Source organism: Impatiens glandulifera, chromosome 3 (assembly GCF_907164915.1).
Source record: "Impatiens glandulifera chromosome 3, dImpGla2.1, whole genome shotgun sequence".
Classification (NCBI taxonomy): domain Eukaryota; kingdom Viridiplantae; phylum Streptophyta; class Magnoliopsida; order Ericales; family Balsaminaceae; genus Impatiens; species Impatiens glandulifera.
Genome location: NC_061864.1, coordinates 8,610,056 through 8,712,453, shown reverse-complemented (window position 1 = coordinate 8,712,453; position 102,398 = coordinate 8,610,056). Strand labels below are relative to the sequence as shown.

At 34.2% G+C, this 102,398-nt stretch overlaps 6 protein-coding genes and 2 long non-coding RNA genes across 17 annotated transcripts; 5 read left to right on the top strand and 3 right to left on the bottom strand.

Annotated features, from left to right (window-relative positions):
• Positions 1-1,560: 1,560 nt before the first annotated feature.
• Positions 1,561-4,844, top strand: LOC124929432 (probable alpha-amylase 2). The gene is made up of 13 exons (XM_047469792.1): positions 1,561-1,683; positions 1,780-1,833; positions 1,935-1,992; positions 2,345-2,382; positions 2,520-2,646; positions 2,844-3,070; positions 3,177-3,319; positions 3,404-3,516; positions 3,749-3,837; positions 3,911-4,033; positions 4,218-4,253; positions 4,341-4,439; positions 4,511-4,844. The coding sequence occupies exons 2-13, from the start codon at positions 1,816-1,818 to the stop codon at positions 4,700-4,702; spliced, it is 1,263 nt and encodes a 420-aa protein (XP_047325748.1). The 5' UTR covers positions 1,561-1,683; positions 1,780-1,815; the 3' UTR covers positions 4,703-4,844.
• Positions 4,794-10,430, bottom strand: LOC124929429 (tRNA pseudouridine synthase Pus10). The gene is made up of 15 exons (XM_047469791.1): positions 10,186-10,430; positions 9,591-9,937; positions 9,363-9,477; positions 9,022-9,139; positions 8,585-8,706; positions 8,374-8,445; positions 6,945-7,013; positions 6,787-6,867; positions 6,587-6,706; positions 6,430-6,504; positions 6,265-6,345; positions 5,635-5,708; positions 5,479-5,539; positions 5,244-5,299; positions 4,794-5,133 (listed from the first exon to the last, which is right to left on the bottom strand). The coding sequence occupies exons 1-15, from the start codon at positions 10,339-10,341 to the stop codon at positions 5,058-5,060; spliced, it is 1,623 nt and encodes a 540-aa protein (XP_047325747.1). The 5' UTR covers positions 10,342-10,430; the 3' UTR covers positions 4,794-5,057.
• Positions 10,431-19,821: 9,391 nt separating this feature from the next.
• Positions 19,822-21,863, top strand: LOC124931989. The gene is made up of 2 exons (XM_047472583.1): positions 19,822-20,140; positions 21,436-21,863. Exons 1-2 carry the CDS (start codon positions 20,025-20,027, stop codon positions 21,641-21,643), a joined length of 324 nt encoding a protein of 107 aa, XP_047328539.1. The 5' UTR covers positions 19,822-20,024; the 3' UTR covers positions 21,644-21,863.
• A 318-nt stretch (positions 21,864-22,181) lies between these two features.
• LOC124929644 lies at positions 22,182-22,531 on the top strand. Its single transcript, XM_047470044.1, has one exon. The coding sequence runs from the start codon at positions 22,182-22,184 to the stop codon at positions 22,503-22,505; it is 324 nt and encodes a 107-aa protein (XP_047326000.1). The 3' UTR covers positions 22,506-22,531.
• Positions 22,532-24,124: 1,593 nt separating this feature from the next.
• Positions 24,125-25,601, bottom strand: LOC124933090 (F-box protein At3g07870-like). The gene is made up of 2 exons (XM_047473818.1): positions 24,287-25,601; positions 24,125-24,220 (listed from the first exon to the last, which is right to left on the bottom strand). The coding sequence occupies exons 1-2, from the start codon at positions 25,513-25,515 to the stop codon at positions 24,139-24,141; spliced, it is 1,311 nt and encodes a 436-aa protein (XP_047329774.1). The 5' UTR covers positions 25,516-25,601; the 3' UTR covers positions 24,125-24,138.
• Positions 25,602-56,214: 30,613 nt separating this feature from the next.
• Positions 56,215-63,029, bottom strand: LOC124930906 (pre-rRNA-processing protein TSR1 homolog). Its single transcript, XM_047471275.1, has 21 exons — positions 62,805-63,029; positions 62,645-62,721; positions 62,466-62,543; positions 62,239-62,367; positions 61,441-61,491; positions 61,207-61,347; positions 61,002-61,124; positions 60,517-60,594; positions 59,589-59,681; positions 59,392-59,514; positions 59,227-59,304; positions 58,703-58,801; positions 58,395-58,589; positions 58,138-58,213; positions 57,838-57,941; positions 57,478-57,764; positions 57,310-57,396; positions 56,992-57,219; positions 56,809-56,887; positions 56,635-56,698; positions 56,215-56,539 (listed from the first exon to the last, which is right to left on the bottom strand). The coding sequence occupies exons 1-21, from the start codon at positions 62,893-62,895 to the stop codon at positions 56,427-56,429; spliced, it is 2,394 nt and encodes a 797-aa protein (XP_047327231.1). The 5' UTR covers positions 62,896-63,029; the 3' UTR covers positions 56,215-56,426.
• Positions 63,030-69,368: 6,339 nt separating this feature from the next.
• LOC124929362 lies at positions 69,369-77,013 on the top strand. 2 transcript variants are annotated; one of them, XR_007098640.1, is made up of 3 exons: positions 69,369-75,198; positions 75,378-75,432; positions 75,591-77,013. It is a non-coding gene; the product is annotated as an uncharacterized LOC124929362 (long non-coding RNA). The 2 variants fall into 2 exon arrangements; XR_007098639.1 differs by having other exon boundaries at positions 75,378-77,013.
• Positions 77,014-92,836: 15,823 nt separating this feature from the next.
• Positions 92,837-101,283, top strand: LOC124929363. 9 transcript variants are annotated; one of them, XR_007098649.1, is made up of 4 exons: positions 92,848-95,451; positions 95,733-95,781; positions 95,933-96,283; positions 96,454-101,283. It is a non-coding gene; the product is annotated as an uncharacterized LOC124929363 (long non-coding RNA). The 9 variants fall into 9 exon arrangements; XR_007098645.1 differs by having other exon boundaries at positions 92,848-94,490; positions 94,588-96,283; XR_007098646.1 differs by having other exon boundaries at positions 95,733-96,283.
• The last annotated feature ends 1,115 nt before the right edge of the window (positions 101,284-102,398 follow it).

The following is a 102,398-nucleotide window of genomic DNA, read 5'->3' as shown; positions in this document are numbered from 1 at the left end:
TAGTAGACGAATTTTCTTGTTACTTTGTCTTAGTGGTGGAAAATGTTTGCAATTTTCACTTTCTACTTCATAGTATAGTATAGTTAAACTAAGATTTCACCATCTTTATACATATTAGAGTCAAATATTCTTGTATCAAAAATTAATTTAATTATCATACCAAAATTTACTGGGTTAGAACGATGGACCTCAGCTCCGACTAATAGTTGCTTGATGGGAGATCATGGGAACAAGAAAGAATGGTGTAACTTCACCATAGTCAAATGTAACCTCATCACACTTGACAAACTCTTTGTTAAGGAGGTTATATGTAACCAGATAATAACCATCCATAAAAATCAATATCTCTCCGACTTATCATTTTAAAACCAAAATCTGTCATTTCCACGATATCTCTAACAGAGCCGGCCCCGAGTTTTGCGCTGCCCTAGTTTCCGGTAGAAATAAAAGTTTGTTTTTTTATTGCCCTACATTTGTATTAAAAATTGATAAAAAAAAAAAATTGTTTTAGGTGAGGTTTGAACTCCTAACCAAATGAAAATTCTAAGTTTGTAACATGAACCACTAAGCTATATTTAAAAAAACTCATAAAATTATTTAAATATCTTATATATTTTATTAAATGGGCTGCCCTGAAAAATGAATTCGTCATCAGTCATATTTTTTTCATTTAAATTATATATATTAATAATTGCAAATTATATAATAATTATAAATTTAAATGATTTATATAACTGAAAAAATAATTAAAATTGTCTAATGAATAATATTATTAAAATAAATTTAAATTTAATAATTATTTGTAGAGTTATTAATAAACGGATGATATATATATTATGTTTTTATTCGTTGACTAGGACACGGTGTGTATTGTTTGCGGTCTCAGCTCTCCACGTGTCTTAGATCTAGACCATACATGGATCACTATCTACAAATCATGACCGTCCAAAAATGGAATATTGAATATTTCACAAACATTTGTCAGCTCAAATTTATTGCCGTAAACAAAGCATCTGACCTTTCACTCAGCAAATGATCGTTGAAACTTTTGAATTGAAAATAAAATAAGGAATCGTCTTTCTTCCGTATGAATTCTCCGCACGACAAAAGAATAAAAAATATATATATTTAAATAAAAATAAAAGCAAAAAGAAAGAATTCTCCTAGAGCTAGTTTGATTTGTTTTTCATAATTTTATTTTAATTCGACAATTTTATCTCAGTATATTGCTTTATTTATATATATTTTTTTATTTGAAATATGCTATATAATTAGGAAGAATAATAAATATTTGTTTAAAAAAAAAAAGTGAAAAGCCCTGTGTTTGCCTTGGAGAAGGAAGGAAGCTTCATTCTCCATATTGTGCAGCAGTAATGAAATTCCTGATGATGATGATGATGATGATGATGAATGGTCGACGGTTGGTTGTGGGTTAGCTTGGAATCTCTTTATTTCGCATAAATTCCACTTTCTCTCTTCATTCAACGTCTCAATTTGTTCTCTTATTCTTTCTCTTTCTCTCCCACCCCCCTATATATATATATATACACATGTATACCTGTATGTATGTATATGTATATGCATCCATCTGAGTGACACTGGTGAACTTCTTATTTTGTGTATTGTTTTTTTGAAATCGAAAGCTTTATTTGTATCTGTTGCTGCTAGAACAGGAAATCCAAGGTATATTGAAGTTAACGTATGGTTGGATTGGATTGGATTGTGCATGCAGGAACATTTTTACTTATATATATTCCATTCATTCATCCATCCATCCAGGACCGAGGACTTTGTGGATATTAACTGTGATCAGCCATGGGTAATCTGAACCACGTAAGGATTTTAGTTTGCTGATTCATGATCACATATTAATGCTCTTGTGTTAATTTTAAGCTCATTCAGTTCTAATTTATCTTTTTCCATTTCTTCTAAAGGGAATGGACGAAAATACTCAGCAGAAGCAGAAGCAGCAGCAGGAGCAGACAGATCCTGGTAAATAGGAAATAAATGTCTTTATTTTTTCTTTCATTTTGTCTTTATGATCCTGGCAGGCTTACTTGAGTGATCAAATACATTATTACATTTGTGCTTGATTGTGGAGGTTAGATTCAATTGGCTCCTTTTTTTTACTATTCTTCATGTGAGGAGATTAGTACCAAAGGGTTATTAACTTATTAAGAATTAACTCTTCATTGATGCTTTTATCTGAAATCTATGACTCCACAATGGTATAGCTAGGCTGAAGTATTGATCACGATTTAGTAGTTGAGTTTATTGGTCATACACAACTATTATTATCCTCACAAGTATGGTGTGGGTTCAATTTTCTTTCATATATTTGCAGGTGCAGCATTTCAAAATGGCAAAGAAATTATATTGCAGGTCAGTAATGAAATACTTCTTCTTCATCTTAAATGTCCAATTAACTTGGTTCTGAATATTTTCATACAACATTTTAAGGATAGTTCCAGGTTACCGGTTTTGTTGTTTTGATACGAGTGTATAACTTGGGTTAACAGGCTTTCAATTGGGAGTCTCAGAAACATGATTGGTGGAGAAACTTGGACAACAAAATTCCAGATATTGCTAAGTCTGGATTTACATCAGCGTGGTTACCACCTGCAACTCATTCCTTCTCACCCGAAGGTGATTCATGAAAACCATTTTTTGTTGTTTTTGAAAGTCCGAATATGATTACTCTAACTATGACCTTACAGACATGATGTGAATGAGTCTTCTTGTAGAAAACCTTATCTTGATCACTGTTTTATTTCTCCATATGTATAATTAAAATCCTTAATTTTCTCCATGATTCTTATTCTTGTTTGATTGATTGATTCCAGGTTACCTTCCACAAAACCTTTATTCTCTAAACTCTTCATATGGCTCTGAACACGTGTTAAAAGCATTACTTTACAAAATGAAACAATACAAAGTCAGAGCAATGGCTGATATAGTCATCAATCATCGTGTTGGGACAACCAGAGGGCATGGCGGTAGGTATAACCGCTACGATGGAATTCCCTTATCATGGGACGAACGTGCTGTTACATCTTGCACTGGTGGATTTGTAAGGCCATCTTTTTTTAACAACCTCCTATTGTCCCCATTTGATTGTTTCTCAAATTCAAAATTAAAGTACTCAAAGTTTTATGTTTGCTTGTCTCTTCATCCAGGGTAATAGAAGCACTGGTGACAATTTCAATGGAGTTCCTAATATTGATCACAGCCAGTCATTTGTCAGAAAAGACATTATTGGGTGGCTAAAATGGCTACGAACTATTGGTTTCCAAGACTTTCGGTTTGATTTTGCAAGAGGGTAATAATATATGTTATAATATTGTTCTCTTCCTCAAGTTCTACTTACTGATTTACTGGCTGATTCTTGACTTTATTTTATCAGTTACTCTGCAGGATATGTTAAGGAATATATTGAAAGTGCTAGACCAATATTTTCTGTTGGAGAATACTGGGATTCTTGCAACTATAATCATCAGCAATTGCACTACAACCAAGGTACTCTATTACTTCATGGACAAAAAAGAGTTTTATTCATGTAAAATATTCACCAACTTGAACAAATTATTATGTACACACATAGAAGAAAATAAGGCCTTGTTCGGATAAGGGTTTTTGAAAAGATGTTTTTTGGATTTGGGTTATTCAAATAAACCAAACCGAACAGGCCTAAAACATGAAATTTTTTAGTTATGATTTTATCTGAAGTATGGTTTAAAATATTGTGCAGATAGTCATAGACAGAGGATTGTGAATTGGATTGATGCCACTGGCCAGCTTTCTGCTGCATTTGACTTCACAACAAAAGGGATCCTTCAGGTAGTTACAGAGTGCTCCTTAATATATATATATTTTTTTCAGATAAGACTCATTTTGAACTTTTTTTGGACAGGAAGCTGTGAAGGGAGAATTTTGGCGTCTACGTGATCCCCAAGGGAAACCTCCTGGTGTAATGGGTTGGTGGCCTTCCAGGGCCGTCACTTTCCTTGATAACCATGACACGGGCTCAACTCAGGTGGTTAATTATTTTTGAGATATTTCATCATCATAAGGATTGAGGAGATCATTTTAGGGTTATGATGGATCAACAACAATTTGTTAGAAGGATTTCTATTTACATTAGTTTTTATAGTATTTGCTATCAAGTTTTACTTAAAATGGTTGGCTTACTCAAAATTCTTCTTCATCACCCTTTGCAGGCTCACTGGCCTTTTCCCTCTAACCATATTATGGAGGTATCAAGAGCACACATTTGAATTTATTTGTCTTAAAATGATTGGAATCAAATACACAGTAGCTAATTGTGATTTACTGATGAATAGGGTTATGCATACATACTCACACATCCAGGAATTCCTTCAGTTTTCTATGATCACTTCTACGACTGGGGCAACTCCATTCACGACCAGATAGTTAAACTGGTAATCTTGATTTTCTTTAACTTGAATAGATCCACATAAGCAATAAGAGTAACACAAATGATGTTGTGCAGATGGGGATCAGGAAAGATCAGGGAATACACAGTAGGTCTTCTATAAGGATTCTCGAGGCTTGCCAAAACTTATACTCTGCAATTATTGATGAGAAATTGTGCATGAAGCTAGGGGACGGCTCGTGGTGTCCTTCAGGCAGTGAATGGATTCTTGCTGCAAGTGGCCACAGATATGCAGTTTGGAACAAGTGAAGGAATCTCCTCGGTTCAATAATGTGTCTTCTTTCCAATAAAACATCTCTGATTGTTCTGTATCATAAATCTCATGATTGAGTCAATATTATTGCAGATTTAAATTTATCCAATTTCTCAGTACAAAATGCTGATTTGTTCAGCTTTTGCCAGTAGCAAAAAGAAGGTTAAAACAAAATGAGATTTAAATAGTTAATGAGTCCATTATTGTAAAGTATGACTCAAAGTCCATACTTGCTTTATCTGAAAAAAAATCTATAAATTTCCAAAAATAAATAAATAAAGAGTGAACCAAATATGGTTTGTATAATCCAGAAACCCTAATTCTCATAAATCACCAGACCAAGGTTAGGAGTTAAAAACAGTCCATCTTCACATCAGTGACATCAAGTTGTAGTATTTCTGCTCTGCATCCAAGGATTGAACCAACACTGCAAGATTATAAGTACACAATTCAAACTCAAGCCTACAAGTGCAATAAAATCATGTAACAAATTTCGTTTTCATCTGTGTCTATATATCACTACTACTATGATACTACCTTGGGTGGGTACGAGCAAGATCGCCATGAACAAATTCCTTTATGTATGTGCCAGCCTGAATTCAAATACACAAGTTAAATTTTTTTTTCCTTTTTATATTTAGCCATGTAAAAAACAAGAACCCTTGAACAGGTCAGAAGAGTAAAATCCTCTTAATATATAGATAGCCTCATTAAACTATTGTATAACATTCTTCTGACATCAAAGTATTACAAGGAAGAATTGATGAAAAACCTGGGTGCAGAGATGTAGGAGGAAATATTGTGAATTCCCAGCAATCGTTTCAACTTTCATCCTAAAGATCATGGACAAAGCTCGTCAAGGACTAAATTACAAGAAGATATTAGGATGCATAAAGTAATCTTTAATAAATTGGAAATTCTCTCTTACCAGTGAATGATCTTCTCACGGTCCAGTGGGCTTCGTCTGTGAAGGACCCTAATTGGTGTTCGTTGCAGAACAGGCTGCAAATAGAGATTTAGGATAATGAGTAAGGGTGCGTTAGAAAAAACTGAAAAGTTAGCTTTGAATGCATACTGAATTTTAAGTGTCAAATGAGTTTTTTTTGAAAAAGGTCTAGTGTCAAATGAATTACGTATTAAATAAACCAAATGAAAATATATAAATAAGTACTTGTAAGTTGAATAATTTTCTGGGGATAAACTTGTCTTTTGTACGGTTTTTACCATATTTTTCAATTAAGTCAACTTCAGCTTACCGAACTAAGCCAGATATTTTAGCTTATTTTTTAAAAAAAAACTTAATTTGAGGTAAATCAAAATAATTATGTGATTTCATAATCATTGTCAAATTTATTTAATACAAATACAAACTTAATCATTTCGATAAGCTATGTTATCAAACATCTCCTAATGTTATGCAGATACTGAAAAAACTTATTGGTAAATTGCATTAGATGATGGATATGGAACATGATACGATTGAATCCTGTTTTATACAGTCAATTAATTATCCATCAATGCTTTAGACTACTTTAATATTCAGATGATGTAAACTCACCATGTCCTTGAATGAAGAGAGGGTCTTCAAATCATCATCTGAAAGTGGACGGGAAATCCATACTAATGCAGTATATTGTTTCTGCATAATTTTACAGTTGACACAAGTCATTGCTGGTCTATGTCTTCCAACTAGAACTAAATATACAAACAATATTAAATTTACCTGCTTCTCTGCTTCTCCTTCACGCATTAGAGCCCATAGCTTGCTATCCAACAACTTCAGGTTTTTCACTGCAACCTGAGTGTAAGAAATCATTGTATGGTTATTTGATAACTTTCTTGAATTGGAAATACTATGCATATCTGAAAGGAAAACTCACTAGTTTAGATTCCCGGTTGTTTATTTGTTCTTCAATTTCTTTCAAAGTCGTATTACAAGGAACATGGCAGGCATTTTGTATCTCAATTAGAAATGGCCTACCTGAACCAAGCATGCGTACCTGAAATAATATTTCAGTGAATAGAGCAGGCATTATTAATAGTCAATAATGACAAACATTAGAAAGAAATATCCTCTTACATCAATATCTTCTCTACCAGCGGCATGAAACTTGTAATTATCACCCTTACAAAGGGGAAGGATGCTTCCACCAATTAACTCCTGTAGAATGATAGTTTTCGGTTTAAGATCACTGACATCAATGAGAATTAAAGGTACAATAAACTTGGGACAAATACCTCAACGGATGCTTCTCCCTTTCTTTCATCATCAATGATCCATCTTGTCTGGCTAACATTTCTTGAATACTGCAATTGAGAATACAATTCACAGGAAACAAGAAAGGCGTTAGCTTCTTGTTACAGTATTAGATATGATATACCAAGGATTATGATATAAAAATAATTATGAAAGGATGAAAAAAAATCATTACACCACAATCAACGCGAAGGTTTTATGAACATCGGAGTAAAAAACTAAACCATTACATTACAAGTCATGATAAATATTACCATCAATTAATTACTAAAATTACCAAAAGACAAGAAAAAGAGCCACCAAAACCTAAAAAAGATATAATAATAAATAAATTGACTGTTCAAAAATAAACTTCTCATTTTCTAGCTGCACCCGGAATCTGTTTCAACTCAAGGTTCTCGTACGAGCTCAGTTTAACTTGAAGGAGAAAACTAAAATAATATAAGATAATTATGATATAATTGAAGATAACCATATTTGACTAGATTTGATTAAGAGACTATACTACGTCGTATAGTATAAATAGATGATCTTTATTATGTAAAGTAATACAAGTACTCTTGCGTTTACATGATATTATAGTTTTGGGGTTACAATTTAAGGGTTTTTACTATTACTTCTACCAATTCCATACTCTATTTTATCTTATATATGGCCATCTTATTCTTGTATTTGAATTATCTCTTTTGTTTTGATGTTAACTTCTAATAATAGGCACTTTTGACATATTTTATACAAATGAATCGAAAATTCTTTCTCTGCCCATAAAAAAGAAAGAGGTGATGTGAGCGAGGGACAAAGAATTAGAGACAAAATGGATAACAGAGAAGTTGAAGACAAGGCATACCACAGATGAAGCCATTAGTAAAGTAGTAGAGATAGAGACAACAATTTATGAGCCAAATATAAAGTCTACAGGGAGTAGTGGAAAGTGAAGTTGTTGTGAATATTAAAGGCTACTGTTATGTTCAAATCTAAGTTGACCATAACATGTAATAACTAGAACTTGGTATGAATTTCCCTAGGATTATGAGATTATAAGATAATTATGATATGAATTAGAATAATCTTTTTTACTAAATTTGATTAGAAATCTATAACCTTGTGATTCAAATAAATAGTTGCTGCTCGTTATAGACATTCACAATAATACAATTTCTTTTGAGTTTCTACAGTTCTGATGCAAAACTATCACATAAAGCATTTTCACGCCTACCTTGCAGTTCTGTGATGCTTATTTTTTATGGGGAAACGCAACACATGTACTATTATTAGAACCATTATCTTCCATACGACCATAGGTAATAGATGCATAAATATGAGCTGACCACAAGTGCCAATTTTCTAAAACTCATGAACCAAAGTCCCATGCAATGAAATATAGACACTCGTTTCTTGATGCTATCTCACCTTTAGGTATCTGCCTCCGACATAGACAGAAGTCCTATGACAATGAAAGGTCAATTTACATGGTTCATTAACCTGCAAAAGATGACAATTGTTCAATAGATAAATATGGTGTTTGATAGGATAATGTAACTGATAGCTACAGATCCAAAGTAATGGCACAACTTTGTTGACACCAATTTATTGAAATAAAAATATAGTTGAATAATTGCACCTTCTCAAAGAGGACTTCAATCTGATCATGAGATTCATCACCATCTTCTTTACTAGGGCAAATATCAGATATCTGCGATGGGACAGCACAAGTAGCCTTCTCCGAAACTTGAACAACATTCCCTGCAACGGACATTGAGCCTATTTAGAAACTGGTATTTTGTTATAATCACAATCCCACTGAAAAATCGCAAAAAATAAAATTGAACATGTTTTTTTTTTGGTATAATATTTTGTATGGATCGTGATGCTGAGAAAAAAATGTAGTATAGTAGAGAGTATATATTTTTTTCAATTCTGAACTCTAAAGTTGCTTACACATGGATAAAGGGAAAACAAATCATTATGTGCATGACAGGGATGAATAAAGAGATTCAATCAATAGCCAATTGAAACAAAAATGCATATTAGCCACCATCCTAAAGAAACAAAACATACCAATTTTCCTTCTTTTGCTAATTGTTTTTATCGCCACAGAACTCTCAGCTTTAGTTGAACCATTGGAGTGACTGTATGTCAACCGAATGCGAATAGAACTTGGACCAGATTTGTTCCCCTACAATGAAAATAAAAAAGTTTTACAACTATGCATTTTCTCCTTTTCTTACTTCCATAAGAAAACCCGCCTTCAGTCAATTTATCCAAAGTTTAGGTCCTAGGTTCATCGGATTAGGAATATAACTAAAGTGTTTTCCTGTATCTTAAAAAACCTCTTTGCAAGTAAACTTAGTTGACATTTTCAGATATCTTGTTAGAGAAGATCAGGGATCTCAATTTACCAACAAATTTTCGAGCTGATTCATGATGGACACCTTCAAGATGTCCTTTACTGATGTTCTCCTGGAAAGTTCTGAAAACCAAAGTTCAGAGGCATACTTCTCTTTCATATGCAACCTAAACCAAGCATGAACAAAATATAATAATAAAATTCATCAAATGAGGTAAATACCAATATTAAAAAATATAAGCATATAAAATTCAGAAGCCTGTTAGTAAGAATAACTTACCAGACAATTTCTTCATTTTCTGTTATAAGTGAGGGCACAGAAACTTCAAGAGAAAAACTGTCAATCTGATGGCCATCTTGTTTAGCCACTTCAGCAATAACCACAGAAAAATCAACAGCGCATTCCTTTTTCATCAGCAATCCTTCTTCGTTGCAATAAACAAATTGCAGAATACCCAAGCAAATTTGACATAATTGTAGTTCAGTTTCTTCATTATTTCCCTTTGTATCTTCATCAACAGTTATTAACTCTCTCAAGGCAGAGGTCAAGACTGATGTTGATAACAACATACAGGGGGTGATAGACTCCATTTTACAAGAAAACCGAATGATACACCTGCTGCATATCTACCACAAAATCATCATTATTAGGGTTTCCAAAGCAATTACTAGGGTATTTAAGGATTCTTAGTGCAAAATAAGCATTATTAGGACAACTTTATTAATATATATATATATATATATATAAACAAAAATGAAGCTTCATTTCAAAGCATTTGAAGTAGTAAAATCATGCTTAAAATCCAAAAGACTTGAACTTTATGCTAGTCTGCTAAATAAAACAAAATAAGGTAGTTTCTTGAACGAAAACGAACCCCAAGAGACTGTAATTCCTTAACGGCAACGGGGGGCAACGACGAGAGCGCCTCATGGACGAGCTTCACTTCCGGATTTCCAGCTCCAGCGGAAGTGCTAATGCAGCAGCCACCGCCGTCGAGTGCTACGGAAGCTTCCATGTAATTAGTGCCCATGATCAAACTGCACTAGTTCTTTCCCTCACTGTAGCCGGCGGTCACAAGTGGTGTTTCGCGTTAGAAATATTAAACCCTTCCGGCCTCCCTCCCTCGAGTTTGTTTGATATTATTGTTTTCTTATTTTTATTTATTAAAAACATTTTTAATATTTTTAGCTCGTACATTCGTAAACAAAATTAAATAGGTAACGACAATCATCAATGTTATCCTAATACAATAGTTTATATTATTAATTATATATATATATATATAAAATATGATGCTTAATTTTTAAAGTGTTTGGAAAATTATTGGTTAAAAATTATGATTAATTTGGATATATATATATAATAAATTGATATTTGGATTGTTGGTTAATCGGTTAGTAAACTTAAAACGGTAAAAAATAAAATTTAAAATTTAAAATGGTTAAAAATAAAATAAAAAATATTATCACATATTTATAGTAATTTTGTTTTCACGATTTTTTATATCATGAGTATAGGCTAGTTTTAATAAAAATGTTTATTTATTTTTATTTTTTTAAATATGGTATAACTGTTTTTTTTTTTTAAATATGATAATATTGAGAATGATTATAAATAAAAACTCTAAAATTGAATGGTAACTAAATATATTCCCCTTTCAATTGTCATTTCTAATATCATTAATCTTTTTATCCATAAATACCAAAAATACATTTTATTTAATTAATTTTATCTTATCTATTTAAAACAAAATGAGATAAATGAATAAGAAGTTTGAGTTGGAATTGAAGATATTTGGTAATAATGAGGAGTAGATTGGTTTATTGGCCATGGAGGGGGAAATTGGATGAAATGACCCTGCAAATAAGGCAAATTGCCTCCGTGGTCACCAGATAATTGAAATTGATCTGGTGACCACTTAATTTTTTTTGGACGAAATTACCCTTTTCGCGTAACGCGAAGGGACTTCGCGTTTCGCGAAGTGGGACGCTGTGAAAAGTCCAGAATACCCTTACTATATAATCAAATCCGGCCATCTTTTTTTCATTTCTTTTCTTCTTCTTCTCTCTCTTCCCTTCCGCTTTTCTCCTCCTTCTCTCTAATCTCGCCGGCGACGGAGTTCAACGGCGGCACTCAATGAGCTCCACGACGAGCACAAGCACTGTAACAATTGGTAAGTTTATGTATTTCAAGTTTATTGATGTTCATTTATGCATTTTCGAATCACTGCGTTGTTCAGGGTTTCATCTGATGATACTTCCCGTTTCGCTAAGTACTTCCCGTTTCGCTAAGTACTTACCGTTTCGCTAAGTACTTAACGTTTCGCTAAGTACTTACCGTTTCGCTAAGTACTTAACGCTTCGCTAACGGTTTCCATTTCACAGTATTAATTATCCCGTTTCCCATTTTTCTTGCAGCCGAAGTTTTCGTTTTCTATAATGGAGAGTGGAAAGTTGATGCTAATGGAATATTGTTTTTTGATGCCTCTTCAATCAAAACATTGGATGTACCCCAAAGTACTCGTTATGCTGAATTAATCGATAAACTCCATCAAAGACTTCAAGTGCAGAAATGTACCTATGATTTAGTGCTGCAAGTGAAGTATGATATTCCGAATATCACAAATCCTAAACCCGTTTTTATTGAAGATGATGAGGATCTGAACATATATTTATCACGCTTGATTTTGGGTAGAACTGTGTCACCATTGTTTGTGTCTGTAGTAGAGAAGTCACAATTTACTAAAGAAAAGATACCACTACTTACCTACCCAACTCAAGAAAGTATTCTCCCACAATTTACTCAGAAAATTGTACCAGAAGCTTTACCCTCGGAGGTCTTTGTTGAAAGTAATGAAGCAGGAGATAACTCTTTGCCTCACATCCCACTTACTGAGGACTTGCATGCATCGATACCTACACCACATAGTGCGAGAAGAGCATCAACGGGTACACCTACTAGTGCAAGAAGATCATCATTTGGTACACCAAGTAGTGCAAGAAGGTCATCATTTGGTACACCATCGACAGACATATCACCCACAGACATATCACCGACAGACATATCACCGACAGACCCCTCATTTGCGTTGGCGTTAACTACTGAAACTGTATTGGAAGTCGGTGCCTTGTTTGAAAATAAAAAAGAACTACAACTGATGCTCTATAAATATGCGATGGCTAATCATTTTGAATTCAAGGTGGAGAAGTCAAGAAAACATCTTTGGTATGTGAAATGTTTGGATGAGAAATGCAAGTGGAGATTGCGTGCCGTGAAAGGTAAATTATCTGAGATGTTTGAGATCCGGAAATTCGACCAACAACACTCATGCTCAGTTCTATCTAGGCCAGAGAAAAAAATGCAAACACCAGCATGGGTTATTGGGCAGTGCGTGAAGAGTAAGTATATGGACCATCACCATAATCACTTGCCTAAGAAAATAATTGAAGACATGCAGGCAACTTATGGGGTAAATTTGACTTATAATAAGGCTTGGAGGGCTAGGGAAATGGCATTAGTGGCGGTGCGAGGAACGGTTGAGGATTCATATGAAAAATTACCCTCATACTTATACATGTTGGAGAAGCATAATCCTGGTACCATAACAGACATCCAAACAGACGAGTTCGGGCACTTCAAGTATATGTTCATGTCCCTAGGCCTCTCTATTAGGGGTTTCAAGGCATTTTGTCGTCCCGTATTGTGTGTTGATGCCAGTTTTCTTAAGCACAAGGTGGGAGGCCAACTATTGGTGGCTATTGCATTAGATGCTAATGAACAATTATATCCTGTCGCATTCGGAGTTGTTGATTCAGAGAATAATAACTCTTGGACTTATTTTATGCAAAAATTGAGAGAAGCAATTGGATTAGTTGATGATCTCGTCTTCGTATCCGATAGACACCCAAGCATCGCCAATGCCTTATGTGCTGTTTTTCCAGAAGCATACCACGGTGCGTGCACATATCACATAAAGATGAATATCAACGCGAAATTCAAAACTGATAATTGTCATATGGAGTTTGATATGGCTTCTCGTGCGTACACCGTCCACGAATTCAATCGTTTTTTTGACAAGATAAGGGTTAAAGATAATAGGATTGCTGCCTATTTGGAAGAAATTGGATTTCAAAGATGGAGTAGAGCATTTTTCCCCGGTAAGCGATACAATCAACTAACAAGCAATTATGCTGAGAGTTTTAATAGTCAGAGCAGGGAAGCCAGAAAGTACCCCATTTCCTCAATGGCCGATTATTTAAGATTGACAATACAAGGTTGGTTTAATGAGAGAAGAGAAAGAGCGTCCAACCACCGAGAAGTGTTATCTCCAACATATGAAAAGTGGTTACGTGAGGGATTCGAGAAGGCTAGATTCTATACAGTATCATCGCTTAACCGATTCGAGTTTTATGTGCATGACAATCAGTCTCATTTTAAAGTCAATTTGAAAGACATGAACTGCACTTGTAGGGTATTTGAAGTTTCTGGTCTTCCTTGTACTCATGCAATGGCTGCTGCCCGTCACCGCAATTTGGTTTGTTATGACTTTTGTTCAAGGTATTATTCAGCTCACATGTTCAATCTATTTAACCAATTGTTTAATCGTTTTATTTTCCATTCTTACAGATATTACACAACTGAATCTTGGATGAATGCATATGCGGAGACATGTTACCCTGCTGGTGATGAAGACGATTGGGATATTCCCGAAATGATCAAGGAACGCGTATGTCTAAAACCACCTGTGAAGGTTAAGAAAGGGCGTCCACAAACAAAGCGTAGGTCATCTCAAGGTGAGTTACCTAAGGCTCCGAGACGATGCACCTCATGTGGTGGACTAGGACATAATAGGGCCACATGCAAAGCAGTCATGCCTGCTCCATCTACTGCAAAAGCATCATCATCTAGGCATCATGACTCATCTTCTCAACAGCACGAACCATCATCTCAACAATATGAGCCTTTAGATTGATTGGGATAAGTTGTATAAGTGTTTTGGATAAGTTGTATTATGTTTTGGATAATTTGTATTATGTTTTGGATAATTTGTATTATGTTTTGGATAAGTTGTACTCGGATAAGTTGAACTCGGATAAGTTGTATAAGTGTTTTGGATAAGTTGTATGTTTTGGATAATTTGTATTGTGTTTTGGATAATTTGTATCTGTGTACTGTAGGGGTACTTAACGCTTCGTTAAGTACTTAGCGCTTCGTTAAGTACTTAGCGCTTCGTTAAGTACTTAGCGCTTCGTTAAGTACTTAGCGCTTCGTTAAGTACTAAACGCTTCGTTAAGCGCTTTGTCAAGTAAAACTTGGTATAAGTGAGTTGAAGTTAGTTACTTGGTACATTGATTTATATGTTCAATTATTTGGTATGTAAATATCGGACCACCAACCAACCAGACTACATTAAAACTACAAATATTATAACATGATCAAGTTCAAGTTCTAACCAAAAAGCAATACAAGATCAGAATACATAAGCAGCAGTCAAGTTCTATCCAAAAATCAATAAAAGATTACAATACAAACTAAGGTTCTGTAATTTGATGAAATAACCGGACCGCCATCTTTTGTCGAAAAAACTCAATTTCATTGGAAGTCACCTTCTCTACACCTAAACCAGCAGTCAAGTATTCCATGTGCATAAGCATAAATACACCACAATCCCCACTTTCTTCTGCTCTAGGGACTTCCCCTTTTTTGGGGACTGCATTTTTGACTGGGTGTGGCAACCTTTTATATGTCAGTTTCTGGAAATTGAAATTAGGATACCGTTGTAGCTCAGCATCACTCGCTCCCATTGCATATATTCGTGGAAACATCTCACACAAAGGTCTCATGTATGGATCGAGATTCCTATAAATACCCGAGTCGCAGTCATAAACGTCAATGTGATTATCTTGTACACGAACGACGCACAGTACCCAATGCTTGTTGCCAATGTTCAAAGGCACGTAAATATCGTCTACTAGTGGCCATTCTGGCATATGTCTATGAGGCGCTCCCCAGAAGTATTGAGAAAAGACGTCTGATATTGGAAATTTTTCTGGATCTTTTTTGTAGTTCGGGTACTCTCGCCTCATCATATCTGCTAATAAGCAATCCCCTATTGATACTTTACAATGTTTATATGTCTTGGGATATTGCTCAATCCTTTTGCGCAACAAGTGGCAGACTGCGTCGATTTCCTACAAAATGGGTGAAAAGGCAGCATATATCAAAAACCTTATTCATAAGTTAAAGAATTAATATGAAATGCAACACTTACAGAATCTTTAAGCCATGTGGACTTTGTTAGAACTCTAACAAACAACTTCTTTCGTGCTTCGCAAGTAAACACAGTCTTCGTCTCATCATTGGTAGCTTCATCTTTCAACCAATTCTGTAATTGAACCAACAACTCATCATCAAATTTTTGAAGGGGATTGATAGTTAATGGATCATTCGTCTTTGGCTGTTTTGACAAAGAAGGGTTGGTGTAGTCTTCATCTTTCTTCTGCTTCCTCACTCTTTTTTTGGGAACAACTCCTTTAGGTGGAGTGTTGTATAATTGGAAATCATCATCATCGTTCTCATCTTTCCCATCCCTCGAATCCTTCCCATCCTTCCCATCGTTCTCATCCTTCCCATCCGTGACTTTCTTCTCAACCTTCCCAACCTTGAGTTTAACCTTCCCAACCTTGGCTTTCTTCTCAACCTTCTCAACCTTCTCAACCTTGACCTTATCCTTCTTTTTATCAATTATCTCTTGCATCATATCGGAGAGCAACATCTCCCCACCATCCACCTTTACATCATTCTCAGTCTCCCCACCATCCACCTTTACATCAGTCTCCCCACCATCGACCTTTACATCCGTCTCAATCTCACCACCATCCACCTTCACATTATTCTCAGTCTCCCCACCATCCACCTTTACATCATTCTCAGTCTCCCCACCATCCACCTTTACATCAGTCTCCCCACCATCGACCTTTACATCCGTCTCAATCTCACCACCATCCACCTTCACATTATTCTCAGATTCCCCACCATCCACCTTCACCACACTATCCTCCGCCTTCCTATCCTGCAAAAAGAAAACAACAGTGTGATCAACAATTACTTCCCGAAACAACATTTGACTTCGCTAATCAAAACTTACTTCAGTTATATCCTCCACCTTCTCACTCTCCTCCTCCACCTTCCCATCCTTCATCACCATCTCATTCGTCATCATCTCCTCCACCTTCCCATCCTGCAAAAAGAAAACAACAGTGTGGTCAGCGTTTACTTCCCGAAACAACATTTGACTTCACTAAGTAAAACTTACTTCAGTTATATCCTCCACCTTCTCACTCTCCTCCTCCACCTTCCCATCCTTCATCTCCTTGTCATTCGTCTTCATCTCCTCCACATTCCCTTCCTGCAAAAATAAAACAACAGTGTGGTTAGCTAAGAACAACCAAAGATAAGTACTTAACGCTTCGTTAAGTACTTAACGAAGCGTTAAGTACTTAGCGAAGCGTTAAGAACTTAACGAAGCGTTAAGTACTTAACGAAGCGTTAAGTACTTAACGAAGCGTTAAGTACTTAACGAAGCGTTAAGTACTTAACGCAGCGTTAAGTACTTAACGAAGCGAGAAGTACTTAACGCAGCGATAAGTATCTTTCTCTTACCTCAGTCTTGCCCTTCTTTTCCAATTTGCTCTTCTTCTTCTTCTTCTTCCTCTCCTCCTCCATATTATCTAATTTCACAAATAAACTGGCCATCCTTTGGTTGGATTTGGCTAATAACTGTTCGCACATACTAACAACCAACTTTTTCATATAAGCCTTGTGATTTGTTTGAGTTTCTTCGTAAGCTGTTTTCATCTCTTTCAGCTCCTCCTTCACCTCTTTGATGAGCTCCTCCTTCAGCGCCTTTACCTCCTCTTTCAGCTCTTCACATTTACATCCAACAGAAGATGTTGGAGGTAATCCAGGACTAGTAGCGGATGGAGGGCTAGGAATGTGGGCAGGACTAGATTCATAAGCAAGCTTCCTCTTCAGGTTTACGGCTTCTTTGAGATTAAGCGCAGCCTTTCTCTTCCGGGTGTTTGGTTTGGAAGTAGGTTCTTCATGTTCATCCTCAGGTTCACTTCCCTCCTCTTCATCATCATAATCCTCCTTCACTAACTTCCCTTCTGTAAATCCCTCAAAAAATTCATCAGTTGACTCATCTATTTGTTCAAAGTCCTCACCACTGTATAACCTCTTCTCCATGGAGGACTCTTCCATCTCAGTCAGATCCGTTGTCTCCAGGGCAGTCTTTATCTCGATCAAGGTGTTCTTCCTGTTGGAATGATAGACTAACAACCTTGGGCGTAGAGGATCATTAAGCTCATTCTTTCTAGCAAATTTAGGAACAAAACCTTTGATGACCTCATATGTCCACACTTGAAATGCCAGTGCAAACCCATAAATGTTATAAGCAAAAGGAGCATAAGGATCAGTAGTACTCTTCTTCTTCTTCTTATAATATGTGTGACTGAGATGTCTCATGTTCTTGTTCAAACCCTTGAGGGTGGCTCTAAAGGTCACTTTCCCCCAAGGAAATCGGAGGAAACTTTCCTCGTCTTCGACCATGTGGAGGATTTTGGCAAATACCACCCTCCTTGGGTCAAATGAAAATAGGTACAGGCAAATCAAGCATACCAGCCCCATCTTCCAGGCATCTTCCTTATCTCTACATCTCAAAAAAGCAGTCTCCAAGTCTTGCATTACTACACTCGACTTCCCTTTAAAATATTTTACCAACAGAGGTGGACAACCTCGGCATTCTTCTTCGTTCACCTCAGGAAACCTTCCGAAGTTTAGGCCCGTCACCAAGGCGTACTCTTTCATACCAAACACAAGTTCTTGCCCATTGATATTGAAAGTAATCTCCTTGGAGGTTGAGGTTACCCTCCTAAGCAACATGTGATGTACAATAGTTCCTGAGAACTGCAACACTGGGGCAGAGACTATATATCGGAATTGGGTATTGTACACCTTCTCCACAAGATCCATTTCCTCAAACTTCGTTACAATCTTCTTAAGGCAGAGGGCGCTTTTCCAAGAAATCCGTCCAGGGAAATCAGGAACGGTGGTTTCTGCCATCTACAAAAGGAACAACAACAAAAATGTAAGATCATATACATAGACCACATCAAACATTAAGTACTTAACGAAGCGTTAAGTACTTAACGAAGCGTTAAGTACTTAACGAAGCGTTAAGTACTTAGCGAAGCGTTAAGTACTTAGCGAAGCGATAAGTACTTAGCGAAGCGATAAGTACTTAGCGAAGCGATAAGTACTTAACGAAGCGATAAGTACTTAACGAAGCGATAAGTACTTAACGAATCCCTAAACCAGAAACAATAACCAACAACCAGAAACAAACATGCAAATATAATGCAATAATCAATAACCAGAAACAAACATTAAACGCTAAACCTAACCAAATAAACTGAAACAGCCAAAACCCTAAAACTAAACATGCAAATATGAAAACCCATAACCAAAAAAAGACATGCAACAACCAAAATAAAACTAACCTGAGATTTATGGGGAATAAATGATAGAGAGGGAGGACACGAGGGGGACGGGAAGATCGGCCTTGTCAATGTGTTCTTCAGTGAGACGGTTGTAGAGAGAGAGGAATCGAGAGGATAGATAGAAGAGGGAAACAAATGAATGTCCAAATGTTTTATTTTTTTAAAATATATGGTCAGGCGCGTGCATATACGCGCGCCTCTTCGTCTTCCTACGCGCGCGTGCAGAAGCGTTAAGTACTTAACGAAGCGTTAAGTACTTAACGAAGCGTTAAGTACTTAACGAAGCGCTAAGTACTTAACGAAGCGTTAAGTACTTAACGCTTCGCTAAGTACATAACGCTTCGTTAAGTACTTAACGCTTCGTTAAATAACTAGCAGAAACGATATCATCTGCAAATATCATCACAGCCAAAAGAACAATCAATAAGATGAACAAACTAATACACCAATATGAACAAATATGAACATATATGAACAAATACTACCCAATATGAACAAATATGATTCAATATGAACCAATATTAACCAATATCACCAAAAAGAACATATTTAGGGTTAGGGTTTCATTAAAAAATAGAAATGAGAACATAAATCTGTTATATAAACATAGATTCGGGTTTAAGGTTGCTTATCTTGTCGATTTATGCTTGAGGGCTCGCCGTCGCCGGAGTTTACGCCGCCGGCGACAAACTCAGGAGGAAAGAAAGCATGAGAGAGAAAGAAAATGAGAGAAATGAAAAAATTTGAGTATATATATCAAGACTGTTTCACTTCGCGAAACGCGAACTCCCTTCGCGTTTCGCGAAAAGGGTAAATTAGTCAAAAAAAAAATAAGTGGTCATCAGATCAAAAAATATTAAAAATTACCACGGATGCAAATAGGCCTATTTGCAGGGTCATTTAGTCCAATTTCCCCCATGGAGGAAATAAAATGGGTCGGAGCACTTTTCTTCGTGGTGTTGACGGAGAAACTGCGGGGAGAACAAGAGAACAGAACAGATTATGAAACATCTGATTTATGAAATTGATGTAGGAATATGATCTTTGCTCACTTTTCCAACAACATTCAATCATCATCAATAGATAGATTCAGGTACATATTTAGCATAGGTAGATACGAGTAAAAGAGAGACAGACACAAGAGTCGGAAGATATGATAACCCGATCGAATCTTGCGGAACAACTTAGAGAATATCAGATTCGATCCAAACACGAGTTGGCTTCCGTCTCTCTGTTCTCTTCCTCTTCATCGACCCTCAATTCTTCAAGGTACTACTGCATTCATGCTCTCATTCTGCTTTTTCCACCCTGCAGTTCAGATTCCGATATCTACTTGTTTAGGGTTTTTCTGAAAGATTCTTTCTTTCAATTTCTCTCTGTTTGAAACGCTACGTTAAAATCAGGGTCTTAATTCGTTTTGCCCTATTGTATAAAAGCTCTTTGGAAATCTCATGCTTATTCATTTGGGGACAATATTTGTAACACAAATCCTTGGTAGGAAGGGCTAACCTTTTACAAGTTTAGTGGGTTGTCTAGATCACTGGATTATGCATTTTCCCAAATCCTGAGGCCAATTAAGATTCAATTCCTTATAGATCATAAAGAATTACCTTGGGACTCAAGTCCTAGCGAGGTTTTTTATTATACCCTAATTTTCCCCAAGGAACATGTTGTAGATGAAGCCACCATGCCAAGTTGGTTTGAAAACTGTCTGATTCATATTGCTGGGTGTGATCTGCCTAGTGGAATGATAGGAAAGACACAAGAAACATCAATTTTAAAGAACATATCTCTAATGTTTATATTTTGAGGTTCAGCTATTTATTAGCCATGGAGCCTGTAACTAATAAGCTAAGGGGGTGGGTTCCATGCTCAAACACACATCTACACGATGAAACTGCTAGCTGGAGAGCACTTGGCTAATGCGATGTTTGATAACACAACTTATTTTAGATCAATCACTTAAATTGTTAGATTCCGCTCAAATAAAGTTAAAGTATTTGACTTAATTTGGTTATTTACGGATGACTTTTCTTGGTAATATAGAAAGAGCTTCCAAAAGACAACTGGGAAATTACATTACTGTAAGGGTAAATAGTTTTTGTTGACTTTCCCGAGTTTGGTTTATTCGATATTTATTTTCATACACTTAAATCAGTATTCACCATTTTAACACTTACTTTTCAGTGTTAATAAACTCATCCCAATACTGAAACCGTTTTTCTACAATGCGAGGTTCATAGTCTGGCTGGTTCATTTTAATCATAGGGATTATAAGGGGTCACAAATAACTCTAGATACTTTGATGTCTTATGTTGGGTGGTATAGAATTTTAATAAATTGGTATTACAGGGATTTTTGTATTGTCAATGGGATGCAAGTTCTTACTTTTGGGGATTCCTCCAAAGTTATCCAATTATGATCATGTTTGGTGTTCAATTCCAAGAACAATATTTCCTTGCATTTGCAGCAAAGTTTTACCTGTAATGTTTTTTTTTACGGATATAAGCATGCAATGCTAATATGTAGTGGTCCTTATCTCCACTGATTGTTTTAAAATGCAGGGCGGATGTAGTGATCTTCGTGATATGGGAACTAGTAATCTTAGCATCCTTGGTATTCTCTGCTGTTTCATTATATTTCAGGCACATGAAACTAGCATTTATCTTAATTTGTGTGACGTTGCTGTTGCTACTATGCATGAAGATTGCCAAGCAAATAAGACAGAATAGGAAAAAGAAACGACGGATGCTTCTTCCATTATCGATGTAGAACATGAGTGAATAACTCATACTTTTTTCTTTTTTCTTTTTCTCGAACAACCATTGAGTGAGTAGATCTTCTAAATGATTTATTTTTTCCCCATTTGTTTTTGGTATGTAATTGTTTCTAAAGCTAACCAAAGATATTGAACCTGTTGTATACTATGCCTGAGTTCTCCGATAAACCTTTTGTCGTGTTGAATGATTGGCTATGAGTTTATGTTTAAGCAGATGGGAAAAACAAGATTATCTTATGTTTGATTCTGGTTTGGTATCATTCTCCCATACTATCATATATAGTTATATTGTTTTTATTTTGTAAAGATGTATTAAAATTACTAAGATGGCCAAAAAGAAAATGAGTAAGAAAGAAAAGATAAAGACGTAACTAACCATAATATTTAAATGAAGAACCTCCTCTTGGCTCGCCACGTTTAATCCTTTGACACATGTCAATACATTTTTCTAACTCCAAACATATAAAACCAACCCAAGTTCAAACGCAAGACTCAGACAGACAGACAGACACACCGAAAGAAAGAAAAGAAATGGATAAACATGAGAATGAGGAGAAAGAGGCAAAGATAGTAGATGATGATGAGACCACCGAAAGCCAAGGCAAGAGACATCAAGCTCCTAATATCTCTCAGATGGAACCCACAACCATAGGTGCCTATGGCGGTGGTCTGTATGGAACCGATGACGAGCCAAAAGAAAGCAGCAGCAGCCCTCGCAAACCACGTGCCAGCCTAACCCAGACCGCCGATGGCCCAGGTGATGAACAAGATAATAAGTTGCCACCAAGCCACAAATCCCCACCCTCGTCTGGAGACCGTGGTATCGACATTACAGGTCAATCTTACATCCAGTGAACAATCCCAAAAAAGATAACTCATGTGTATATGTAATGCAATGTTTCTCCTTCAATAAAATAAATAGTTATATGATTATCTTCGTTTTGTTAAAATAAATATATCACACCAATCTTTCAAAAAATCAAAACACAGAAAGAGATACTAATTTGTTGTTTTCACACAAAAACAAAAAAAGTTGCAAATAAAATAACGAGCTCAATAATCTGAACCAAAGCTTCATTCCCATTCATGACATGAATCATGAACAATTCTAATGAACTGGGAACATGTGTTCAGGCCACTTGGGAAAGGTGCGCTTGAACAAGCTCATGCATACAGTATCATGCTGCTGAAGAACACCATTGAACACACATTTCATAGCACCTGTTTGAATATTTCATAATATCAGTCTTGTTATTATAATGCATGCATGCAGACCACTAAAAGAGAAAGAAACTAAGAAAGTTTGAGAACTATACCATGTGTACCAACAGGCTATGTCCTATTTCACAATGATATACTAGGAGTCTGTCTTGATGGTGTGCTTCAATGAATTACCTCAATTCAAAATACTAGGACTGCAACAGTGTTCTGTTCTTGCTGGGAAATATTCTGCTATTGTTTGGAAAAAGTTATGAACCAATGTGGTAAGAGGTGTTATAAGAAGCTCCTTTGAATCATGTGACTTGCGATGATATGATATACCAAGTGCAAATGCTCTAGAGGAGCTCCATTGAACCCCTGATTTGCTTAATTCTTCTGCTCTTATTTGGCATATTTGGGAGGTGGGAGGTGGGAGGTGGGAGGTGGGAGGTGGGAGGTGGGAGGTGGGAGGTGGGAGGTGGGAGGTGGGAGGCGGGAGGTGGGAGGTGGGAGGTGGGAGGTGGGAGGTGGGAGGGGGGAGGTGGGAGGTGGGAGGTGGGAGGTGGGAGGTGGGAGGTGGGAGGTGGGAGGTGGGAGGTGGGAGGTGGGAGGTGGGAGGTGGGAGGTGGGAGGTGGGAGGTGGGAGGTGGGAGGTGGGAGGTGGGAGGTGGGAGGTGGGAGGTGGGAGGTGGGAATATGTCTAAGAATACATTTTACCATTCATGGATGTTATTTAAATGATAGACATTTAGTTCAATGGACTTTCTCATTCATAATAATTTAGCTCTTTGTTAAAGGTTTTTGATGTCTGCTGCTGGACTTTCTCATTCATAACTCATACTTTTTTTTCTTTTTTCTTTTTCTCATTTTCTCGAACAACCATTAAGTGAGTAGATCTTCTAAATGATTTAATTTTTCCCCATTTGTTTTTGGTATGTAATTGTTGCTAAAGCTAACCAAAGAAATTGAACCTGTTGTATATTATGTCTGAGTTTATGTTTAAGCAGATAGGAAAAACAAGATTATCTTATGTTTGATTCTGGTTTGGTATCATTCTCCCATACTATCATATATAGTTACATTGTTTTTATTTTGTAAAGATGTAGTATTCAAATTACTAATAAGAGGGCCAAAAAGAAATGGATAAGCATGAGAAGAAGGAGAAAGAGGCAAAGATAGTAGATGATGATGGAATCCACAACCATTTTCTTCTAGTTTCTAATTGTATCATCAAAACAAACCATCTAAAAAAAGATTCAACTAGACTTTACAAAGTTTCAACACAAGTTTAACGAGAAAAAACTATCCTGGGCAAATTTAGTCTTCTTCTGGGGGAGGATGGAAATGATATATCACCTGTTCGTTTCCAACTGCAAAATAAAATGACAAATTATTTTCTAACTTGAAAGACATTAATAATAATAATAATTACCTACCTTCGAGGTATGCGATGGACCTCAGCTCCGACAACAAGTTCCTTGAGAGACATGAGAATAGGCACATGAAGTAGAGCTTTTGCTTGATAATCATCTGTAGGCCATTCTCCAATGAATCTAATACAATTCACAATCTTCCTCTCAAGGAGTTTATATGTAAAGATGCCATTACGAGCATTAAAAAACACCAGATCTTTCCTATCATTATTAACATAATTCACCGGAAATGACCAGTATAATGAAAATGGTGACATATCCAAAGTAATTTCTCTCACCCACGATTCACGAACACCGTACTCCTTCATGGCCCAAACATCTAATCTTTTATTTGAATTGAGCACAAATACAGTCAACCAGCCTTCAAACACTCCAAGTTTAGCGATTTCCATGTGTTTTGTATCTCTCCCGATGTCAAGAGGAGGAGGCAAAGCTACTTGTCCGTATTTCTCATTATTGAGATCGAATGAAATCATGTAACCATGAGAACTGATAGTCCCAACCTCATCTATCATCCAATGTAAGTATCCATTCAAGAAAGTAGGAACGTAGTTTGTGTATTTAACCATTGGAGCATCTTCAACTCTCCTCCAATAAGGGGTTCCCAGTGTGTAAATCTCAGTAGTAAGAAGAGGTGGGTTAATACCATTTAGATAGCAGGGCTTTAACATCGTCATCATCTTCAACACCTTGTATTTATCAGAAATTGCACAGTATCCGAATCCGTAAATAAACTTTTCTGTTCTTTCCTTTTTAACGGATTCAGGGATGAGGGTAAATTCCAGAGTAAAGGGATTGAATACGCAAAGGGGTTCTGAGTAACCACACGGTCGGACGCATATCAGGCCGCGGCAGGAGTTCAAGACCACCATACCGCACGGGATTCTTTTTCGTTTTTTCTTCTTTGAAGCTGAAGGTTCTTTGAACACGAGTTCGAGATCGCGAGCTCGGTTCGCAAAAGAATCGATTAGAATCGTTCTATTAAAGCGGTGATTACAAACTAAGAGCTCGGGAGACGATCTCGAAAGTTGCAATGCTAGAAATTCTGGATCTCGAGAGATTATTGAGTGAAAAGATTTGCAGACGCACTTACAGTAAATGAGAGATTTGATCGGAAGTTGAACAAAAATATTCTTGAGGAGTTTCTTCGGTAGTTTGTCGATTGTAGAGGGAGAAGAAAGAGAATAATCTATCAATCTTGAAAGAAAGTAAGAAGTATCCTCCTCCTCCATCGTGAAATCAGAGGAAACAAATTCGATCCTCAGGGTTTGTTTAAACTGATGAAATCAAAGTTCAGTATAAAGAAGAAGAAGAAGAAAATCGCTTAGACCATAAGATGATTAAGAACAGTATATATAGTAGTGAATTCCTTCTTCTTTCTATTTCTTGAAGAAATCGTCACTTTTTTTTTAAGTTATCTTTAGTCTTGCAAGTGGTTACAATATAGTTAGTTGTCTGTTAGGACCAAATCTTTGAATTAAATTAATTCTAAAATTAATATTTATTTGATAAAAATACTTATTTTTTTCATAATAAATTAAATAAGATGTTATAATAAAACATTAATTTGCACATAATAAAAAATAAAAAAGACATTAAAAAAATACAAATTTGTAAATATTAAAATTTTATGAAAACATTCTAACAATTATGCAATTTTTTGGTAATAAAATTTGTCTTTGTCTGTCTGCAACATGTTATCTTAATTACAATGGAAGAGATTATTTAATGTCACTGAAATATTAAAACATTATGGCATTGAAAGAAGAAGAAGACAACATTGAGAGTCTAGATTATATTGGAAGTATTGTAACATTTATTCAAAATGACTCTTTAGAAATATTATTTTGGCAATTATTGAAATGAAAAACAAAACGTTTTTCTTACATGTTTTCAATTCAAAAGTGAATGTGCACTAAAGACTAAGAATATGAAGATTTGGGATCATAATCATTTATTTATCCAATAGCATCCCAAACAAGTTAGTTATACCGTATTCATTGATAAAGGAAGACTTATTATAATCCAAAGATAAAAAAACATAATAACAACTATACATTTTATCATGATAAGTATTGAAGCTACTTTAACTGTTAGGCCTTGTTGGGTTGTGAGAGAAAAAAAAGATTAAATCAGATGATGATTTTGAGCGGATAATAATTATTTTTTATAAAAAAAAAACTTAAAAGGTATTGATATATATAAATAAAATAAAAAATAATAATTTAAAATAAAGAGTATTTTAGTATTTAATTTGTGAAATGACTTATATAATTATGAAAAGTGATTAATTAGAAAGTTAATTTTAAGTGGGTTATTAACCCGGCATTAATGTATCCTACAATATATTTATTGGGAGAAACAAATACATATTAATTAGGGTCAAATATTCTTCTATCAAACAACTTCTTAATTACAATAAACGAAGAGTTGGGCTAATCAAATCATAAGGGTCCAAATTCATCTTAGACGTTATCAAAGTCTCATATAAACATCCCATACTTTATATTTAGAATATGTTCATTCACTTACCTAAGGTAATAAAATCCTAACTAGATGTAGATTATGAATCATATATATATATATATATATATATATATATATATATATATATATATTTTTTTTTTTTTTGAAAAGGAAAAAAATATCCATTCAATATAATATAGATAGCAGTGGTTTAATCATAACGACAAAAACAATACAAAATACGAGTGTTCAACTTGTCACCAAACACAACGAAATAAATAATTGGGGAATCAAATGTTAACGAGCTCGAAGATCTTCAAGAAGATCAATTAATTCACCGACCGCCTCCACCAGTTTCCAGAAGAGATCTACCAATCGACATAATAATAACGTTATAGAGTAAACGAATCGGTTGACCGCGATCACCGAACGTCTTACCGCTCCTTTCAAGCTAATTAGTCCACCAGAAAATAATCGAGATGAGAACACATCGACTCAATCTGATTGAGCTCACGGTTTCTATCAAGATATCCCAACAATCGACGATTGACTCAGGCATTACCCATCCAAAGCCAATCATATTCCAAACTATGCTCCAAATCGCAGTCACTCGTGTTCAATGTAAAAGAAAGTGATGTGTCGTCTCCACCTCTTCACAACACATTTTACAACAACTAACCATATATAATGCACCATTTTTTTTATGTGTATATCGTCGGTCAAGATCATTCATCTCCAAACTATATACAAAAAAACAAAAAAAAATTGAAAGGATAAAGAATATGAAATTAAATTATCTTTGAAGTTGATTTAGGAGATGGACCTCAACTCCCACTAGTAGTTCCTTGAGAACAAGAAAGAGAGAATGATTCAAATTCATCTACTCAAATAGAACCTATCAAATATGATTCATAATATATGGTATAATATAGGGTGATCAGTATTGTATTTGGTTTGAACTGAATTTGAATTCATCGAATTTTATTAAATCGAATTTTATTTTTGGTTTCGAATCGAATTCTAAATCGATTCGAATTCAAATACAGTTTTCGGTTTGGTTTTGGGTTTTGAGTTTGAGTTTCAACTCAGAAAACAAGTTGAAAACTGAATTCATGTTTTCATTATTTATTTTAATTATATATTTTATTATATATTATCTAATTTATTACCTATAATTAAATAATTATATATTAAATTAATATGGGTCTTCTACTAAACCTTAATATTTTTATCCAGCACAATAAAACTTTAATCCTCGGTTCCCTTTCCTCTTACTCTAGTCGTCCACATTCCTATCTCCTGGTTCTTTCCATCGTTACATCATCTCTAACTCTAAAAATCTCTAATATGTCGTTTAACCACCGAACATTGAAAATCATAGTTAAGTCACTAAGAATAATTTGGATCATTTTTTTATATTGTTTTAGACTTTTAGTATATAAGATCTCTCTAATTCGAACTCAAATTTTTGTTTGAATTCAATCATTCGAATTCAAAATTGATTTGGCAATAAAAATTTTTAAAAAAATTGAATTCGGTTCGAATTCAAACTGAAAAATCAATGTCAAATTCGGTTCGATTTTTGAATTGCCTAAAAAATTCGATAAACCGAGCCGATGAGCATATATATATATATATAACTAAATAATAATCATCCTTAAAATCAATACCTTTTTCACATACTTCACCGTAAATAAAAAGAAAAAATCTGAAAGATAATGAAAGGGTAATGTATTTTCCACAACAATCTAAGCATAAGATTTCATTTAATTAATGAAAGGAAATGAAAATCTAATTAATAAAATCAAATGAAATTAAAATTTCAAATTTGAATTAAATGATAAAATTTGATTCAAATATATAATTTAAATTAATTTATTTATTTTAATTTAAATTTGTTAATTATGTAATTAACATTTAATAGTCAAAAAATTAACCATTAAATGAATTTAATTTTGTTAATGTCGATTGTAACTAAGATTATTGCTATCAATTTATTAGTATTTTAGAAAAAAATTATGTAAATGTTTTTCAAATGAAGAGAAAATATAAAGGGCAATAGAGTCAATCAACGCACCTCCTCCACATGTGATCTAGGAGCAGCGGAGAAAGCGATGTTGAAGTAATCTCGACAAAGGAAACTAATGCGAGCCTTCATCTCTTACGGAAAAACCGGCTCTCTCTTTGGTTGGTTTTTCTAAAATTAATACCTTTACAGCGATAAGGTATCAATGGATTTTATTTTCGTAAAAGTTTATTATTTTAACAATATAAATAGTTCTTATACCCAATTATCACATCATCTTATAATTTCTTACTCTAAAATTCCAAAAAAAAATTCCTTATCTTTTTAAGTGTTTATGAGTTCATGACTCGACTATTTATGTTGAAATTCAGATTGAAATCAAGTAACTTAGTCATTATCGATGCGTAGTGATTTCAGTGCAGAATCGTTACTAAATTCGTTGCACCTTAAGAGACAGTCATCTACAATAAGTTCCCACACAAACAAAAGACGATAAAAGTATTTTAAGAAAAATGTGTTTAACACATATCTCGGATCAACATGTATTCGGTGATTTCGTTATTAATATACATTTAATTTATTGTATTTATTTGTAATATTGTATTTATTTATTTATTTATTTATTTATATATATATTTATATAATTTAAAGATGAAATTACTAACCATTCACCTGTAGAAGCATATTTTTATGGCTCATGTGAGAGGGAATAGAGAATCCTTCCGTAATAGTAATAGAGGATTTCACCTTGATATAGAAAGGTGTAAAGGGGAAATTGGGGTCTGTTATAGATCAGATAGAGAAAAGATTTGATCTACTTTAAAAAAGTTACCATTTTTTAAAAAATTTGAATTCATTAAAATTTTATAATTTTTAATTTATGATCATACAAATTTATAATATAAATAAAATTATAAATTAAAAATAATTATCATTTAGTTCAAATAAATCAACTAATGTTATTTAGTTACTGTTTTCTTAAATTAATTATATTTAACAGGCTTACATCAAAGATTTGAAGACAATCTATATGAAATCCAAATAAACCTTGACATTTTGAACAAGGCCTTACTACTGTATAGTTACAATTTTTTTTTTAAATATTTTGAAGAACTTATTTTGTAAATATGTATTATTAAAATAACGAGGAAACAACAAGGGTATACGTAACTAATAATAATATATAAATGAAGGACCTGTTCGAGATTTTATAATCTCACTAAAACTTAAATCATAATCTTTAATGTGTTAGATCAATACTCTTCTTCATTATATATGACTTCATTATATATGAAAGACAATAGCGGAATACATACATAAATCTTTTGACATGATGATTTAGGAAATGGTCTTCCAAAAGTGTAGAAATCTTAATTCTTTAGTTCTCCGATGATGGGGATTCAGAGAGAGAAAGCGTGATATTTTCTTAGATATCCTTAAGTCACGACTTTATTCCCCTTTATATATTTTCTGCCTTTTGGGGACCATGACCGCTTTAATAATAAATGATGCTTATTTCTAATTTGGCCTTCATCAAAATATAAATACCGCAAGGTATTCACAATTTATTATTCATGACAAAAATGTCTTTAAGTTAAAATCTTAAATAATCTTAGATCACATCATATTGACTTATTATATTCAATGACCATATATATCCATTTAAATATATAAATGTCTCATTAAATTCTAACAATTTCCCACTGCACACACACATATATATATATATTAAAAAAATGAATAATATACCCTTTTGTGCACAATATTGTCATTGATTCCGAGAACATTAACAATCTCGTCCATTAGTCATATTAACATAGGATCAAAGCGGTCTTCGTTGTATCAATCACAACTAAACCTTCAATGGTCACAAATATCAATATGACAAAATGACATAGATCAATCATGAATTTGTGGCATTAAAATTTACATGCAAGGTGATCTATTCATGTCAATTTTCAACTAGTCCTACCTTAACTTTATTAAAATCATATTTTAACTTTATTGTACAAAATGCAATAAACTGAATAATACTTTATCTGATCAGAAACTGAATTACATAAATATCCATAAAACAAACTGAAAGACAACTAAATTTACAAACTCTCATTTAACCCAGAGATCATCCATCTCTAAAACACCCATGTTAGTAGTGTGTTCATGAAAGACATTAGGTGGCAAACCCTTTGTCAGGGGTCAACTACCATAGAGTTTGTACCCAAGTGTTCTATTGAAATTTCACAACTTTGTACCCTTTCCTTCACAATTAGGAACTTGATGTCAATGTGTTTTGACTTTGTCAAGTTTCTATTGTTGTTAGAATATAATACAGTTGAATTATTATCACAAAATAACTTAAGGGGTCTTTCAATCCCTTCCAAAATACGCAGCCTAGTGACAAAATTCTTTAGCCATATTGCTTGATTTGATGCCTCATAAAATACTACAAACTCTGCTGCCATGGTGGAGGAAGTTGTAAGTCTCTATTTGTAACACTTCCAAGAGATCGATCCACCAACCAACAAGAATACATAGCCTGAAGTGGATCTTAAACTATCTTGGCATCCCGCAAAATCAGATTCATAATACTTAATGATTTCAAAATTATCCGACCTCTGATATGTGAGCATATAACTTCTAGTTATCTTTAGATATCTCATAACCATTTTAGCTGTCTTCCAGTGATCCAAACTTGGGTTACTCAAATATCTTCCTAATACGTCAACTATGTACGCAATGTTTGGACGCGTACAAACCTAAGCATACATTAGACTTCCAACTACCGAAGCATATGGAATCTTTTTCATTTCTTGAATATCCAAATTTCTTTTAGGGCATTGTTGGAGACTAAATTTGTCTCCCTTAGCGACCAGAGTGTTTCTTAATTTACTATCTTGCATGCCATATCTATTAAGTACTTTATCGATATAGCTCATTTGTGACAATCCAAGAATTCCTCGAGAATGATCTCGATATATTTGGATCCCTAATACAAATTAGGCCTCACCAAAATCTTTCATCTCGAAATTTCTCGACAGAAAAGTCTTAGTTTGGTGCAATAAGCCTATATCATTTGAGGCAAACAAAATGTCATCAACATATAAAATTATAAATATATTGTTAGATAAATTAGACCGGTTAAAATAAGAACTTAACAAAATAAACTTCCTGTGCAGGAGAACGGTTAAAGAATCAGGATCGGTCAAGTAATTCAACCGGTCAAGCAACACAACCGACCAAGAACCTAACCGATTAGGAAGACATGACCAGTCAGAAGAGAAGGCCAAAATTGTTGGTCATCCGGTTAACTTGAAGCTATGAAAAACCAGAAGTCATCCGGTTAACCTAAACAACCGATCGGTGCAAATAGATACTTTGAGTATCTGTTGAAGATGATACCAAAGGGACAGATCATAGTATTGCCATATTCATACAAGTCTGAGGATAATCTGCAGGCTGCAGAAGATCGTTCGACAAGATCTTCCCATTCTAGGATAAATCAGAGGCGCAACCCTCCAGGTGTAGGCAACTGTCCAACCGACAATTGCCATATTAAGTAAAAGACAAACCTAGCCAGTTTGACCTATACACTAGAAGTCTAGACCGCCAAGTCTGAATCACTGAACCTCTGCTCAACCAATCAGATTCAAGGAGATGAAATGTGACCGTTGACACATTTCACCTATAAAAGAAGGAGCTGAAGAGGAGTAAAGGCAGTAGTTACAAGTTACAAGAGAAAACATTTAAGAGTTACACCAACCAAGTTATAAGCGTTCTTTATCTCTCTAACTTAAAAATGATTAAGTGTGTATTTGAAGTGAGATTACAATTTCGGTTAAAATTGTACCAAGTGTTATCGAGTAGAAAATAAGTCTCGATCGGATTGTGTTTGTGTATTCCTTAGTGAATATCCTTCTCGCGGTTTCGAGAGGAAGGGGTGACGTAGGAGTTTTATCTCCGAACATCCATAAAATCTGTCTTGTTATTTACTTTCTGCCGGCTTTACATTCTAACCGATCCTACTTAAACCGACTTACTGAATCCCAAATCTACCCATCAAACTCCAAACCGACTTTATCCAAATCCGGTCCTATTCATCATGTGTGTGTGCTGCTTCAACCTGAAACAAACCACTTCCGCACTTGAACTCGGTTCAAGGGTTTGTGACAGTTTGTATAGTATTGAAACCCGATGTTAATCTCTAACCGGATTAAACACCAACCGTTGAGTGAAAGCGTTAACCGGCCAGACCCCAGTTCCCCAGCCGCGACCTAGATCTTAATAATTGGTATCAGAGTAGTTAGTTTCAATACTCAAGCAAGCATGACTTTCGACAAGCCTCCAATGCTAGAAGGTGATGATTTCATTAACTAGAAGGTACGCATGCACCTGCACTTAATCACTATGGATGATGAGATGCCGTTTATCCTGTCCGAAGGACCGATAAAGATTGACAAAAACAGGGAAGAATGGACAAAGGATGATAAGAGAAGAAATAATCTGGACAACCATGCCAGAAACCACATCATCAACGGTTTGGATAGGAATACATTTTGTAATGTCAGAGACTGCAAAACCGCTAAGGAAATATGGGATATGGTGATTCAAATTCATGAGGGAAACGAAAGAACCAAGGAAAATAAGTTAATGGTGGCTACCCAGAAGTTTGAAAACATTAAGATGAAACCGGGAGAAACAATGAGGGAGTACAGTGACCGGTTCACCGATGTGATAGACGAGCTATCAACTCTTGGAAAGAAGTATGACAACAAGGAAACTATCATGAAAGCATTAAGATCTCTTCCAAGTGCATGGGATATAAAGACAATGGTGATGAGGGAATCAAACTGTCTAAGCAAGATGAAGCTACACGATGTGTTCGAAGATCTTAAGGCATATGAGTTTGAAATAAGATCTAGGATTGAAGATGAAGTATCAGCCTCAACCTCCACTAAAGCATTAGTCACATCCACAGAGTCGGTTGCTCCTGCACCGATTAGAACCGCTGAACAGTTCACCGAGGATGCCATGGCAATGCTTGCACAAAAGTTTGGCAGATTCATGAAGAGAAGCCAACCGACAAACAACAACAACTATAACTTCGGCGATAAATCTAATGTTAGATGTTATAATTGCAATTGTTTGGGACATTTCAGGTGGGAATGCAGAAAACCGAGGCGAGATGATCGGAAACCGGATAATCAGAACCAAAGAAATAACTATCCACAAACCGGTGAAGGAAGTGAAGTTCAGAAAGCACTGATAGCCGATGATAGAGGAAGCTTATGGGCTCACAGTGACAGTGATGACGAACTCACATGTCTCATGACAAACGAGGAACAAGTATTTGATTCTCCTTGTGAAGAATTTACTAAAGATGAGTTATTTAATGCACTAAATGATATGGTAGTAGAGTATAAGAACCTATTAACAATAATACCAACCCAACTCAACTTTAGAACTGACCCCATAGAACCAACCATGTCCGAACCTAACACCAATAGTATTCAACCTAATGAAACCTTAGAAACCAAGGCAGCATCTGAACTATTCTCTGAGACCAAACAGCTCAAGGAGTCAGTTCAAGAGTTGACCGAGGAGAAAGATGCCCAAACCCAGTATCGAATAGCCGCATGGAAAAGATCTAGTGAAATGGTGAACCAGATGTCTAGGTACAAAAGACATCCCAAGTACATGTTTGGTCTTAGATACAAAAACAACAGATCCAATAACCGGAACCGTTCAGACAAAATGAGGCTCATAAAGGATAATCTTCCCTTTGTAAGATTTGTCAAGAGCTCTTCAACCAACGATGAGGAACAAAGTGCCTCATATCCGGAAGACGAACTAATCTATGTAGGTCCAACTGATTCAGAAAAATGACTTCATCCTGAGAAAAGGAAGGCCAACCGGCCCAAAGGTAAACAAACCGACCCACAACCACATATGATAAACCAAAGGCCACCACCAAATAAGGCACTCCTAGGGAAACAGAAAGATGTCAAACCGAGTGCGGGAAAATTAGTTAAAACAATAACCGGGAAAGTTGTCCGACTTATTAAAGTTTGGATACCTAAGGGACTAATCACTTGCGGACCCAAGTAAATGTGGGTACCAAATAGTTGTAAATATGTATATTTTGCAGGATATGAAGAAACAACTAGGAAACTCTGAGTGGTATCTGGACAGCGGTTGCTCCAGACACATGACTGGAAACAACAACCTTCTAACCGACATTAAAACAGAAACCAGTGCAATGATTGTTTTCGGTGACAACTCAAGAGGTAGAACTGTGGGCAAGGGTAAGATTGTCCATGGTAATTTAACAATCAACAATGTACTTCTAGTTGAAAACCTACACTTCAACCTGCTAAGCATTAGTCAGATGTGTGATGCTGGATACACTGTAGAATTTCTTAAGCATGCATGTCTAGTTAAAAAACTCTCAGGGTAACACACTACTAACCGGAAATAGGTTAGGAAACATATACAAGGTAGACTGGAAAAATGAGGTAGAACAACCTATTTGCATGGTAGCTAAAACCGATCAAACCTGACTATGGCATAAAAGGCTAAATCATCTAAACCTCAAAACTTTAAACTATATCCGCAGTAAAAAGCTAGTTGAAGGAATTCCTGATATAGTATTTAACAAAGATAAGGTTTGTTCAGCATGTCAAATGAGTAAGCAAACTAAGTCAACCTTTAAGAGTAAAGGACACATTTAGTCCAACCGATGTCTAGATCTTCTTCACATGGACTTATTTGGACCAACTAGGGTCATTAGCCTAGGTGGTATGATGTATACCATGGTTGTTATTGATGATTATTCTAGATATACATGGGTAATATTTTTGGCATCTAAACGTGAAACCGCATCAAACTTAATCACATTGCTTAAGCGTTTGCAAAATGAAAAATCTACACGCATAAATAGCATTAGGAGTGGTAGAGGAACCGAATTTACAAATAGTACTCTAAATGCATTTCTTGATGAATTCGGCATTAGACACGAGTTGTCTAGTGCTAGGACTCCTCAACAGAACGTCCTGGCCGAGAGAAGAAACCGAACTCTCAAGGAAGCCGCAAGGTCTATGATAGCCGATTCGGGTGTTGCTCAAAAATTCTGGGCTTAAGCTATCAGCACCGCATGTTATACACAAAACCGGTCTTTGATCAACAAGTTTCACAACAAAACACCGTATGAAGTATACTTTGATATGATTCCTAACATTTGGTATTTTAAAATTTTTGGTTGTAAATGCTACATTCATATAAATGGCAAAAACTACATATCTGCTTTTGATGCAAAATCCGATATTGGGATCATGTTAGGTTACTCAGCAGTTAGTAAAACATATAAAGTGTATAATACTAGAACCTCAACCGTGAAGGAATCTCTTCATGTGGTATTCGATGAATCGGTTGAAAGTAACACTACATCATCTTTTGATCTACACAACAGATTGGAAAATAACAATATCCATTTTGATATTCAGACGGTTTGTCCATGACCAAATGGGTGATGATGAAACCCAACCGGATCAAGCTGTCACACAGCAGGAAGCTGACACCTCGGTTCAAAATGAGGAAATCGGTCGGTCTGACACTATTGATTAGCCTACCGATATGTCTAGCCTTGATCAAACAAACGGTAATTTGGTAGACTCTCTTGAACCGAATCTTAAAAGGAACACAAATCATCCTCCTGAGCTAATTATATGTGACCCTTCAAAACCCGTTCAAACTAGGCAACAAATCCTGGAGGAATACCTTAATTCCGCTTTCATATCCCATATTGAGCCAAAAATGGTGGATGAAGCATTGTCAGATCCGGACTGGATCTTGGGAATGCAAGAAGAGTTAAACCAGTTTGAGAGTAATAAAGTCTGGTACCTAGTCCCTAGACTAAAAGATCAACCGGTCATAGGAACAAGATGGGTATTCAGAAATAAACTCAATGAAGACGGTTTGGTCACGAGGAACAAAGCCAGATTAGTGGCACAAGGATACAAACAGTAAGAATGCATTGATATTGAAGAATCATTTGCCCCTGTAGCTAGGATTGAAGCTATTAGGATTTTTCTAGCCTTTGCTGCTTTCAAAAACTTTAAGGTTTTTCAAATGAATGTTAAAAGTGTATTTTTAAATGGTGACCTACGTGAGGAGGTATATGTTGAGCAACCACCCGGATTTAACAATGCGGACCTACCTAATCATGTATACCACTTAAATAAAGCATTATACGGTTTAAAACAAGCTCCTAGAGCTTGGTATGATACGTTAACCGCATTTCTGTTAAAACACGATTTCACCATAGGTTTAGTGGATAAAACCCTATTTAAATTTGAGAAAAAGGAGCATATCCTACTTGTTCAAATATATGTGGATGATATCATTTTTGGATCAACCGATCCTAAGCTGTGTGATAAATTCTTAACCCTGATGACTAACAAATTTAAAATGAGTATGATGGGAGAATTAAGCTTCTTCCTAAGCCTTCAGGTTAAGAAACTCGAAGGAGGTACCTTCATCAGTCAACCCAAATACACAAAGGAACTTCTAAAGAAATTTGGGATGGACACATGTTCCTCTGCCGCTACTCCAATGAGCTCATCAATCAAATTGGACAAGGATGATGACGGTCAGGTAGTAGATCTGACGGCATATCGTGGAATTATCTGCTCACTCCTATACCTGACAGCAAGTAGACCGGATATACTATTTGCAGTCGGAGTATGTGGAAGATTCCAGGTTAATCCAAACAGTCTCACTATACAGCCGCAAAACGAATCTTGAAATACCTAAAGGGAACCCCTGAAGTCGGTCTGTGGTATCCAAAGGACTCATCTTTCAACCTCACAAGCTACTCGGATGCAGACTATGCAGGCTGTAAAGTTGACAGAAAAAGTACCAGCGGAACATGCCAATTCCTAGGTGATCGGCTTGTTTCATGGAACAGCAAGAAGCAAACATCGGTTGCCACATCAACCGCAGAAGCTGAATATCTGGCAGCCGGAAGTTGCTGTTCACAACTCATGTGGATCCAACAACAACTGAAGGACTTCGGTATCACCGCCGAAGAGTCTCCAATATTCTGTGATAACACGAGTGCCATAGCAATCACATAAAATCCGGTTCTGCATTCCGATTCCAATCATATCGACATAAGGCATCACTTCATTCGGGAACATGTTATGCTGAAGCATATCCGGATGGAATACGTATCAACAGAACAACAAGTAGCCGATATCTTCACAAAACCCCTGTAGGAAGCTAAGTTTTCTTACTTCAGAAACATACTCGGTTTAACCGATATTAATCAGCTCATTTCTTAAAATGTCTAAAAGGAAAATCGGTTCGGACAGACAAAACCGGCAGTTCTTCCTAAATTATCGGAAACCGAATTCACCAAGGTACCTATTGAAGAACCGCTTTGTCTATCAGTCACAGTAAACCGACCGGTTACTTAATGCTTACACTAATTAACCGCATTGGGACCAATGACTGAAAACCGACCGGTTTGGAAATAATGTACTCCGGATTATTTGGCTTCCGAACAAAATTGGAACAATTATTTGTGTTTAGATGTATCTGTTCTGAAAAGATACATTTTCAAAGCAAAATGGTCATACCTCAAAAGACGTGAAGATATGATATCTTTCACCGTCCAGGTCTATGACTCACATCCTAGGCTGTAGACATACTCATTTCATGCAATATGTTTTATCTCATGGATAATAGATCAAATCATATGCTATACACTGGATAATACTATCATCCCTCCACTAATATATAAGTTAGGTAAACATCAGACAAAATATCCACAAGTATCAACTTATCATCTCACTAAGACAAAAATGTCTCAGTTTAAAAATATTCTCCAGGTTGATTTCAACTCAGCTCAAAGTACAGAGCATTACGAAATATTCAAAATGATCAAGTCTCTTGAAGACACCGGTCTAAAATCCTTTCTAGATGAAAAACATGTCATCTTCCCCGAAATCGTCCTGGAGTTTTTCTATAACGCCAGGGTTTCCGGGGTACCCCGTATTTCGACACCCTCATTCAATCTAGGGTTGGAGGAACCGTGTTTGACTTCACGGAGAGTGATTTCGCCAGATTCTTCGATCTTCCGAAGCAAGGGCTCACCGATCTAAATGTTCCGGCCGAACTAAAGGCCGAAATCTCTTTGAACTTCTCTCGGTCGAACCGTCCGGTCAGTGACCACGGTGCTCGGTCATCATTGAGGGCTGAATACCAGCTGCTCAATGATATCATCGGTCGAGGCATCCTGGGTAAGGATGTAACCAACACCTATTGTGCTACAGTTTTCAACATGATGACCGCTATCACAACAGATACGCCGGTCAACTGGTCCAGGGTGTTGTTCGATGTCTTGATCTGGATGATCACCACTCGCCATACTGGCCTCTTTCCCTAGATTAACTGCCTACTCATGGAACTCGGGGTTCCGCTCTGTCCGGGCGAAGGGCTGAACCAGGCCCAAATTGTGACCAAGGAAGTTGCCGACTCATTCTATGAGCGGTTCGAGAAGGCCTGGAAGAGGAAGAACCGACATCTCAACTCCTCCAGAAATTAAGTGACTCCTTCTTACAACCGGTCATTTTGATGTACGTACCGGTTGTATTGTCATCCTACTCCATTATGATCTTTTCGGTTAATCTATGTGTTTCTTTCGGCTTGTTGTAACTCCACTTTTATTAATGAAAAGTAACTTTTTATTTCCAACTACATGGGAAATTACACAAACCTAGTTACTTCCTAACCAGATTTTCCACCTCGAGCTCCGCAACCGGTCAAAAGTAACTCCTTCCCAAGGAGTTTTGGAAACATAAATATTCCCAACACTAATAAGACAAAACGGAATATTAGCATTAAATGCTTCTATTTTCCCTCCAATCTCAAATCTATATAAGGAACCCCTTTTATCAATTCAACATACCTTCAAACAACCTATAATTTCTTGAACTATCTCTCTCTCTTAGCAAGATTTGAAAGAATGTATAACCGTACTCTAAGAAATTATCTATGCATCGATTTCGACTCCGTCCTCAAGATTGAGGATCTTGAAGTGAAGGAACTCCTCTTTGAATCTCTCATCGACACCGGCCTTCGTGACTTTCTCGAAGAATCCGGACACATGTTCATTCCAAAGGTAATGGAATTCTTCAATAATGCAGCCATATCCGGCGATGCCATTACTTCCATCGTGAAAAACCACATCTTTGTTCTTCACGAAAGCGGATTTTCCCGGATGTTCAATCTGCCCACTGAAAGGTTCTCCGACTTCCCATCCCGAGTGGGGAGTGCAGCGGTTGACTATGCGGAAATGTTCTCCGGAACTGAAGTGCCGGTGGAGAACTACAGTCTGAAAACCCGCATCGCCCATCACATCCAACTCCTTCACGAGATCGTCAACCGATCTATCATCTGCCAATCTCCGAATCAACACTATTATAAGAAAGTCTTTGACATGATGACCTACATCATCAGCAACACCCCCATCAACTAGTCATCGGTCATCTTCAATAACCTGAAGACCATGGCCGAGACAAAAAAAGGTTTCGGCTATGCCCCCCACATAAGCCGGCTCATTCGTACACACCATCCAAATCTTGGACCGGGTACCCCGGTGTACCTCTCAAATGTTCTCAACGAGGAAGTGGTGGAGGACAAACTCTCTAAAATAATCGTTACATAATTTATAATCTTGTATCTTGTGTACTTTAAACTGATCTCTGTATCGGTGTCTATTATGTCCTTCTCTTTTAATCGAATGATCATTTAAATTACTAAGTTCGAATACCGGGTCAGAATCGCAAAATTAAAAATCGGTCTAAATGTTCAACCAGTTAAAATCGCAAACCGCTTCATCACCGGTTAAATAACCGCCTCATGAATAGAACGGCTACATTAAATAACCGCTTCATCACCGGTTAAATAACCACATCAAATTCCCGCTCAAACTTCCCGCCCATCGCTTGCCGCCCAAAGCCATTTTGGAGGGAAAATTCCCGCCCATTCTTGATGTGACGGTTCGCGGCGGTTGAAATTCCAACCCGCGACTATAAATAACGTCCTTAGTTATTTTATTTCATTCTTACGCGAAACGGCTTTCTCTCTCTAGCTTCCAAATCTCTCAAGCTTTCAAACTCTCGATCTTTCGGTCCCTTCAAATCAAAATGGGTCGCGAATCTGTGCTTTTTACCCACATCTTTCTTTTTTTTGGGGGGGAAAACAGCTTAGTGCCATTTCATTAAAAAAAAACCCAAAAGAGGGAAAAAAATACAAAAGTTTAAGATCAGATCTAGACAATTTCTAGATTTGACAATGAAACAATAATTGAATTACAGACAATAACAATAATCAATTAGCGCCTACAACGTTTTTACTTTTATTCTACTTGTGATCTTCTCAAACGAAATATCCCATATATGGCAGAGCTTTCTATTCTCTTCATTCCTTTCGATTCCTCTCCAGGATTGAATGAGTGCATTTCCATCTGAAGTTATATCTCTCCAAATATCTTCAGCGGTTCTACTTCTTCCACTGTGAGTTCTTGAATTTCTTTTTTTCCAGATATTGTAGATTACTGCTCCAAAGTAGCATTTCAACATACTTACATAGAAGGATCTTCCTTTTGCTTTATTCTTCATCCACTCTTGAATTTCTTCCCATATTCTTGGAAAGTTGATGATGTTCATGTTTGCAGCATACATCCTCCAGATTTGTATTACAAAAGAGCATTCCCCAAATAAATGGTTTATGCTTTCCTCAACTCCCAAACATAGGACACAGTTGATATCAGGAATGTTTATATATTTTCGAATTCTGTCTTTTGTTGTCAACCTTTTCCTGTATACCAGCCAGAGAATAAATTGGTGACGAGGAATAATCTTTGGAGACCATACCACATTATGCCAATCTACCTCCTGTCCTCTTGTTCTAACAATTTCCCATGCCTTTCCTGTAATAAACTTCTCATTGCTTTCTGTTTTCCAGCTTATTACATCATTATTTTCATTGAGTTGCTTCTGCCTCATTAGGTTTAGGATTCTATCACCTTCTGGAATACGCCTCAAAAGTGAATCACATCTACCTTCATATACGTCTCTAAATGAGTACTTGATGTATTCTCTTCTAATTCTGTTTCCTTGCATTTCTTCTTTGAATATAATGGGAATATTATCCAACCAAGGATCATGCCAGAATAGTACCCCTCTTCCATTTCCAATTGTGGTTTTCACCATTTGAAAGGCATCTTTTCTTGTTTTTAGGATTTTCTTCAATGACCATGTCATTCTTTCGTTGATGCTTAGTGTCCAGATACTCTGCTCTTCTTTCATAAATCTTGTATGCACCCATTTGACCCATAGGGAGTCCGCTTTTTGCTCCAACTCCCATAAGCTCTTGATGGTGAGGGCTTTGTTCCATTCAACACAACTTTTTATTCCTAGTCCTCCTTCTTCTATGGGAGTGCAAACATCCTCCCATTTGACTTTTTTTCCTCCTCTGCCTTGTGTTCCCCATATGTAGTCTCTCATGATTCTATCGAGTTCAGCCATTACTTTCTTTGGGATGACTATCTGTTGTGCCCAGTAGCCAATAATTCCAAAAATGACTCTTTTAACGAGCTCGATTCTACCTGCATAAGACAGTTTTTTCGTAGCCCAACCCAAAACAGAATTTCTAACCTTTTCTACCAGTTGTCTAAAGTGATTGTATCGGAGTTGTTTTGATGACAGGGGTACTCCAAGGTATTTCACTGGTAGTTCACCTTCCTTGATTCACATAATATTGAAAATGTTTTCTTTCCTTTCTTCATTAACCCCTCTATAGAAAGCCTGACTTTTGTCCTCATTGATGTATAGACCTGTAATACTCGAAAAGATTGTTAGAGCTTCTTTGATTATACTAACAGATTCAACATCCGCATAAGCCACAAAAAATAGATCATCTGCAAAACATATATGGGTTATTGCTTCTTCTTTGCAGTACGGGTGAAATTTGAAATGATGACTTCTCAGAAGCATTTTTAAAATGCAGTCAAGAATTTCCATTATTAAGACGAATAAGTAAGGAGATATAGGGTCTCCTTGCCTTACTCCCCTTTCACCCTTGAAAAAGCCTCCATGAATACCATTCACGCTCACAACAAAGTGAGGAGTGGAAACACATTGCATAATCCAATCAATGAAAATAATTGGAAAACCTGCAGCAAGGAGGAATTCGTGGATTGATCCCCATCTGATCGAGTCAAAAGCTTTTTTAATGTCAATTTTGAAAGCCACACGTGGCGATATGTTTTTCTTTCCATATCCATTCAATAAGCTCTGCATGAGTAGGATGTTATGGGAAATAGAGCGTTTGGGAATAAATGCTGATTGCCCTAATCCTACAAGTTTATCAATAACTGTTTTCAAACGTTGCGAAATAATTTTTGAAATAATTTTATAAATAACATTGCAACATGAAATAGGACGAAAGTCCTGAATTTTTTCCGGAATTGAATTCTTAGGAATCAAATTCAACACTGTGACGTTCCATTGCTTCAACATTTTCCTGTTTTGGAAGAATTCTAAAACCCCTTCGCTTACATCTTTACCCACTATTTCCCAGTTTTCTTTGAAGAAGTTCGCGTTGAAACCATCTGGCCCTGGGCTTTTATCCCCTTTCATCGAAAACACAGCTTTTCTAACTTCTTCCATGCTAACTATTGTAATCAATTTGTTACCACTTTCTTCACTGATTTTCCTTTGCACAATCTGTTGAAGCAATCTTCGGTTGTCCTCTATTGTTGTGCTAGTTTCTGTTCCAATCAGCTCTTTGTAGAAACTTATTGCTTCCTCATGAACTGCTTTTTGTCCCTGTAAAACATCTCCATTTGAGTTTGTGAGCCTTAGGACCTGATTTCTGAAATTCCTTGATGAACATTTTTTATAGAAGAAAGAAGTATTCTTGTCTCCTAATGAAAGCCAATTTTCTCTAGATTTTTGCTTAGCAAAACTTTCCTCTTTAGAACAGAGGTCTCTGAATCGCGTAAGAGCCTCTTTTTCCTCTTCCCTGTTATAAGGTAGATTTGGGGCTCTTAGTGCCTTGCTTTGTATTTCCTCTAGTTTCATTCTGGCTTCCTCTACTCTTTTAGAAATCCCACTATATTTTTTCCGGTCTAGTTTATTCAGCTTCCCTTTAAGTAATCTTAGTTTCTCACAAACTCTAAACATCTTTGTTCCATTAATTCTGATGTTCCAAGTTTCATTAAGGATTTTATTAAATTCTTCATCTTTCATCCAGAAGTTGAAGAACTTAAAGGGTCTTTTCTGTTTTTTCTCCTTTTCCCAAAAGAATTTCAAAGGGCAGTGATCAGATATACCTGGTTGCAAAACCTGTATTTGGCTTCTTGGGTAAAATTCCACCCATTTTTCATTCACTAGGCCTCTATCAATTCTGCTCTTTCTCATGTTGTCCGCCCCTCTTGTAGTTGACCATGAAAATAGATTACCTGAGAAAGACGGTTCAATGCAGTTTATGTCTCGAATGCATTCGTTGAAATCTTGCATGTCTTGTGTTATGTCTGTCTCAGGCTCTCTTTCATTCCTGAATCTTGTAACGTTAAAATCTCCCATAATAACCCATGGTTCGTCGTCCGTAATGCTTCTTCTTAAATCATTCCAAAGTGTCTTCCTCTCTGTCCCAGAGTTGCTTGCATAAACTACCGCAAAAAATATTTTTACCCTTGTCATCAGATTGATAATCTCTGTCAAAATAACTTGCTTGCTTTCAAAAATTTTCTTGATTTCAACCCTTCTTTTATCCCATCCTACCCAGATTCTACTTTTAATCCCATCAGAGTTATGAATAAATTCCCAATCTTCTTTAAAGCAACCTTGGGCAACATTCTCTATTTGACTTTGTCTGACTTTTGTTTCAATAATTCCAAATACTGTGATTTCATTCTTCTCTGCTATTCTTCTAACTTCTCTTCTTTTTATGGGATCATTTAACCCTCTAATATTCCATGTCATTAAGTTCATTAATGAAAAGAAGATGTTCCAGCTTTACTTCCCCTTCCTTTACTTTTTCTTCCTTTCTGTTTTTCCCATATAGCAGGGCTATAAGGAATTGTATTTTCCTTAATTTTCTTACCTTCTTGTTTTGGGATTTTTGTGTTTCTCTGGTCAACTTTTTTTGAATTGGAGATTGTACAGTTTCAATCGATTCAGCTTCCTCTTCTTTATCTTTCCCATTTCCTTCACCCACTTCCCCTTTCTTGCTTTCTCCCACACTTTCCCTTTCCACAACCTCTTCGTTATTGATTCTTGCTTCCAATTCAAGTTTCTTTGTTACCTCTTCATTCTCAGCCTTTGATTCTGAATCTCTTACCACTCTGTCTTCCTTCCCCTGTTCTTCAAAACCATGTTCTGAATTTTCTTCCTTATCTTGATCCTTCTGTTTACTCAATACTAATTCTTTAGTAACCATTTTCTGTCTTTCATTCTCAACCTTTTCCTTTTCCAACATTTCTTGTTCTTCTTTCTGTTTCTTTTCTGTCTCTATCTTTGTCTCTTTCTCGATCTTCTTCTTCCTTTCTTCTTCAATTATTTTCGGGCACTTGTAACAGACATGTTCGAATGTATTACAGTCAAAGCATCTATTCGGCCTCCACTCATATGAGATTCTCATAATTGTGGGTTCACCTTTTCTGTCTGTTACCGTCATCTGGTATGGAAGATTTGATCTCGGGTGTATCTCAATGCACATCCTAGCATAAGTCATATGCTCACCTTTTTCTGTAGTTGGGTCCATGTAGAGTGGACTCCCCAATAGGCTCGCAAAGTGACTTAATGCTTCAGGGTTATACATGTGGGGAGGGATGTTGCGCAATTGGAACCAGATTTGCGCAGTTTTTTTGGGCTTGCTGAAGAGGTTCATACCTTCTGTCCATTTTTCGAGTTTCATGTAGTTTTTTCCAACAAATGTGTGCCCATTGATCAGAATACTTTCGAGATCTGATCCTTCTTTGAATTTAAGAAAGTACAAGTCATGAATGTTTGATGTTACCTTTTCTAGACCATTTTCCCCCAACTGTTCCATTAGAGTTTTTTTGGTTACTAGAAATGGCACCTTATTTCTTCCGATGAAGTTTCCCACTATGACATTCTTCCATGAATTTACGCAGTTTTCCTCAACTTCTTGGGGTAGTTTGAATTCAAACGGGGAACCGATAATTTCAACTTTTGGCTTAAATGTTCCAAGAAAAATCTTTCCCCTCTCTTGAACTGGATTGTCAGCTTTTGTTTCCCCTATGTTCTTCTGCCCTACATTCTGTTTCTGTTGTTCATTCTGCTCGTTACTCTAGTTTTGCCCTGTTTTCTGATCCTTCCCTTGAGTTTTTCTTTGTTCTTCAGCTTTCTTCCAGACCTGGTCTACATTCCAATTAGAATTGTTCTTGATGAAGTAGACTCTGGTTTTGGGGCATTTAGAGAGCTCTCTCAAAATTTCAACAGACCAGCTCACAATAGTATCGTACTCCTCTTTTTTTAGGAGATTCCAGTCTTGTAGGTAATGTAGGTTGAGCTGCTCTGTGTACTGTTGGCTTTTCTCTTTGCTTAAAACGATTTGGCCTTTCTTTCCCAGTATCAATAATTTCGTTATCTGATTTCTAAGTCCTTTCAGATTGGCCCTTTCATTAAAACCAACCCTCCATTTCCTCAGGTCTGTTTCTTTACCCAATACTTTCGCTGCCATTCTTTGCATTTTTCCTGTTTCACCCAGATTTTCTGCATTAAATCTTTCTCTTTTCAATTCTTTCTGAATTATTTTCTCTGCTTCTTCGTCTGAGTCAATTATCTCAATAGTCTCAAGTTGAATTTGATTCCCATTAGAATCCGAGTTAATGACCTGTGCATTTTTATTTCCTAGACTATTTTCCAGAACTACTCTATCTTTTCCTAGAGCATGTCCTAGACTATCACAATCTAGGCTATCAGCATGTATTCCACTAACAGTTCTATTATCATTTTCATTCATCTCATGAGTGTTATTGGGATTGGTAAAAAACATACCTGGCGTGTTGACTGCAAAATCTTTATTATTGTTCTTGCTCACGTCAGTCAGATTTCCATCATTTCCTCCTGGCTTTGGAGACCCATGATTTTCAAAGAGGATATTCGTGTGATTCTCTCCTAAGCCTATGTGGAGGTTAGTTGCATTCGAATTTTCTATCTTAGGATCAGGGGAGCATGTGCTGGATTCACCCATTGCCCGATTAAGAGAGTTGGCCGGGCTTGTACCAACTGTTGACAAAGAGGGAATTTACCGTACTACTGAAGCTACAATGTTTGCAAAAGTCATATTTAAAGTGGCCGACACGGACGGATTCGTGTCAGCAAAGCTTTTAACAACTTTACAGTACACATAAGTTTGAAATTGATTTCCTGATGTACTCTAGTCTTGACCGAGAGATCGATGAGTAGATTTAGTAGGTTTCTGCGGAAAGACGACCCTTCCGACCGAGAGATGAAATCACGACGCACACGGAACACGGATTGTACAAATCGCACAGATGGCACAGTTCGCACGGCAACGAATGGTGTGTGATTTCTTTGCGACTGCAATCGAGGGTTTCTTCAACGACGATTACGACCACGGCGGCATATCGCGGCACACACGGCACGCTGATCGCACAGTTCGCACTTCACCTAGGGTTTTAATTTTAACGTTTATATTTAATTTACCCACATCTTTCAGGTCGACTTCGATTAAATTCGAGCAAATGGATCGGCGGAAACTAAACGAGTGCTGACCCAAATTTCTGAGTCCGGTCTTGAACACTTCTTGAACGGACCGTTCATTTTATATCAAGAAGCGGTCACTGAGTTCTTTCAAACCGCCGCACACAGCGAAGGAACGATAACCGCAACAATCGGCGGAAAACCGTTCAAACTCACCATGGAGTCGGTTGCTGAGGTTCTCCATCTACCAACCGAGGGGAGCGACTTCTCGGTGGTTACAGACGAGGATACATTCCAAGCGGTCTATCGGGATGTTTCGGACACCGCGGTACCAATAGCAGTGTCCGGTAAGAAAACCTCCCTCAAACCGGAACTTCGACCGCTCTGCGAGATTCTATCTAAGTCGGTTCAAGTATGGGGAGGCAACTATGATAGCCTCACCCGAATGAAGATCGATATGATTGTCGGTTTAGTCAACGGCACTAAAATTAACTAGGCAAAGGCAATTTTCACTAACATATGTGATATGGTGGATACATCTTCTAAACGGTCGTGGGGATACGCCGTTCCACTCGACAAACTGATGCTCCACTTCAACGCTGAAATCGGCCCAGGCGTTTTTATCTCCCCAGCAAGATCATGAAATTCTCCCATTTTATAAGACCGGAGGACAAACCGGGCAAGACAAAGGTCTCCGCCAGCAAAAGGAAGTCACAGCCTAGAAAGAAGAGGGCTCCGACCGGTGAACAGTCTGGAAGCAAGGCGGTTTCGCAACCAACCGAGTCGGCTAGTATTCCGACCGATACTCCTAATCCGGAAGACTCGGCTTCAAGCTCTGATTAGACGCTCTCCCACCACACCGAGGCGGATCGGTCTGGTAAAGGGAAAGAGACGGTGGTTGAAGAACAATCGACCAGAAATGACGATATTGAAACCGGTTCGGGCAGGCAACCGGAAGTTGATGAAGCCGCGAATGAGAATGTTCGGCAACTGGGAGAGGATCTCGTCTCCCAAATAATGGATCAACTTGGTGCTTAGGCTCATGCTACGAGCAACATATATTTCCAATGGGCTCTAATTCGGCATGAAATCCTCTTTGCCAACATGTTACCGGAGCAACCCGCTGACCGAAGATATGAAAAGTTGATAGAAATGGAAACAGTGGTGCTCAAACTTACAAGAGCTAAGGACATGGTGACCGCTCTCCGAAGAGGAAGGATGGTCGAACCGCATGTGCGGTTGATGGAGCTCTCCGACCACATCCTTCATCTCCGTGTAAAGCACACCCCTGGGACGGAGGAATCCCAGTTCGAGATCATGGTGCTGGATATGCTAACAGTTAAAGAACGGGAACTGACCGATGAGCTGGCACGGTTTGAAGCGGAACCCGAGCACCAAGAGGCGTCGCTCTTCTCCAGATCTCAACCTGAGAATGATGGCGGTCCGAATCCGAACGAGGCCGAGCATATCTCCCCTCCACCGTAACCCATAATCAACAGCACGGGTACACCGCCCACTAATCGGCTTGGATCTCCACAAATCGACAATACATCGGTGCCAGCTGTAACAGAAGATAGGGTAAAAGACATAATCGAGGAATTTGTTAATGCTGTCATCCTGCCGTGGGAAAAGAAAATAAAGGAAACCGCGACAAAATCTATCGAGATGATTGAGTCAACCGATAAGCAACCGGAAGCCGCGGTTGAACGGATTACGTCCGTTGAAGAAAAATACGGTCTTACCGATCTTTTGTTCGGCGACACAACTGATAGAACTAAGACGTAGGAGGCCGTAACTAAGAAGTTGGAGACCGATATCGCTCATACCAACCAAAAGGTCGGTTTGATAGACCTACACCTCATAACAACCGATCAAAGGCTGAACAAGATTGAAGGGGATCTGTCTCAATCCGGTGTCCAGGCCGGATCCATACTTGAGAAAGTGGCAATGTTTGAGGAGAAGCATGCCAAGACCGAGGCCGATCTAAAGGCGGTTACCGAACAACTGGCGGAGATGGTAGCGGCAAAGCTAGCAGCCGACAAAGCACTTGAAGAAGCGAATGAACACGCGGCTCAGAAGATTCAGGATGCCGAGGACGAACAAGTCCGGCTTCAAAAAGAAAAGGTACAAGCGGATGCGGACCTGGCCGGACATATGCAAATAGTAGAAGACGTTGCACCGACCATAGCGGTTCAGCAAAATGAAGATGCGGCTCGACTAATCGGCCAACAGCTAGCATTCGATGAGTTCGCCAATGCTCATAAGAAGTCAAAGGCGGCTGCTTCCTCATCCGGTCCGGCTACCAGAAAAAGAAAGGCTCCTTCCAAGAGGGCGGCAATTTCAAAACTATTGGACAACGTTGCTAAAACGGTTATTGATCCTCCAATCAACCCGGTTTCACAAGCAGATGACGAACTCGAGGACGAAACCATACCGTTGATCAAAAGACCGCGGGGTCTCGAAGCAATTCCACTCAGATCGGTTCCGGTTTCACCTTTCACCAGGACCTCGGGCGGTCAAGCATCCTCCTCCAGACTTGTCGCCGATCCCTGCAATCCGGGAAGGGGAGTAGTACCTGATCACCTAAAGGAAAATTCATGCCTAGGAAGAAGGAATAGGAGTTTCTTTTACTTATAATGTTTATTTTTGTAAACTTTTATATATATTAAGTATTTTTAGAAACCGGCCTACATTCTAATTCTTACATGGTTTTGAATATTTTAAATAAAATAATTAAAAAGGGAGAAATTGATAAGATAAAAATTTTCAAAATTTTTTTCTCAAAATTTTCCAAAATTTCCGAAAAAAAAATTTAAGTCATTTTCCAAAAATCCGGCCAAATAAACCTTTAAAACAACCGGCCTACATTCTAATTCTTACATGGTTTTGAATATATTAAATAAAATAATTAAAAATAGAGAAATTGATAAGATAAAATTTTTCAAAATTTTTTTTTCTCAAACTTTTCCAAAATTTTCGAAAAAAATTTCTAAGTCATTTTCTAAAAATCCGGCCAAATAAACTTTTAAAACAATCGGCCTACATTCTAATTCTTACATGGTTTTGAATATTTTAAATAAAATAATTAAAAAGGGAGAAATTGTTAGATAAATTAGATCGGTTAAAATAAGAACTTAACAAAATAAACTTCATGTGTAGGAGAACGGTTAAAGAATCAGGATCGGTCAAGTAATTCAACCGGTCAAGCAACACAACCGGCCAAGAACCTAACCGATCAGGAAGACATGACCGGTCATAAGAGAAGGCCAAAACTGTTGGTCATCCGGTTAACCTGAAGGTATGAAAAATCGGAAGTCATCCGGTTAACCTAAACAACCGATCGGTGCAAATAGATACTTTGAGTATCTGTTGAAGATGATACCAAAGGGACAGATCATAGTATTGCCGTATTCATACAAGTCTGAGGATAATATGCAGGCTGTAGAAGATCGTCCGACAAGATCTTCCCATTCTGGGATAAATTAGAGGCGCAACCCTCCAGGTGTATGCAACTGTCCAACCGACAGTTGTCATATTAAGTAAAAGACAAACCTAGCCGGTTTGACCTATACACTGGAAGTCTAGACCGCCAGGTCTGAATCACTGAACCTCTGCTCAACCAATCAGATTCAAGGAGATGAAATGTGACCGTTGGCACATTTTACCTATAAAAGAAGGAGTTGAAGAGGAGTAAAGGCAGTAGTTACAAGTTATAAGAGAAAATATTTAAAGAGTTACACCAACCAAGTTATAAGTGGTCTTTATCTCTCTAACTTAAAAAGGCTTAAGTGTGTATTTGAAGTGAGATTACAATTTCAGTTAAAATTGTACGAAGTGTTATCGAGCAGAAAATAAGTCTCGATCGGATTGTGTTTGTGTATTCCTTAGTGAATATCCTTCTCGCGGTTTCGAGAGGAAGGGGTGACGTAGGAGTTTTATCTCCGAACATCCATAAAAACATGTCTTGTTATTTACTTTCTGCTGGATTTACATTCTAACCGATCCTACTTAAACCGACTTACTGAATCTCAAACCTACCCATCAAACTCCAAACCGACTTTATCCAAATCTAGTCTTATTCATCATGTGTGTGTGCTGCTTCAACCTGAAACAAACCACTTCCGCACTTGAGTGAAAGCGCTAACCGGCCAAGGGTTTGTGACAGTTTGTGTAGTATTGAAACTAGGTGTTAATCTCTAACCGGATTAAACATCAACCGTTGAGTGAAAGCGCTAACCGGCCAGACCCCGGTTCCCCAGCCGCGACCTAGATCCTAACATATATATATATATGTTTATTCCTACTGAATTTATGATACACACAATCATCAATTAAATTCCCTCCAAAATTAAATGAGAGAATTACCTCATGAAATTTATGGTACCACTAACGAGACGTTTGATAAGTCCATAGATGGATTTCTTTAATTTGCAAACCATATTCTTTGAATCTTCTAATACAAAGTTTTCTGGTTGCACCATATAAATTGTTTCATCAATTTCTCCATTGAAAATTTTTTACTTTACATCCATCTGATGTAGCTCCATATCAAAATGTGCAACAAATGTCATTATTGTTTAAAAGAGTCTTTAGTTGAAACCGGAGAAAAACTCTCTTTATAGTCAATCCCGTATTTTTTAGTAAAATCTTTTGCCACAAGACGAGCTTTATACTTTTCCAAATTACCTTTAGAATCCCGTTTGGTTTTAAAAATCCATTTACAACCAACATGTTTCATCCCTTTTGGTAATGGGACAAGTTCCCAAACTTTATTGTCTTGCATAGATTTATACTCTTCATTCATTGACTCAATCCATTTTACTGAATTAGAACTATCTATGACTTGATGAAATTTTACTGGATCATCTTCCATAATGCTAAGATTATCCTCATGTTCTTGAAGAAATACATATTCATCCGACATAGTATTTCTCCTTACTCTTGTAGATCGTCGCAATGTCACTTGTTCCTCAACAATACTTTCTTGAGGTTGTTGAGTTTGTACCTCTGAGAGATCAACATCGTCTTAATTTTTTTGAATTATTCCAATGTTTTCAATGACCAGACAAGAATCTGGATTATTGTCCATACAAATTAGAATATGAGTCAACTCCTCATTAACCAAATTAGAAGTTGACTCTTCCTTAAAGATAAAATCCTTTATTTGATTCTTCCCCCCAAACTCAACATCCTTAAAAAACATAGTTGTACATGTCTCGAAAATATAGTTTAAATTGGGATCATAAAATTTATAGCCTATTGATCGTTCAGAATAACCAATAAAGTAACTACTAGCTATTTTGGGGTCTAATTAATCTATATGAGGCTTATAAGGCCTTGCCTCCACTGGACATCTTCAAACATGAAAATACTTTAGACTGGGTTTTCGCCCTGACCAAAGCTTATAAGGGGTTTTAGTTGTTGCTTTTGTTAGTACTCTATTCAAAATATATGATACAGTCTTTAGTTCTTCACCCCAGAGTGACTTTGGTAATGATGAATGGTTAACCATACTCCTTACCATATCCTATAAAGTGCGGTTTCGTCTTTCTACTACACCATTCATGCTTGGAGAGCCCGACATGGTGTATTATGGAACGATACCACACTCCTCTAGGTATATTTAGCAAAAGGCCATGGACGTTGTTCACCTAAACCGTCATTTCGACCGTAGTATTCACCACCACGATCGGATTTAACTTTCTTTATCTTTTTATTGAGTTGATTTTCAACTTCAACCTTAAATGATTTGAACACATTCAATGTTTGAGCATTTTCTTGAATAAGAAAAATGTATGCGTATCTAGAGAAATCGTCTATGAATGATACGAAATAGCGTTGACAATTCCAAGACGGAATCAAAAATGGTCACTTACATCCGTATGTATCAACTCAAGGACTTCTGTAGCTCTATACGCATTCAATTTTCTATCTTTGGTTTGTTTTTCTTTAACACATTCAATACAGACGGTAAAGTCCGTAAAATCAATGGAATTTAGAATTTCATCTGACACAAGACGTTCAACTCTATTTCTAGAGATGTGACCTAAGCATTTGTGCCATAATATGCCCGAATTATTATTATTTAGCTCTCTTAGTATTATTGATTCCACATTTAAGATTTCATTATATGAAGCAGTTGTATCAAGTAAATAAAGATCGTCATAATGCATTAGTGAACTAGTTCCAACATCCGAAGTATCAATAGATAACTTAAATTGACCATTTTCAAACAAACCAGAATAACCATGTTTGTCCAAATAACGAATAAAAACAAAATTTCGTTTAAATGAAAGTACAATAAAAGTATCTTTTAAGTCTAAATAGGAACCAGAACTAAGCAACAATTTAAAGTGGCATATTGCTTCAACTTCTACCGATTTTCCATCGCCCACAAAGATACGTCTTTCAGCATCACTTGGCTTTCGGTAGCTCATGCAACCCTTTTTAAAATACCGATGTTAGTAGTAGCATCGGAGTCTAACCACCAAGTATTCTCAGGTACTAATGCTAAATTAACTTCAGAACAAACCAAATTAAGAAATGTACATTTCCGTTCGCGCCATGCATGATACTTAGTATAATCTTTCTTTAGATGTCCCTTATTGCAAAAGAAGTAGTCATTGTTATTCTTTTTCTTTGCATTTAGACCCGAAGCAGCATTCATATTTTTTATTTTCTTGCCCTTATCCTTAGAGGTGCTTGTTAGATGAGCACTTTCTGTCATTTTTTGCTTTAATCTCTCTTCCTCTTTAACACAATGAGAAATTAGTTCATTCAAGTTCCACGTTTCCTTTTGACAGTTAAAACTGACCTTAAAGTGGTTGAATTGAACTGGGAAAGAAATCAGAATGAGATGCACAAGTAAATCCTCATGCAAATCAAGTTTTAATGCCTTAAGTTTTGATGCAAGATTAGACATCTCCATGATGTACTCCCTTATATTACCATTGCCCATAAACCTCATTGAAATCAAGATTTTAAGAATAGTGTTTGTTTCTGCCTTATCGCTTTTAACAAAACGCTTTTCTATTTCTGCAAGGTAATTTTTAGCATCGGTGGTGTCCTCAGACACAGCACCCCTGAACACCTTCGAAATTGCACGTTTTATGATCATAAGACACATGCGGTTAGAGCGATCTCATTTCTCAAATTTAGCCTTCTCTTCAGAAGAGCTAAAAGTCGAAGGAGTAGTGGGTCGCTTTGTCCGTATCGCAAGGTCCATGTCCATGCAACCGAGAACTATCTGAATGTTCTCCTTTCAGTCCTTAAAGTTGGAACCGTTAAGAACTGGAATTGAACTTAAGTTGGCATTGAATATTTGCAACATTAGCTGAAAAGAGAACATAATTTAAATTGTAACTAACTTGTTCAATTCTTTAATTTTCATTAAATTTAAAGTAATCAACATATCCCATCCAAAATATCTAGTGCACCATCAAATTCATGTATTTGGACAATGAAATTTATTTGTTTGTGATATTTTGTTTTCAATAATCAAACACTAATAATAATACATGACAGATAACAAACCATTCTTTGGATTGATTTGATATTCTCATGTAAAATCCTTAAAATTATTATGTGTTTATTATCATAGGTAATTGTGAACTTCGGTCAACTAGTAATATTCCTTTGGGCCGATTAGATAGTCACATTAAGATTCACCATTAGAAACATTCAAAATTCAAGCTTTTAAACAATAAAATTAAAGAGGTCACTTTGTTAACATCATAATTTAATTTATTTAATTTAAATAATGAACTATAAAATAAGATTAAAACTTGAAACATACTTAAAAAAAATTAAAAAAGAGTTTGACTCTTTCTTTTATTAATTTCTCAAAATTAGACTGTTTCAATAAAAAATAATGAAATAAAAAATATTATTTCATTTAAAATAGGGGTTGATTACATGATACGATTTCAACCAGTTATCAAATTAGGGTCTCTGAATCCATATGAAATCATTAATTATGATCCTAAATCCAAAACAATCCCTAAATTTAAAAGGAAAACAAATCTTTCTAAATTCATATAGAGGAGGAAGTCTCTTCTAATCCATACACCCTTGTTGGTGATATTTTCTTAAATATCCTTTCTTAGATATCCTTAAGTAAGGAATTTATTCCTGTTTATATATTTTTTACCTTTTCGGACCATAACTGCTTTAATTACCTCATCAAATTAGAAATACCAAGGTATTCACAATTTATTATTCATGACAAAAATAACCTTAAGTCAAAATCTTAAATAACTTTATATCACATAATATTATATGTCAAAATCTTAAATAACTTTATATCACATAATATTATATACAGTACCATATATATCCATTTAAATATAATAGACGATCACTCAGAAAGGGAAGAAACGGATAAGCACAGTAAGGATCATGTTAGGCCTAATATATCTCACTCAGAAAGGGAAGAAACGGATAAGCACAGTAAGGATCATGTTAGGCCTAATATATCCCAGATGGAACCCACAACCATGGGTGCCTATGGCGGGGTCTATATGGAACCAAAGAGGAGCCACTAGAGATCCCTCGCAAACCACGTACCAGCTTAACCCCCTATGGCAAGCTACCACCAAACCACAAATCCCCATGCTAGTCTGGAGAATGTGGTATAGACATTACAGGTAAATTTTACATCCAGTGAAAAATCCCAAAAAAGATATGTAATGCAATGTTTCTCCTTCAATAAAATAAATAGTTATATGATTATCTTCATTTTGTTAAAATAAATATATCACACCAAACTTTCAAAATATCAAAACTCAGAAAGAAATACTAATTTGTTGTTTTCAGGCTAAAACAAAAGTTGCAAATAACTCAATAATCTGAACCAAAGCTTCATTCCCATTCATGACATGAATCATGAACAATTCTAATGAATTGGGAACATGTGTTCAGGCCACTTGGGAAAAGTGCGCTTGAACAAGCTCATGCATACAGTATCATGCTGCTGAAGAACACCATTGAACACACATTTCATAGCACCTGTTTGAATATTTCATAATATCAGTCTTGTTATTATAATGCATGCATGCAGACAACTAAAAGAGAAAGAAACCAGGTAAGTTTGAGAATTATACCATGTGTACCAACAGGCTCCTTCACCCGACCACGACGACCGTTTTTGGACCATACTTCAACAGGCTATGATAACAACGTAAAATAAAATAAGATCAACAAGTATACAATTAAATGCATATTCAACAAGATGAATAATAAGATTAACAAGTAAAATAAACTAACTAACTAACTACCTTGAACCATTTGACATCTTCTGGGTTGTGAAACATATATCTTATAGAGGATTTCAATTTGGAAACACGCTGAGGATAACTGTTATCATTTCAAACAAAAATTATCAGAACTTAATGAACACAATTATGCTCTGTTTTGGATATTCCTGCAACATTAGTTACAACAGTTGGAAGTTTTCTTACCCAGTCAAAATAATTCTCTTCAAGATAATTTTGTCTGGGTCAACACTCCTCAATGATCCAAACGCAGCTACAGTTAATGTGCTATCGTCGCCCCTCTTCAATGCAACCAGCGGAAGAGAAGGAAACGAAAGTGGAGCATATATGGATGCTATAGAAAACTGTCCAGGATGAAGAAACCTCTCCATCTTGTTTTTGTCCACAGTTATATTACCCGAAGAAAATATTGGCCTGGAAAATTTTAAAACACCCAACCATCATTTAGAATTGTTTAAAACCTCTGCATACCTGAGAGTTGGTCACTATATGTGCAATTATTACCTACAGACAACTTGGCGAAAACCAACATGAAATATCAATTCTTCTTTCGCTTTTATAGGTGCCTCATAATTATCATTCTTCTTTATGCTGCAGCAATAGAGTGGAAGAAACTGGGAATCAAGAAAGATGCTAAATATCTACTACATAAAAGGAAACGAAAAAAAGTACCTAAAATGGAGGACAGACATTTTGGACTCCTCTTCAAATAGGCCACTTGCTATTATGGGCATCTTATTTGAAATATTGCACAACTTGTGCGCAACAGACTTTGCTACTCTACAGATAACTATCCTCAAATACGTGCCTGGTGGCACACTCACTAAATTGCTTTCTTTCTTCATAGCCAAAGCCTTTGTAAGTTCGTCCATAGCCAAAGCGTCTGCAAGTACGTGTTTTTGGGTCCTTGCAAAATTGAGAAAATAAAATATTCTGGAATAATCTAAAGGCAAGGATTCCTGAAAAGGGGAAAAAACAATCTTCTGTAAATAAAATGAACAGTTACTATTCTAAATAATGATAATTACTTACTCTGGCGTCCCATGAAGAGGTCCTAAAGGATTTAAGACCTCTATATTTGGCAAAGCGTTTACGGGCAGGAACATCAAATGGTGTATCTACTTCATCTGGGAACTCTGATTAAATGAAGTATAACTACAGTTAGAAAGCAAATAACTGCATCTAATTCTAAATGAACGAGAGATTGTCAAATCAGATCTTGTTGAAGGTTTATGTATAAAAGAAAAAAGGAATAAAATTATTTAAATTTCATGTCATTTTTTCTTTCTGATATAATGCTAAGATCCACTTATAGCAATGAGAAAAAAGCACCTTCATCTTCAGCATGGGCTTCTTTAATTTTTTTAATCTCTTCCTCTATCTGCTCCCTTGTTAGGTTTTCACCTTCCTGCAATGCAAGGTTATATGATTATATCTCTTATTAAGACATTTTATGAAAGACTCTAGCAGTTAGTAGTATTAGCAATTGAACAAATGATATAGCTACCAATCTGACTAGCATTTTCTTTTACATAATATTCCAATCAATGATCAATTGGCATGAAAACAGCAGGAAAATGTACGCATACCATCATGACAGTATCAACTTCAGTTTCTTCATCTGATTCTCTCGCAGTGAATTGCAGAGAAGCCTGGTCATCATCAAGTTCCAAATTTTTATTGTCCTCGTGCCCAGTTAAAGAAGCCGTGTATTCATCCAATACCATCCCATCATTATCCATAATTGAATCATCTGAATCAGAGTCATCCACAATCCACGCAGCCTGCAAATTGAAGAACAATATATAATTAATTCAAAGTTATATTCATCAGCCAGCCTAATAAGGTCAAATAGAGCAAACATGAAAGATCATACAGAGCAGGGAAACCCAAAAACCTGATAATCAGAGGTGCCCACTGGCAATTTCCTTTTTTTACGCTTCTTCTCCTGATGGTTTCTGTCAGCTTCAGCCATTTCAGCTTCTGTTGGCCATGTCTGGGATCAATGTTAAAATTAAAATCAAGCAAGAGCAATCATAATTATCACAACAAGTACAAAATTCAAGTAATGAACAAGGCTGTTGGGCTAACAGAAGTAAAAACTAATTTATCTACAAGTCATGATGGGGTGATGACATCTCAATAAAGTATAGGGCTTCATGTCAAGAGTGTTGAAAAGGTCATGATATTTCATATATTTGTTTGAAAAGTTTGTATTAATTAAGTAGTTACAAAAGAAGCAATACAAATAAAGTAAAAGAAGCAGAAAGGGGGAGGAGAAGAAAGCCTACACAAGCCACCAAGTCACCATAGAAACAGGAAAAGAACGACTAAGTGCACCATTGACTCGAGAAATACCATATATGAAGATATAAACCATTCAAAAAATAGTAAGGTATTTAATAATTTAATCAAAATTACCTGCTCTCCATCTAGAGCTTTAGGTTTATTTTCAACCGGCAGAGAAACTTTATGTTCCGCAATCAAGGTACTGATGACCTACAATTTCCAAGAAGCAGGATTAAACTTCTAAACTTGCGAAGTTATAATTTTTAGGTGCTAACACATGGACCAAGAAATTGGAACCTGAAAGTCAGATGCCTCCTCTGCATCCATGAGATCTCTTTCTTTCCTTGTATTCAAAGGGCATGGATCTTTAAGAACTTCAATATAGCTTATCTGATAATCTCCTGCACCTGATACATGGACCTGAAACAATGAACAGAATAAATAAGTAAAGAAACAAATAAATGAAAGCAAATCATTAAACACCACTCGTCTACCGGCTGATATATGGAGAGACTGCGAGAACGCAAGTAACCACTAAGAAGTAGAGTGCATTCTTCTGTGTTGTTATCATCATCTACCATGTCAACCTGAAAAATAACATAATTCTTATAATTCTAAAGATTTTCATAGGCAGCACTTTGCATTGATACCTCTTGTGATGGACCAAAATGGCATAGTTTAGAAATAATATAAACATACATATGATTCTATTCAGATCAAAAATTGGCATACCATGTGAAAAGATTCAAATAAGATCACTAACCATGGGAAAGAAAATGTATGAACGAACCAAAAACCAAAAATTACATTTATTAAAGTAGGGTTTTATTAAATGCACCAGATCTTTTTCCTTTTGGGCGGGAGGGGGAACCTTGTTTAATGAAAAAGTGGATTATTTGGGTGAAAAATGATGATTCATTGTATTAAATACTTTAAAATGTAATAAAGAATCAAGTAAGGGGTATACATCACGTGATTTTAGTTCATGATTTGATTGATGAAGTGATACAATTATAGGAACTTTACAACACATAAAAGTATTAAACTGGTAAAAGGTTAACATATCAAGTGAATATCTTATCATGAAAAGACAAGAAAACAGACATTCTTGCAGATGACCAAATTCAAGGGAACCAAAATCAATAAATAGCACAGATCTAATATTATATATAAGACCTCACTTTCATATCCATCATCAATGAGACCCTAAAGGAAAGGACATCCTATAATCACAATACCTTCAACAAACAATTTTTTAATGAATGCATCAACATATGTCCATATTGAAGGAATTTTTTAATAAACACTGATACAAGTGACAGATAACTGAAAAGCCCACCTGAAGTATAAGATAAATGGGAAAAAAAAGAATGTCTTGTAATGATACAAATAGTATAAACAGGAACAAAATATAGAAAATACCTTCTGTGCCATGAGATATGGCCGTTGGTTTCTCCAATGTGGTACAGATAGCCTTTGATCCCTAAAGAGCCACATGAACTGCAACAGATATTCAAAATAAGGGAAACTGTTAATGTGTTTAACCATACACTTACAAAATCAAAAGGAGACACATTGGGACATCTCATACAGCTCCACAACTAATCACATAAAATAGGTAATGAAAGGCTAAACAAATCAACTTATATAAGAGTTGGAGCAAATTAAGACTATCCTGTGGACTTTATCAAATATCGTGTGGAGCAGATTAAGACTATTCTTGAATGCATTTTTTTTATCTAGCAAATTTAAGGGAAGGACATTAAGCCCAGTCAAACTTGATTTTAGACCAACTGCTGAAGAAAAAACAGGAATTAATAGTTCTGTTCAAAACTGCATACAAAAGAATCCTCAAATTCATCCTTTACTCGTGTATAATGATATAGATTAAAAACATTGACGGTTACCTTGTGTAACTCATCTTTTGTATCAGCTGGATAAAATCTACAATCTTGTGGGAATTCAGAAACAAGGCTCGATGTGCATATCTTTTTTGCACCATGTCTCTTTTTTGGATCATCAGGTAGATCCTGAAGCAAAAGAGAGCTTAATTCATCAAGCCAGAATAAGTAACAGTTCCCAATGAATCAAAAACTGAGACTAGTAACATACACGAATCAACACTGTTGTGCTTGGAAGACCAATAGCTCTGAACACAGAAAGGAATTGAGATCCAGTATTATCAATATAAGATCCAGTGGAACCTTCTTTATTTGTGTGAGCAGAAACAACAAAAACAAGCAGATCCGCGACCTACAATGTTTAGGAGACCATAAGATCCATAAAGGAGAAAAAATAAACTATAAATTTAGAAAACATGACAAATCAACACAGAAATAGAGATACCTTGGCCATCTCCATGCTTGACAATAAGTCTCCATGGGGAGCTTTCATCACCTAGATTACATATTTGGATTAGATAGGTCCACAGTAATTGTATTTAAAAATTCGCCAAAAAATTGAAAGAATCATTTAAATAGGATTCATTACTAAAAATCAGAATTGAAAAAACTGAATAGGAATGTGAGTAACCAATCATGAAATAGACATTTTACAGAACTGGAAATTAACATAAACATCGTTAGAATGCACCATTTAAATATTCAACTACATAAAATTACACAGGAAATAAACTATTGATATTTTTAGTATTATCTACTCACGCTATTAGTTCATTCAAATAATAGAGATTTTGTTTCCATCAAAATGTTTCCTGATATGTTAGATGAAAGAGATGATGGGGAATCAGTCTTGATAAACCAAATCAGACAAAAGAAAATTTATTCCTACTTGTTATTATCATCCCAGTAGGCTTTCCTTGCTAAAAGCTAATGTAACATTAGTTTCAACAATTTCTTTAAAGTTGAAACCAATTAGAAAGGAAAACATAGTCTGCTTTGAGGACAAGATTGTTCTAGAACACAGGCAAAAAAATTATCTCCTAGACATGCATAGATACTCAATAAACTAAAACAAAAATGGTTAAGTACTATTGGAATTGCTATTTCATGCCTCAACAAGTCAAAAAAAATAATGAATCTTATGGAATGAAATTAGTTGGAACAAAGTGATAAAAGAGAAAAAAAATTAAAAAACTCATTACAACAATATCAGCACTTTGAATGGATAATATTCCAAACGCACCGTTGCTCTAAGCTTGTATTCCGAAGAAGCAACTGTTGTGTTTGCATTATTTTCATTCGCGGTTAACAAAGTGAGAAGATCCCTTTCAAGTGAATCTAAATCAACGGCTTGTGAAAGACCGTAAAGAACCTGCAACAAAGGGATGTGAAAACATGAAAAAAGGACGTGATAGACTCTATCTTTTTAAGTTAATTTGGTTTATGCAATTTGTAATGGAAATTACTTACAATGACTCGGGGAGAGCTCTCTGATCCACTGGAAGCCCTTTTTTCCTTTAAAACGGCTGCACGTTTCTGCTCCATTGCCTACAATATATATAATAGGGACAAGTTACACACGGCTACTGAGCAATCAAGAACTGAGATACATCCTGTGTGGAGATAGACGAGGAAGAGGATAATAATACCATCTTATTGCGTTGCAATCTAACTTCACGAGCACCTTTTCCAACATTGCGATCGGATTTAGCAGCCTTGCTCTTATCTGATTTAATAAGACATATGTTCGTGAAGTGATTAAAAATACGACTGGTATATGGGAAGTTACAATAAGGAGGCTTTTCTAACCTTGAAGAGACACTTTGTGTACATTGCGAGACGACTTCGAAGCAAAGCGGGTCTTATGAGGCTTATTGACCTGAACTTTTGCGCCGGCCATTGAAGAAACTTGAATAGTTTCAAAGGAAATCCTTCCCTAGCAGTGCATCGATCAAATTGAAGAAGATTATCGAAGGTGATAGCTTTTGTTAATAACTCAAAAACCCTAGCTGGAGAGAAGGCGGCGGATGTGAAAGAATACAGAAAGATGGGCCTTGGCCGTTTTTAAAGGTCGATAAAGGGTAGAGTTATGGGCTTATCAAATTGGTGAAGCCCATAAGACGATATTTTAGCACTATCGATTACATTAGGGATTTTTATTATTTTCAATATCAGGTTAATTTAACATTAATTTATAAATAAGGAATAATTTATGATCGACAAGTTCATGCAATTTCCCTCCTTATTCTCACTTAATTTTTTTATTTGGAAAACTAAAATTATAGTAGTAAGATATATATTGTAATTATAAATACTATCCAATTGTTTAAAAGTTTAGATTAACTCATAATATTTAAGATTCTAAAAAATAATAATTGTATGATTTAGATAAAATATTATAATAGTCAAACTATATTTTTTATAAGTTATAAATTATTTTAATTTTATACCATTTTATATAAATAAAATTAATTTCTTTTATTTATTTAAATAAAAGAATTATTATAACATATTTTTAGTATTATTTGTTTATTGTTATTTTTTTATTAATTCTACCTTTAATTATATATAGATCAATAATAATAAAATATTTTTAAATTTATTTTTTTATGAATAATAATAAAAATAAATATATATAATCAATATTTTTATAAAAATAATACAATTTTATAGTAGTTAAATTAATATAAACTCTGAAATTCAAATTGAATGCATATTAGTATTTTATAATATTTTTATCTTACAAGTATTTCAATTCAAAATATAAAATATGTACTTATTAATTTTGTAATTATATTTCCTAGTTTTTATTTTTTTAAATCTTATATTATTATTCGATTAGATTATTTTTTTATTAACTGTGTAGGGATGGCAATATTGGGCAGTTTAAAATGGGGAATGCATTTATCATCTCCATTCAATTTTTACTTTGGGATTTTTTTTATTACTAATTTTGTCCAATTCGATTTCGAAAAATCTCCACGAGACATCGTTTATACATATTCTTAAAAATAAATACATTTTTATATAAATAAATTATATAAAGGGAATTTTTAATATAATATATATATATATTATAATATATTAGAAAGTTATATTATTATAAAAATATATATATATACTTAAAACACTTATAAAAGATAATGAATAAATAAATATATTTGTGATTTATATATTTAATTGTGTTTTTAGTGTTTAAGGAATAATCGGGATAAAATCGAGACGGTTCGAAACTGGGGATACAAATACAATTTCGTCTCATTCCTAGTCAATTACCGGTTAAACCTAAAAAAACCCGCTTCAAACATAATAATTCGGTTCGATTAATAAGGGGAGGTTTCAAATATCCTTTTTACACCTTGAGTAAGTCATGTGTACTTAGACAACAAGCCATGTGCACTTGATGGCAATAACCTTAGCCGGTCATATACACTTAGACAACAAAACATACGGACGACAAGACTAATTAGTTCTTTAAGTTCTTTTAACATAATTAAACTTTAAAAAATCAAGTGAATTAAAAGAAAAATTACTATTTGAGTTTATAATTGGACCGTCTTCAAAAACATAATTTATTTTTAGTGTTATTTATTTATTTTTATATTAATATTGTCCTTAATTATATATGCATAAATAATAATAATATTCTTAAAAATACTTTTTATAAGTAAACTTTTATATATAATAATAATATATTACTAATTGTAATCACTAAAAATTTGTGTTCAATTTATAAATTTTAAAATTATTATTTTGATTATTTTTTAATAAATAAAATTAAAATGATTAAAATTAAAATTAAAATTTAATTAAATAATTAATTGAATTAATTATTATAATAATTAAATTCTAAATTAATTAAAGATGATCAAAGAAAATAAAAAAAATAATTTAAGATAAATGTTGTATTCATTTTGTCTCAAATTAATTTGAGATAATTTTTTAAGATTATTTTGAATTTAAAAATTCAAAATATTATTTTAATATTATTAATAATATTATTTGTAAATTTGGTATCAAACTTTTATGTTTAAAAAAAGTAAAATGTTTTTTATTTTAAAATTTGACCATTTTTTAAATTAATTAAGATAATATAATGAAAAAATATTAATTTTAAAATATTTTTTTTTTCTTATTAAATAGATAAGGATGGAACATATGCAGATTGATTTTAACTTAAAGAAAACTAGTTTATTTACCGTGTTGATCCTAAGCTTATTTTTTAATTTACAATATATAATACCGTGTTGATCCTAAGCTTTGAACCGACTTATTATATAAATAAAATATTATAGCCGTCCAATCAAAAGTATAGCTGTCAATATTGGCAACTATTACACACGGTTTTCCTAGAAACAATTTGTGCTTTTCCAACTTCTTACGTATGCGCAAAGATATTTGTATCTTACTTAAAAACTAGTATATATCTTTGTATTTAATATAATTGCAATAAAAAGATGTATGAACGGGTCAACTCATAATTCAATTTAAGTATTAATTTACTTTTATATATATTCAAATTAATCATAATTCTCTACCCGGCAATCCGAACACTTTAAAAATTAAGCATATATATATATAAATTAGTTAGTTAAAAAGTTAAACTTATATTATTAAAATGTCCCGCGTTCATCAAATTTAGTGTTAAATTTAAAATATAAAGTGTTATTAACTTAGTTGGTCAAATGATTGTACTTATTTTGGTTAGGTAGCAAGTTTGAACCATACTTATAACATATTTAATTTTATTTTTAACCGTTCTAAATTATGGGCGGGTCAACCTACAATCCGACCCAAGTATCTATTTACTCTCACATATATATCCAAATTAACCACAGCTCTCTACCCACCCGACAATCAACACTTTCAAAATTGAGCATCATTATATATAGAGAGATTAGTTAGTTACAAAATTGAACTTATATTGTTAAAATGTCCCAAGTTCATCAAATTTGGTGTTGAATTTAAAATATAAAGTGTTATTAACCTAGTTGGTTAATGGGATGTACTTGTTTTGTTAGGTTGCAAGTTCGAACCATACCTATAGCATATTTAATTTTATTTTTAACCGTCTAAGTTTATGGGCGGGTCAACTCACTACTCGACTCAAGTATCCATTTACTCTCACATATATATTCAAATTAATCACAGCTCTCGACCTGACAATTAAGGATGACAATTTGAAAACGCCCTACAAAAACCGAACCGAATTGCCACGTTTGGGCCAGTTTTTTCCCAAAACCGAACAGGGATGGGGCGAGAATGGTATTTGCGTCCCCCGCCCCGCACTTATTTCACCCCGATTCTGCCCCGAATACCATAAACATAATTAAATATATTAAATTACCAATATATTTATTTATTTACTATATTTTATAAGAGTAGTAAAGTTATTTCTTTATAATAATATAAAATTTTAATATATTACAATATATATTATATTAAAAAAATCGTTTATATAATTTTGTTGTATAATTTTTATTTATTTATTTTTTAAAAAAAATATTAATGGTATCCCGCGGGATTCCCCAAAATCGAAAAAAACCAAAGGATGGTATTAAAAAAATCACCGAAATTAAAATGGGGCGGGGATGATAATTGCATTCCCCGCCCTGAAGCGCCCCATTGTCATTCCTACCGGCAATCTAGACACTTTAAAAATTAAGCATCATTATATATATATGTGTAGATTATTTAGTTAAAAAAATTGAAATAAATTAGTTAGTTAAAAAATTGAAATTATATTGTTAAAATGTTCAACGTTCATGAAATTTGGTGTTGAATTTAAAAAATAAATTATTATTAGCTTAATTGGTTAAAGAGTTGTATTTGTTTTGTTAGGTTGAAAGTTCGAACCATACTTATAGCATATTTAAATTGTTTTTTAACCTTTTTAAGTTTATGTGCGGGTCAACACAATCCGACCCAATGATTCATTTACACTTATATATATATTTAAATTAACCACATCTCTCGACCCGATAATCCGGACACTTTAAAAATCAAGCATCATAATATATATATATATAGCGGGTTATATGCACCATATCACTATATCTCATATCACACGCATCAATTTTGTCACAACAACAACATTTATTATAATGTAAAAGAGGCGTTTAATAAATTATACTCGTCCATCATACTTGTGATTGAGAGAACTTTTGGGTCTTGATCGGTATGAGTTTTAAAAAAAACTCATACAAAATCAAATATCACTTTACTCCCTTTTTATCTATCAAATCATTCAAATCAATAACCAAAATACTAAAATACCATCTATTTTAAATTATTATTTTTTATTTTATTTATATATATTAATACCTTTTAAATATTTTTATCAAAAATAATTATCACCTTCTCAAAATCATCACCAATCATTATTTTTTTCTCCCTATAAGTTTTTAAAAATCCCTAATCCAAACAATCTCTTAGAAAAAGAAATGTCACATAATATTTTATTCGGGTTCTTTAAAGATTTTTAATTAAAAAACAATTGAATATTATTAATGCAAATACGGGATATTGCATAATGTTATCAACAACAAAAAAAAAATGAAATAATAGATTTCCATTAATTTTGATAGACATTCTATGAAAAGAAGAAAAAAAATCATTATATATATCACATATAGATAACTTGGAGAGAAAAAAAAAATTGATGATTGATATCGATATTAAAGACATTATGATTTTTTTTTAAAAAAAAACTTTAAAATTATTAATATATATAAATAAAATAAAAAATTATAATTTAAAATAATAAGTATTTTAATAATTGAAATAATGTTTGATTTTATTAGGTTATTTGAATAATTTAAAATTGAACAAAACGTTGGTAATTATATATCTTATAAATCTTATATTTTTGTACATTATTTTTATTACTGAAGAAACTGGTTTACATATTTTTTTAATAGTATAATTTGAAACTTTTTTTTTCAAGTATATATGCAACTAAAAAATTTAATTTTATTAGAAAATAAAATAATTATATTTATTAAAAATAATCTTATCTAAAAATTTATCAAAATATTAATTTGTCCATTCTTTTTTTTTTCAATTTATTTTATATATAATTTGTATCTTTTATAATAAAAAAATTATTTTTTAGTTTGATCATTTTAATTTTTTTTAATAATGATATAATTTAATTTTAAAATAATATTTTGTTTCTTTTTTTTAATAATGATATAATTTAATTTTAATATTAATTTGTTATTTTTTTTTTCAATTTATTTTATAAAACAAAGTATATCTTTTATAATAACAAAAAAAAATTTAATTTTAAGTTTGATATTTTTTTAATAATGATATAATTTAATTTTAAAATAATATTTTGTTTCTTTTTATTAATTTTAGTACAATACAATACTAAAATTTTAATTTATTTTTATTAATTATTTTGTCCAACTTTTTTAATATTAACATTTATTTAATCTTTCAAAATTTTTTAATTCCAATATATATTACTTATTTTTTTAGAAAATAAATTTATTTTATAAATCTTATTATTTAAGAATTTAAATAATTAAAAAATAATTTATTTTTAATAAGAAAATTAAAGTTTATTTTATAATTAGTAGTATAAAAATAATAATATTATAATTATTAATTATAATTATTATCTATCTTGTTAAATACTTATTAGTTTAATAATTTAAAAATATATTATCTCAAATTTTAAACTAAATTATGAAATAATACTAGTTATTTATTTTTATATAATATTATTACAGTAATTTAAAATAATAACATAATTATATTATTATTTATTTATTTGATATAATATTCAAGCTAATTAAAATAAAATTGAAATATTTAAAATATTAATAAATTTAATTAGAAATAATATTAAAATAACAATTAACAAAGATAAAAATAAATTAATATAATTAAAATAATATTTTATTATGAATTTTATATTATCTACCCAACACAAATTATAAACTTATAACATTTATATTACGTCTTATATTTTCAATCAAATTTTTAAAATTCATTACAATTTACATATATATATATATATATTTTTTAAAATTCATTACAATTTACATATATATATATATATTTAATATTCATTACAATTACAATTTTTACCTTATATAAACACGTAGCCTAAAGAGATAAGGATGGAAAGAAGCTGGATTTTGTTTAATTTAATATTATATAATATAATATATTTGTTAATTCTTGAGCTGTACCGCCGCGTTGATCCTAAGCTTTGAACCCAAAACCGACTTATTATATAAATTAAATATTACAGCCGTCCGATCAAAAGAATAGCTGTCAATATTGACAAGCTACTTTTCTCTCAATCCTCTATATAATAATAAATACACACGGTTTTCCTTGAAACAATTTGTGCCTTCATTAGGCATCCATCCAACTTCGCTGCCTGGTTTCCTTCCTCAATCAAACTTTTGTTTCCGGCAATTCGAGATCTTCTTCTCTTCGCCGATCTTATTGATTCATCATCGATCTTATTGTTGATTCATTATCGATCTTATTGTTGATTCATCATCGATCTTATTGATTCATCATCGATCTTATTGATTCATCATCGATCTTATTGTTGATTCATTATCGATCTTATTGTTGATTCATTATCGATCTTATTGTTGATTCATCATCGATCTTATTGATTCATCATCGATCTTATTGATTCATCATCGATCTTATTGATTCATCATCGGCTAGTATCTATGATCTATTTCTATCGTCCACCTTTTCTTCTCTTAACTGACCGCAGGTTGTTGATTACTCTGGCTGAAGGAGTTATGATCTGAGATGACAGGTCTTGTTTTTTCAATAAGTTTAGTATATGTGATCCGTTTCTTGCGTCGAACATTTTCTTCTGCAGATTGTTAAGAACGTCTATCTATCAACTCTTGTTATGGTTGGCTATGCGGATTAGGTTAGTTTTTAGGGAGAACTATTATTGACAGGTCATCTTCGATGGTTCTATCCCTGGATCAAGAAGCGTAGTAGATACAATTAAATCCTCTATTCCCGATACCTCTAACTATTTACCTAGGTCTTTCCATATGGCTGACGGTTTTCAATTATTTCCTTCCGGATCAATCACGATTTACCAATAAGGGATTCAGAATAATTTGCTTATTGGTGGTGAAAAACTTGGAGATAAATTCTTGATTCTCGGTGGACTTTTAGTTTAGTTTATAATATTAAGATGTCGTTTTTATGTTATTTTTTATATTAGGGTTAACAAACAGGAAGAGGATAATTTTGTTTTTGGTTGTCTTGGTTGGAAGGTTGACTTTTATGTTGGGATGATGGACAATTTGGAAAAAGCAGGCCTCTGGTTATGACAGTATTCAAATTCCTATTTTGTGATATTAAATTATGATTAGGGTTATTATAGGTAGGAGATGACTTGTTCTTCTTACTTGCCTTAGGTTGCCTTTATGTTATATAACGGAGGAATGGGAGTACTATTCAATCCTGGACACTCTATGGATGAACAACTGGATATAAAAAGAACAGGCTTATCCGTCTAAACTTTGAATTTATTCACTTAGTAATTTGATTATGATTAGAAAAGTTTATAGGTATGCTGTGGTTGTGTTCTTATTGGCGTAGGATTAATTTTTCCTTGGATCGTGGAGTAGTTAATGTTCAAGCCTGGATAGATGTGCAATTGGGCTGATGGACGGATGTTATTAAAAACAGGCTTCTGGTTATGGTTGTCTTTGGATTTGTTCACCCTTGATATATTTATTTGTGTATTGATTATGATAAAGAATACTTCTTAGCTAAGATATGATGTGTTCTTATTGACCTTGATAGGATAATTTTTTCTTTGGATCGTGGAGTGGTGAATATTCAACCTGTCTCTGCACAATCTATTTGGCAAATGGATGGATGAAATATAAACTAACTATCTTCTGACTTCTGGTTATGGGGTATCTTTTAATTTATTCCCCATTGACATATGTTTTTGTGTGTTATGACTGAGAATAAATTGTTATGCTTTTAGGGAGAACTTTTATTGTCAGGTTGTCGTCGGTGTTTTTATCCCTGGATCAAGAAGCGTAGTAGATACAATTAAATCCTCTATTCCCGATATCTCTAACTATTTACCCTAGGTCTTTCCATGTCGGTTTTCAATTATTTCCTTCCGGATCACGATTTACCAATAAGGGAAAGAATAATTTGATTTTCTTGGTGTTGTAGGTGGTGAAAAACTTGGAGATAAATTCTTAATTCTCTTTACGGTGGACTTTTAGTTTATAATATTAAGATGTTGTTTTTATGTTATTTTTTATATTAGGGTTAACAAACAGGAAGAGGATAATTTTGTTTTTGGTTGTCTTGGTTGGAAGGTTGACTTTTATGTTGGGATGATGGACAATTTGGAAAAAGCAGGCCTCTGGTTATGACAGTATTCAAATTCCTATTTTGTGATATTAATTTATGATTAGGGTTATTATAGGTAGGAGATGACTTGTTCTTCTTACTTGCCTTAGGTTGCCTTTGTGTTATATAACGGAGGAATGGGAGTACTATTCAATCCTGGACACTGGATGAACGACTGGATATAAAAAGAACAGGCTTATCCGTCTAAATTTTGAATTTATTCACTTAGTAATTTGATTATGATTAGAAAAGTTTATAGGTATGCGGTGGTTGTGTTCTTATTGGCGTAGGGTTAATTTTTCCTTGGATCGTGGAGTGGTCAATGTTCAAGCCTGGCTAGATGTTCAATTGGGCTGATGGATGGATGTTAATTAAAACAGGCTTCTGGTTATGGTTGTCTTTGGATTTGTTCACCCTTGATATATTTATTTGTGTATTGATTATGATAAAGAATACTTCTTAGCTAAGATATGATGTGTTCTTATTGACCTTGATAGGATAATTTTTTATTTGGATCGTGGAGTGGTGAATATTCAACCTGTCCCTGCACAATCTATTTGGCAAATGGATGGATGAAATATAAACTAACTATCTTCTGACTTCTGGTTATGGGGGTATCTTTTAATTTATTCCCCATTGACGTATGTTTTTGTGTGTTATGACTGAGAATAAATTGTTATGCTTTTAGGGAGAACTATTATTGTCAGGTTGTCGTCGGTGTTTTTATCCCTGGATCAAGAAGCGTAGTAGATACAATTAAATCCTCTATTCCCGATATCTCTAACTATTTACCCTAGGTCTTTCCATGTCGGTTTTCAATTATTTCCTTTCGGATCACGATTTACCAATAAGGGAAGGAATAATTTGATTTTCTTGGTGTTGTAGGTGGTGAAAAACTTGGAGATAAATTCTTAATTATCGTTACGGTGGACTTTTAGTTTATAATATTAAGATGTTGTGGTGGACTTTTAGTTTATAATATTAAGATGTTGTGTTTATGTTATTTTTTTATATTAGGGTTAACAAACAGGAAGAGGATAATTTTGTTTTTGGTTGTCTTGGTTGGAAGGTTGGCTTTTATGTTGGGATGATTGACAATTTGGAAAAAGCAGGCCTCTGGTTATGACAGTATTCAAATTCCTATTTTGTGATATTAAATTATGATTGGGATTATTATAGGTAGGAGATGACTTGTTCTTCTTACTTCCCTTAGGTTGCCTTTATGTTATATAACGGAGGATTTGGAGTACTATTCAATCCTGGACACTCTATGGATGAACAATTGGATATAAAAAGAACAGGCTTATCCGTCTAAACTTTGAATTTATTCACTTAGTAATTTGATTATGATTAGAAAAGTTTATAGGTATGCGGTGGTTGTGTTCTTATTGGCGTAGGATTAATTTTTCCTTGGATCGTGGAGTGGTCAATGTTCAAGCCTGGCTAGATGTTCAATTGGGCTGATGGACGGATGTTATTAAAAACAGGCTTCTGGTTATGGTTGTCTTTGGATTTGTTAACCCTTGATATATTTATTTGTGTATTGATTATGATAAAGAATACTTCTTAGCTAAGATATGATGTGTTCTTATTGACCTTGATAGGATAATTTTTTCTTTGGATCGTGGAGTGGTGAATATTCAACCTGTCTCTGGACTATCTATTTGGCAAATGGATGGATGAAATATAAACTAACTATCTTCTGACTTCTGGTTATGGGGTATCTTTTAATTTATTCCCCATTGATATAATTGTTTATGTGTTATGACTAAGAATAATACTTCATAAGGTAGGTGATGATGGCAGATGCATTCTCCTTCAATTGAAGTCATCCGTTTTTTTTTTCCTGATCTTCAAATAGTCATTGAGTTCATATTTTGTGTTATTTCCCCACAAAATAGTCTTTCATGTAAAATATATTTTTCACTTGTGATTTTAGGATTGCTTAATGATGCGAACTCCATGAGTGGATCTAACAATCTTTCAACCAAATTATCCGGTTTGATTACCGTCTTCAAATAGAGTCCTTAAAAGTTCTCATTTTGTGTTATTTCATCATTAATTTATGATATAATATAATTTGCTCTTGTGTTTTTAGGATGGAGGATGCTATCTCTATAATTTTAAACAATTTATCTGATCTCGGTTGCCCTGGTCTTCAAATAGAGCCTTCCTTTGTGTTATTTCATCAAGATTAGTCTATATAAAATATAGTGTTTCCTTCGTGGTAAATTTTTGTTGTTCTTCTTTTATATATTCTTTCCTTGGATGATGGAGAACCTGAGATAAATATTGGCTACTAGTCTTTTGATATCTTCCCAATTTCAGCCTTTACAACATTCATATACTCATGTTCTCAATTTAATTTACTACATACAATTTAATTTTCCTTTCTAGATGATTTTAATGACATGTTGTCTCTTTGCTCCGCGCCTCCGCCAGTTAAACCTCTATCTCGTGTAATTTCTTCATTTTACGACGATCATCTTGGCTTGTGAAAATTGAACCTTTTAATCAGGATTTTTTCTCTCAGATAGATCACAGTGCTTCTTCAAAATTATTTAAGTGACTAGATTTTCATGATGTTTTGGATCCATTTTCAAGATCTCTCAAAATTTGGATTTTCCCTCTTCTATTTTGTACAGATATAGAGAGCTTTATGGAGTTTTTCCTGCCTGGTTTGAACTCTCTCTCTCTCTCTATTATCTTCCCTTTAACTTGCCAAATGTTTAATCTTAGTTAGAGAGAGTACATGATATTTTTGCTCACCTTGCAGTATTAGGTCATTATTTGGGTAGTTTCACTAATCTTTTGTATTCGTTTATCATATTTTATAAAAAAAAATTGGTTCATTTTGTGTTTGTCTAGTAGAATTTTATTGATAATAAATACTTCCTTATTGCATAATTTTGACATTTTAGCTTGTAAGGGTACACCTATAAGTTTTCCCTGTTGACGTTGTAGGAACTTTCTTTTTAGAAAAGCTTTCCATATTCTAGCCTGCAAAAGCACCTGTAAGTTCTTACTGGTTATTGAAAAGTCATTTTCCTTTGTCTTATATTCTAAGGTATTTTGAGGGGTGAAGATGCATTCTTGATGATCTCTGTAGATTTACTCCCTTAATGTTTTCCTGTAATAGAATGTTTCTCTAATTTTGGATGCTAGAGCGTACATGCTCTTGCAGTTGGTTATCATGTTGGTGTCATCTTCAGCACGCCCACCCTTTGGTAAATTTTAAATTTGTTTTGATAAGTGACATTAGAATTGTATTTTTGTACACCAATTATTTTGCCTTCAGGAGGTACCTTTTAAGTTCTTCCCTGCGCTGGACTTGTAAAAACTTTCTCCTTGGATAAGTTTGATCTTATTGTCTGCTGCAAGTCCATCCTTTTCTATTGAGCTTGGTTAGTTTCTACGGTGCTAAACATATGGTTTGTACTTTATTTATTGCTTGTCATGGAAAGTTGATATGTAGGGATTGTTTTATTTTGGAGTTGTTGTTGACCTCTTACTGATTTAAAGTTCCTCTTATATTTACTCTACAGAAAACCAACTTTCATAATATAGCATTGGATAACTTTGATAATGTTATCTCTGTTGTTGACTTTGATACTACTACAACCTGGTGTAGCAAGTTTTTTCATGTTTATTGAGTGCTATGTTCCTTCACTGCTTTGGAGCTAGCTACTGTCCCTTGTATCTTTGTCTAGCGTTTCTCAATTTTTGGACAACTTGGTAGATGCCTTTAATGTTGGTTATTAGGGATGGGGTCATCTACATCTCGGTTGTTCTTCCACACAACATAACATTCACTAGGATGCCTGTAAGTTCTTTCACGCTATTGACTTTGTAGGTTGCGTTTCTCAATTTTTGGACAACTTGGTAGATGCCCTTAATGTTGGTTATCATGAATGGGGTCATCTACATCTCGGTGGTTCTTTTCCGCACAACATAACATTCACTAGGGTGCCCTTAAGTTCTTTCACGCTATTGACTTTGTAGGTAAGGACTTCCTCTCTTAGGTGAGCTATGATGTTATATCCCGCAAGGTATACATGTAAGTTATTCCCTGCTATTATGTTAGCTATTCCTTTTCCTTTCTATCCAAGTGTTGTTCTAGGGCAATTTGAGGGAAGGCTACGAACACTTGGTGAACTCTTTTGTTTTATCCCTAATCTTGTACCTTTACTGGAATGCTTCTTGATATCCATGCAGTTGGTTGGATGGTGTCATCTTTATGACGGAAATTCCCTGCTTTCCTATGTTTGATGATCTAGTTGGCAACATTGACATTCCATTTATGCAAATGCTATATTGATGGTTCGGAGAATGTTTTGCCTCAATTTGAATTAATGAAGTCTTTGGCTCAATAATGTTTTTTGATAAGTGCATTCAGTTGTCCTTTTCAATAACGGTGGCAGCTTTGGTTATATTCTTCAGTGCTAAATATACGATTTATATGGTGGTTGGACCTTCACGATCTATTGTTTGTCATGGATAGCTGATATGCAGGATTGGTTTATTTTGGAGTTGTGGATGGTCTCTTATGGTACACATTTTCCTTTCAAGTATACTAGTAAAATTTCCAGCATATCCAATACGTTCAACAAAAAGTGGCCTTTTGACCTAATTTACTCGTGCACATCCAAAATCTTATATAATAATGTTTTCTGCATATTCAAATACTTTCAGCAAAAAGTAGTGGCATTTTGACATAGTTTACTGGTGCATTCAAGTGTCTTGGTTATTATTACCAGTCATGTCCAGTATTATCAGCAAAAAGTATAAAGTTGCCGTTTATGGTTTTATGGTATCATTTTAGATTGATGCTACTTGCGAAGCTTCCATCAAACCCGTTTTGCTTAGTTCTCCAGTTCTTATTTGGCTTTCTGGGAGGAATGGTGAACAAGGAAATATATTTAAGAATGCATTTTACTGTTTTGGATGATGTTATTTAATTGAGATGCCTGGGAAATGTCATATTCCACAATGATATACTAGGACTCTCTTGATGGTGTGCTTCAATGAAATTTATCATTCTAAATACTAGGACTGCAATAGTGTTTGTTCCTGCTGGGAAGAGGTGTTAGAATCTCCTTTGATTGATGTTACTTGCGAATATATGATATACGAACTGTGAATGCTCTAGATCTCCATGGAACAACCCCATTTTGCTTAATTCTGCAGCTCTTATTTGGCTTCTTTGGGAGGAGGAGGGGTGGTGAACCAACTGAATTCTCTATATATATTCTGCCTGGGAAATATCTTATTCCACAATGATAGACATTTAGCTCTTTGTCTTGATGGTCTGCAAGAGTGTTAATGATGTTCTGTTTGATATGAATCAACTGGTGAATGGGTAGGTGTTAGAAGCTTCTTGATGTCTGCTGCTGAAAAATTGTCTAACACTCCTTTGTTAATGCATAAGAGAGTTTATTGTGTGTGGGACACACTTTGGTAGAAGAAACTCTGCTAGTGGCTTATGTGGGAGTTTTATTTGATATATGAAACTCATTTGTTATATTCTTGGTTTCACTTGGAGAAATGTTACTTTCTATTTGCTTGCGTCAAATATTTTGCACTTGCTTTGCTATCTTGGCAATCTCGCTGAGAAGTAACCACTGTTATTATTTTGTCATATATATATTTATATTTAATTAAATATATTTAAATTATTGCTTTAGAAGTAACTGTTACTATTTAAAAATTTTTTCCTCTCAGAACTCATAATCTTCTATATATGATATTCTTATTTTGTGAGATGATGTGCTTCTATCTTTTTGTCTTTTTCCTGGAAACAGTTTCTTCTAGTTTCTATTGTTCGATTTTTTATTTTCAAATAATGTTAATTGTATTTGCATTAACAACTAACAGTAGAGGCTTAACTTAACTTTTTTTTTGTATACATATAATAATAACAGATAATAAATGAATAGTTATGCAAAAAAAATATCAACTATTTATTGTTCGATTTCTTAATCTGTTTTCTCTTTGAACTGATTTAACATAATTTTTATTTTAATGTTTTATATTTTTTTTATTATTAAAATTTTCAACATTTCAACTTAAAGACATTCAAAATAGGGGAATCAACCCCCTTGTTCATTCATTTTTGGCACTAGTGTTTGATACTTTAGTTACCTTAGAGTTGGGGTTATTTTTTACTGTGATGGTTTGAGACGAGATTTACTAATTTACATGTTTCAAACATTTACACTTTCTAAACCATTACTTTAAAATCATTATTCCTGGGAAAAGCACAAAACAAAAGGAGTTTATTAATGTTAGATGCATGGACCAATTTAGAAACAAAACAGATTCTTAAACTGCTTCTTTTTGTACTGATCAATCTTTAAGTAATCATGCCCATGATTCTAGATAACTGAGGTTATATGTTGTCTTCTTTTGTGTCTAATCTATCGCAGGATTGTTTGAGTTTGTAGTTGTGTTTCCCATATCTTGTCATCTGTTTTCTATTATGGCAGGATGGTTTGTGTATGTCCATAATTGTATTATTGTAAGAGGGAAAAGCATGCAATAATATGTGGGTGGGGCTGTTAGAAGATTTCGGAGAAGATGAAAGGTGACATTTTATGAGGTTCATTCCTCCTGACTTTTACCATTTTGTATGGTTTGTTTGTTATTTGTGGTATTGAGTTTTGCTTCTACCATGAAGGTCAAATGTATCTCTTATCTTTAGTGGAATTCTTCTCGTGTTCTCGTGGATGTAGGCATTTCTTCTCTCTGACGTAGGCTGATCTTTAGCTTGCCGATCTTATTTCTAATTGATTCATCGACTAGTATCTATTTCTATTGTCGACCTTTTCTTCCCTTAAGTGGTTGCAGATTGTTGATTACTCTGGCGAAGGAGTTCTGATATGACAGGCCTGTTTTTTTCAGAAAAGTTAAGTATTTGTGATCCTTTTCTTCCCAGAAGTTGCTAGAGATTGTTAATTATTCTAGAGGAAGATTTCTGATCTGACAGGCCTGAATTTTATTAATAAGATTGTCATCACCAACCTCTTTCTTATCAATTCTGTTATGGTTATGCGGATTTCTTTTTTTGTGATCGGGGTTAGCTTTTAGGGAGAAGATGAAGTGTTTTTACTGGAACTGTTGTCAGGTCGGTTGTTCCATCCTTGGATCAAGGAGCGTAGATACAATTAAAGCCTATATTCTCGACACCGTTTTTAATCCACCCGTCGTTCTATCTATTTACCTATGTCTTTCCATATGCTGGTTTTCAATTATTTCCTTTTGGATCTCGTACTCACGATCTACCATTAAGGGAAGAAGTAATTTGCTTTTCTTGGTGTCGGTGGTGATAAATTGGAGATAAAATCTTGATTCAGGTTACGGTGGAGTTTTATTTTATTTTATTAAGATGTCGTTTTTTATGTTAGGGTTAACTAACAGGAAGAGGATAATTTTGTTTTTATTGTCTATGAAGGCTGACTTATATGTTGGGATGATGGGCAATTTGGATAAAGCATGCCTCTTGTTATGGCAGTATTCGAATTTATTCTCTCTTATAGGTAGGAGATGACTTGTTCTTATTTGCCTAAGATTGCCTTCATGTTATATAACGGAGGAGTGGGAGTACTATTCAATCCTGGATGAACAACTGGATATAAAAGAACAGGCTTATCCTTCTATCTTTCAATTTGTTCACTTAGTAATTTGATTATAATTAGGAAAAGTTTATAGGTAAGTGATGATGTGTTCTTATTGGCGTAGGATTAATTTTTCCTTGGATCAGTGAGTGGTAAATGTTCCTTGGATTTGATTAGCCTGGCTAGATACTCAATTGGGCTCATAGACGGATGGAAATAGAAGAGGCTTCTGGTTATGGGTGTCCTTGGATTTATTCACCCATGATATATTTGTTTCTGTATTGATTATGATAAAAAATACTTCCTAGCTAAGATATGTTCTTATTGACCTTGATAGGATGATTTTTTCTTTGGATCATGGAGTTGTGGATATTCAACCTGTCTGGACAACCTATTTGTCTAATGCATGGATGCAAATATAAACTAACTACCTTCTGACATCTGGTTACGAGGTGTCTTTTAATTTATTCCCCATTGATATAATTGTTTATTTGTTATGACTAAGAATAATACTTCATAAGATAGGTGATGATGTTTCTTATTTTCCATGGTAGGATGTATATTTTCTTGGATTCTCGAGGGGAGTTTTGTTATTGTTATCTTCAAATACATTCATTCTTGAGTTCATATTTTGTGTTAATTTCATCATTATATTGTAAAATATAATTTGGCTCCTTGTGTTGTTAGGATGGCAGATGCAATCTCCTTCAACTGAGGTTATCTGGTTTTGGTTGCCCTGAAATAGTCATTGAGCTCATTTTTTGTGTTATTTCACCATCAAATAGTCTATCATGTCAAATATAATTTTTCACTTGTGTTTTAGGATTGATGAATGATGCGACCTCCATGAGTGGATCTAACAATTGTTCAACTAATTAGCTGGGTTTGGTTACGGTCTTCAAATAGAGTCCTTAAAATTTCACCTTAAATGTTATTTTATCATTAATTTATTGTAAAATATAATATACTCTCGTGTTTATGGAGTGTGGATGATATCTCTATGTCCATACAAATTATCCGTTCTCGGTTACCTTGGTCTTCAAATGCAGTCTTCCTTTGTGTTATTTCATCACAAAAATTTATTTCTTGGTGGTACTATTCTTGTTGTCCTTCTTAGGATGTCTTCCGTCCTTCGATGATGGAGAACTTGAGATAAATTTTGGCTAGTAGTCTCTGGATATCTTCCCAATTTCAGCCTTTACTACATTCATACTTATGTTCCCAATTTAATTTACTACATACATATGCGGATGTTTATTTATCCTAATTTTCCGTTGGAGATGTTTTTGAAAGCTTAAGGTACGACATGTTTTGTGTCTTTCTTCCGTCAGTTACACATCTCTCTCATGTCTTTTCTGCATATTACGATGATCAACCTTTTTATTAGGATTCTTTCTATTAGATCATAATGCTTTTTCAAAATCATTTAAGTGACTAATTTTTCATGATGTTTTGGATCCATTTTCACGATCTCTCTCAAATGTTGGATATTCTCTCTTCTGTTTTGTACAGATATAGAAAGCTTCTTGGAGTATTTCCTTTCTGGTTTGAAGTACCTCTCTTTATTGACTTCCCTTTAACTTGTGAAATGTTTATTATTAGGGAGGCAGTACATAGGATATTTTTGCTCATGATGCAGTTGTAGGTGGTTATTTGGGTAGTCTCACTAATCTTTGGTATTTGTTTATCACATTTTCTAAATTTTCTTTTGGTCATTTTGTGTTTGTTTGTCTTGTAGAATTTCAATTGATAATAACTTTGTAAGTACTTACTCATTGCATATGTTTTTCCTGTCTGCAAAAGCACCTGTAAGTTCACTTATTATTGAAAACCATTTCCCTTTGTTTCTTTGTCTAATATTTTAAAGTAGTTTGAGGGTAAAGATGCATTCTGGCAGTTGGTTATCATGATCTCTTTAGTTTTGCTTCCTTAATCCTTTTCTTTTTGGATGTTCAGTGTACATGCTCTTGCAGTTGGTTATCATGATGGTGTCATTTCCAACACGCCCACCCATTTCTGGATTCAAATTTTTTTTGACAAGTGACATTTGAATTATATTTTTGTTCACCAATTATTTTGACTTCAGGAGATAACCTTTTAAGTTCTTTCATGCGCTTGACTTATAAAATCTCTCTCCCTGGATAAGTTTGATGTTATAGTCTACTGCAAATTCATCATTTTCATCTTGTGTTGTTCTAAGGTAATTTGAGGGATAATCCTCATTGGTTTGGCCTAATTCCACCTATTTATCGTAATACTTCTTGAATATATTTTTGGACAATCTGGTGGATGCCATTGCACTTGGTTACTACAGATGGTATCGTTTTTGTTGACAGTGACTCTTGTCTTTTGATGTTGATATTGCATTTGTCTGCTCCAGTTACTTGCCTTCAAGAAGAAATTCCTCCTATATTTTACTCCACAGAAAATCAACTTTGATAATATATAGCATTGGATAACTATGATAATATAGCCTCTGCTGTTGACTTTGATACTACTACAGCCTGGTGTAGTAAGTTAAAGTCCCTTTCGCGTGTGTTGAAGGATTGCTGCCCAGCTTTCATGTTTATTGAGTACTATGTTCCTTCACTGCTTTGGAGCTAGCTCCTGTCCCTTGTATCTTTGTCTAGTTTCTCTGGTAGATTCCCTTGCAGTTGGTTATCATGGATGGGGTATCTATATCTTGGTGGTTCTTCACTTCGATTTTCTTTTTATGATTTTGTGGACAACATAACATTGCACTAGGGTACCTGTAAGTTCTTTCACGCAATTGACATTCACAAATTGGTTCATACTTTCTCTCTTAGACTTTGATGTTATAGCCAGCAAGGTATACTTATAAGTTATTCCCTGCTATTTTGCTAGCAATTGAACCTTTTCCTTTCTATCTTATTTTTTTGTGTTATTTCCCCATAAAATAGTCTATCATGTCAAATATAATTTTTCACTTGTGTTTTTAGGATTGATGAATGATGCGACCTCCATGAGTGAATCTAACAATCTTTCAACCTAATTATCCGGTTTGGATACAATCTTCAAATAGAGTCCTTAAAAGTTCTCCTTTTATGTTATTTCATCATTAATTTTTTGGTAAAATATTTTCTCTCATGTTTCCAGGAGTGCGGATCCACTCTACATGTCTAAACAAATGATTTATTCTCAGTTGCCCTTGTCTTCAAATAGAGTCTTCCATTCTGTTATTTCATCAAGATTAGTCCGTATAAGATTAAATGATTACTTGTTGTCCTTCTTATATGATGTCTTCTGTCGTTGGATGATGGAGAACCTGGGATAAATTTTGGCTACTAATCTTTTGATATCATCCCAATTTCAGCCTTTACTACATTCATATACACGTATGTTCCCAATTTAATTTACTACATACATAGTATGTTTATTTGTCCTTAATTTCCTTGGAGGATATTTTTGAAATCTTAATGTACGACATGTTTTTTGTCTTTGTTCCTCAGTTTACACATCTTTCTCATGTTCTTTTTTGCAAATTACGTTGATCATCCTTTTTATCAGGATTCTTTCTATTAGATCACAATGTTTCTTCAAAACCATTTAAGTAACTAGTTTTTCATGATGTTTTAGATCCATTTTCAGGATCTTTTAAGGTAGTTTGAGGGGGTAAAGATGCATTCTTGATGATCTCTTTAGTTCTGCTTCCTTAATCTTTTTCTTTAATAGAATGCTTCTCATTTTTAGATGCTTGCTACATGGACGGTGTCAACTCCAACACGCCCCCCCCATTCCTGGATTCCAATTTTTTTTGATAAGTGATATTGGAATTATATTTTGGTTCACCTATTATTTAATCTTCAGTATGTATTTTTTATGTTCTTCCCTGCGCTTGGCTTATAAGAACTTTCTCCTTGGATATGTTTGATATTTCTCAATTTTCGGACAACTTGGTAGATGCCTTTGCAGTCTGTTATCAATGATGGGGTCATCTATATCTTCTTTGGTTTGAAACCTTTTATTGGAATATTTCTCAATTTTTGGACAACTTAGTAGATGCCTTTGCAGTTGGTTATCATGGATGGGGTCATCTATATCTTGGTAGATGCCTTTGCTGTTGGTTATCATGGATGAGTTATCTATATCTCGGTGGTTGTTCACTGTTATTTTCTTTGTATGCTTTTGTGGACAACATAACATTGCGCTAGGGTACCTGTATGGTTTACTTGTAAGTTCTTCCATGCTATTTAGCTAGCTATTGTCCTTTTTTTTCTTTCTATCCCATGTGTCTTTTTGGGCAATTTGATGGAAGGACTATGAACACCGGGTGAACTCTTTGGTTTGATCCCTAATCTTTTACATTCACTGGAATGCTTCTTGATGTCCATGCAGTTGGTTGGATGGTGTCATCTTTATGTTGGCAATTCCCTGCTTTACCATGTTTGATGATCTAATTGGCAACATTGACATTCCATTTGTGCACATGCTATATTGACCATTTTGAACTCTAGATGGTACGGATATGATTTTTCCTCAATTTGAATTCATGAAGTCTTTGGCTCAATGATGCTTTTTGATAAGTGCACTCAGTTGTCTTTTCAATTACGGTGGTAGCTTGGTTATTTTCTATAATTGTGCTTACAACTCTATGGTGCTAATATATGGTTGGACCTTCACTATTTATTTTTCGTCATGGATAGCTGATATGCAGGATTGGTTTATTTTGGAGTTGTGGATGGTCTCTTACTAAAATGTAGTGGCATTTTGACCTTGTTTACTGGTGCTTTTAAGTGTCTTCAGTACTATCAGCAAAAGGTATAAAATTGCCAATTTTGGTTTATGGTATCAATTTAGACGACTTGCGGAGCTTCCATGAATCTCGTTTTGCATTTTATTATTTGGCTTTTGGGGAGGAGAAGTGGACAAGGAAATATGTTTAAGAATGCATTTAACTGAATTGCCTGGAAAATGTCATATTTCAAAATGATATACTAGGACTCTGTCTTGATGATGTGCTTCAATGAATTTTCTCATTCAAAGTACAAGGACTGCAACAGTGTTTTGTTCCTGCTGGGAAATTTTATACTATTATTTGGAAAAATTATGAACCAATTAGTGAATGGGGTAAGAGGTGTTAGAAGCTCCATTGATTGATGTGACTTGCGATGATATGATATACGAAGTACAAATCCTCTAGAGCTCCATGGAACACCCCTGTTTTGCTAAATTCTGCAGCTCATATTTGGCTTCCTTGGTAGGAGGGGTGGACAAGGCAAGAATACATTTTAACATTCATGGATGTTATAACTGAATTCTCTCTATATTCTGCCTGGGAAATGTCATATTCCACAATGATAATATTTAGCTCTTTGTCATGATGGTGCTTCAATGGATTTGCTCATTCATAATACTATGTCTGCAAGATTGTTAATGATGTTTTGTCTGATATGAACCAATTAGTGAATGTGTAGGTGTTAAAAAGCTCCTTTGATGTCTTCTTCTGGGAAATTGTCTTGCACTCGTTTGTTATGCATAATGTGTCCAGAATAAATGCACAAGGCTCACTTTGATAGAAGAAACTCTGCTAGCAGCTTATGTTGGAGTTTTTATTTGATATATGATGAAACTTCATTTGTTATATTCTTTGTTTGTCATCACAAAATGTTGGACTTGGAGAATTGGTTAAGTTTTGGTTTTACTTTGACAAATGGTAATTTCTATTTGCTTGGATGCGTCAAATATTATTTTAGACTTACCTGCTATTATTTTGTCATATATATATGAGATCTATCTCATTTTGTGAGATGATGTATCTCTTTCCTTCATTGTCTCTTTTCTGAAAACATTTTCTTCTAGTATCTAGTGTTAAATTTTTATTTTTACACTTTCTAGAATACTCCAATTTGCATTACCAATTAACAGTTGTGGCTTATAATAACTTATTTTTGTATATTTGTTTCTAAATCTGTTTGTTCTCTTTGAATTGATTAAACCTTATTGTATATACTCTCTGATTTTATACTTTAATATGAAGATTTTCTCCCATTTTATTTTTTTAATTGAGGTTTTGAGATTTTTTTTAACTTGCATGTTTTAGTATGCCAGTAGAATTGGAGATATCTTTTACTTAAATATTTTTCTAAACTTAAATTGAAATTGGAGATGTTTTAGTTTACTTAAATTGTTTTTAAGCTAGGGTCATTTATTAATGTTAGAAACAAAAGGAGCTGCATATGGAATAATTTAGAAACAAAACTCTCTTTTGTATTTTGTACTGATCAATCTTTCTGTAGTCTGGTTTTGGTCATGCCAGTTATTGTAATGAGGTAATCTGTTTTCTTTTGTGTCTATCTATTGCAGGATGGTTGAGTCTGTATTAGCGTTTTCCAGACTGTCTTCTTTTGTCTATTTATTGCAGGATGGTTTGAGTTTGTTGTCCAATCATATGTGGGTGGGCTCTTACATGTTTATGAAGAAGATGAAATGTGTCATTTTAGAGGTTCAGTCCTCGTCTTTTACCATTTTGTATGTTTTGTTATTTTGTGGTATTGAGTTTTGCTTCTACCATGAAGTCCAACTGTATCTCTTATATTTAGTGAAATTCTTCTCCTTCCCGTGGATGTAGGCATTTTTTGCCGAACCACGTTAAATCTCTCTTTGTCTTGCAATTATGAAATTTTATAAAGAAAAAATATGAAAGAACATGCGAAAAAAAGACCGGCATTTTAGGAATTGGCATAATTAAATGGAAAATTTGAGAAATTTAAGATCATTTAGGTGGATTATGATCAGAAAAAACAGAGAAATAAATCTGATTTTGCAAATTTTAATTAAATATATCCATCACAAATAATTTTATTTGACTAAACATTATAAATTATTAAGTCTATTTGTTAAACAATAACAAAATTTTAAAAAGTAATAAGGGATTTAACAACGAATCTGAATGCATTTGGTAATTTTAAATATCCTAAAAATATATTTTTAATACCCAACAACTTCTTACTCATCATCCTTTCTATTCATATCCTATTCTTCTTTCTACAATCACACCTCCACTAAACTTAATCACAATATTTAAAAAAAAACTCAAATCTTTTTAACTAATTTTGCACATGATAATTTTCTTAAAGTCGTGTTGCTGACGAATTTAATGTCCTCACTCCAAATTATGTTTTTACCGTCTAGGTGAAACAAGATTAGATGATTATTTAATAATTTTCTTCACCCTTTTAAGATCCATTCTAGTCCAAGTGATTGATGAATTTTGTACCATATCTAAAGCCTTTTGGTCTATTTAGAATACACATTTGCCTCTCAATTCTATGCTCGTCTAATGTAGCTTTGTCTTTAGCTCGAGACGGTAAAGAAGGGCTCACTCCCGATGGCCAAATATCTGTAGAAAATAAAATCAATCATAGATAGTCTCATCGATGCTCAGCAAAACACATATCAACCAAATTTCATCCTTTATGCTTTTAGTTTTGGAGGACCCGATTCTGAATACGAATCTCTCACCGACCTCATCATCATCGAAAACCTCTAGTGAATGATTTTTACACATGATAATCGCCTTTAATCACTCCATTCAACTCTTCAACCGCTAATCTTGTTATTGGATGAGATGACCTTCGAAACCATCTAACTTTTAACGATCGCGGCGTTTGGTCTCCTCTTCGGGTGATAATAGTACAACAATTAAATTATCAATAGATTGCCCTTAATTCTAATGGATATCAAATAAATAATTTTCTAAAAGTTTATCTAATTTTTTATTATGACGTTAATACATTATAACGTTTGGAGACATGCTCCTCTTCTTTTTTTACTAACGATTTTTTATATTCTGTCTATTTTATCGATGAGCATAATCACTTCACTTGAATATTTCTTAGGCCTACAAACGAGTCAAGCCGAGCACAAGCCAGATTAAGCTCGAGCTCGAACGAGTTTATAAATTTGAGCTCGAGCTCGACTATTTACCTACAAGCTCAGCTCGACTCGAAAATCTTGAACTAAAATTAAGTTTTAAAATATTTATCAAGAAAAAATATTTATTTTAAATTTTAGGTTTTAATATTAAAAAATATTATTTATTATCAGGCTAGAAAAAGCTCGACAAGTCATCGATCAAGTATTATATGAGATCGAGTTCGACTCAAACTTGGTCAAATTAAACACAAGTCGAACTTTGACCGAGTGGCTGACGAACAAGTTGATTTATTTGCAACCCTAATATATCATATCTATCAATAATCCAATGTCTTACTTACTACCTTTTATTAGATTTAAGATATGTGTTGAAAATCAATTCAACATATTTATCAAAATTCTACAATTTAATTGGATAGTCAAATATATGAGTCTTAAATCTTAATTTCAACCTCACGACATTTAATAATATCTATAATGCCCTCATACAAAATGGTGTTGTTGAACGCAAAATTTGTCACCTTGTAAAAATTACTTTATACTTTTTCCTCATGCCTCTATGCCCCTATCCTATTGGATGATTTTTTTTTCACAAACACGTATATCATTAACCATCTTTCTTTAAATGATAAGCCTCATTAATCCTTTCTAAAAATAATTTAATCGTCCTTTAACTATCTATTTCTCAAAACTTTTGAATGTTATTGCTTTTTACTCACTCGATCACACAACTCTCACAAAATAGATCAAATTTGAACTTTAAAATATATTTTTTTTTTGGCAATAATCCAAAATCACAAAAATTATGGTTTTCATGGACAAACAACAATAAGTACATACATTTTTATCTTATGGACCAAAGGTACATAATAATTGAGATAATATGTACATTTAAAATTTTATCCAATAGACAAACAACAATAAGTACATACATTTTTATCTTATAGACCAAAGGTACATAATAATTGAGATAATATGTACATTTAAAATTTTATCCAATGGACAAACAAAATAACAATAAGTACATACATTATTTATCTGACGGACAAAATAAAAACAATAATTGAATTTTACCCTATAAAGAACATAAATCTGTCCATCTTTAATGGCCATATTTCCTTTACACAAATTATTAGAGCATCTCTATTAATAATCAATTTTTTGTTATGATCATAGTCATGATCATGAAAAGAGCTTTATGACCAACATTTTAGTCATAGTTCTTATTCATGACAAAAAAAAAAAATTGATCATGAATTAAAAATATTATTTTTATTTTAAAATTTAAAAAATAATAAATAATTTTTAAATGGGTCAATAGAAGTGTTTGGATTATTGTTGTAGTTATCCATAATAATTTAGTATTAATTATAGATAATTACAAATAAAGGAAATAATTAGTAAGAAATAAAGAAAATGATTATTTTTTTGGTGCTCCGAAATATAGTAAGAGTGGTATCTATTTATAGATCTCGAAAAATTATGAATTTTGGTATATTTTATTTATTTTTTAAAATTATAAATAATGTTAAAATTGAGTTTTAAAGATAAGAGATAAAAAAATCTGGGCAACCAATAAGAGTCTGACAAATGACCACATTTTATTGGATGAGTTTGGTTGTGATTTTTGTCAAAATTTGACAAAAAAGCAAGACGCAATGAACTGATTATGGTTTTCGTCATTGAATGACCAACCAATTTGTCATGATAAACCCACACAATCAACGACAATCGACATCATGACTAGGGGTGTTCAATATTTGGTCTGAACCGAATATTCGACCGAATTTGAATTACATTTTCAGTTTTCGAATCGAATTTTGAACCGATTCGAATTCAAATACGGTTTTCGGTTTGGTTTTCGAGTTTAGGTTTCAACTCAAAAACCAAACCGAAAATCGAATTCATTTTTATTATATATTATATAACTTATTACATATTATATATTATTAAATTATCATGGGTCTCCTATTAGATCCCTACATTAAATCCATAATCCCTAATTCATTTTTCCCTTTCTCTAGTTCTCCATACCTCTCAACCGCCATATATTATCGTCGTTGACACTATTTTACTTTTTGTCGTTTAATTGTCGAATATATATTAGCGTTACTCACTAAGCTAAGTTTGCGTGATTTATATTTTTTTTTATAATTTAAGTAGATAAGATCTTTAACAACTTATTTATTTTGTTAACTATTTAAAAAAAAATTATCTTATGGGTAGGTGATGTTCTATATTTGGTCTAAACCGAATATCCGACCGAATTCGAATTCACCGAATTCGAATTTATTCAAATTGGTTCGGTTTTCGAATTTGCTTAAAAAAATAAAAATTTGAAGAACCCGAACCAAAAACTCAAATAACCGGAAAACCAAACCGATGAACACCCCTAATCATGACTCATTTTTGGGTCATGGATAGCCATGCTCTAACACATCTCTCTCTTCTTTCTTGAGTTTATTTTTTCAGGTCTTCTTCTCAATTATTAGTATTTCTGAATTGTTTTACAAAATTAGAAAGAATGAACAATTTAGATGAAATTGACACGAGTACTTTATCTGATGATGATTTTGTAAATTATTTGGTTGCAATTTGCTTTACAATATTTGCGGAACGTTATTTATTGAATGAACAAGTTCAAATTGTGAATGTGTTAGACGATTGATAAATCGTTGTGTAACACATTACAAATTAGTTGGTGGACGTAAAATTTCAATTGAAGAGAAAGTATTAATCACTTTAGTATATTTTGCTCATGGTGGAATTATGGGAACGATGAACATCTTTTTTTTTCATTAAAATCCCCACTAAACAATTTAGTCAAATTGATATAAACTCTTAAAATTTTGAATTTGATAGATATTAGTATTTTAACATTTTGTTAGCTTATAGGTATTGTTTACTAGAAGTTATTTAAATAACTTAAATAGAGAAAAAAATGTTGATTAGTGATGATTTTGAGGAAATAATGATGTTTTTTTTGGTAAAAAAGTTAAAAGATATTAATATATAAATAAAAATAAAAATAATAATTTAAAATATTAGGTTATTTTAGTTAATGAATTAAGTGATTTTATGAATTAGAGGAAATAATGTTTAATTTTTTTTTTTGTTATTTAAAACCGCCTTGATAAATATATATTATAAATCTTATATTTTTGTAAATTATTTTTTATTAATGAAGAAAACTGGTTTATATAAAAAAAAAAGAATTTGTAACTTAATTTTTTTTCAAGTATAATATGCCACACGACAATTTAATTTTATTAGAAAAAAAATCAATTATATATTTATTAATTTTTTTTTATTTTTATTTCTAATCTAATGTACACTAATTAATTTTTATATTTATTAACTTGATAAGGATTTTATTTATTTTAATTAAAAATATATAATAACGCGTTGATCCTAAGCTTTGAACCGACTTATTATTATATAAATAAAATATTATAGCCGTCCGATCAAAAGTATAGCTTTCAATATTGGCAGGCTATCTCTCGAACCCTGTATTATAAATACACGCGGTTTCCCTTTGAAACAATTTGTGCTTCATTCTTGCGTATAGCCAACGCTGCCTTCCTTCCTCAATCAAGCTTTTGTTTCCTTCTTCCTCAATTAATCTTCTTTTCTCTGCCTATCTTATTTCTAGTTGATTCATAATCGATCAATTATTCTGATCTGGCTGCAGATTGTTGATTACTCTGGCGGAAGGAGTTCTGATCTGAGACGACAGGTCTTGTTTTTTCAATAAGTTTAGTATATGTGATCCGTTTGTTTCTTGCGTTTCTTCCCAGAAGTTGCTGCTGCTGCAATTATTTTAGAGGAAGATTCCTAGGAGATCTGACTGACAGGCCTGAATTTGATTGATTGATTGATTGTCATCACCAACGTCTTTCTATCAACTCTTGGTTATGCGGATTTATTTCTTTGCTTGTTACCCCGAGAGGTTAGCTAGCTTTTAAGGAGAACTATTATTGACAGGTCGTTGTTCGTCGGTGGTTCTATCCCTGGATCAATTTTATATTCTATATTCCAGATACCTCTAACCTAACTATTTACCCTAGGTCTTTCCATATGGCTGGCGGTTTTCAATTATTTCCTTCCGAATCAATCACGATTTACCAATAAGGGATTCGGAATAATTTGCTTGTTGGTGGTGAAAAACTTGGACATAAATTCTTGATTCTTGTTGTTACGACGGTGGACTTTTAGTTTATATGTTATTTTTTATATTATTAGGGTTAACAAACAGGAGGAGGAGGAGGATAATTTTGTTTTGGTTGGAAGGTTGACTTTTATGTTGGGATGATGGACAATTTGGAAAAAGCAGGCCTCTGGTTATGACAGTATTCAAATTCCTATTTTGTGATATTAAATTATGATTAGGGTTATTATAGGTAGGAGATGACTTGTTCTTCTTATTTGACTTAGGTTGCCTTTCTGTTATATAGCGGAGGAGTGGGACTACTATTCAATCCTGGACACTCTATGGATGAACATCTGGATATAAAAAGAACAGGCTTATCCGTCTAAACTTTGAATTTGTTCACTTAGTAATTTTATTATGATTAGGAAAGTTTATAGGTAAGCGGTGGTTGTGTTCTTATTGACGTAGGATTAATTTTTCCTTGGATCTTGGAGTGGTCAATGTTCAAGCCTGGCTAGCTAGATGTTCAATTGGGCTGATGGACGGGGATGGAATTAAAAACAGGCTTCTGGTTATTATGGATGTCTTTAGATTTATTCACCCTTGATATATTTCTTTGTGTTAAAGATATGATGTGTTCTTATTGACCTTGATAGGATGATTTTTTCTTTTCTTTGGATCGTGGAGTGGTGAATATTCAACCTGTCTCTGGACAATCTATTTTGCTAATGGATGGATGGATGAAAATATAAACTATCTTCTGAATTCTGGTTATGGAGTGTCTTTTAATTTATTCCCCATTGATATAGTTGTTTATGTTGTATGACTAAGAATAATACTTCTTAAGTTAGGTGATGATGTGTTCTTATTTGCCTTGGTAGGATGTATATTTTGTTGGATTCTCGAGTGAAGATATGCCTTTTGCAGTTCCAGTCAGTTTTGGTTGTTGTGATCTTCAAGTACATTCATTCTTGAGTTCATCTTTTGTGTTAACTTACATCCATCATTATATTGTAAAATATAATTTTCTCATTGTGTTTGTTAGGATGACAGATGCGTTCTCCTCTCCTTCAATTGAAGTTATCCGGTTTTGTTTTCCTGATCTTCAAATAGTCACTGAGTTCATTTTTTGTGTTATTTCCCCACAAATTAGTCCGTCTATCATGTAAAATATATTTTTTCACTTGTGATTTTAGGATTGCTGAATGATGCGAACTCTATGAGTGGATCTAACAATCTTTCAATCAAATTATTCGGGTTGATTACCGTCTTCAAATAGAGTCCTTAAAAGTTCACATTTTGTGTTATTTCATCATTAATTTATGGTAAACTGATATGTAGGATTGGTTTATTTTGGAGTTGTTGTTGGCCTCTTACTGATTTAAAGTTTCTCTTATATTTACTCTACAGAGAACCAACTTTCATAATATAGCATTGGATAACTTTGTTAATGTTGCCTCTGTTGTTGACTTTGATACTCTTACAACCTGGTGTAGTAAGTTTTTTCATGTTCATTGAGTCTATGTTCCTTCACTGCTTTGGAGCTAGTTACTGTCCCTTTTATCTTTGTCTAGCGTTTCTCAATTTTTGGACAACTTGGTAGATGCCTTTAATGTTGGTTATCATGGAATGGGTCATCTACATCTCGGTGGTTCTTCTGCACAACATAACATTCACTAGGTTGCATGTAAGTTCTTTCACGCTATTGACTTTGTAAGTTGCGTTTCTCAATTTTGGACAACTTGGTAGATGCCTTTAATGTTGGTTATCATGGATGGAGTCATCTACATCTCGGTTGTTCTTCCGTACAACATAACATTCACTAGGATGCCTGTAAGTTCTTTCACGCTATTGACTTTGTAGGTAGGGACTTCCTCTCTTAGGAGAATTATGATGTTATATCCTGCAAGGTATACATGTAAGTTATTCCCTGCTATTTTGCTAGCTATTCCTTTTCCTTTGTGTTATTAGTGGTATTGAGTTTTGCTTCTACCATGAAGGCCAACTGTTTCTCTTATATTTAGTGAAATTCTTCTCTCTCACGTGGATGTAGGAATTTCTTCTCTCTGGCGTAGGCCGATCTTATTTCTAATTGATTCATCGACTAGTATCTAGTATCTATGATCTATTTCTGTGGTCGACCTTTTCTTCCCTTTAATTGGCTGGAGATTGTTGATTTCTCCGGCGAAGGAGTGTTCTGATATGACAGGCCTGGTTTTTTCAGAAAAGTTAAATATTTGTGATATTTTCTTGCGTCAGCATTTTCTTCCCAGAAGTTGCTGCAGATTGTTAATTATTCTAGAGGAAGATTTCTGATCTGACAGGCCTGAATTTTATCGATAAGATTGTTATCACACCAACCTCTTATTATGGTTACGAGGATTTCTTTCTTTATTACCAGGGTTAGCTTTTAGCGAAAAGATGACGTGTTTTTACTGGAACTATTGTCAGGTCGGTTCTATCTCTGGATCAAGGATCGTAGATACAATTAAACCCTCTATTCCCGATACTGTTTTCAGTCCACCCGTCGTTCTAACTATTTTCCCTAGGTCTTTCCATTTGTTGATTTTCAATCATTTCCTTCCGGATGTCGGTTTTTTATATTAGGATTAACTAACAGGAAGAGGGTAATCTTGTTTTGGTTGTCTTGGAAGGTTGAGTTTTATGTTGGCATGAAGGGCAATTTGGAAAAAGCAGGCCTTTGGTTATGGCAGTATCCAAATTTATTTTCTCCTATTTTGTGGTATTAAATCATGATTAGGGTTATAGGTAGGAGATGACTTGTTCTTATTTGCCTTAGGTTGCCTTGCTGTTATATAACGGAGGAGTGGGAGTACGGTTCAATCCTGGAAACTCTATGGATAAACTACTGGATATAAAAAGAACAGGCTTATCCGTCTATCTTTCAATTTGTTCACTTAGTAATTTGATTATGATTAGGAAAGTTTATAGGTAAGCAGTGATTGTGTTCTTATTGGCGTAGGATTAATTTTTCCTTGGATCGTGGAGTGGTCAATGTCAAGCCTGGCTAGATACTCAATTGGGCTGATGGGCAGATGGAAATAAAAACAGGCTTGTGGTTATGGATGTCTTTGGATTTATTCACCCTTGATATATTTGTTTGTGTATTGATTATGGTAATAGCTAAGATATGATGTGTTCTTATTGACCTTGATAGGATAATTTTTTCTTTGGATTGTGGAGTGGTAAATATTCAACTCTGTCTGGACAATCTATTTGGCTAATGGATGGATGAAAGTATGAACTATCTTCTGACTTCTGGTTATGGGGTGTCTTAATTTATTCCCCATTGATATTTTTGTCTTCGTGTTATGATTAAGATTAATACTTCATAAGGTAGGTGATGATGTGTTCTTATTTGCCTTGGTAGGATGTATATTTTGTTGGATTCTCGAGTGAAGATATGCCTTTTGCAGTTCCAAGACAGTTTTGGTGGTTGTGATCTTCAAATACAATCATTCTTGAGTTAATCTTTTGTGTTAACTTACTTCCATTATATTGTAAAATATAATTTTCTCATTGTGTTTGCTAGGATGGCAGATGCATTCTCCTTCAACTGAAGTTATCCGGTTTTGTTTTCCTGATCTTCAAATAGTCATTGAGCTCATTTTTTGTGTTATTTCCCCACAAATTAGTCTATCATGTAAAATATATTTTTTCACTTGTGATTTTAGGATTGCTGAATGATATGAACTCCATGAGTGGATCTAACAATCTTTCAATCAAATTATTCGGTTTGATTACCGTCTTCAAATAGTCCTTCAAAATTCACATTTTGTGTTATATCATCATTAATTTATGGTGTAATATAATTTGCTCTCGTGTTTTTAGGCTGGCGGATGCTATCTCTATATGTCTAAACAAATTATCTGTTCTCGGTTGCCCTGGTCTTCAAATAGAGCCTTCTTTTGTGTTATTTCATCAAGATTAGTCGATATAAATAGTGTTTTCTTGGTGGTACTAATTTTGTTGTTCTCCTGTATTCTGTCCTTGGATGATGGAGAACCTGAGATAAATATTGGCTACTAGTCTTTTGATATCTTCCCAATTTCAGCCTTTACAATATTCATATACTTATGTTCCCAATTTAATTTACTACATACAATTTAATTTTCCTTTCTAGATGATTTTAATGACATGTTGTCTCTTTGCTCCGCCAGTTAAACCTCTATCTCGTGTAATTTCTTCATTTTACGATGATCATCTTGGCTTGTGAAAATTGAACCTTTTAATCAGGGTTTTATCTATCAGATAGATCACAGTGCTTCTTCAAAATTATTTAAGTGACTAAATTTTCATGATATTTTGGATCCATTTTCATGATCTCTCAAAATTTGGATTTTCCCTCTTCTATTTTGTACAGATAAAGAGAGCTTAATGGAGTTTTTCCTGCCTGGTTTGAACTACCTCTCTCTCTATTATCTTCACTTTAACTTGCCAAATGTTTAATCTTAGAGAGAGTACATGATATTTTTGCTCACCTTGCAGTATTAGGTCATTATTTGGGTAGTCTCACTAATCTTTTGTATTCGTTTATCATATTTTATAAAGAAAAATTGGATCATTTTGTGTTTGTCTAGTAGAATTTCTATTGATAATAAAGACTTCCTCATTGCATAATTTTGACATTTTAGCTTGTAAGGGTACAACTATAAGTTTTCCCTGTTGACGTTGTAGGAACTTTCTTCTTAGAAAGCTTTCCATATTCTAGCCTGCAAAAGCACCTGTAAGTTCTTACTGGTTATTGAAAAGTCATTTTCCCTTGTCTTATATTCTAAGGTATTTTGAGGGGTGAAGATGCATTCTTGATGATCCCTGTAGATTTACTCCCTTAATGTTTTCCTGTAATAGAATGTTTCTTTATTTTTGAATGCTAGAGCGTACATGCTCTTGCAGTTGGTTATCACGTTGGTGTCATCTTCAGCACGCCCACCCATTGGTAAATTTTAAATTTGTTTTGATAAGAACATTAGAATTGTATTTTTGTACACCAATTATTTTGCCTTCAGGAGGTACCTTTTAAGTTCTTCCCTGCGCTGGACTTGTAAGAGCTTTCACTTTGGATAAGTTTGATCTAATAGTCTGCTGCAAGTCCATCCTTTTCTATTGATTCATCGAGTATTATCTATGATCTATTTCTATCGTCGATCTTTTCTTCTCTTAAGTGGCTGCAGATTGTTGATTACTCTGGCGGAAGAAGTTCGGATCTGACAGGCCTGTTTTTATCAGTTAAGTTTAGTATGTCTGATCCTTTTCTTGCGTCGACATTTTCTTCTCAGAAGTTGCTGCAGATTGTTATCACACCAACCTCTTGTTATGGTTATGCGGATTTCTTTCTTTATTACCTGGGCTAGCTTGTAGGGAGAAGATGACATGTTTTTACTGGAACTATTGTCAGGTCGGTTGTTCTATCCCTGGATCAAGGATCGTAGATACAATTAAACCCTCTATTCCCGATACTGTTTTCAGTCCACCCGTCGTTCTAACTATTTACCCTAGGTCTTTCCATTTGTTGATTTTCAATTATTTCTTTCCGATCTCGTGCTCACGGTTTACCAATATGGGAAGGAATAATTTGCTTTTCTTGGCCTGGGTGGTGAAAAACTGGAGATAAATTCTTTATTCTGGTAATGGCGGACTTTGAGTGTATTTTATTTAGATGTCGTTTTTTATATTAGGGTTAACGAACAGGAAGAGGATAATCTTGTTTTGGTTGTCTTGGAAGGTTGACTTTTATGTTGGCATGAAGGGCAATTTGGAAAAAGCAGGCCTCTAGTTATGGCAGTATCCAAATTTATTCTATCCTATTTTGTGGTATTAAATTATGATTAGGGTTATAGGCAGGAGATGACTTGTTCTTATTTGCCTTAGGTTGTCTTGCTGTTATATAACGGAGGAGTGGGAGTACTGTTCAATCCTGGATACTCTATGGATAAACAACTGGATATAAAAAGAACAGGCTTATCCGTCTATCTTTCAATTTATTCACTTAGTAATTTAATTATGATTAGGAAAGTTTATAGGTAAGTGGTGATTGTGTTCTTATTGGCGTAGATTAATTTTTCCTTGAATCGTGGAGTGGTCAATGTCAAGCCTGGCTAGATACTCAATTGGGCTGATGGGCGGATAGAAATAAAAACAGGCTTCTGGTTATGGGTGTCTTTGGATTTATTCACCCTTAATATATTTGTTTGTGTATTGATTATGATAATAAATACTTCTTATCTAAGATATGATGTGTTCTTATTGACTTTGATAGGTCGTGGAGTGGTGAATATTCAACCTGTCTGGACAATTTATTTGGCTAATGGAGGGATGAAATATAAACTAACTATCTTCTGACTTCTGGTTTCGGGGTGTCTGTTAATTTATTCCCCATTGATTTATTTGTTTATGTGATATGACTAAGAATAATACCATAAGGTAGGTGATGATGTGTTCTTATTTGCCTTGGTAGGATGTATATTTTCTTGGATTCTCGAGTGGAGTTATGCCTGTTGCAGTTCCAGTCAGTTTTGGTTATTGTGATCTTCAAATACATTCATTCTTGAGTTCATATTTTGTGTTAACTTCATCATTATATTGTAAAATATAATTTGGCTTCTAGTGTTGTTAGGATGGTAGATGGAATCTCCTTCAAATGAAGTTATCCGGTTTTGGTTGCCCTGATGAGTGGATCTAACAATCGTTCAACCAAATTAGCTGGTTTGGTTACGGTTCTTGTATGTTATTCATCAGTAATTTATTGTAAAATATAATATGCTCGTGTTTTGATCTCTATGTCTATACAAATTATTTGTTCTCTGTTACCCTGGTCTTCAAATAGAGCCTTCCTTTGTGTTATTTCATTACAAAGATTTATTTCCTAGTGGTACAATTCTTGTTGTCCTTCTTAGGATGTCTTTTTCTGTCCTTGGATGATGGAGAACCTGGGATAAATTTTGGCTACTAGTCTCTTGATATCTTGCCGATTTCAGCCTTTACTACATTCATATGTATGTTCCCAATTTAATTTACTACAGACATATGCGGATGTTTATTTATCCTAATTTTCCATTGGAGATGTTTTTGAAAGCTTAAGGTACGACATGTTTTGTGTCTTTCTTCCGTCAGTTACACATTTTTCTCATGTCTTTTCTGCATATTACGATGATCAACCTTTTTATTAGGATTCTTTCTATTAGATCATTTAAGTGACTAATTTTTCATGATGTTTTGGATCCATTTCACGATCTCTCTCAAAAGTTGGATATTCTCTCTTCTATTTTTGTACAGATATAGAGAGCTTATTGGAGTATTTCTTGCCTGGTTTGAACTACCTCTTTTTATTGACTTCCCTTTAACTTGTGAAATGTTTATTATTAGGGAGGCAGTACATATGATATTTTTGCTCATCTTCCAGTTGTAGGTGGTTATTTGGGTAGTCTCACTAATCTTTGGTATTTGTTTTATCACATTTTCTAAATTTTATTTTGGTCATTTTTGTGTTTTGTCTCATAGAATTTCAATTGATAATAACTTTGTAAGTACTTTCTCATTGCATAAGTTTTTCCTTTTGTTGAAGTTGTAGGAACTTTCTTGTTAGAAAGTTTTCAATATTCTAGTCTGCAAAAGCACCTGTAAGTTCTCACTTATTATTGAAAATCCATTTCCCTTTGTTTCTTTGTCTAATATTTTAAAGTAGTTTGAGAGTAAAGATGCATTCTTAATGATCTCTTTAGTTTTGCTTCCTTAATCTTTTTCTTTTTGGATGTTTGGTGTACATGCTCCTGCAGTTGCTTATCATGATGGTGTCATCTCCAACACTTCCACCCATTTCTGGATTCCAATTTTTTTTATAAGTGACATTGGAATTATATTTTTGTTCACCAATTATTTTGCCTTCAAGAGATAACCTTTTAAGTTCTTTCATGCGTTTGACTTATAAAATCTCTCTCCCTGGATAAGTTTGATGTTATAGTCTACTGCAAATCCATCATTTTCATCTTGCGTTGTTCTAAGGTAATTTGAGGGATAATACTCTTTGGTTTGGCCTAATTCCACCTAGGAATGCTTCTTGTTTATATTTTTGGACAATCTGGTGGATGCCATTGCACTTGGTTACTACAGATGGTATCGTTTTTGTTGACAGTGACTCTTGGCTTTTGATGTTGATATTGCATTTGTCTGCTCCAGTTACTTTGCCTTCAAGAAGAAACTCCTCCTATATTTACGTCACAGAAAATCAACATTGATAATATATAGCATTGGATAACTATGATAATATAGCCTCTGATGTTGCATTTGATACTACTACAGCCTGGTGTAGTAAGTTAAAGTCCCTTTCGCTTGTGTTGAAGGATAGCTGCCCAGCTTTCATGTTTATTGAGTGTTATGTTCCTTCATGCTTTGGAGCTAGCTCCTGTCCCCTTGTATCTTTGTCTAGTCTCTCTGGTAGATTCCTTTGCAGTTGGTTATCATGGATGGGGTCATCTACATCTTCTTTGGCTTGAAAGTTCTTACCATTTATTGGAATATTTCTCAATTTTTGGACAACTGGTAGATGCCTTTGCAGTTGGTTATCATAGATGGGGTCATCTATATCATGGTGGTTCTTCACTTTGATTTTCTTTTTATGATTTTGTGGACAACATACATTGCACTAGGGTACCTGTAAGTTCTTTCACGCAATTGACATTCACAAATTGGTTCATACTTTCTCTCTTAGACTTTGATGTTATAGCCCGCCACGTATACTCTGATAAATTCTTCCCTGCTGTTTAGCTAGTTATTGTCCCTTTTTCCTTTCTATTCTATGCGTTATTCTAGGGCAATTTGAGGGAAGGACTTCGAATGCTTGGTGTGTGGTTTGATCCCTAATCTTTTACCTTTACTGGAACGCTTCTTGATGTCCATGCAATTGGTTGGATTGTGTCATCTTTATGTTGTCAATTCCCTACTTTCATAAGTTTGATCTAGTTGGCAACATTGATATTCCATTTGTGCACATGCTATATTGACCATCTTGAACTCTAGGTGGTATGGATAAGGTTTTGCCTTAATTTGAATTCATGAAGTCTTTGGCTCAATAATGCTTTTTTGATAAACGCACACAGTTGTCTTTTTGAATTACGGTGGCAGCTTGATTATTTTCTATAATTGTGCTTACAACTCAACGGTGCTAATATATATGGTTAGAACTTCACGAATTAATTGGTTTATTTTCAAGTTGTGGATGGTCTCTTACTAATTTAATGGTACACATTTTTCTTTCAAGTATGCTAGTCAAATTTCCAGTCCAATACTTTCAGCAAAAAGTAGTGGCCTTTTGACCTAGTTTACTGGTGCTTTCAAGTGTCTTCAGTACTATCAGCAAAAAGTATAAAATTGTCATTTATGGTTTATGGTATCAATCTAGACGACTTGCGGAAGCTTCCATGAAACTCGTTTTGCATTTTACTATTTGGCTTTTGGGGAGGAGAAGTGGAAGGAAATATGTTCTAAGGATGCATTTAACTGAATTGCCTGGGAAATGTCATATTTCACAATGATATATTAGGACTCTGTCTTGATGGTGTGCTTTAATGAGTTATCTCATTCAAAATACTAGGACTGCAACAGTGTTATGTTCTTGCTGGGAAATATTCTGCTATTTTTGGAAAAAATTATGACCAATTAGTGAATGTGGTAAGAGGTGTTAGAAGCTCCTTTGTATCATGTGACTTGCGATGATATGATATACCAAGTGCAAATGCTCTAGAGCTCCATGGAACCCCTGATTTGCTTAATTCTGCTGCTCTTATTTTGCTTCTTTTGGGGAGGGGAGGAGGGAATATGTCTAAGAATACATTTTACCATTCATGGATGTTATTTAACTGAATTCTCCCAGGGAAATGTCATATTCCACAATGATAGACATTTAGCTCTTTGTCATGATGGTGCTTCAAATGAATTTTCTCATTCATGGTCTGCAAGTGTGTTATTGATGTTCTGTTTGATATGAACCTGAATGGGTAGGTGTTAGAAGCTCCTTTAATGTCTGCTGCTGGGAAATTGTCTTGCACTCGTTTGTTAATGCATAATGTGTCCAGAATAAATGCATAAGAGAGTTTATTGTGTTTGGTAGAAGAAATTCTGCTAGCGGCTTATGTTGGAGTTTTCTTTGATATATGATGAAACTCATTTGTTATACTCTTTGTTTGTCATCACAAAATGTTGGACTTTGAGAATTGGCTTAGTTTTTTATTTACTTTGACAAATGGTACTTTCTATTTGCTTGCTTGGATGCTTAAAATATTTTTCACTTACCTGCTATCTCGGCACCTGAAGAAGTTTCTACTACCTATTATTTTGTCATATATATACTTCAATATATTTGTATTATTGAAAACTAACTGTTAATGTTGTTTTTAAAACTTTTTTCCTCTTTGAACTGATATATATATATATATCATTTTGTGAGAGGATATATTTCTTTCCTTCATTTTCTTTTTTCTGAAAACTTTTTGTTTGTTTGTTTACTTGTAATAATAACAGGACAAATGAATAAACTATGCATAGAACAATTAAAATCATAGACATATAATTTACTTAAAAAAGACAATTGTAATCTGTTGTCTTTTTTTGTGTCCTCTATCTTTTGCAGGATGGTTTGAATTTGTAATAGTGTTTTCCAGACCGTCTTCTTTTGTGTCTATTTATTGCAGGATCGTTTGAGTTTGTTTGTAGTCCAATAATATTTGGGTGGTCTGTTCGGAGATTTTGATGAAGATGAAAGGTTGCATTTTATGAGGTTCAGTCCTGTCTTTTACCATACAGTATGGTTTGTTTGTTATTTGTGGTATTGACTTTTGCTTCTTACTTGAAGTCAGGTCAACTGTATCTTTTATATTTAGTGGAATTCTTCTTTTTCCCGTGGATGTAGGCATTTGAACCACGTTAAATCTCTCTTTGTCTTGCAATTATAAAACTTTATAAAGAAAAATAAAATCAAAGAGCATAGAAAAAGAAGAGGCATTTTGGGAATTGGTAAAAGTAAATGGAGAAATTGATAAAAAAGATCATTTAGTTATATCGAAAAAGAGATCATAAAATCAGCTTTGGATAATTTCAATTAATTAAATAGTTTTCTCATACATAATTTTATTTGACTGAACAGTTATTAAGTCTCTCTATTAGTAACACAAGAACAAATTAAAAAATAATAATAATAATAGGGGAAACCGAAGAGAATGTATTTGGTGAAAATAAATCAACTTTTATTAAGTAATATCATTTTTTTAATAAATTATCATATTGTTAAGTAATAAAATAATCACATTTACTTAAATATCATATTCTAGTCCATTATATTTTTTTATGAAT

Coding starts and splice junctions, on each gene's coding strand:
- LOC124930906 (XM_047471275.1), bottom strand. CDS start 62,895: ATGGCCGGCGCAAAAGTTCAGGTCAATAAGCCTCATAAGACCCGCTTT. Junction 59,682..60,516: donor CATATCTCATGGCACAGAAG/GTATTTTCTATA, acceptor GTTATTTTTCAG/GTTGACATGGTAGATGATGA. Junction 57,397..57,477: donor ATGTCTGTCCTCCATTTTAG/GTACTTTTTTTC, acceptor CTATTGCTGCAG/CATAAAGAAGAATGATAATT.
- LOC124929432 (XM_047469792.1), top strand. Junction 3,071..3,176: donor CATCTTGCACTGGTGGATTT/GTAAGGCCATCT, acceptor CTCTTCATCCAG/GGTAATAGAAGCACTGGTGA. Junction 4,034..4,217: donor ATGACACGGGCTCAACTCAG/GTGGTTAATTAT, acceptor CACCCTTTGCAG/GCTCACTGGCCTTTTCCCTC.
- LOC124929429 (XM_047469791.1), bottom strand. CDS start 10,341: ATGGGCACTAATTACATGGAAGCTTCCGTAGCACTCGACGGCGGTGGC. Junction 6,346..6,429: donor AAGGAGAAGCAGAGAAGCAG/GTAAATTTAATA, acceptor AAAATTATGCAG/AAACAATATACTGCATTAGT. Junction 5,709..6,264: donor TCTCTTCATTCAAGGACATG/GTGAGTTTACAT, acceptor CTCTATTTGCAG/CCTGTTCTGCAACGAACACC.
- LOC124931989 (XM_047472583.1), top strand. CDS start 20,025: ATGATAACCCGATCGAATCTTGCGGAACAACTTAGAGAATATCAGATT. Junction 20,141..21,435: donor TCGACCCTCAATTCTTCAAG/GTACTACTGCAT, acceptor TTTAAAATGCAG/GGCGGATGTAGTGATCTTCG.
- LOC124929644 (XM_047470044.1), top strand. CDS start 22,182: ATGGATAAACATGAGAATGAGGAGAAAGAGGCAAAGATAGTAGATGAT.
- LOC124933090 (XM_047473818.1), bottom strand. CDS start 25,515: ATGGAGGAGGAGGATACTTCTTACTTTCTTTCAAGATTGATAGATTAT. Junction 24,221..24,286: donor GTCCATCGCATACCTCGAAG/GTAGGTAATTAT, acceptor TTTATTTTGCAG/TTGGAAACGAACAGGTGATA.